This window comes from Convolutriloba macropyga, chromosome 7 (assembly GCF_964194025.1).
Source record: "Convolutriloba macropyga chromosome 7, txConMacr16.3, whole genome shotgun sequence".
Lineage (NCBI taxonomy): Eukaryota > Metazoa > Xenacoelomorpha > Acoela > Convolutidae > Convolutriloba > Convolutriloba macropyga.
In genome coordinates this window covers 66,429,002-66,573,180 of record NC_134474.1, presented here as the reverse complement: position 1 = coordinate 66,573,180, position 144,179 = coordinate 66,429,002, and the positions used below count along the sequence as shown (strand labels likewise).

Genomic DNA, 144,179 nt, shown 5'->3' with positions numbered 1-144,179 from the left:
AAAAAAGAGAGGAAACTCTTAGATTGTCTCACATCACCACCTCACATGTCCCAAATGGTCTAGCGGTTAGGATTTCTGGCTTTCTCCCGCAACTCCCGGGTTCAACTCCCGGTCTGGGAACCTTTTCAACACTTATATTAAGGCCTTTTCTGTAAAATTATTGAGTCGAAAAGAAGACACTTTTCGCATTAGAAAAATGAGCCAAAAATTTTGAGAAATTATTTTTAAAGAAAATTTGAGATCAGTTCAATTCCAAAAAACTTGCATTGAAGCTAAGTAAAAAGACAGGAACCTCTTAGATTGTCTCACATCTCCACTTCACACGTCCCAAACGGTCTAGAGGTTAGGATTTGTGGCTTTCACCCACAATGCCCGGGTTCAACTCCCGGTCTGGGAAGCTTTTCAAATCCTACATTAAGGCCTTTGCTGTAAAATTATTGAGTCGAAACGAAGACACTTTTCGCATTAGAGAAATAAGCCAAAAATTTGAGAAATTATTTAAAAGAAAACTTGAGATCAGTTCAATTCCGAAAAAAACTTGCATTGAAGCTGAGTAAAAAAGACAGAAATCTGTTAGATTGTCTCACATCTCCGCTTCACATGTCCCAACTGGTCTAGCGGTTAGGACTTGTGGCATTCTCCCGCAAGTCCCGGGTTCAACTCCCGGTCTGGGAACCTTTTCAACACTTATATTAAGGCCTTTCCTGTAAAATTATTGAGCCGAAAAGAAGACACTTTTCGCATTAGAAAAATCAGCCAAAAATTTGAGAAATTATTTTAAAGAAAATTTGAGATCAGTTCACTTCCGAAAAAAACTTGCAATGAAGCTTAGTAAAAAAGACGGGAAACTCTTAGATTGTCTCACATCTCCACTTCACACGTCCCAAATGGTCTAGCGGTTAGGATTTGTTGCTTTCACCCGCAAGTCTCGGGTTCAACCCCCTTGAGATATTATAAAGAAAATTTGAGATCAGTTCAATTCCGAAAAAACTTGCATTGAAGCTTAGTAAAAAAACAGGAAACTCTTAGATTGGTTCGGATCTCCACTTTACACGTCCCAGATGGTCTAGCGGTTAAGATTTGTGGCTCTCACCCACAATGCCCGGGTTCGACTCCCGGTCTGGGAACCTTTTCAACACCTATATTAAGGCCTTTCCTGTAAAATTATTGAGTCGAAAAGAAGACACTTTTCGTAATAGAAAAATCAGCCAAAAGTTCGAGAAACTATTTTTTAAGAAAACTTGAGATCAGTTCAATTCCGAAAAAAAAATTGCATTGAAGCTGAGTAAAAAAAGACAGGAAACTCTTAGATTGTCTCACATCTCCACCTCACATGTCCCAAATGGTCTAGCGGTTAGGATTTCTGGCTTTCTCCCGCAACTCCCGGGTTCAACTCCCGGTCTGGGAACCTTTTCAACACCTATATTAAGGCCTTTCCTGTAAAATTATTGAGTCGAAAAGAAGACACTTTTCGTAACAGAAAAATCAGCCAAAAGTTCGAGAAACTATTTTTTAAGAAAACTTGAGATCAGTTCAATTCCGAAAAAAAAACTTGCATTGAAGCTTAGTAAAAAAGACAGGAAACTCTTAGATTGTCTCACATCTCGACTTCACAGGTCCCAAATGGTCTAGCGGTTAGGATTTGTCGCTTTCACCCACAATGCCGGGTTCAACTCCCGGTCTGGGAAGCTTTTCAACTACTATATTAAGGCCTTTGCTGTAAAATTATTGAGTCGAAACAAAGACACTTTTCGCATTAGCGAAATAAGCCAAAATTTGAGAAACTATTTTTTAAGAAAACTTGAGATCAGTTCAATTCCGAAAAAAAAACTTGCATTGAAGCTCAGTAAAAACAACATGAAACTCTTAGATTGTCTCACATCCCATTTCACAGGTCCCAAATGGTCTAGCGGTTAGGATTTGTCGCTTTCAACCACAATGCCCGGGTTCAACTCCCGGTCTGGGAAGCTTTTCAACTCCTATATTAAGGCCTTTGCTGTAAAATTATTGAGTCGAAACAAAGACACTTTTCGCATTAGAGAAATAAGCAAAAATTTGAGAAATTATTTTAAAAAAAATTTGAGATCAGTTGAATTCAAAAAAAATTTGCATTGAAGCTGAGTAAAAAAAGAGAGGAAACTCTTAGATTGTCTCACATCACCACCTCACATGTCCCAAATGGTCTAGCGGTTAGGATTTCTGGCTTTCTCCCGCAACTCCCGGGTTCAACTCCCGGTCTGGGAACCTTTTCAACACTTATATTAAGGCCTTTTCTGTAAAATTATTGAGTCGAAACGAAGACACTTTTCGCATTAGAAAAATGAGCCAAAAATTTTGAGAAATTATTTTTAAAGAAAATTTGAGATCAGTTCAATTCCAAAAAACTTGCATTGAAGCTAAGTAAAAAGACAGGAAACTCTTAGATTGTCTCACATCTCCACTTCACACGTCCCAAACGGTCTAGAGGTTAGGATTTGTGGCTTTCACCCACAATGCCCGGGTTCAACTCCCGGTCTGGGAAGCTTTTCAACTCCTACATTAAGGCCTTTGCTGTAAAATTATTGAGTCGAAACGAAGACACTTTTCGCATTAGAGAAATAAGCCAAAAATTTGAGAAATTATTTAAAAGAAAATTTGAGATCAGTTCAATTCCGAAAAAAAATTGCATTGAAGCTGAGTAAAAAAAGACAGGAAACTCTTAGATTGTCTCACATCTCCACCTCACATGTCCCAAATGGTCTAGCGGTTAGGATTTCTGGCTTTCTCCCGCAACTCCCGGGTTCAACTCCCGGTCTGGGAACCTTTTCAACACCTATATTAAGGCCTTTCCTGTAAAATTATTGAGCCGAAAAGAAGACACTTTTCGCATTAGAAAAATCAGCCAAAAATTTGAGAAATTATTTTAAAGAAAATTTGAGATCAGTTCAATTCCAAAAAACTTGCATTGAAGCTAAGTAAAAAGACAGGAAACTCTTAGATTGTCTCACATCTCCACTTCACACGTCCCAAACGGTCTAGAGGTTAGGATTTGTGGCTTTCACCCACAATGCCCGGGTTCAACTCCCGGTCTGGGAAGCTTTTCAACTCCTACATTAAGGCCTTTGCTGTAAAATTATTGAGTCGAAACGAAGACACTTTTCGCATTAGAGAAATAAGCCAAAAATTTGAGAAATTATTTAAAAGAAAATTTGAGATCAGTTCAATTCCGAAAAAAACTTGCATTGAAGCTGAGTAAAAAAGACAGAAATCTGTTAGATTGTCTCACATCTCCGCTTCACATGTCCCAACTGGTCTAGCGGTTAGGACTTGTGGCATTCTCCCGCAAGTCCCGGGTTCAACTCCCGGTCTGGGAACCTTTTCAACACTTATATTAAGGCCTTTCCTGTAAAATTATTGAGCCGAAAAGAAGACACTTTTCGCATTAGAAAAATCAGCCAAAAATTTGAGAAATTATTTTAAAGAAAATTTGAGATCAGTTCACTTCCGAAAAAAACTTGCAATGAAGCTTAGTAAAAAAGACGGGAAACTCTTAGATTGTCTCACATCTCCACTTCACACGTCCCAAATGGTCTAGCGGTTAGGATTTGTTGCTTTCACCCGCAAGTCCCGGGTTCAACCCCCTTGAGATATTATAAAGAAAATTTGAGATCAGTTCAATTCCGAAAAAACTTGCATTGAAGCTTAGTAAAAAAACAGGAAACTCTTAGATTGGTTCGGATCTCCACTTTACACGTCCCAGATGGTCTAGCGGTTAGGATTTGTGGCTCTCACCCACAAGGCCCGGGTTCAACTCCCGGTCTGGGAACCTTTTCAACTCCTATCTTAGGGCCTTTCCTGTAAAATTATTGAGTCGAAAAGCAGACACTTTTTGTATTAGAAAAATCAGCCAAAAGTTCGAGAAACTATTTTTTAAGAAAATTTGAGATCAGTTCAATTCCGAAAAAATTTGCATTGAAGCTTAGTAAAAAAGACAGGAAACTCTTAGATTGTCTCACATCTCCACTTCACACGTCCCAAATGGTCTAGCGGTTAGGATTTGTTGCTTTCACCCACAAGGCCCGGGTTCAACTCCCGGTCTGGGAACCTTTTCAACTCCTATATTAAGGCCTTTCCTGTAAAATTATTGAGTCGAAAAGCAGACACTTTTTGTATTAGAAAAATCAGCCAAAAGTTCGAGAAACTATTTTTTAAGAAAATTTGAGATCAGTTCACTTCCGAAAAAAATTTGCATTGAAGCTTAGTAAAAAAGACAGGAAACTCTTAGATTGTCTCACATCTCCACTTCACACGTCCCAAATGGTCTAGCGGTTAGGATTTGTTGCTTTCACCCGCAAGTCCCGGGTTCAACTCCCGGTCGGTGAACCTTTTCAACACCTATATTAAGGCCTTTCCTATAAAATTATTGAGTCGAAAAGAAGACACTTTTCGTATTAGAAAAATCAGCCAAAAGTTCGAGAAACTATTTTTTAAGAAAACTTGAGATCAGTTCAATTCCCAAAAAAAAACCTGCATTGAAGCTTAGTAAAAAAGACAGAAAACTCTTAGATTGTCTCACATCTACACTTCACACGTCCTAAATGGTCTAGCGGTTAGGATTTGTTGCTTTCACCCACAATGCCGGGTTCAACTCCCGGTCTGGGAAGCTTTTCAACTACTATATTAAGGCCTTTGCTGTAAAATTATTGAGTCGAAACAAAGACACTTTTCGCATTAGCGAAATAAGCCAAAATTTGAGAAACTATTTTTTAAGAAAACTTGAGATCAGTTCAATTCCGAAAAAAAAACTTGCATTGAAGCTCAGTAAAAACAACATGAAACTCTTAGATTGTCTCACATCTCCATTTCACAGGTCCCAAATGGTCTAGCGGTTAGGATTTGTCGCTTTCAACCACAATGCCCGGGTTCAACTCCCGGTCTGGGAAGCTTTTCAACTCCTATATTAAGGCCTTTGCTGTAAAATTATTGAGTCGAAACGAAGACACTTTTCGCATTAGAGAAATAAGCAAAAATTTGAGAAATTATTTTAAAAAAAATTTGAGATCAGTTGAATTCAAAAAAAATTTGCATTGAAGCTGAGTAAAAAAAGAGAGGAAACTCTTAGATTGTCTCACATCACCACCTCACATGTCCCAAGTGGTCTAGCGGTTAGGATTTCTGGCTTTCTCCCGCAACTCCCGGGTTCAACTCCCGGTCTGGGAACCTTTTCAACACTTTATTAAGGCCTTTTCTGTAAAATTATTGAGTCGAAAAGAAGACACTTTTCGCATTAGAAAAATGAGCCAAAAATTTTGAGAAATTATTTTTAAAGAAAATTTGAGATCAGTTCAATTCCAAAAAACTTGCATTGAAGCTAAGTAAAAAGACAGGAACCTCTTAGATTGTCTCACATCTCCACTTCACACGTCCCAAACGGTCTAGAGGTTAGGATTTGTGGCTTTCACCCACAATGCCCGGGTTCAACTCCCGGTCTGGGAAGCTTTTCAACTCCTACATTAAGGCCTTTGCTGTAAAATTATTGAGTCGAAACGAAGACACTTTTCGCATTAGAGAAATAAGCCAAAAATTTGAGAAATTATTTAAAAGAAAATTTGAGATCAGTTCAATTCCGAAAAAAACTTGCATTGAAGCTGAGTAAAAAAGACAGAAATCTGTTAGATTGTCTCACATCTCCGCTTCACATGTCCCAACTGGTCTAGCGGTTAGGACTTGTGGCATTCTCCCGCAAGTCCCGGGTTCAACTCCCGGTCTGGGAACCTTTTCAACACTTATATTAAGGCCTTTCCTGTAAAATTATTGAGCCGAAAAGAAGACACTTTTCGCATTAGAAAAATCAGCCAAAAATTTGAGAAATTATTTTAAAGAAAATTTGAGATCAGTTCACTTCCGAAAAAAACTTGCAATGAAGCTTAGTAAAAAAGACGGGAAACTCTTAGATTGTCTCACATCTCCACTTCACACGTCCCAAATGGTCTAGCGGTTAGGATTTGTTGCTTTCACCCGCAAGTCTCGGGTTCAACCCCCTTGAGATATTATAAAGAAAATTTGAGATCAGTTCAATTCCGAAAAAACTTGCATTGAAGCTTAGTAAAAAAACAGGAAACTCTTAGATTGGTTCGGATCTCCACTTTACACGTCCCAGATGGTCTAGCGGTTAAGATTTGTGGCTCTCACCCACAATGCCCGGGTTCGACTCCCGGTCTGGGAACCTTTTCAACACCTATATTAAGGCCTTTCCTGTAAAATTATTGAGTCGAAAAGAAGACACTTTTCGTAATAGAAAAATCAGCCAAAAGTTCGAGAAACTATTTTTTAAGAAAACTTGAGATCAGTTCAATTCCGAAAAAAAAATTGCATTGAAGCTGAGTAAAAAAAGACAGGAAACTCTTAGATTGTCTCACATCTCCACCTCACATGTCCCAAATGGTCTAGCGGTTAGGATTTCTGGCTTTCTCCCGCAACTCCCGGGTTCAACTCCCGGTCTGGGAACCTTTTCAACACCTATATTAAGGCCTTTCCTGTAAAATTATTGAGTCGAAAAGAAGACACTTTTCGTAACAGAAAAATCAGCCAAAAGTTCGAGAAACTATTTTTTAAGAAAACTTGAGATCAGTTCAATTCCGAAAAAAAAACTTGCATTGAAGCTTAGTAAAAAAGACAGGAAACTCTTAGATTGTCTCACATCTCGACTTCACAGGTCCCAAATGGTCTAGCGGTTAGGATTTGTCGCTTTCACCCACAATGCCGGGTTCAACTCCCGGTCTGGGAAGCTTTTCAACTACTATATTAAGGCCTTTGCTGTAAAATTATTGAGTCGAAACAAAGACACTTTTCGCATTAGCGAAATAAGCCAAAATTTGAGAAACTATTTTTTAAGAAAACTTGAGATCAGTTCAATTCCGAAAAAAAAACTTGCATTGAAGCTCAGTAAAAACAACATGAAACTCTTAGATTGTCTCACATCTCCATTTCACAGGTCCCAAATGGTCTAGCGGTTAGGATTTGTCGCTTTCAACCACAATGCCCGGGTTCAACTCCCGGTCTGGGAAGCTTTTCAACTCCTATATTAAGGCCTTTGCTGTAAAATTATTGAGTCGAAACAAAGACACTTTTCGCATTAGAGAAATAAGCAAAAATTTGAGAAATTATTTAAAAAAAAATTTGAGATCAGTTGAATTCAAAAAAAATTTGCATTGAAGCTGAGTAAAAAAAGAGAGGAAACTCTTAGATTGTCTCACATCACCACCTCACATGTCCCAAATGGTCTAGCGCTTAGGATTTCTGGCTTTCTCCCGCAACTCCCGGGTTCAACTCCCGGTCTGGGAACCTTTTCAACACTTATATTAAGGCCTTTTCTGTAAAATTATTGAGTCGAAACGAAGACACTTTTCGCATTAGAAAAATGAGCCAAAAATTTTGAGAAATTATTTTTAAAGAAAATTTGAGATCAGTTCAATTCCAAAAAACTTGCATTGAAGCTAAGTAAAAAGACAGGAAACTCTTAGATTGTCTCACATCTCCACTTCACACGTCCCAAACGGTCTAGAGGTTAGGATTTGTGGCTTTCACCCACAATGCCCGGGTTCAACTCCCGGTCTGGGAAGCTTTTCAACTCCTACATTAAGGCCTTTGCTGTAAAATTATTGAGTCGAAACGAAGACACTTTTCGCATTAGAGAAATAAGCCAAAAATTTGAGAAATTATTTAAAAGAAAATTTGAGATCAGTTCAATTCCGAAAAAAACTTGCATTGAAGCTGAGTAAAAAAGACAGAAATCTGTTAGATTGTCTCACATCTCCGCTTCACATGTCCCAACTGGTCTAGCGGTTAGGACTTGTGGCATTCTCCCGCAAGTCCCGGGTTCAACTCCCGGTCTGGGAACCTTTTCAACACTTATATTAAGGCCTTTCCTGTAAAATTATTGAGCCGAAAAGAAGACACTTTTCGCATTAGAAAAATCAGCCAAAAATTTGAGAAATTATTTTAAAGAAAATTTGAGATCAGTTCAATTCCAAAAAACTTGCATTGAAGCTAAGTAAAAAGACAGGAAACTCTTAGATTGTCTCACATCTCCACTTCACACGTCCCAAACGGTCTAGAGGTTAGGATTTGTGGCTTTCACCCACAATGCCCGGGTTCAACTCCCGGTCTGGGAAGCTTTTCAACTCCTACATTAAGGCCTTTGCTGTAAAATTATTGAGTCGAAACGAAGACACTTTTCGCATTAGAGAAATAAGCCAAAAATTTGAGAAATTATTTAAAAGAAAATTTGAGATCAGTTCAATTCCGAAAAAAACTTGCATTGAAGCTGAGTAAAAAAGACAGAAATCTGTTAGATTGTCTCACATCTCCGCTTCACATGTCCCAACTGGTCTAGCGGTTAGGACTTGTGGCATTCTCCCGCAAGTCCCGGGTTCAACTCCCGGTCTGGGAACCTTTTCAACACTTATATTAAGGCCTTTCCTGTAAAATTATTGAGCCGAAAAGAAGACACTTTTCGCATTAGAAAAATCAGCCAAAAATTTGAGAAATTATTTTAAAGAAAATTTGAGATCAGTTCACTTCCGAAAAAAACTTGCAATGAAGCTTAGTAAAAAAGACGGGAAACTCTTAGATTGTCTCACATCTCCACTTCACACGTCCCAAAAGGTCTAGCGGTTAGGATTTGTTGCTTTCACCCGCAAGTCCCGGGTTCAACCCCCTTGAGATATTATAAAGAAAATTTGAGATCAGTTCAATTCCGAAAAAACTTGCATTGAAGCTTAGTAAAAAAAACAGGAAACTCTTAGATTGGTTCGGATCTCCACTTTACACGTCCGAGATGGTCTAGCGGTTAGGATTTGTGGCTCTCACCCACAAGGCCCGGGTTCAACTCCCGGTCTGGGAACCTTTTCAACTCCTATCTTAGGGCCTTTCCTGTAAAATTATTGAGTCGAAAAGCAGACACTTTTTGTATTAGAAAAATCAGCCAAAAGTTCGAGAAACTATTTTTTAAGAAAATTTGAGATCAGTTCAATTCCGAAAAAATTTGCATTGAAGCTTAGTAAAAAAGACAGGAAACTCTTAGATTGTCTCACATCTCCACTTCACACGTCCCAAATGGTCTAGCGGTTAGGATTTGTTGCTTTCACCCACAAGGCCCGGGTTCAACTCCCGGTCTGGGAACCTTTTCAACTCCTATATTAAGGCCTTTCCTGTAAAATTATTGAGTCGAAAAGCAGACACTTTTTGTATTAGAAAAATCAGCCAAAAGTTCGAGAAACTATTTTTTAAGAAAATTTGAGATCAGTTCACTTCCGAAAAAAATTTGCATTGAAGCTTAGTAAAAAAGACAGGAAACTCTTAGATTGTCTCACATCTCCACTTCACACGTCCCAAATGGTCTAGCGGTTAGGATTTGTTGCTTTCACCCGCAAGTCCCGGGTTCAACTCCCGGTCGGTGAACCTTTTCAACACCTATATTAAGGCCTTTCCTATAAAATTATTGAGTCGAAAAGAAGACACTTTTCGTATTAGAAAAATCAGCCAAAAGTTCGAGAAACTATTTTTTAAGAAAACTTGAGATCAGTTCAATTCCGAAAAAAAACCTGCATTGAAGCTTAGTAAAAAAGACAGAAAACTCTTAGATTGTCTCACATCTACACTTCACACGTCCTAAATGGTCTAGCGGTTAGGATTTGTGGCTTTCTCCCGCAAGTCCCGGGTTCAACTCCCGGTCTGAAAAGCTTTTCAACTCCTACATTAAGGCCTTTGCTGTAAAATTATTGAGTCGAAACGAAGACACTTTTCGAACTAGAGAAATAAGCCAAAAATTTGAGAAATTATTTAAAAGAAAATTTGAGATCAGTTCAATTCCGAAAAAAACTTGCATTGAAGCTGAGTAAAAAAGACAGAAAACTCTTAGATTGCCTCACATCTCCGCATCACATGTCCCAACCAGTCTAGCGGTTAGGACTTGTGGCATTCTCCCGCAGGTCCCGGGTTCAACTCCCGGTCTGGGAACCTTTTCAACACTTATATTAAGGCCTTTCCTGTAAAATTATTGAGTCGAAAAGAAGACACTTTTCGCATTAGAAAAAAAAGCCAAACATTTGAGAAATTATTTTAAAGAAAATTTGAGATCAGTTCACTTCCGAAAAAAATTTGCATTGAAGCTTAGTAAAAAAGACAGGAAACTCTTAGATTGTCTCACATCTCCACTTCACACGTCCCAAATGGTCTAGCGGTTAGGATTTGTTGCTTTCACCCGCAAGTCCCGGGTTCAACTCCCGGTCGGTGAACCTTTTCAACACCTATATTAAGGCCTTTCCTATAAAATTATTGAGTCGAAAAGAAGACACTTTTCGTATTAGAAAAATCAGCCAAAAGTTCGAGAAACTATTTTTTAAGAAAACTTGAGATCAGTTCAATTCCGAAAAAAAACCTGCATTGAAGCTTAGTAAAAAAGACAGGAAACTATTAGATTGTCTCACATCTACACTTCACACGTCCCAAATGGTCTAGCGGTTAGGATATGTGGCTCTCACCCACAGGGCCCGGGTTCAACTCCCGGTCTGGGAACCTTTTCAACTCCTATATTAAGGCCTTTCCTGTAAAATTATTGAGTCGAAAAGCAGACACTTTTTGTATTAGAAAAATCAGCCAAAAGTTCGAGAAACTATTTTTTAAGAAAATTTGAGATCAGTTCAATTCCGAAAAAAATTTGCATTGAAGCTTAGTAAAAAAGACAGGAAACTCTTAGATTGTCTCACATCTCCACTTCACACGTCCCAAATGGTCTAGCGGTTAGGATTTGTTGCTTTCACCCGCAAGTCCCGGGTTCAACTCCCGGTCGGGGAACCTTTTCAACACCTATATTAAGGCCTTTCCTATAAAATTATTGAGTCGAAAAGAAGACACTTTTCGTATTAGAAAAATCAGCCAAAAGTTCGAGAAACTATTTTTTAAGAAAACTTGAGATCAGTTCAATTCCGAAAAAAAACCTGCATTGAAGCTTAGTAAAAAAGACAGGAAACTCTTAGATTGTCTCACATCTACACTTCACACGTCCCAAATGGTCTAGAGGTTAGGATTTGTGGCTTTCTCCCGCAAGTCCCGGGTTCAACTCCCGGTCTGAAAAGCTTTTCAACTCCTACATTAAGGCCTTTGCTGTAAAATTATTGAGTCGAAACGAAGACACTTTTCGCACTAGAGAAATAAGCCAAAAATTTGAGAAATTATTTAAAAGAAAATTTGAGATCAGTTCAATTCCGAAAAAAACTTGCATTGAAGCTGAGTAAAAAAGACAGAAAACTCTTAGATTGTCTCCCATCTACGCTTCACATGTCCCAACTGGTCTAGCGGTTAGGACTTGTGGCATTCTCCCGCAGGTCCCGGGTTCAACTCCCGGTCTGGGAACCTTTTCAACACTTATATTAAGGCCTTTCCTGTAAAATTATTGAGTCGAAAAGAAGACACTTTTCGCATTAGAAAAATAAGCCAAACATTTGAGAAATTATTTTAAAGAAAATTTGAGATCATTTCACTTCCGAAAAAAAACTTGCATTGAAGCTTAGTAAAAAAGACAGGAAACTCTTAGATTGTCTCACATCTCCACTTCACACGTCCCAAATGGTCTAGCGATTAGGATTTGTTGCTTTCACCCGCAAGTCCCGGGTTCAACTACCTGTCTGGGAACCTTTTCAACACTTATATTAAGGCCTTTCCTGTAAAATTATTGAGTCGAAAAGAAGGCACTTTTCGCATTAGAAAAGTAAGCCAAAAATTTGAGAAATTATTTTAAAGAAAATTTGAGATCAGTTCACTTCCGAAAAAAACTTGCATTGAAGCTTAGTAAAAAAAACAGGAAACTCTTAGATTGTCTCACATCTCCGCTTCACATGTCCCAACTGGTCTAGCGGTTAGGACTTGTGGCATTCTCCCGCAGGTCCCGGGTTCAACTCCCGGTCTGGGAACCTTTTCAACACTTATATTAAGGCCTTTCCTGTAAAATTATTGAGTCGAAAAGAAGACACTTTTCGCTTTAGAAAAAAAAGCCAAACATTTGAGAAATTATTTTAAAGAAAATTTGAGATCACTTCACTTCCGAAAAAAACTTGCATTGAAGCTTAGTAAAAAAGACAGGAAACTCTTAGATTGTCTCACATCTCCACTTCACACGTCCCAAATGGTCTAGAGATTAGGATTTGTTGCTTTCACCCGCAAGTCCCGGGTTCAACTACCTGTGTGGGAACCTTTTCAACACTTATATTAAGGCCTTTCCTGTAAAATTATTGAGTCGAAAAGAAGGCACTTTTCGCATTAGAAAAGTAAGCCAAAAATTTGAGAAATTATTTTAAAGAAAATTTGAGATCAGTTCACTTCCGAAAAAAACTTGCATTGAAGCTTAGTAAAAAAGACAGGAAACTCTTAGATTGTCTCACATCTCGACTTCACAGGTCCCAAATGGTCTAGCGGTTAGGATTTGTCGCTTTCACCCACAATGCCGGGTTCAACTCCCGGTCTGGGAACCTTTTCAACACTTATATTAAGGCCTTTCCTGTAAAATTATTGAGTCGAAAAGAAGACACTTTTCGCATTAGAAAAATAAGCCAAACATTTGAGAAATTATTTTAAAGAAAATTTGAGATCATTTCACTTCCGAAAAAAAACTTGCATTGAAGCTTAGTAAAAAAGACAGGAAACTCTTAGATTGTCTCACATCTCCACTTCACACGTCCCAAATGGTCTAGCGATTAGGATTTGTTGCTTTCACCCGCAAGTCCCGGGTTCAACTACCTGTCTGGGAACCTTTTCAACACTTATATTAAGGCCTTTCCTGTAAAATTATTGAGTCGAAAAGAAGGCACTTTTCGCATTAGAAAAGTAAGCCAAAAATTTGAGAAATTATTTTAAAGAAAATTTGAGATCAGTTCACTTCCGAAAAAAACTTGCATTGAAGCTTAGTAAAAAAAACAGGAAACTCTTAGATTGTCTCACATCTCCGCTTCACATGTCCCAACTGGTCTAGCGGTTAGGACTTGTGGCATTCTCCCGCAGGTCCCGGGTTCAACTCCCGGTCTGGGAACCTTTTCAACACTTATATTAAGGCCTTTCCTGTAAAATTATTGAGTCGAAAAGAAGACACTTTTCGCATTAGAAAAAAAAGCCAAACATTTGAGAAATTATTTTAAAGAAAATTTGAGATCACTTCACTTCCGAAAAAAACTTGCATTGAAGCTTAGTAAAAAAGACAGGAAACTCTTAGATTGTCTCACATCTCCACTTCACACGTCCCAAATGGTCTAGAGATTAGGATTTGTTGCTTTCACCCGCAAGTCCCGGGTTCAACTACCTGTGTGGGAACCTTTTCAACACTTATATTAAGGCCTTTCCTGTAAAATTATTGAGTCGAAAAGAAGGCACTTTTCGCATTAGAAAAGTAAGCCAAAAATTTGAGAAATTATTTTAAAGAAAATTTGAGATCAGTTCACTTCCGAAAAAAACTTGCATTGAAGCTTAGTAAAAAAGACAGGAAACTCTTAGATTGTCTCACATCTCGACTTCACAGGTCCCAAATGGTCTAGCGGTTAGGATTTGTCGCTTTCACCCACAATGCCGGGTTCAACTCCCGGTCTGGGAAGCTTTTCAACTACTATATTAAGGCCTTTGCTGTAAAATTATTGAGTCGAAACAAAGACACTTTTCGCATTAGAAAAATAAGCCAAAAATTTGAGAAATTATTTTAAAGAAAATTTGAGATCACTTCACTTCCGAAAAAAACTTGCATTGAAGCTTAGTAATAAAGACAGGAAACTCTTAGATTGTCTCACATCTCTGCTTCACATGTCCCAACTGGTCTAGCGGTTAGGACTTGTGGCATTCTCCCGCAGGTCCCGGGTTCAACTCCCGGTCTGGGAACCTTTTCAACACTTATATTAAGGCCTTTCCTGTAAAATTATTGAGTCGAAAAGAAGACACTTTTCGCATTAGAAAAATAAGCCAAACATTTGAGAAATTATTTTAAAGAAAATTTGAGATCACTTCACTTCCGAAAAAAACTTGCATTGAAGCTTAGTAAAAAAGACAGGAAACTCTTAGATTGTCTCACATCTCCACTTCACACGTCCCAAATGGTCTAGAGATTCGGATTTGTTGCTTTCACCCGCAAGTCCCGGGTTCAACTACCTGTGTGGGAACCTTTTCAACACTTATATTAAGGCCTTTCCTGTAAAATTATTGAGTCGAAAAGAAGGCACTTTTCGCATTAGAAAACTAAGCCAAAAATTTGAGAAATTATTTTAAAGAAAATTTGAGATCAGTTCACTTCCGAAAAAAACTTGCATTGAAGCTTAGTAAAAAAGACAGGAAACTCTTAGATTGTCTCATATCTCGACTTCACAGGTCCCAAATGGTCTAGCGGTTAGGACTTGTGGCATTCTCCCGCAGGTCCCGGGTTCAACTCCCGGTCTGGGAACCTTTTCAACACTTATATTAAGGCCTTTCCTGTAAAATTATTGAGTCGAAAAGAAGACACTTTTCGCATTAGAAAAATAAGCCAAACATTTGAGAAATTATTTTAAAGAAAATTTGAGATCACTTCACTTCCGAAAAAAACTTGCATTGAAGCTTAGTAAAAAAGACAGGAAACTCTTAGATTGTCTCACATCTCCACTTCACACGTCCCAAATGGTCTAGAGATTAGGATTTGTTGCTTTCACCCGCAAGTCCCGGGTTCAACTACCTGTGTGGGAACCTTTTCAACACTTATATTAAGGCCTTTCCTGTAAAATTATTGAGTCGAAAAGAAGGCACTTTTCGCATTAGAAAACTAAGCCAAAAATTTGAGAAATTATTTTAAAGAAAATTTGAGATCAGTTCACTTCCGAAAAAAACTTGCATTGAAGCTTAGTAAAAAAGACAGGAAACTCTTAGATTGTCTCATATCTCGACTTCACAGGTCCCAAATGGTCTAGCGGTTAGGATTTGTCGCTTTCACCCACAATGCCGGTTTCAACTCCCGGTCTGGGAAGCTTTTCAACTACTATATTAAGGCCTTTGCTGTAAAATTATTGAGTCGAAACCAAGACACTTTTCGCATTAGCGAAATAAGCCAAAATTTGAGAAATTATTTTTAAAGAAAATTTGAGATCAGTTCAATTCCCAAAAAACTTGCATTGAAGCTAAGTAAAAAACAGGAAGCTCTTAGATTGTCTCACATCTCCACTTCACACGTCCCAAATGGTCTGGCGGTTAGGATTTGTTGCTTTCACCCGCAAGTCCCGGGTTCAACTCCCGGTCTGGGAACCTTTTCAACACTTATATTAAGGCCTTTCCTGTAAAATTATTGAATCGAAAAGAAGACACTTTTCGCATTAGAAAAATAAGCCAAAAATTTGAGAAATTATTTTAAAGAAAATTTGAGATCAGTTCAATTCCGAAAAAAACTTGCATTGAAGCTCAGTAAAAAAGACAGGAAACTCTTAGATTGGCTCGCATCTCCACTTTACACGTCCCAGATGGTCTAGCGGTTAGGATTTGTCGCTTTCACCCACAATGCCGGGTTCAACTCCCGGTCTGGGAAGCTTTTCAGCTACTATATTAAGGCCTTTGCTGTAAAATTATTGAGTCGAAACGAAGACACTTTTCGCATTAGCGAAATAAGCCAAAATTTGAGAAATTATTTTTAAAGAAAATTTGAGATCAGTTCAATTCCCAAAAAACTTGCATTGATGCTAAGTAAAAAGACAGGAAGCTCTTAGGTTGTCTCACATGACTTCACAGGTCCCAAATGGTCCAGCGGTTAGGATTTGTCGCTTTCACCCACAATGCCGGGTTCAACGCCCGGTCTGGGAAGCTTTTCAGCTACTATATTAAAGCCTTTGCTGTAAAATTATTGAGTCGAAACGAAGACACTTTTCGCATTAGCGAAATAAGCCAAAATTTGAGAAATTATTTTTAAAGAAAATTTGAGATCAGTTCAATTCCCAAAAACACTTGCATTGAAGCTCAGTAAAAAAGACAGGAAACTCTTAGATTGGCTCGCATCTCCACTTTACACGTCCCAGATGGTCTAGCGGTTAGGATTTGTCGCTTTCACCCACAATGCCGGGTTCAACTCCCGGTCTGGGAAGCTTTTTAGCTACTATATTAAGGCCTTTGCTGTAAAATTATTGAGTCGAAACGAAGACACTTTTCGCATTAGCGAAATAAGCCAAAATTTGAGAAATTATTTCTAAAGAAAATTTGAGATCAGTTCAATTCCCAAAAAACTTGCATTGATGCTAAGTAAAAAGACAGGAAGCTCTTAGATTGTCTCACATCTCCACTTCACACGTCCCAAATGGTCTAGCGGTTAGGATTTATGGCTTTCTCCCGCAAGTTCCGGGTTCAACTCCCGGTCTGGGAACCTTTTCAACACCTATATTAAGGTCTTTGCTGTAAAATTATTGAGTCGAAACGAAGACACTTCTCGCATTAGAGAAATAAGCCAAAAAATTGAGAAGTTATTTTAAAGAAAATTTGAGATCAGTTCAATTCCGAAAAAAATTTGCATTGAAGCTGAGTAAAAAAGACAGGAAACTCTTAGATTGTCTCACATCTCCGCTTCACACGTCCCAAATGGTCTAGCGGTTAAGATCTTTGGCTTTCACCCGCAAGTCCCGGGTTCAACTCCCGGGCTGGGAAGCTTTTCAACTCCTATATTAAGGCCTTTGCAGTAAAATTATTGAGTTGAAAAGAATACTCTTTTCGTATTAGAAAAATCAGCCGAAAGTTTGAGATATTATTTTAAAGAAAATTTGAGATCAGTTCAATTCCGAAAAAAAGTTGCATTGAAGCTTAGTAAAAAAGACAGGAAACTTTTAGATTGTCTCACATCTCCACTTCACTCGTCCCAAATGGTATAGCGGTTAGGATTTGTGGCTTTCACCCAAAAAGCCCGGGTTCAACTCCCGGTGTGGGAAGATTTTCAACTCCAATAAAAGCCCTGGTTCGACTCCCAATCTGTGAACCTTTTCAACTCTTACTAATGCTTTTCATGCACAATTATTGTGTCGTAAAGATAAAAAATTATCTCATTAGTCAGAAAAGCCAAAATTTACTTTAGAAAATTTGAGATCAGTTCAATTCCGCAAAACAATTTCATAGAATTTCATCTAGAAAAAGGTTCAGTCTCATGACTACAATTGGATTCGTTTTTGCTTAGAATACTCAAGAAGTGGAAAAAAGTCTGGACTTAAAGCATTAAAATTTTCTGCTAACATTTCTAGCATTTTCTCTTCCTTTCAACCAAATAAGCAGATTCATTTGAACCGAATGTGGGTGTTATTCAACCGAAAGCTGAAAATGGGCTATCATTGCTTTCGAAGTGAAATTTGCAAAAAAAATTGTATTGAAATTCTACATCACTCTTCATAGTCTTATTTTAATTGCTTTTTTATATTTCCAACTTCGCTGCAACTTCGCCTCAGGAATCTGTTAAAAAGTTTCATCTGTTCTCAAAACTTCTGGCGAATACCGTTCATTCATTGTACTCTACAGTAATTTTGCCGAATGCACAATATAATGCACAATGTAATGCACAATATTTGCCGTACAAAATCAGAAAGAATTAAGAACCATTACAATTTTGGCGTCTTACGCCTAACAGTTCTGATCAAGTATTATTTTTATGTCTATATTGAGCAATTGACATGAAAAGAAGTCAATGTGAATTACTATGTAGATTATAAAGCGGTTTATGGTAATAAATTTAAAAAAAACGAAAAATGTAGAAGAAATCAGTTCGTGAATGTATGAATAACATCGAAAAAAAAACAGTTGCCGCTAAATCTGACTTTACCGTAATGAAAAGTCGAAAAACAACTTTTTTAAAAAAGTTTAATGTATTTACTAATAGCTGCTCTCAAAAAATGATTTCACTACTTTCCAAAAAGTAATTAAAATTTTAAAGTAATGACTAAGGTATGTTCATAGAAAATACCAAAATCGATCAATTTCTGCTTCATTTGACTGAGTTGCGAATATCATTATCCTACAATGTGTAAAATACGATTTCAAAAACGTCCGAAACATTTGCTCATTCCCTAAATGATTCAGAACTCAAAGAAACGAAAACCGAGAATGGTTCGCTCTTAAGGAAAAAATAAACGTGACAAATTTCCCTATAAAAAATCAAATCAGAGTAATGCTTAAAAATGTGCATTAAAAAATGGTTTTCTTGAGGAAATTTGGAAAGTGAAGTTAAAAATTGTTCTCATAAATATTTACGATATATATTCGGCAACGCTGAGTTGATTATTTAGAACCTTTGCCGTGGCTCCATTGTTTTAATTTTCTTTGGGTGGGGGGGTGGTTATGCCCGTTTTCGCGGCAAAATTATTATTTTCTCCAAAATTACAATTGAACAACTTTGAAAATTGCACTACTCTTTCAATAGACACTTGGGAACGAAGCAGGTATGTTCAACAGCGTCCTAGTAACGTCGGTTTTGGCTGATGTATTTGTACTTTACCATCTTCTAAAATCGTACTGTTTTTCGGTTCTACGGACAATGCAAAATTATTAAACGCAAAATGCTTCAAGAAATTTGCTCATCGCACAAATATGCTTTTGCCAAAAAATCCTCCAGAAATATTACGACATGAAGACAGTCCAAGTAAAGAACATAGCCGGCAGCTTGCCGGAAAATAGCCGCGATAGACTCTTGTGGCCTTCCATGAATTGAAACAACTAAAGAGATGAGATAGACAGATTGACCACCAGTCCTTTAATAGACCATTAGACTTCTTGGGTTAGATTCGGACTGTCATTTTTATGACACGTACGCTCTATAACGAAAAAAGCCCTGATAGAGCCTTTTCAAAATCAATATTGAAAATCAAAAACTGAAGACTCTAATGATCAAGAATTAGGGCATATACGTTTGGCACTACTTAGATGCACACTATTGATCTTGAACTAGTAAAAGTTCACAAAATTTAAAGTTCCATAAGTGAGTTCAGAAGTCATTTTTTGAGTGAGGTAAGTCACGCAATTGAGCTAAAAGCAGAAATGACGTCACGAACACAAATTTTAACTGGAAAGCAGTAAAATTCACTGAGGTCAATGAAAAAGTCAATTCCAAGAAGTCAGGGTAAGACGAAACAAAAATCTGTCAGACGGTAAAAATAGAAGCAGCCGCCTGGAATTGCTGACGCGGCTATTAAACAGTGTGCGGTAATACATTTAGGAACACGTGTTTTCAAAGGGCGAGAGGGAAGAAGAGGATGAAACAATATAACTGAATTTGAACCTATATAAGATATAGCAAAGATTTGGGGTCCCATTAAATTCTGAAAAATATATCTGAATGTGAACCTAAATGTAATATTGGAAAGATTTGGGGTCTTTCCCATTAAATCCTACACAAAAAATACATTAAATCCCAACATAATTATAGGGTAATTAATGGGGCTATGCGTCGTTTGACCGCATTTTTGAAGACAGTTGTATATCTTGCCTGTATAATGCATTCAAGTGCAATCTTCTGTCTGTCGACTGACTCTGACCTGGCCAGTTCCAACATGACCTCCACTCCATTCAGGATCCCAATCATCTCAGTGCCCACCTCTCTGGGACCCTGCAGCAGGGCTATCAGACACTTCATACCTGAAATACATTGCTCACTTAAAACCTAGTTCAAACATTGGACCAGTCGAACTTCGCCCCCCCCCCCCCTGCTTCGGTACTTTCTTTTTCTAGATTATGACCCTCTATAAATAACGTTGTACACCTTTGAAATGATACGTAGAATTGTAATGGATAGCCCCAGCTGGTACCAGGCAATACCAACCATTATTGGCGTTAAAAAGCATTGTTGATACGCGATAAACTACAAAAATTGTCCACAAGGACGGGGTCGAGGAGATAGTTATAATATAGCTAGAAGTAGATTGCCAGAAAATAGCTGCCGCAGACCCCACTGATCGATTGAAACAGTCATGAAAAAAAATGAGCATTAAAAAGTTCACATTTGGTCTGCAGTTTCAATAGATTAGATAAATAATCTGCCTCCAAATTGGAGAACAATAAGCTTAATTCTAATACCAGTTAGCAGTATGCTCTATGGAACTACTCTAAGCACAAAGTCGTTCACTAAGCTTTATTGGTTTATGCCTTTTCTGTTGATTTCGCTGTTGACATTGAACACATTCGCTTAACTTTCTAATGAATTCTAATTCCATTCAGCTGACAAATATTGACGAGGTAATAGTGCAAAATACGCAGAAAAACGCAGCAGTTTGGAAGTTTAATTTACTATTGTTTGATTACGGTTGGCAAAAATTTGTAGTAAATCAGCTTATATAATTAGTGCAAATTACCCGCCAAAGCTTGATCTGGATGTGTGAAATTAGCTCGAAGTTAGCGCATGTGCTTTCTCACTTTTACTTTTAAAGTCATGCTGAAACCCCTCCTTACGAGCTAGGTTTCAAGGAGATATGTAAGAAATTGTGAGTGTTTTCTTATTCCAAGCGATTTGGTCAGAATATCTGCAGGCATGTTTTCTTTTGTCAAATAAAACAGTTCAAGTTTCCGGTTCTCTAGCAGTTCTTGCACAAAGTGCAGTTTTATGTCAAAGTGTTTAGTTTTCCCATAATGCATAGAAATCTCACTTAGGAAAATACAAGCCTTATTATCCACAAAAATTTTCAAAGGTAATTTAAAGATAATTCCTATGTCCTCTAGAATTCCACTTAGGTGGATATCTTCTTTACTCGTGTCAACAATAGAGTTAAACACAGCTTCATCAGTTGATGTTGCTACAGTCTCTTGGGCCTTACAACCCTAACTTATTGCTCCGGACAACTCACTTAATTTCAAACAGAAACCTGAAGTACTCCTATCATCTATGTTCCATGCCCAATCAGCATCAGAAAAATTCAACAAATCCAGAACGTGAGCCTTACGGAAAGTGAAAGTCTTATTCAAGGTTCCTCTTAAGTGTCTAAGAACACGCTTGGCCACTTTCCATAGAACTTCTCCGGGATTTTTAACAAACGAGCTTAGAGCATTAGCAGCAAAACAAAAATCGGGTCTGCTCGACAAAGTTAGATAGTTAAGACAACCTATCAAACTTCGGAAGTTAGTTTTTCGCATTCTAAGTTGTTCCTCACTCCTTTTCTGAGGACAGTCGTTTTTTGAAAGTTTGCAATTTTCCTAATGGCGTACCAATTGACTTACAGTGGTTGATTTCAAAAGTTTCTAAAATCTTTTCAATGTGTTTCTCTTGGCTAATTCTTATTTCCTCTCAATTTTTATTCCTAAGAATCACGTCAAGTCTGAATAATCACTAATTTTAAATTTCTTGGAAAATTCAGCATGAAACCTGTCAACAAATCTAAAATTTATTAAGTCATCTGCCCACAAACAAAGAAAACCAATTATTTTTTCGTCCTGCCTTTTTATAAACAAACATTCATCATGAAATGAGTTAGCAAAAGTTAGTGTAATCAATATAGCCTTCAAAGTTCAAAACCAGTTTCTTCCAGATTGTTTCAAACCTTAAACTCTTTTTCAATTTTCAAACAAAGGGTTTTCCATTTGCAACCAAAAGTTCAAAACCTATCTTTAGGCTGTTTAATGATTACACCTTCTTCAAATGGAGCATTTAAATGAGCAGTTTTTATGTACATTTGTTTAAATTGATAAAAATTTGGCTAAAGTCTTTTGCAACAAGACGAGCTCTATAGCGACATATTTCACCATCAGGACCAAAATTCAAACCACAATTTCATCTACTTCCTACTGGTTTTTCATCACTTTTCACTAAACACCTAACATTGTTTTCAACCAAAGAGTCGTTTTCATTCTTCATTGCTTTGCATCGATTTGGATTGTGCAAAAACTCAAGAACATTTTTGGGAGCAGAGGATCAAAAGCGATTTGATTCAAAAAAGGAACTTCATTTGACTCGTTATCAATGTCGTCGACCAATTGTTGTGTTTTCTTATTTTCGAAATAAAACTCATTTTCACTAAATCTTACGTTTCGCGACTTTCGAGGACTCCTTTTTCATCATCAAACCCAATCAAAAAGCACTTACTATTATCCGAATTCCAAAGAAATATTGCCTTTTTGAGGTTTGATCGATTTTTTGCGAAAAGGTTTTTTTGTACATCACTTCAAAAGGTGTTTTTTCAAGTGATGAATGAAAAGGCATGTTTTTGACGAAAAAAGCCATGTTCAAAGCATATCCTCAATATTTTTTGTCCAAGCAAGAGTTATCCAGGATACAGCGAGCCAAAGCAACAGAAGTTTCCCACATTCTTTGAATTTTTTCACTTTCCTGTGGAGTATATAGAGCAGGGTTTTCAAAATGAATTCCTTGGTTCCTACAATAGTGCTTAAACTCATTTGAAAAGAACTAAAGGTCCTGGTTTTCCCATATCAGCACAAAACTGTTTAAACTTATCCAAGACCTCGTTTCTTGTTTTTATGAAGAAAACTTTTAAGAAACGACTGAGACTATAAATTCAATGGCACAACAATGGACAGCTTCAGGAGAAATTTTTCCTAAGACATCTGTATGTACAATGTCCAGAGTTTCTTTCGCTCTTCTCATAAAATCTTGTAAAAGGCTGATTTTTTTCGACTTAATTAACTCGCAAACTTCACAACAAAAATTTTGAATCATCTATTTTCAAACATTCAAAAAAATTCTGGCGGGCATTTCAAATCAGAAAAGTTGTTATGTTGTTATGTCCCATCTTTGCATGCCACATTTGTGAACTGTCAACATTAAAGCAAATTTCATTAGAACAAGAATCGTTTTCCACACAAACAATTCATTCTCAACTTCAAAAGGAAACGAGACATTATTGAAAACAATTTTAAGTTTCTCACCAAAAGAAACATCAAAACCCGCTTCTCTAAGTTTTGAAACAGAAATTAAGTTTTGTTGAGTTATCAGGTTCAAATAAAGCATCTTGTAATTTTTTTTTCAGTTCTTGGTTGCTATTCTTAGCGAAAAAACTCACCATCCCTATTTCCTAATATTTAACAGTGCGTTTTGCTGACATTGTAAGTTGTGCCAGACAAATTTTAATACAGGTTAGCAAAAGTACTTTTATCTTTAATCATGTAGTTCTTTGCGCCAGAGTCAATGATAAACTCTTGATGTTCAACACATTTCTCACTCGATCAAAAGCTAAAACTTTCTTCTTCGTGTTCAACCGAAACTTTGTTTTTGACTAAATTTTGACTTTCTTTAGAATTATTTTTCCGTTCATTTTTCATTTCATGGGACTCAAATTTTTTGTTAGAGAAACAATTTTTGGCTTTATTTCGAACTTTTTTGCACTTAAAACGCGTTATTTTTGATTTAGATTTTTTGTTGCTAGGTTCCTGTCGTTGTGCGCGACTAAATTTTGCAATGTGCCCCTTCTTGTGACAATTAAAACGAGTTCGTTCATTGGCAAAGAAAACGGATTCTGATTTCTCTGTGTTTCTTTCGTTGCGTTTCTCAGTCACATTTAATTTCATCCAACCTTTTATCTTGACCATTTTTTACCCGAGTACAAAAACTTTCAAAGTCACGAGGAAGTCCCTTCAAAAGTATCGAGACAAACATTTTTTCACTTATTGACTCATTAATTTCGGAAAGGTTTAACTGCATGTCCTCGGCTCTGGTAATATAGTCTACTATGATTTCGTTATTGTATTTTCTCAAATTTGTTAAATCATATATCAGTTTTTGTAAACGCGATCTCTCGAAACTTTTAAACCTCTTACACAACACGCCTCAAGATTCAGATCAATTTCCCCTATATGGCCGCAAAAATAAAACTGACCTCTTGTAGAGGCACTGGACAAGTTCATACCAAATGGCAATCTGTTTCTCATCAAACAAATCCTTTCTCTGTCCGTCGGCCGCGCCAGTTTTCTCCTCTGTGGATCGTCCTCTCAGAGTACGTATAAACTCCAAATATCCCACAGTGCCGTCAAGAACTTTAATTAACTTCAAAACATACATTCGTGCATCAAACTGTTCCTAGAAACAGACAAAGTTTTCTTCTTTACTGCTAAATAAAAGTTTATCGATCGTTTTGCTATTCATGTTTAAAGTTGTGAACTCTTATTATGTGTTAAAAAAATTTGAAACTGAATATTTAAACGTTCAACGAAGCAAAAAAAATTAAGTTTAAAATCTAATCGCACACTTTCAAAAAAACAACTTGGACACCACACAGGTCTGTAATTATTTAGATTTTCAACAAATATAGGCGAATTTTTAAAGACAAAAGGAATCTTTTTCATTTAACAAAACATCTTAATTTTAAAGGCAAAAGTTAACTTAGATGTTGGAAACACACAAACTATAAAAGTTTTTTTTTAAACGTTAAACTATTGACCACCAGACAGTCTTTAATTATGAGACTTTTCCACGTTTACTTCTAACTTTTTAATAACATAGCAGAGTCTGCAAAAATTCGTCGTTAAAGCGAGTGAATTTTTTGAAAGCAGTGCTTTTGAGGAAAACCTAAATGAGAAATTCTATCTACTTAGAATAAAAGATGACCCATTTTGTTTGCGAATGTAGTATGCTTGACAAAGTTGGAGTGCACATTGACTAAAAGCCACTGATTCCCCACTGCAACTAAGCACAATGAGGAAGGATCCTTCACATAATTTCTCAAACACTAACTTAAAGTTTTTTCTTACGCATGAGCCAATTTTCGCAATGTTCTTTAAGCAATCTTTCTACAAATCATGTTTTACCATGCTTTTATTATGCGCGATCATATTGCAGGTTTCCATTTGCTTCAAATTTTGTACACAAGGTAACATGCCCTGCGGGGACACTGACCAAAACCGCTTTTACAGATTCAATCTGCTCTACAGAATGATTTACCTCTTTAAGAAACGTATCTTTTAACCGATCCTTTTGTTTCAATCGACCGTTTTTTGTAAAATCACGAGTTGTTTTCACACACCCGTAATTATGCTTTGGCAGGCGCTGGAAACTTCAACTTTACAAATATCAAGCATAAAATATATTCGACAAATCTACAGTTTCCAAGATTTTTATATATCTCTCTCTCTCTCATTGTCGTCTTCTCTCTCTCTCTCTATTTATATATATATATATATATATATATATATATATCTTCCTCTTTCTTCGTCGTTATCTTTCTCTCTGTGTGTGTGTGTGTCTTTATTTGTCTCTGAAGGACACTTTCTCCGTCAATGTCGAACAGGTCACTCATAAAGCTTTTGTCTTGTGTCTCACGTTTCAGTTTTCTGGGCCCATAACGATGTTAGAAGGGCACGCAGAAATACGCAGCAATTCGAAAGTTCAATTTACTATTGTTTGATTATGGTTGGCAAATATTTGTAGTAAATCAGCTTATATAAATAGTGCAAATTGCCCGTCAAAGCTTAATCTGGATGTGTGAATTTAGCTCGAAGTTTGCGCATGTGCTTTCTCACTTTTAACTTTTGAAGTCATGCTGAAAACAAATTGATCGATGAAAATCAAGTGCAACGTGACAGTAGCGATATATGTTAAACAAAAAATCATAGAAAAATAACTCAAACAGCAGCTTAAATAATCTAATTAAGTAATTATAGTATTCTAATTCGAAATGGAGGACAAACAGAACAAATGAAGAATAAGCTTTCGAAATCTAATTGTTTTAATAAATATCCACCGGTTGCGATGCCAACCTCTTTTTACTCAACAGGCGTTGTGATACGGATACCCAATCATTGGCCGACTACATAAAAGACACAACGAGATAAAATCCTTACAAAGAAAATAGGAGAAACAAAACAAACTAAGATAACAGCCAAGAACTGCTTAGATTTCTTTATACAAAATAATCTGTTCTGGCATCCCAATAAAGTTTCTAGAAAAGCAGCATAACTAAATCAGCAAATAGAAACAACAAAAGACAGAATACGATTTTTAAAAATAGATTACCATGACTTTTCGATTCGTTATTAAGATCAAAAACTTCAAAGAACAGCCGAACCACTCCAGAACCGAATAGAAGTAAACCAAGCCCTGACCGAAAATCAACAACCGTCTGAATCACCTATCTGTTTCCTTAAACCAAACTACTCAAAAATTAAAAAAAATGAAAAATAAAACCTGACATCAATTTTTACAAACTCACAAAAACGTGACCCTAAATCAGTCATTTCAACAGACTGTGTGATACTAATTTTAGGAAATCAACAAATTACAACAGAATAGAACAACAGAAAAAATGATAAGTTGCTTGCAAAAAGAAGACACTACGAGGAAAAATTTTGAAATCTGTTTGATTTTGATTTCACAAAAATATCTCCTAAGACATGTAAGGTGTGACATGTTTTTGATACCTAATTTTCTCGCTCTTTCTCAAAATATCTTTTGATAAGAAATCACTCGAACACTTTTCTCTGCTTCTGATTTTTTCTCAGCACGTTTGCCTCAACAATTGTTTTCACGTGCGGCATTTTATTTCGCATTGCGTGAAAATAGAACTCTCAGTTTTAGATGAAAAAAAAAAATCACCATCACTCCTCTTCGAGTCGTAAAAAAACGAAGAACGCCTAAATAATAGACATAAAAGACAACGTTTCAGTTGCATTAACGTCTCTTGAAGTGGTCACCCACTTTTTTATCAAGTAAACTTCCACGAAATTCAGAAAAGTTTGCACAGTCCCGGTTGTTCCTGGACCAATACTTAAAATACTTTGAACCGTTTTTGTACTACACACATAGATTTTGTAATGCAGCGTTCGTTAAGTAGCTAAGATTTGTAATATTTGTACACCCGATTTTGACCACAATGAAATCGCAAAATAGTTGTATTATGTATTACGAATGAACACAGGTTCACCTCTAACTTTTTCGATTGCTTTATCTCACTCAATTGCGACTCCAACTGTTTCATAAATCAGATCAAAGTAGTAATACCAACGAACACAAGCAAGTTCAAAACAAAACTAAACAAAATATTGATAAGAAAACGCAACAATGCCTTTTACAAAAAAAACCAGCGGCTTCAAAATCTTTTTAATGATATTGTTTGATATGAAATTGATATTATTTCACTCTTCTGTCTAAATTGAAGTCGGTTAACACAAATTTTAGCTACAACCAAATTAATCATTTTTGTTGCACTCGCCAATTAACCGAAGGAACGCCCATCTTCGGCAGATATAGATAGAAGAAAGCCATCGGAGATGAAATCTACAGCATCTTCATCATCAGGAACTTCCGCAGCAGGATAATATCTTTATCATTATCATCAGCAAGGATACTAAAGAGTTCGTCCTCAGTAGTACATTAATATGGCCATTAATATGGCCAGTAGTCATCCTGAAAACCCTTTCTTAGGAAAAGACTACCTAAGTATGAAAAGACGGAACCTGAAATATTTTCGACTTATTACACTCTGGCGCTTATCGGACTACTACTAACTACCGAACGGATTTTATAAATAGTTAAGGTTCGAGCGAAGGGGGATGGGGGGATGGGGGGGGACGGGGGAGGTGCGTCACCTAACCTTTAGACTTGTTCTCGACAGACGCCTCTGACTCCACAAGTGGCTTCACATAAGACTCGATGTACTCTCTGAAACTGTTTCTCTCCTGGTCACTTTGCAAGTCTTCGAAGAACTTATGAAGTAGCATAGACACGTGGATGGGAGTGTTAACTGTGGTAGAATACGGACCATCTTGTGCAACTAGTTTCAAAAGACGACCCACAAGTGAGTTTTTCATGAGAAGCAGCATTAGACCACAGCCTCCACGACGTAAGAAGTTCCTGAAAAAACAACGTTTCTTGCTTCTTTTCTAAACTGACCGTTAAAACTGGTCTAACCATTGATCTAACAACAATATACAGAAAGCAATAACAAATGCTGTTGCGCACACAAATTGCGCAAAATTTGCACAAACATTGCATCTTTTAGTCTTATTTATGCTTCAGACGGTCAAAAACGCTTATAAACATGCACTTAATAGTTATTATAATCAAGAAAAATCACTGAAACCGAAAAAAAGTAACAATAAATTTTTTCAAAAAAACTCCTTCGAAAATGCCGCAAGTGACCTTAAAATAATTTGGCTTGCTTTGTGAAAAACCTTTTCACATCTATTTTTCTCGCTCTCTGGCGGAACAATGAAAAAACGACGTAAGAAGTTCCTGAAAAAAAAACAACATTTCTTGTTTCTTTTCTAAACTGACCGTTAAAGCTAGTTAAGTAATTTGCGTTCATATTGCTTCGTATAACATTATACGAGCTAGGACTGGTAATTTAAAAAAACATAGTCGGCAGATTGCCGGACAATAGCCGCGAAATAGATCGCTGAGACTCCATAATTAACGGAATCACGAAGACCCAAGACAAAAAATGCAGATAAAAATATTACTCTGATTCAATTTATGCTGATTTTCACATCAAATTTTGAACACCAAAGTTTTTCAAGAAATATAACCTTATACTTCAGTTACCTCTAATGCATGGTTAGAATTGAGGAACTAAATTCAATAGCTGGAAGGGTAGGGTTGGAAGGTCTGGAAGCTGAGGGGACCAAATTACCAGGTGAAGGAGGGTGGACGGAGGGAGTGTTGGAAGGGTGTGTGTGTGTGTGTGGGGGGGGGGGCTCAGGAGGAGGTCTAAGTTAAGAACCACTCTTCACACCACGGAATTGTCTCCTCAAAACAGTTTTGGCGAGTCGCATACTTGGAGACTAAAAAGACGTTGGGCTCTAAGAAGGCCACTCAGCCACACCGAGCTTTACGTGTTTATCCCGAGGACCTATTTTTGAGGACGAACAGCTACAAAGGTCAGGCGAAAAATTGGTCAAGCGAAAAATCACATAACAGGATCAATAGATAAGATAATAATCTTGTTTAAGAGCTATCAACCAATTTTGACAAGAAATTCTCCCAAATAACATGAAAAAGAATAAAAAACTGCTCAAGAAGCGTCTAATGCGACAAAATGACAAAAATTTCGAATAAAATTGCATCCTTAATTCAGATATTTGAATCAGACAGTCAAAAACGCTTCCAAACAAGCATTTAAAACAATTGATAAAAACAACTTCGACCAAAAAATTTGAAGACAGAATATAGACACATCCTCTTTTAGAGAAAATCACTGATTAAAAAAATAGATCACCATTACGCCTCTTGGAGTCGTAAAAAACTAAGATGAGACGACCAATGGTTGCCTCGCTATCACTCTGCGGCTATTGATCAATCTCTTAAGTCAAAAAGGAGGCAGTTCCCAAAAGCTTCAAACTCCACCGTTATTCGGAACCAATAGGCGCACTACAAATAACACGCGTGCAAACAGAGAAATGCACAAATCACAGGCAAACCTTTCGTCGCGATGACAAAAAAAACTACCAAAATTTCTCTCAAATTCTCACAAGTTCAACTTGTGAGCCAAGCAAAAACTGTTGAAAAATTTTAAGAATTCAAACCTCAATAGAAGTTTTATACAATTGTCTCTGCCCACGGCAGACAGATTTGGATCCACCAGCAGGTCATTCAGATCCAGACACATACTCTTGAACTTCTCTTTATCTCCTTTGTACTGGAATTTGGACCTGTCCACATCTGGGTCTAAGTTTAACAGGGCATCCAGGAATGCCTGGCAGAAGCGAGTGCATGCATCACTTATCGACTCAATTTGGGAACCAATTCCTGGAATAGACAATCAACATAGCTATAAGCATGCGGTGAGAAAATGATGAGTTAGAGACACGCCCAGAATCATTATTGAACTCACCCAATGAGAGGGGACCCTTTTCTTGAGCAATGTCATCCAACAGGAGGGGACTTGTGCTCATTTCAAGTTCAATAACGCGAGGAAATTAAAAAACGAGAGTTAAAAGGCTGAGGGAGAGAGGATGAAACATAAAAGATCGGAGAAAACATTAAAATTGACAATCAGAAATAATCAGCAAACATTTGAATTTTATATCAAGATAAACCAAATTTTTTTAATCATGGAGACCACGCAGATTGCAACAAATTTTATAAAATTAAAAAAATGCAGTGAGAATCGAAGATCTGGCATTGTAAAATATCAGCTTAAATTGTTAGCAACTAAAATACAGGAATATTTAAGGCAGTTAATGAGTTCTGAACCTCATTTTTCGAGAACAAAAATGGGCAGGTTCTCATTAAATTTGATTAGCAAGTAACCATCAGTTAAAACTTGAAAATTGTAGTGTTACTTTATGTTGCCTCAGACATTCACTTATCGACTCAATATGTGAAAACATCAAATATCAGAAAATATCTGAATATGCAAAATACCAGCTAAATCAAGGCCAACAAATGACAGACCCAATTTTGTCTTCAAAACACTTGTTTTCAAACAAAAGAATGGATTATTGAGCTTTGCCAATTTTTCCTCTTTTTTGATCAACTTGAAGCTTAAAGTCAGCAAAAGCATGTCGCATTGTCTTTAATGGATTAAAAATTAATATTAATTGCCGCTTCACATAATGGTTTTTTTCGGATTTGAAACTACGAATTTTTAAAAAATTTTGATTTCTGGACTTTTCCCAGCTTTGAGGTTCTTTTTCGTGTCTTGACAGTGAATATATTATGGTGTCAACGGCTTCGACAACGACTTCTAGCAGAAATAAATGATTTTTTTCATTTTTGTCTGTATTCGTCTCTTTCTCTTTATAGTCGTGTGAAAAAAGCTGAATAACTGCAGGTTTAAAAGGCTTCCCATAAATGAACGAAAGAACATATTTACTGATTTCAGTTGATAGCTAAAGTTATACACGCCTTTGATACCAAATCTTAAAAAGACGTAATTTTTAAATTTTCACTTTGCTGTTCTTTTTGTATTCTTATTACCTCGCATATCGTTTTATTCGTGTTGACAATGCAATTAAAAATATTAAATGTTTTCGATGCATTTCGTAAGGTTTTACCGGCTTCGACACCGGTTTTTTTTCTAAGTTTAATGGACTTTTTATATCTTCATCTTTATTATGTATTACTAGTTTGTTTCTGTAAACGCACAACATATTCTGGATAACAACAGGTCTAAACGTCTTCTTTTGGTGGTGTCAATGAACATAAACCTAAACATAGCTGGCAGATTGCCAGAAAATAGCCGCAATAGATTCGTAGATCGGCAGTCTAAAAAACAGTAAAAAAGACAGACCAAAAAAATTCGTCTTCTCATTGAAGGCTGATGTTATATTTTGATTAAAAATCTGTATAAGTTATTGCTGCCTCTATTCGCTGATCTCAAATAACCTTCATTTAGAGTGACAAATACCCATTTGACCTTATCTCTTTGAATTAAAGTTAAGAAAAGTCAATTTCAAAGTCAGGAAGTCATTTCTGAGAGTGAGGTAAGTCAAGTGTGACCAAAAATTTAATCACGCGCATGAGCAAAAAACTCGCTCCACTAAGAGCGAAAAATGACGTCACACATGCAATTCAGTTGAAATTGCATGAACGAATGGACAAAAAGTGACTGTGACGTCATATGGTCGTAACAAAAATCATGACGACGAAATAAAAAACATAGCAGGACAAGTGAACAAAAAACCACTACCGAGAAACCGAATTTTTGTTCAAACACCGTTTTCTCACTCTACTTTAAATTTAGAGCGAAAAAATTTCACGCCGCAAAACCACTCGCTTTTTCGCTCCGTTTCCTGTTTCGGCGTGACCAAAATCACTACTCCAATTTGACTTCAAAAATCATGAAAATGTGTGAACAGATCTTAAAAAAAAGACAGCGCCCCAATACAATTCAAATTCTTTGAATTGTAAAAAACCAAGAGAAGGCCAATAATAGCCCCAGCTATCGCTGTGCGGCTATTAAAAAGATTTCGGTTGATATCTAATGGTTTTCATTATTTGAAATTATCTGTTTTCAAAAAATTTAAACGTAATTTTTTTAATTTTACCGTTTTTGTTCTTTTTGTTCAATTGGTATCGAGTCTCATTAAGGACTGGTCTCAAGTTTTTCTAGTGAAGTACAAACAAGGACCTGATTATTATTAAAAATTTTTTCAAAAAATAGACACTGAGTTTTGGATGTAAATAGTGTTTGTTGTTGTTATTTGATTTGTTTTTTGTCTTGTCTCGTAGTCTTAATAAAGGAAGGTCTCATCGACAATCTAATGGTGCATTATTTACTTTAGTGAGTGATATAAGTTGGAAGCAACTTTTTATTCATACTCCAATTAGTTTTGAGCAATATTTGAATTTTTGAAAATTCAGTTCGAGTCAACAATGGAGTAGCTCTCGTTGTCTCCTATGACAAATCTTGAGCTATCTCTCCTATTCTTGCTCCCTAACTCTTCGCACATCCGTGGATCACATCAAGGATCTACATAATCAGACTTAATTTTTGAGCGCCCCACCCATTCTCAAATTTGCTTATCAACTAATCACATTAAAACTAAGTTATTAATCTGTCATATCTGAGGTCAGTTTGAGACTTCTATGAAACTCTTTTTTGTCGCTAATAGCCATAATTGTAATTTCGTGAAAAAACTTTTTTCCACACAAGTTTATTGCGAAAAGCGCTCTAATCGGTTTCGGTTAGAACAAAAAGGTCGATCAAAAACTCGCAACCATAATCAAACGGGTACAAACACTATTATAAATGGAACTAACCTTTCTGTATTCTGGATATTTTAACAATGGACAACATTTTGATTGCGAGAACTTCACTCTTGCACAGGTAAGACAGTACACTCCACACTTCAGAAACCAGGTGTGAATTGTCACGCCCACTTTCACTGGTACTGTATTTGTCAACTAGGGACACTAGACGGGACAGGTTGTCTGATTCGAGGAGGATGCTGGATCCACCCGACTCGTTTGCCAGAATCGCTAGATTGTTACAGGCCTGAAAAAAGCGTAATACAATTCAATGCCCAGCCTCCACAATCCTTAGAGCAGTAGCTATACTGCATCGCTACACTATATCAGAAAGTCAAACAAAAACGAAGCTTATTTTTTAAAATTTGGGACGCTCGGTTTCAAACATAGAAAGCTTCGGTATGTGCGATTTTGTTGTTATCATCAGATTTAATACAAAAGCAAAAGAAAAATTCAGTGTGATTTGTTTGAACATAAGAAAGCTTATGTACGTTCAGTTTTAAAAAAATACTGCGGGGAATTTTGTTTTAAATGCAAAAAATTTCTTCAGAAGATTGTGTATCATTCTTAGCTGCCCAATCTAATTAGACAAAATTAATTATTTTTTTTTAATTTTTAAGCTTAAAATAATTCACAATCACCGAGTTCTGACATCATCTTAAGTTTTCTTTTTGACATGATCTTAAGACACGCTTTCTTTTTGTTGAGATTTTAAAACGACAAGGCGGCTCGTTAATGTGCGTTCGCACATGATGTTCCGACCCGAGCTCATTTACATTTTTGACTAAATTGTCAACCAAATCAAGAGATAACAAAAAAAGATGTTTGAGTTTAAAACAATCGTTACACAACCTATCTACTAATTGAATTACTAATGCCATGCTTCATTACAGCACCAACGTGATCTGACATTGAAGAGACTAAGAGAAAAAAATTAGCACCAACAAAATTTTCGCGGCAAAAACTGAATATATAAATTTAAAAGCACCTAGTAACAATGTCAAAATGCAGTCAGATAAAACCTTAACTACACAAGTTTACCTTTTCCTAACTATACAGCAGATGAAAAGTTTTCTTAACGAGACTAGGTAACAAGCCGACAAAAAGAACGAACAGTGAGGCGAAACTTAAAAATTAATCAACATTTTTTGCACCAAGAAATTTCAAAAATCTTAAAAAACATTGGTTTTTAGATAATAAATCCTTGATAAATTACTATAAAGTCATTACAAAACCAAAAGCACCCGTCTGTGGTCAGACTATGCCATAGAAACAAACTAAAGAGAAACTCAAGAAATTACAAACGATTTGCGAAAACACAAATTTTGCTACCATTAAAATCAATAGCTATCATCTGAATATTATGTATTTTTATTTCAATTGTTATTTCTGCTATGTCAGTTGAAGGATTTATACTGAAAGATTAAATAAGTTTACTTGGGCCACATTTAAAAACCATTGAGATCTGTTTTTACGCGATTGTTCTGAAAGAAGAGAAAAAGTAACACAAAAAATGGCCATTCAATAAACGTTCAGAAAAACGAAACAACAGTTGCACATAATATCAATATATATGTTATTTCTTGAAATACACGAAATTCGATGGGACCTCTCATTGATGAATAGAAGTTAAATTTGACGAAAAGAACAACAAAAACTGAAAAGTTTGAAAAACATTTCAAAATGTTTGTCATAAACTTTGAGACTATTCGCTATAAACTGAATGCTTCAGGTAACATCATTAATTCAGTCCTCAATTACAAGCCTATAAGATCCGTGAGCAATTTACGGCTACCTAAAGAACAAAAACAGCGAATTTAGGAAAAAATTGAGCGATAAAAGGGTCGTAGGCAATAAAAAATGAACTTTTCACTAAATTTTCAAGAGCAATGGGAAAACCTTTTTTATCAATATAATTTCAAAAAATCAACAAATATGAACAAATACATTAGAAGCACAAAAATTTCGGGAAAACACGTATTATCAACGCCATTAAATTCATTAGCATTCAACGGAAGCCAGTAAATACAATAAATGATGCCTCAAAGGGATATTAAGTTTGTTTGTCAATCATATTTCATCAATAAGACCTTACAACAAGTTAATGACTATAAAAACAACAACAGAGAGAGGCAAAAACCACAAATTCTATAGAAAAGTGCCAGAAGAAAATGTCGAAGCAACTCAAATCATAAGCTCTTCTCTGAAAACTTTATCTATGATCCGTTGAACTTCTTCCGTAAACCAATAGGGACTCTCAGCAGTAAGATGATATGATAAGATTTCAAAATGATCCAAAAACAAAATAAAGTACCCGAAAAAAAATATGAAATCTCGTGGCAATGAAGTTTTAAAACTAATAGGTAGAAGATAAAACCGCTAACCAGATTAATTTTGGCTGCAGTAGAACGGAAAGGGATTCTGTTAGAACCAAGAGTTCACGAAAAAAATTGAATTGGTTAATGTTCAAAAAAAATTTGAAAAATTATTTTTAAACCATTAACAGCCAGTAAACTCAATCTTTCAACGGAGCTCAATAACTATGCTCAGACATAACCCTTAGGGAGGAAAACGATGTTTGTCATGCATAGATAGTTAAAAAGACATCACAATAAGTCTTATGACTGAAAACAATAGGCAAAAACTAAAATTCAGTAGTAAAGTGCGAGAAGAAAGTGTCGAAGACAATTAAACCATTAGCTATTCTCTGAGAACTTTCTCTGTGATCCACTGAACGTCCTCTCTAAGCCAATTGGATTACAATAATCTTTGGATAATATGTATAATGTTTGGATAATGTGATAAAGAGTTCAAAACTAACCAATAATACAAAAATTTCCAAAATTTTTTTAAAAAAATTGAAATCTTGTGTCATTGAAGTCATATAACCAATAGTTAGAAGATAAAACAGCTAAACAGAAGATTTTTAGTCGCAATAGAAAGCAAGTGGACACTGACACTGACTAACAGTTCACGAAAAATTTAGGATTTGTTATTGTTCAAATAAAATTTTCGAAAAATGATTTTTATTTTAACAGACATTAAATTCAATAGCTTTCAACAGAAGTCAATAAAATTGCTCAAAGATGCCCCGGTTGGAGTACATCTATGTTTGTCATGCATAGGTATTCATTATGAGATCACAGTAAGTCTAATGACTATTAAAACAACAAAAAAAAAACGGGAGAAAACCAAAAATTCGGTAGAAAAGTGCAAGAAGAACGTGTCGAAGCCATTTAAACCATAAACTTTTCTATAAAATTTTTATTAGTCATCCACGGAACATCGTTTTTAAGCTAATGGGAGCTGGCAATATTTGGATAATGTGATAAGATTTCAAAAGCAACCAATAATACAAAAATATCCAAAAAAATTTTTAAAAAAATTGAAATCTTGTGTCTTTGAAGTCATATAACCAATAATTAGAAGATAAAACAGCTGGACAATTTTTTTTACAGTTGCAGTAGAAAGAGAGTGGGTCCTGTCAATACTGACACTGACTAACAGTTCACGAAAAATTTAGGATTTATTGTTCAAAAAATTTTCGAAAAATTATTTTTTTTAACAGCCATTAAATTCAATAGCTTTCAACGGAAGTCAATAAATACGCTCAGATATAACCCTTAGGGAGAAAAACGATGTTTTTCATGCATAGATAGTTAAAAAGACATCACAATAAGTTATATGACTGAAAACAGCAACAAAAACAGGCAAAAACCAAAATTCAGTAGAAAAGTGCGAGAAGAAAGTGTCGAAGACAATTAAACCATTAGTTTTTCTCTGAAAACTTTCTCTGTGATCCACTGAACGTCCTCTCTAAGTCAATTGGGTTACAGTTATTTTTTGATAATGTGTATAATGTTTTGATAATGTGATGAGTTCCAAAGTAACCAATAATACAAAAATATCCAAAAAATTTTTTTAAAAAATTGAAATCTTGTGTCATTGAAGTCATAAAACCAATAGATAGAAGATAAAACCGCTGAGCAGATTCAATTTGGTTGCATTAGGAAGGAAGAGGGTGCTGTCACCCCTGGACTGACTTATAATTCACAATAATAAGTTTATGATTCTTTAATGTTCAAAAAAAATTCGAAAAATTATTTTTTTAAGTCTTAACAGCCATTAGCTGCCCCCTCAATGAACTAGATATGTTCACTTAATGCTCATTATGGAACATATTGCACTCTTAGTCAATGAATCCCTGCCATAGGACTCCAAAAAATTACTAAAACTTCAAAAAGAAATTCAAAATTTCATTCAAAATTACGAAAACTCAGAATCGAAGCCAAAAAAACGTGAGCAATTCCTTGAAAACAACGTTTTTTGTTCATTGGGCTTCATTTGACTGTAAAGGAGGTTTTTCATTAATAAAACGTCGATATAAAAAGTGACTTGTCTCTAGGTGACTTAAAAAAGCAAAAAAAGAGAAAAGTTTTATTAAAAAAAGGGCTCTCAAATAGAGTTCGAATTTTTTTTGATAGTGAACTTCCTTATGAGACCAGAACTAGTCTTTTTTATCGACTTTAGTCTATTAGGAAAACAAAATTGGACCATTTTTCGGCCTGAAATTTAATTTTGAAATACTATTTTTATAAAAAAAAGTTTTAATTTTGAGAAAAATTGCACTAAAAGTGAACAAATATCACGTGTTCACACAAAACTTCAATCCTCGATAACTCCTCGAAAAAAACGAAATTCAAAAAAATCTTTTTAATTTTGAATTCTACGCTGGACCAGCTTTTTAATGATACTACTCACATTTCTCTACGACGAATATATCGATCGGCCAAAATTCACGGAACAAAAAAAAACCCATTTGAGTATATAGTTCCTCCCCCCACAAGTGAGGTCGGAACAATTATACTGACGATTTAATGCGTTTCAAAATCCAGCATGCTGGAAATACCATAGATAAAAGTACAGGCTTCTGTCGTTTATTTCTAGATAAAAACCGAACATACCATACCGACCATTTCATACATCTAGGAGCAACGATTCCTAGAGTACGGGAGAATAAAATTTTTAATTTCGCAACGTTTTAAAAATGAAAGTAAACTTTAAACCATGACAGTAAACTTTAAACGAAAAACGTTCAGACGAAAACGATGGTCAACACAAAAGTATTTGTCAATGTTGAAAACTTCAAATTAGATGTGATATTTTCAAATCGAAAATTTATTCAAATACTGTTTCATTCCGTGCTCATTAAACGCTAATGAATCGCTTCTACAAAGTTTGTTTCAAAAGACTGCTTTCTCAAACTAAATTAGAAAAAATTGAAACTCTATTTGCAGGCATTAAAATTTCAACTCGAAAATAGCTTCAGAATATTTACTTTCAAAATTCCTCTGTTCCCATACAACAAGTGCAACAAATAAATAAATAAAGAGCTCTTTATATAAAATAGAGTTGCAATTAAACATCGGTATACAGTTTTTGGTATAAAATTTTTAGAAAACGAACTTTGTCAAAACTGAAATTGTCCCTCCTTTAAGTTGACCTATCCTTGCGGGCAAAAAAATCAAAATCTTTCCAAAGTAAATACCTTTTTTGGATGACACAGAACAATATTGATATTTCTGCCAATTTTTATGAACAAAGTTGGTTTCCATTCTGAGCTGTCACGAAGAAGTTACGGCGTTTAAGTTTTTAAAAGAATTGCTAACAAAAATTACATAACATTGATTGACGAATAAATAGGACAGGTAACATTGGACTTGAGAGTATATGGAGAGTGAAAACATTAGGGAAAACAAATACCAAAATTGTTATTTCGATGAGAAACCAAAATTTTTCAGAGCCAATCCACATTGTCTGCTCAATTTTTGAAGTCCAAGCGCCCTCTAAAGATAAAATGAAAGTAGAATTTTAATAATAGGCAACAAATGCTTGACTCTAATTAGAGATTAGATATTAAAAAACAAACCGACTAACGTCAGGGAAACCGCTCTTGAACGACAGGCGGGGTATTTTAATTCAGAGGGGCATTGGTCTAGATAAATGTTATGAAGGTGAAAACCTCCGAAGAAGAGGTTGGCACTCCCACCACAGGAGTTAAAGACCGAATCATTAACTACGCGACCATCAGGGTCTTGTGATTGATGAGCTTACAATCGCTATGCAACACAGACCTAATTTCTCAATAAGAGCAATTTGAGACAAGCAAAAAATCAAGCGTAAAAAAATCACTCAGGAATTTAAATCGGAAGAACATTCTAGAACAAAACGTTTGAGCAAAAATTGTGCACAAAAACTACACACGCTTTTACAATAATTGCCTTAAACTTCGCTCGAGAGCAGCTAAAAAATGAGAATGATATTACAATTATACGTCTATATTATGCGTTCTGATTACTACAAAAAGCAAGATTTCCATTTTTGTCCAAAAATATTTAGAACGTTTTTCACCTAAATTAAGCATTTTGAGATGAGTTAAGATAACTAAACGTTAAGATACAAAAAGTTAAGACCATTGTAACAATTTTCATTAAAAAAATTACGGGCTTCCCTACCATTTTTCACGCTGAACCTGTCTTCAAATCCCCAACCAAACAAATCAGTCGTGGTTCAATTTTCTATGCCACAGAACACAACTTTGATGAATGACTTCTTGATGAAAAAGGAGTGTTAAAATAATAATTTTTTGGGCAAAACTTTTTTGCCACGTTTTAATAGCATGTGATTGAAAACTAACGAAATCTACGTCGTGTTGATTGAATATTGAAATTACATTTTATAAGTTACATCTTTTAATTTAATCTAAGTGAATAAAAAGCGTGAAATGGTCACAAAAAGTTGGAAAACTTTGAGAGCTTCATGACTTGATTTTTTGAGAAACCAAAAAGAAATGGTCTCTTCATGGATGGATGTAGTTTTTCAAGAACTTTTCATTGACACCACTTTTGCATGTCGCCGCAAAAATATCGATCTGCCAAAATTGGCTTCAAAAAAAAGCCGGGCCTGCATCAAGAACCTATTACCCCAAATAAAATTTCAGGCTTGGAACAACGAGAAATTGCGTCCAAATTTTCAACCAACTTTGTTCACTTTATCCTGAGGAGTGGTTGAGTCTTCCAGAGCAGCTAGCATGTCTTGTATGAGCTGAGATGTGGTGTGTTGCTGGTCATTGATCTGGCTCACTCTGGCATTGATTCGTCTGGCTAATTCTTGGACTGCAGTGTCTCTGCTCTCTAACCTCAGAAGAGCCCTCACATCCGAGAAGGCATCTTTCCACATCTCAAGTTGCTCATATGCCTAAAATCAAATAACAAAGTTGAGTATCCGATACAGATAAGGCAAATCAATTTAAAATTACATCGACAACTTTTCATACGAAATCTTGTCGAATGAAAGGTTGAAGAAAATCTTGTCGAAAAATCTTGACGAAATCTTGTTGAATGAAAAGTTGAAGAAAATCTTGTCGAAAAATCTTGACGAAATCTTTTCGAATGAAAAGTTGAAGAAAATCTTGTCGAAAAATCTTGACGAAATCTTGTCGAATGAAAAGTTGAAGAAAAGTTGAAGTGGAAGAAGATCAATCAAATTACATTTTTCATGAATGAGTTGTCAAATGGCTGTACTCGTATTTCCAAAAGATTTTTCCAAAAAAAATTGTTGAAATAATCTGCGCACAGGCCTAAATTCAATTGATGAACAGTATACTATACAGTTGATATAGCTAAGACAATTTTTCATATAACAACGAATGAAATGAAAAAAAATTATAAGATTATAATCGGACGAGAGATTAATTAAAATGTATTTTCTTACGAAAAAATTGTCAAATGACTGTACTCGAATGTGTCAAAGATTTTTCTTAAATTGAACCTCAAAAAGATTTTTGCGCCCCGTAAAAACTTAAAAAAACACTCAAAAAATCTTTCAAAGCTCAATAAAAAACCCTAAACAAAAATAATTTCTTGTTCTTCAGCCATCCCTTGTAACCGTAAATGTTACCAGCTGAAATGTTTTTCACATTAAGTCCCAAAATACAATTTGAATTTATTTTTCGAACAATTCAATATTAGAAAAACGAATGAAAATAGAAAAGGTTGTCATCTTGTTATTTCAATATGACAAACTAAAACGGAGAAAAACAGTTTCAAAAAGTTATAACAAAAGTTTCAAAAAAAACTCAGTTCTGTTTTTCAGTTGTACGGTTTTGTAATTGTTTTTTAAACTGTTTTTCTGCGTTTTAGTTTAGTCATATTGAAATAACAAGATGACAACCTTTTCCATTTTCATTCATTTTTCTAAAATTGAATTGTTCGAAAATAGATTCAAATTGTAATATTGCATTTTAGGGGTTCTACTTCTTTTCACCTCGATTCATTTAGCCCCGCATCTTTTAACACCACATCATTTAACCCCTCTATCATTTCACCTATCTATTATTTCATCCCGCCAATTAGCAGCCGACATTAAAGGCATGTTTTGTCATAATTAAGTAGATAAATTAATCCCACGTTCGGTTGTGATAGTTTCATATCAGGTCCCACGGGCCGCTGAGGCATGGCCAAATGATTATATTGCTAATTTAATAATCATTATTTTGTAAAAAAAGATTAAAATCGGGGTGAAAGGATAGATGGATTAAAAGATAGAGGGGTTAATACAGGGGAGAACAAATCGGGGCTAAATGATAGGGGTTAAATTAATAGGCGCGAAAAAGCGGGACACCCTTTTTACGACTCAACTTAAAAAACATTTCAGCTGATAACATTTACGGTTATAAGGGATGGCTAAAGAACAACTCCTGGTATGTTTTTTTTGAAACTGAAGAATTATAAAAGAATCATAAGAAATGAAGAATTATGAAAAACTCAAATTTCGTTTTCGTCCTAAAAAAACTCGAATAGATTTTTTTTACAAAAACTTATATTACGTAGATTTAACTCCTTTGCGGACGTTAAATGTTAGATAAAAATAAGCATGTGTCACAGATCAACCGAACATCCAATAAAAACTAATACCCAAATCATAACCAACTGCCCACTCAACTACATTATATAGGATCTCAAGATCCGTATGCCTGTTTTTAACCAAATTAAGTCTATATACTCAGCAAAAAAGTGAAGCTTTCCAAAACTATTAAAATATAAGACAACTAAGGTTTTTCTACGGCATTTAAATTGGCAAAAAATAAACAACTTTCCGGCAATCAATTCTCAATCACAAAGCACTGGTGTTAAATTTTGGCCAGTTCAAAAAAGGAAGACTGTCGCCTTCTTGTAGCCGCTGTAACTGCACGACTATCAATATTCTGTGGGTTATATAAGTGAGATTTTCAGACCGTCACCTAGTCAGACATTAAATTCTTACCAATAATGGTAGTCGAAGGATTCCATTCTCACGAAGAACTTGAAAAAATAGCATTAAGTAATGTTTAAGTGACTCTGCTTGAAGTCACTGAGAACTTCTGGCGTTTATCGAGCACGGCGAAGCGTTTCGAGATATTAAGTCAGAATTTTGAAGTGACTTCTGCAGAGTCACTTAACCATGCTTAGAACACGAAACGCGCACGTTTTAAAATGACGAAAGTCAACGAAATTCAACGTCTGGCTAAGTGGCAACTTCTGGCATTTTAACTTCTGTTACTTCAGACTTTCGGCATTTTAAAATGTGCACGTGAGAGTTTTAAAATTTATTATAAACAACTTCAGTCAAACGTGGCTCTGCACGCAATGACTTTACAACTTTCAAGCAGTTTAGGTGAACCGTTCAGTTAGAGACTAGTAAAGCTCTAAAGCAAAACAACCCCGACTTTATGCCCTCGGGCTTGATCGGGCCATCCTGGATAAAAATCAAACAGATCAGACATATAATTGCATGGAAAAAATGTCAACAATACCCAAAATAATTTTAAGAGCATAAAAATTGAAACCTACCCCCTTCAATATTTTACACATTCTAAGCACACAGTTTCGCCCAAGAACAGTGATGCCTCCTAAATAATCCGAAAATTGTCAAATTTTAGCCTAAGATAAGCAGCTCCAGTGTCTCGGGTGAAATATGATGGAAATCTAACAGGGAAAAACAGATCATCAAAACTTACCTGGCACCTCCTAAAAAGTGCTTTGGCATCGTTGGAATCGAGTTCCAGCGCTTTAGTTGCAAACTCGACTGTTCTGGTCCAGTCTTTCAATTTGAGACCGCATGCTGCGCTGTTTTTCAGACAGGACAATTTCAACTCCGTCACTCGTTTCTTCTCTTCTTCTAATGTGACTGTTTCTAACTGAATAGCTGATAGTTGTGATAAACATTGGGAATAAGTTTCGATTGCTGATGAGAATTTTGATTGCTTGAATTGCTCATTTCCAGACTCTTTCAGGTCCTCGGCCTTTTTGAGAACTTCGGGTACTGGTTTGTCGGTAACAGGCGAAGCGGTTGAATTTTCTTCACCGGATTTCGAAGTTGAGTTGCTACTAGTCATAACTGGTTAGTTTTGTATTGGTGTCCTGGTTATTATAACTATGGTTATATGAGTAGTATAGCCGTATCAGACACTGTATGGGTTAAATCGTTGTTGAACGTTGTTCACAAAAGTGGGTTATTTCGTTACACGGGGAATTGTGGGTATACGTTTGCTGTATGAGAACGTGGAAAGGGAATTATGGAATGCCAGGACCCAACAGTCCAAGGTCTCAATAGGGAACGGAACGTACCACAGTACGTGCAAATGTGTGAACGGGTTTCAACTCACGTTGAACTAACTTTTGAAACAATCGTAATTATTCCAACATTATTGCGATGTTTGGCTAAAATTGCTTTAAAATTACGAACTTCATTTCGTACCTGAAGCAAGAATAAATACTTTTCAAACTGGCTCATTTATTTCACAGACTCTAGAAACATAGTGTAACAGTGTCAAAGAGACAATTTCAGAAATTGAAAGTAATTTCGGATCTTTGCCGTATGTGCCCCCCCCCCCCCCCCCCCCCCCACCAATACGTTATGCAACCCCGTTATAGAGCGCGTGCCATTACATAGTTAATCATTATGGAAAAATATGGCACGTTCGCTTGGAGGTGCAAATGTTATGCACCCACTAAGCTGGAGGGGAGGGGAGGGGTTCAAACGGAACAGAAAAGTTCCGTTATTTCAGTTAGATGCCATAATCCGATCTCTGGTCATACTAACAATGACAAGTTTTCAGTACTGAAGAATACATTTTTCAGAACTATAACATCATGACACTCATGAAAGATTTGGTTTCATAAGAAGCCGCATCAACCAGATATCAACTTCATTTTTCGTAGTCACAAATAACAATAAGTCTTGTTTCTGACTATTTGCAGCTTGAAGGTGCACATTTCAACGTCAGAATTGATTATTTTTATCCTATTCATTCGTATTTGCAAACAGCCCAGGGAAAATCGGAAATTCATTATTCCCGGGAGGTTGTTAGAAGCTTGCTACACTTTCTGGGAAGTTTGTTAAGCTCGTTTAAGGAAACAATTTCTCTAGTGTGAGACTAATTCTCTTTTTAAACTGGAACCACTTTTAACTCCATTAACTTCAACCTGTATTTTGAGGTCAACTCGTTTAAAAACAGCATCAGGCATAATTTCCAGGCTCTACAACCTTTACCTATTTTCATGCACAACGTCCTTTCCTTTTCCTTATTTTTCCTTTTCATTCTCCACAATTTCATTTCGCATCTGAGCTCAACATGTATAGAGTCTAAGTACGTGCAACTTCTGCTTTTACCAGCCTTGTGCACTTTTAATAAGCTACCAAAATTGACGAATCACAGCGCACCAACTGGTTAAATTATGCTTACATTGACACACTTGTACGTCTTTCTCTCTCGATTTATGAATCATATTTTATAGGAGTGTTTTCTTTCTTTCTATTATGGCAAACAGCTGTTTTCATTCACAACAAACTATTATATTCAAGTGCTCTTCAAGGCAAATATTAATTTCTTCAAACGCTTTTAGAGCACCGACATTTGCTGTGCTAATTTAATATTCAGTTTAATCATATTGTAGGTTAATTAGGATTCTGACCAATCACAGCTCACCAGTTGGCCCACTAAATGTACAGTGTACTGTTTGTGCACTTATTGTATGAAGGGACCAATTTAGCCGATGGGAGCTTAGCAGAACAATTTAAAGCTATCTTTTTCACATTCAATTTTTTGCTTTCTCATTGTATGCCCACAATTTTGTGAGACTATAATCCGTTATTCTATTATGATAAGGGGGAGGGATTGTTTTGGAGTTTACATTTAGGGAAAGATCACTCGTTATCTTTGATAATATTAAAAATTACCCCAATACCCAATAGAGATTTATTTGTGGTCTATACCCCCCCCCCCCCCCACCATATACCGTCATATGCGGGGCCAGAGAGGCCAAAAGACGCAACTCGATCACGCACCATATCATAAAACGGCGACCCTCTAATTGATAAAAGGAGAACAAAAATTCGGCAAGACGCCTATTCGGCTAAGATGTTACACTGCAGTATGTTCGGTCCTTGAATCAAATCAGCCAATCAGATTTGACCAACTGGCGTAGTTGCATTGCTAAACGTGTGGAGAGACTCTAAATGCTGTATAATTTATGCAGTGCTGTTCACTTGGTTAGAAGAGAAGTTAGAAAAAGAGTCGAATAAAATCAAACGTCACTTTGTACATTTTTTGTTACAAATGAAGAGTTTAGTAATTCTTTTTGCCTTGATTGGCATCGCATTCTGTGAGGTGTACTTCAAAGAGGAATTCGGAGGTAAGCTATTTTGAATTGGGTTCTTTGGGTGGAAGGTGGAACTGTTTCCTTTACCCCCGGTGGAATATAACCATCAGAGAATACAAATTAATGTTGATTTTAGCACAGTTACTATTGAAATTAGTGGCTGTTAATTAATTGCTTAATTAAACTGGTAGAACAGGTTGTAAACAGGGAAAGAAGTTTATTGAGAATTTCGCAACCCCCCCCCCCCCCCCCCAAAAAAAAACAGTACTACACTATATGAAGTAAGAAATAAAACTCTAATATAAGTGAATTGCACCCTTTAGACGAATTTTAGATAATTTTAAATAATTTTAGCGTAAAAAAATGTCCTATTAAGGTGGTTCTAACTTATTCAATAATTTAATTCATTTTGATTTAACTTGTTTGGTGTTTCAGATGACTCTTACACTAGTAGGTGGGTTGAGTCCAAGCACAAGTCAGACATGGGTCCATGGAAGTACACAGCTGGCAAGTGGTACGGAGATGCCGAGAAAGACAAGGGTAAGTTTACAAACGATTTTCAAAAATCAACCATTGGTTGTCTCATTTTAACCCCCACCCACCCAGAAAGTTCTGAGGTGTGAAGACATTGCAGGTCTTTCCTTTCCGTTTATAGCCCCCTCCCCCCAGCTTAGTGGTACGAAAACCTATACCCCCTCCCAATGCCAATGATGGTAAATATACCATAATGGGGGGGGGGGGGGGGGAGGGACGATATTGCATTTTCATATTCAAATGGCCAATCAACTGACCACAGTAAAAGAGATTGCATTGCGCGCTTTTTATCTCAAATTTCAAACAAAATTTGAGAAAAAATTAAAGTGGAACCCCTTGATGATATTTTTTTGGAATCTATTCTGTCTCTCCCCCCCCCCCCCCCCCCCCCCCGTGTTTTTACTGACCCCTGACCCCCACCCCCAGTTACAAATTATATGTTTGTTATATAGCACGTACGTTACTATTTAAGGAAATAGCACGTGCTCCTGGGGGGGGGGGGGGGGCGTAAAAAATATAAGCTCACTAAGGTGGGGGGGGGGGGGCAGAATAGATCCATTTTTGATTACCTATGAAACTATTAACAACTGAAAACAAAAAGCAAACACCATGTAAAAAATTAATTGTGTAGGTATCCAAACTGGACAAGACGCCCGATTCTACGGCATATCTGCCAAACTGGAGAAGCCATTCACCAACGAGGGCAAAGACCTCGTCATCCAATTCCAGGTCAAACACGAGCAGAAGATCGACTGTGGGGGTGGATACCTCAAAGTGTACCCCTCAGACACCAACCAGGAGGACTTACACGGAGAGTCACCATACTACATCATGTTTGGTCCAGACATCTGTGGATATTCAACCAAAAAGGTCCATGTCATCTTCAACTACAAGGGCAAGAACCTTCTAACCAAGAAGTCCATCAGCTGCAAGGATGACGAAATGTCACACGTCTACACTCTGGTCGTGAAGCCAGACAACTCTTACGAGGTCTACATTGATCTGGAGAAGAAAGAGAGCGGAACCCTGGAAGACGACTGGGACTTCCTCCCACCCAAGAAGATCAAGGACCCCGCCGCATCCAAACCCGAAGACTGGGATGACAGGGAAAAGATTGACGACCCCGAGGATTCCAAGCCCGAGGACTGGGACAAGCCGCAGCACATTCCTGACCCCGATGCCAAGAAACCCGAGGACTGGGATGACGATATCGACGGTGAATGGGAACCCCCGATGGTCGACAACCCCGACTACAAGGGCGAATGGAAACCCAAGCAGATCGACAACCCAGACTATAAAGGCAAATGGATCCACCCTGAAATTGACAACCCAGAGTACACTCCCGATGACAAACTGTACCTGTACAAGGACATCGGAGCCGTCGGTGTTGATGTCTGGCAAGTTAAATCTGGCACCATTTTCGACAACTTTTTCATCGGTGACGATTTCGAAGAGGCTAAGAAGTTCGCCGAAGATACATGGGGAGTAAGCAAGGATGGAGAGAAGAAAATGAAGGATGATATTGATGCCGAGGAAAAGAAGAAAGAGGAGGAATTAGCTAAACAGAGGGAAGCCGAGGAGGAGGATAACGAAGACGAGGAAGAGGAACCCGAAGAGGACGAGGAGGCAGTCAAGGATGAGTTGTAAACAACTCTCTCCTGACGTCAACCATTCCACCTTCCACTTGACCGTTTCATTCCACCCTAAAAAGTGGATGGACGGCTCAAGCTGAACCTGCAGTGACTGATTTGATGAAAACTTATCTCCTTAATGCTAACAACATCGACGCCAGAGCTATTGGCTACCTGTTTGAAAGCTTCTAAAGAGTGGTAGTTTTGGTTGGGTTTTGTTTTCGCTTTTGACCTAAAACTATAAATTGAACATTATTTCGCAATACACTGTAAAAAAACTCACAAGCAAAACTTTTGCAACAAATCTAAAGTTGTTCTTTTAAATTGTTCTGCTGTGCTAATATGTCAATATATTCTGAAGAATTTTGATATACGATTATATCGTTTTCGGTTAATTCATATTTTGAACATCTAAAATTTGTGGATATTTGAGTATTCATTTTCAAAAATGGCAGTTACAATTGAGTAAAGCAGTTGTCATTGTTGTTGTTTGTGTTCTTCTTCATCCTCTCTGTAACTATTCCTGTTATAAATCTAATTATTATAAATTGCCAAATTCAATTCAGAATTGACAGATTCCATCATAATTATTTTTCACTTCCAAGTTGCTGAACATGAACAGGCCAGCCAAGATAGAAAAACTTACATTGTAGAAAGATAAGTGTAGTACAATTTGAAAGCCCACAGGCACGCACGCTCACACACCTTACAAAACACAGGTACACAAAAACAAGACACCAAAAAATGCCCGACTTTTTGGACTCCACACACTTTTTTGGCAATTGATCTGTACTCCAGGAGTGTCACCGTTCATTTAGGACCTCTTTGTCTTTCATACAAAACGAGGTGTGGACTTTTGTATAGGTAATCGTGATTTTGACAAGAATTTACAAATGAGCATAAGTTTCTAGAAATATTATTAAGGCAAAATTTAAACCAAAAATAGTAAAATTTAGTAAAGTCGCAGTTTTTGCACTGCCTCTATTTGTGTCTAACTTATAAGTGAACGTTATGTTGTACTAAAAGATATTTATAGTTATTTTGTAGTGTTGGAACATTGTTTTTCCTTAAAGTTTTGGTCCTTTCACTCTAGAATATACTATATTTCAACAGAAAGCAATTTTTTACTCGTCTTTTCAGGTGTAAAACGCTCAGACAAAAAAAGAACAGTTGGAAGAGTAATTGCAAAATACAGAGGTCAAAAACAATTTGCTAATTTTCAAAACGAACGTCTGTATTAAGTTTCCGGACCTGGCGATTCAAGAACTGAGCTCTTTAGCCCTCAAATTGTTCCGAATTGTATTATACTAGTGACAATCATTTCATGAAACCGGCTTTTATTTACGTCTCAGCGGATTTGAAATTACTGCAATGCTTAATTCTTAAACATTATTCTCGGAAACAAAACTCTCGAAAACATTTTTCAGCTTTTAGTTTTATAATTTCAAATTTCCTGAAGTTCTGTTTTCCAAAAAAATCTTTTCGGTGCAGAAAAAATTTGGTTCGCGAGCTAACTTTTAATCAGCAGAAAACAGAAATATGACGCAACAAGCCTAAGTCACAGGAATAATTTTCGTAATTTTAGTAGATTGATCAATTTAATTTAAAAAGTGGTGACATAAACGATAATTCTTGAGCGACCAAATCGCATTTAAAATATCCCTCAGTTGTAACCGAAAAGTTGCAAAAATTTGTACGCGGCGAAAGGATATCAAGAAAGAATGACTCAGACAAAAATATTTTTTAAATCAAATTCATTGCACAAAATTTAACCCTACCAGACACAACTTTTCACATGCAATATAGTTTAATCAAAGTAAAAACCAAGTGGTCACTAACTCAGACATACCGTTTAGCTTGTTCTGTTTATAACCTTGTATTAAAGCTACTTTTAACTGTTTCTTGATAAACGCGCAAGGGTACTAGTGAGAGTTTGCGCGTTGCCCAGAATGTTCCAACTTCGCGCCTCAGGAATCTGTTGAAAAAAATCCATCTGGCAAACAAGTTTCATGCAAAATGGCTGACGAAGCAACTTCACATCATGTTTCGGTTTTCTTGAGAAAGCAGATGACAGTACAAAAATTGAATTTTTCTGAGAAGCACGAAATTTTACGTACACAATCAGAAATAAACAAAAAGAAGTCAATGTGAATTATAAACTATGTAGATTATAAAGCGGTTTATGGTAATAACTTGCAAAAAAAAACATCGAGGAAAAAAACAGTTGGCACTAAATCTGACTTTACAGTGCATAAAAGTCAAAAACAAGTTTTATTTAAAAACTTTCAAGTATTTACTAAAAGCTGCTTTCAAAAAACAATTTCACTACTTCCCAAAAAGTCATTAAATTTTTGAAAGTATTGACTAAGGTACGTTAGTAGAAAATACCAAATGCTATCATTTATGCTTCATTTGACCGAGTTGAGAATAGCATTACGCTATAATGAGTAAAATACAATTACAAAAAACGTTCGAAACACTTGTTAAATCCATAAATGATTCTGAACTCAAAAGAAACGGAAACCGGGAATGTTTCTTTTGAAGGAAAAGTAAACTTAACAAATTTTTCCAAAAAATCAAAATCAAATTAGAGTTATGCTAAAAATTGCGCTGAATTTTAAAAAAAATGGTTTTCTTGAGGAAATTTAGAAAGTGAAGTTGAAAAATTTTCTCATAAATATTTCCGATAATATTCGTTAATGCTGAGTTGAACAACTTTGAAAATTCGGCAACGCTGAGATTACAAAATTGAACAACTTTGAAAATTCCACAACTCTTGCAATAGACACTTGGGAACAAACCAGATAGGTTGAAAAGCGTCCTAATAACGTCGGTTTCGTCTGATGTATTCGTACTTTGTAGTCTTCTAAACTCGTACCGTTTCTCGGCTCTACGAACAACATAAAATTATTAAACTCAAAGTGCTTCAAAATTTGCTCATCGGAGAAATATGCTTTTGCCAAAAAAATCCTCCAGAAATACTACGACACAGAAAGTCCAAGTAAAGAAAATCATTTTTTTCAACTTGAATACCCAGTATCCACGCGAACCACTAAACAACATCTAATTCTGAAAGCCAAAGAAAACAACTTGTTAATTTATAAAACAAAAGAACAGAACCGCCAAATAAATTACAATTTCAGAATTTGATGGTCTAGCTACAACTCATTTGTACAATACACGCATCTGCCATTATCCAAAGAAAAGATTACCTAAAAACTGCTAGACACTGGTGCCAGAGATCTGTTGGTGTCAGTTACGTAGGGCATTATGGGATATAGTAATCAGTTGATGAAATGACCGTTGCAGTTGCAGCTTTCAAAATTTTGTCTTCAAAACTTAAACTTTTCAAAATTTGCGAATATTTATTTGTAGTTTTCTTTATAAAAGTTCTCCGTATAGATCATTAAATCGATTGGAATATCCTCAAGCAATATGAAACTTGAGTGAAAAGCAATAGAGCATTTGAATGTATAATTTTGTAACTTTGAATTCTGAAACCTGTTCATAATCTTCTCCAAGCAAAAAGAATACATTGTCTTCTATACGACTATTAAAAAATCAACCCACATTCATACTGGGAATATGTAATGAATTGTTTGCCTTTTCACGGAAAAGAGAAACGTTTTTAAGTACTAAAGAATACAATTTCCAATGAAATCATTAAAAAACCCGAGAAATTTTTTGAAAAAAATCAGATGAAACTAAACTAAACTTTAATTTTCTCAATTTTATTGGTTAGTCAAAATTTTAATTCAAACCTCGGCCAAATTCAAATTGAGAAAATTAGTTTATTAAGTAAGCAAAATTAAAAAATTTTCATTCGATTTTTCTAGATTACCTTTTTTGAAACTATCAAAATGACAGCCTTAGTCTAACACTTCTCATTAGGGAAACTTTAAGATGTTAAACTAAACGACAAAAGTATTTCAGCAACCCCTATTTTCACTAAGTAATTTTTTATTTTCTGAGGCAACATTACTCCTATTTAAAATCACATTTCGAGAACAACTTTTACACGATCGATCCCCTACACTAGCCTCGCCTATATGTGAAATTCGGCTAAAACGCAAAGTTATCTTACCAGAAATCCCACGGTAAGGTTGATGAACTTCATCAAAAGTGTCACAGTAAAAAAAACTAAAGTTGTCACAGGATGTGATATGCTTTCAGGTTTGTTCAGCTATGGCGAAGTTTGCACAAGTGTTAAACATTATCGAGAGAAAACATGTGAATCAATTGTGAACTTGTGACAACCTTCTTTTACTGTAAAACTTGGATGATGTTCATCATTTTTACCTTCGGATTTCTGGTAAGTGAACGTTGCGTTTTATCTGAATTTCATAGGTAGACGAGAGGACTTGTGTACGGGATCAATGATGTAAAAATTGTTCTCAGAATGTGATTTTAAGTTGTAGTAACGTTACCTCAAACGTTGAATTTGTACTTCAGGAAAATAAGGGGTGCTAACTTACTTCTGCCGTTGACCACATTTTTGTCTTCGAATTGATTAGAACAAGTTAAACTTGCTAAGGCAAAAAGAAAAAATGCAACCTCATATATATATATATATATATATATATATATATATATATATCCCCATTTTAAGAAATATCAGAATAATTACCGCACCTTTGATCTTATACACGCGTTCCTCGTTCTATTATACCACCTTTCAGTTTTTTTCATAACCAAGTTAGATTAATTGTTGCACTGTTGCATCCATTTGGAATGTAGTGGGATGAGTTTCTGTCACAAAACACCTGATATTTCTCCAGGTAAAAATACAGAATTAAAACTATGCACGTTCAGTGTCGGATTTTGAGAATTAAAACGCGCAAATAAGAATCAATCATACCTTTCGAAGGCAATTTTTACCATTCGATCAACTCAAATACTTCCCATCATCTTTTCACGTTTTCAGTTCGCAAAGAAACTCGTTCAGCATAGGTTTGCAAACATAGCATGAGCAAATTTAGCAAGATTTAGTCTTCATTGACTGATTAATTATTGATAGCCTCTATCATAAAAGTTTATGCTAGCCTTACACTGCAATAAACATCACTCCTTTACATAAACAATGCTCGTTGACTTTAACTCAAAAAATATATATCACTAAAAATTTACAAAAATTTACCAGTTTACAAATTTCATTTTTGTGCACATATTGGAGTGATCACCACGGGGGGAATGTTGCATGATTCAATTATTATTAACATCATCCACAAAAACAATCTTACATGTACATCATTCCGAATTAGGAAAGTCACAATTCAAAAACAATAACAACCAATATTAGTTTAGATCCGAAATGCGTTTGAGTGTTACGGTCAAACGTATACAACGACGAGTCACAACACCAGCATTATTTTTGATCATTTGTCTGCTGTGTATTCTCCACATTTTTCCCAAGTACCTCAGGAAGGGAGAAGATGGCCTGTTTAAGGATGCTTTTAAATGGAACCCCTTGGGCAGATCGAAACCTCCGGGCAAGGTGTTAATTCTGTCTAGTTATCGATCTGGGTCATCGCTTATGGGGGAGTTAGTGGCTACAACCTCAACAAGGTCAGTTAATCTATAACAAAAGTTTTTATTTAGAGCTGGAGGTATACTGAACGGCAAAAGCAAGTTAGCACCCCCTAGTGTTACGAAATAAAAACTACTTTTTGAAGCAATGTTTGAAGCAAAACTCCCAATGACCCAACTACTCAAAGTATAGGTAAATTTACACCCGTAAATAAAAGTAAACGCTCAAATAGCATTTTTACATGCAGAACTGCTTCTTTCTGAAGCCGCTACATAAAAATTCCGCAGTCCATTTCTTTCATTTTTTATATGAATCGACGCAAAAATTAATAGGTCTAAATTCAAAAATTCTGTCAGGCCTACTTGCCGAAAAATACAGAGATAGAAGTTTGTGTTTACCGTAAGTAGACTAAACTGAGTCTCATATAAAATCTGTTCAACTTAGACATGCAGCCATTAATTCAAACAGATTTCCATCGCTAATTCAAAAGCTTTATGATCAATTTAGTGCTGCTTATGAAAAACGGCAATTTTCACGTTCACTTCTGGTAATGTGTTAAGAAGTGTTTTTCAATTTATTTTGTGACAAAAAGCAGGACCAAAGGCATCATTGGCGAAATGTGCAACTTTTTAAACCAAAACACTCATTCGAAAATATAGCTTCCACTTATTGTTCACAAATTAAACCTTAACAAATGGTAGACGGACATAAATCAGACGCAAAAAAAGACATTCCCAAACAAACGCAAAGGGTATAGAAAATGTTACATACCTTAACCTTCAAAACATTCTATAAAAAGCTTTCGCAAAGGCTGGTCATTTGAAAAAAAACTTATTATCTACAAGATACAGGCGCATTTCTCAAATAGCTTTATAGTTTTTCATGAAATTAGGACACCGCGGAGCAAATTTAGAGCACTTGATTTCAACAACAAAAAATAAATTGTGCACCATTCAAAAACTAATGTGTAGCATACCCAATAGCTCAAAGTATACAGCTTACTACCTCACACATTCAAACACATTCAAATACCTTGGCCTACAAAAAAGACAGCATAAATCAAAACAATTTGTTTCTCGCGAATTGGATAATGCAGCACAGAAACCATTCGAGTTAAATTTCATGTCTGCGGGATGATGTTTCTTAATTTGGAAATCCTACGAAAGTTTTACGAAGCTCAGAAAATTTTTTAGAAAATATTGAAAAAAAAACAGCAAAACGAGAAAAGCAGCAAAATAAAAAACTGATTACTTAGACCAGATAACAAGGCTCCCTTAACATAAAAGAAAAACTCTACGATTAAAAACGCCAAAAACCTGGGAAAAATGAGAAAAGAAATAATTTTGCTTTCTGAAGACTTTTTTGTCTAGTAAACGGCATTAACGTTGAAAACATCAAACTGAGATTTGTCCAGAAAATGTTCTTGTTATTGCGATTCAAAGCAATGAGTGTCGTAGTTCAAGTTCTAGTTACCTTCAAGGAAGTTCTGAAAATTAGTTAGGCGCTTATTTTCCCTAAAAATAAATTGCAACAAATTAAAAATTAATGCCCATCGCCGAACATTGACGATAGATTACTGGGAAATAGCCGCAAAATAGACTGTTGAGACCCTTAGTTTTAAAAAATGCTGAGACTACAGCAGGAAAAAACTTACTCTGGTTGAACTATTGAATTTTAATTGAAGCTTTTTTTACAATTCTGATTTAAAAATAAAAAGAATTCAATGTCAACTTCTAAAGTGGAAAAAAATGCCACACGATTTGACTAAAATATTATACAATATTATAATACAAGTGGGTATTATTAACGTCACAAACACAACTCAGCTAATGAGAGAGAAGTAACAGAAACAAATTAACACTTCAGGCTGATGGTGGCGGGTAGATGGAGATGTGCCAGGAGGCGGGGGAGGTAGATAGGATGTGGGATAGGTATGAGGAGACGCTGTTATGCGATCGAACTTCTCAAGACGACTTGTTGACCTTTAATATTACCAAAAACAACTAAAAACTGAAGAGTAGAAAGAGAACGCGAGCGCTCTAAACGGTAAAGCCCCACATTCGAAAACAGAAGTCAGAGACCGAACAGAAAGATGACAAATTGAGGTTATGAACGGCTACGCTAAGAGGAAAGAACTTTAAAATCTACTAAAAAAAATAAGAATCCACCTTTGATTTAAAATGAAATAGTGTCTGATTATTATTTGCTCTCAAACAAAGCTTGTAGCAATTATATTTGTCCTGTCGGTTCTTTTTATGCGATTTTTTTTGCTTGACTGATTTTTTGTCTGACCCGTTGGACTTTTCGTCCTCAAAAACGGGATAAACAAGTAGTGCCCAGCGGGCAATAAGTTCTCTTAGAGCCTTTCAGCTCACTAGTCTCCTAGTATGCGATTCACAGAAACTGTTTGGGAGACTTATACTTATGGTGTAAAGGACGGTGTTCTTAGAGGTTGAAGAATCTTCCCCCTCCCCCGCCCCACTGTTGCCCACCCCCATCAGTCCGCCGGTGCACTCCCCCGTGGTTAGCAACTGACTGATCCAACCGCGCGCCGGTCGTTTGAGAGCAATTCCTCCGATGTTAGTCGGTTATGCTTATGAAGATTACAAGATAGGGAACCCTCCTTCACCACAATTTGCTGAAAAAGAATAATGAAATTAAGCGAAAATGTAAGCAAATTGGGAGAAAATTTCAAGAAAAATAGATTTTAAAAATTTTGAAGAACCTCAAGGTTTAGAGGATAGCTGTCTGGATTTAAAAATTGCTTCTATGTCTTCAAAAAACTGGGCCTGTGACTATTTTATGTCTATGCCAGAGCATTTTTCATCTTGAAAGTTAAAGCGGAGATTTTGACAAAATAATTTTCCTTAACAAAAACAGACGACTGGAGCTAAATTTTTTATTCAATTTGATTTTCAAGAGGCCGAAAGGGTTAAATAAAATAGTAAAAACAGCTGAACTGAAAAAATGGCCCAAAATTGAGCTAAAAATGCTCCAATATTGGTGAAATGTTTTGTCTCGTTAACTTTCTTTTCAAAAAGAGAAATTCTAATTTCAATTTTAAACAGAGCTTTTAAATAATACCTTAGAGGGTGGTCTTGAAGGCCTTCAAGAAAGTCAAAAACGGTCCAGCATACATTTTTCACACTTTTTTAAAATGTGCGAACAAAACAAAATTTACATGTTTACACCTTCACACACCGACACCGAGAGACACACATGCGTGCACGCATAACTTGATCAAAAAGTATCACAAAACCGCCTTTTTTGAATGCTAAGTAAAATGAAAAGGCAAATTCCTCTAAAGTCTTAAATTTATGAATAACGAAGACAGCCAACTATTAATACCATTTAGCAGATTTGAGAATACAGGGAAAAATTATGCCCTGAAATCTCATATTTTTATTAGATTTCGAAAAATTTACTCAAATTTATAGAAGAATAATTTGTAGAAATGACACAAGAAATTTGAACCATTGATCGACGAAAACTTCACAGCTTCATTGAATTAAACTTCTCCAATGTTTTCGCATGCCAATTTCTTGTCAGCGACGATTGTCAACTTTCTATTATAAATTCTCCATTTTCTATTTGTCATGCAATTTGTCGCAATTTTTCGATATCATTCTCAAACAACTCTTTCAGATTGTGCTGATCGCTTTCGTTTCTCTTGTTCAGCTCAGAAAGTCCATCGCTTTCTCGCCTATATCATTTCAAACACTTTTAATATCCATTGTTCTTTCGTCAATACAAGTGATTCTTCAAACATTTTAAATCTTACTTCATTCTGCAATTCTTGCATCTGGGAGCCTTAAGTTTTCCAATGCTACCTTTTTTTACTAATGAACTCTCGCCTGATTTAAGCATGTCTTGTTCAGTATTTCACTCAGCTGAACTCAATAACCCCAGGATACAGTTAAAAAGTTATACCAATCGAAAACTGCAAGGAAACTAAGTTCAAAAGTTTGGTTAAAATCAATGAATTTTTTTTGATTGATTGACATCTCTGGTAGACGTATCAATGGAAAAAAATAATCGCCTAAATTCATTGACACACACACACGCAAAAAGCACAAAAACACAAACACAGAGAACCCATATCCACCACACAAATTTCTCTCTCGAACAGACAGAGGGGCGCGCGCGCGCAAGCACACACACACACACACACAAACATATTCTCTCTCACACACATCCACCCATATAAACATAAAACACGTAAATATGCAGAGAGCCTTAACGTCTCTTAGAATTCGAGCTCATTGAACGCCTTAAGCAACCAGATATTCAAAGACAATTATTAGACAAAACAAAAAGATTTATGAAAATTATTGAAGCAAAAATTACACTCAATAGATTATCTAAAGTCAAATCAGTAGACAATCTCCAATTATAAATCAAAAAGTTATTGAGAAAATTATCAAAATTTTGCTATTGGAGATACTGTCTTAGCGCGTCTCGTAGTTTATATGTCAAATTTGCTTGTTAATACTCCGCACCAAAACAATTCGGAATTTGAGACTTCCTAAATTTCACTTCCGCAGATACAACAGTTTGCGAGACGATTAATTATCGAAAAATTTTGATTCTAAATTTTCAAATTTTAGTTTATGTCCAAACTCAGTTCATTATTATACAATGCATTGAAAACTTCTGATTTCAAACTAGTCTACCTACGCAATTATGAAGCTTGGCGTCCATGCGTTTGGTCTGCCTTTCAAAATGGAAAAACAGCTTCTCCTTTTTTGTCAAAAATTTTAATTCTTTCAGGCGTCATACAACTCAGCTTCAAATTCTTCTTTCGCACTTTCAAGGATAAATGGACTAAATGGTAACATAAACTGAAATTTGATTGGAAACTCTGCCGAGACAAAAAATGTTAAGAGCGTTTCGATTTTCTTCTGTATCGAAGAGAAATCGCCCTTTAAAACTTATCGTTAAATGACCCACAGAAGATTATTAGAGCTATTTTCAAATTTCCTGACACTTTGAGGGGAGTCAATTGTACGTTTTGCTAATTGGATTGGCCACATCAATAATTTTGGTATATCTGCTTTCATTTTTCCAGCTTTCATGATTTTGTAGTACCCACCCTAGTAGCCACTTTCCATTTGAATAAGTTATTTCCGTCGAAAAGGTATAGCATTTTTCTACCTGGACCTAAGTAGAATAGGATGTGAGTACAATGGTTGAGTTATCACTTCGTTTTCTAATTATGCAAAAAAACTTGAGTAAAAAAATAATGAAACAAATTGCGAAAAATTAATTATTAACTGCTTATGTTGTGACCAATGCAAACTCCTCTTAGGGTTTTTCTTGATAGCTTTTCCGATCCCACCTTGTTTGAGGGATATATTTTCAAATGGGTTTGTTTTTTATATATTACAGTTGTGATGGTATCATTAAAAAGCCAGTAGAGTGCATAACATTAGATTGAAACTTTTTCAACATTCGTTTTTTCTTTATTGACACTTTTCTGAAACTTTTGCTCGAAACTGCTAAAACAAATAAACTAAAAAGTTGTCAAATGCAAAAAGGAACGCTTTCATTTCTTACGATGAGAAAGGGTTTTTAACAGCTTCTGATTTCATAATTTTGCAAAAATTCGGCTAATTTTTCTGAAAATTTGCACCTTTGTAAAACAGCACCAAATCAAATATTTTGTTGCTAACATTACTAAAAATTATTGAAAACACTGCTCCTCAATATGCTCATTTACTAACCAGAAAAACCATTAGAAATTGTTCATTTTCAGCGTAATTTTCATCTTTTGTTCATTTTTGAATCAATTACATAGCCTCAACAGACAGAAAAAGATAAGAGGGCAATAAAACTCTCATGAAAGCTATATATGATCCCAAAATTTCGATATTTTTGGGTGCTTTCCCTTTTTAAGAACTGTTTACATTTTGATAATTTCATCAATCAGAGATGAAGCTGAGTAGGGATTTTAGGACCAATCGAAACTTAAAGGAAGCAAAAAAGTGAGTAGAACTAAACTGTAAAATTTTCAATCTGCAGTCGAGAAAAATCCATCTTCGAACAAACTTTGTTTCTAGAGAATTTTTTTACGTCGAAATTTGACTTATTTAGCTATTTTGCTGTTTTCTGTTCATCCACTGGCAAAATACCTGTTCCGACCCCACATCATTCCCTCCCACCGTCGCCCCCGTTGCGCCCACCGAACGCCCCTTCAATTAAGCTAAAGCCAGCCTCACTAAACCGTGGCTAGCTACTGACGAAGCCAATCACTCGTCGGTCATTTGAGAGCAATTCGCCCGACGTTAGTCGCTTATGTTTCTATTCGAAATCCTATATTTTAAACTCATTGCCAACAAGTCTAATTGGTTCTATAAAGAGGCAAACGTTGAAGGCTTTCAGTTAGTAGTTTAAGTTAAATATGACAATCATTAGTTTCTTAAAATTATTGCATTTCTGAGTTTCACCAAAATTGTATCTTCTTTTCATTACTGGGAAGTGGGACCTGCTTTATAGCAAAATAAAATTGAAAAGATTTAGTGGTTTTAATTTTCATGTGAGTTTTCCCTTTGAAACTCCTTGAAAATTGATAAAAAAAGATGAGAAGATTATAAGTTCACTTCGGTTTTATGTGAACATCAATGGGACCTATGATAAAGGAGTCCAATTCAAAAAACAACCATTGAAAAAATCAAAATGAATTCCAATATTGGGTGGGAACTGCCAATGATTACAGTAAATTACAAGTTGATAAAGGGACGAAAAAAAGGGCCAAAACCAAAAAAAAAACTGATATTTTGGAAAACAAAACAAAATTTGTTAGAACTATTAGTAATCAATTGAAGGCATTAAATAGGTTCATCTATACGTTGAGAGGAACCCAATGAGAACTGTCAACACCTGAAACAATACATAAATTCTATTGGGCCTCTCGCCAACTCCAACACCTGTCATTCTTGTGATATGAAAACTCTCCAAAAAGAACCACATATGAGTTATGCAAAAAACACGAAATTTGAATAAAAACTCGTAGCTTAAGTCATCAACCCATAAATTCTGACGAAAAATTGCTTTGCTGCAAGAGATTAAACATCAATAGAAATAAGATGTTTCAAAAGAACGAAGGTGAGACCTGGGTCATGTAGTAGGGAGACCAAGCAACAAATCAAAAGAAATAAAATTTATAATAGCAATTAACGTTAATTTAATAAAAGTTGTCAAAGTTATGACAGCCATTACCATAAACTCAAAGGATTAGAGTGGCTCAATCATTTTTCTTCGGAAAGCTAAAGAATTTGTTTAATGATATTATGCCATAAGACTACAGGAAAACCAACTAAAGCAGGCAAAATCGAAAAATCAGAAAAATTCCGAGAAAACTGTCGAAGCAAAAATAAACATAGGCCATTATCTCAAAAGAAAAACAAAATTGACTGCGCCTCATTTGAACGTATACGTGATCCATCATCCATATTAAAACAGACTAGTGAGTATTTGACAGTAAACACAAAATGTAATAAGACTAAAAAAAACCGCGGCCCATCAAAATTAGAATCCTTTTAATTGTAAGAGTCCACAATGAGACCAAAACTAGTATTTCAACCCAGCGCGTGGATAGAAAACACGTAACTGATCCAAATTCTAGCCTAACACATAATTTGAAATATCTAATTTTAACAAATAATCTTAAATCGAGCAAAACTTGCGTTAAAAAAACGAAATCACAAAAAATCAGAACACGTTCACAAAAGTTGAAAACTTCAATAACTGCACGAAAATTTTTCAAACAAGTCACTTTAATATAAAATTCTCAGTACGAGGGGCCTTCTAATGATAACACTCAACTGTTAACAATGAAAATATCAATCTGCCTAAACAAAAAGAGCTATTGCAACAAAAAGAGCTTTTGCACCAAAACGAGCTTTTCAATATTTTTGTGCGAGGAGTAAACGTTACCCGTCTAAGAGCTGATTACAAAATTACTTTAAATTTTTGATTGCAGAGAACCTTAATTTTTCTCAATATTTTGCTCGCGAAGAAAAGTTAACCTACGTGCTTGTACAAAAGTATTTTAAAATCTTCTTCAGAAGTTTTCGTGATAACTAAAAATTTTTCAGGCCTAAAAAAGTCAAAATGTTTTGCCCTTCAGCAATTAAGCAGGTGCTGAAAACAAAAAAATTTTTTGACATCTTTTATAAAATTTTTAATATAACTTTCGGATTTTCTTTTTAAAAATTCCATCAATTAGAGCGAAACAAGGTTTCAGTCACAAAAATATAAATTTTTCGAGCAACTAATGAAGTTTTTTTAAATGTATTTTGCAATAGCTTAGAGCTGAAGGATAAACTTCACCAATGTTGCAACTCTTTAAAAGCCTACCCCTAAAGAGATCAGTAATTTAATGAGATTTCAGCTTCCATAACCATGTATTCGGGCTTCCATTTTATGAAACAATAATTTTAAAAAATTGAACAATTAATTCTGCATTTGAAGTCCAAGTTAATTTCTCCCAAACTTTCTCCAAATAAAAACTAACAATTTCCCTATGTGAGAAGCGTGACTGTTAGGAAACAGTTATTACATTTGAGTTCTTTATTATTTTGAACGTTGAGACCAGATTGTGCTTTTCTTAGTTTTCAAGTTTCGTTGGAATTTTCGACCGAGAAAAAGATTTGCCATAAAATTCTACACAATTTTTGTCCTCACTTGCCCCTTGTTTTCAACAAATGCTTTCTTTCCACCTCTGGTCTCCAGAAACTAAAGAAACTAAGCTGAATTAAAAATTAAACCTAAATTAAGGTTTTTTATAGTTGCTCAGGGATACAATTTTTAAACCAAACTACCATTTTTAGTTGCTCGGACACAATTTAGGTCAAATAAAAAAGCAAACTCTGGCTTCCACCACAACTTAAAAAGAATGTTGAAAGAACTTAAAATTTCTTCGCCCGCAATTCAATTAATTTCGTACTTTTTCGGTGGAGATAATATGTTCAATTAGTAAAATTTTCCTCTTCTGTATTTATTCTCTGTTATTTTCTTCAATCATTTTGAGGACTCAAAAAATTTGAAAGCAAAATTTGCGTCACCAGGGACCAAAACTGACAGTAAAACCAGTTATCGGGATAAACAATACAGAATGCACAATTGAAATTAAACCATTCCCAAAAAGAAAAACGCCAATACAAGCCTGTTCTTGGATTTCAATGTCAAAAAAGAAAAGCAATCTATTCACCTATTTTTCAATTGCAAAGGCTGTCAATGCCCACTATCAACTTCTTCATCGAATCAAGGTAAGTCGCCATATTTGCTTATTGATTTGTGTCAAGTGCCATGTTTGTATTGATTGCTACCAACAAAAATCATGTAAAACGGAAATGAGTTGTAACCATTGATGTCTAAGAAAACCAAACAAGGAAACAAAATAATTGAAACTTGCAACTTGAAATAATTGGACGACAAGAGACATGATACGACAAAGAAGGAAGGACAGGCAACGTCGTGGTCAAGGGCCAAGGAAATACTAACCGTCAAAAATGAAATTAGATCTGACTCTGTTGTATTATATATACCACTTCGAGATGTTTTCAACATCTATTTTATATGAGGGTACCAGATCTATCAATTACGATATCTAGCACTTGACAAGGATGGGGATAAACCGCGATACAAAACCCATCAGAACAAAAGAAATGAAGAAGCGAGATCAAAGCCGATGAACTCAATAACAAATACAAAGCGACAACACATTTTTTATAAATCATCTACGATAACAAGAAAAACATAATTGTAGTCTTCACCAGATCTACTGGTACCTTTCAATGCAGGCAGAAAATGTAATCTTGGTTAAGATTCTAGCTGTAGCAACTTGGCTGCATCGTGCCATTTGCGAGTCTCAAAAACACTCAATTGGTTACTGGCGTCCTTGCTCAATTTGAAGATTGACTTCAACTCTACAGACCAGATGTACAAAGATGTTCCAAATAGAGTGACATGATTTATGGTTTTGACACCATGAACGCAGGACGGAATATCTTCATAGATTCCACGGCTCAAATCAACAATCACTTCTTGGTTACTCACTGACGTAGAGCACAGTCGGTTACCGTCCATGTCTCCCGACTGCCAAGCAGACACGATGAAAACATTATTTTGAAAGAAACTGTCATGGCTTACTTGAAACATTTTTTTGTCCTCTGACCAGTGACATCACGAAACCTTGCAAGTAACATTGTGAGGACAGTATGGACAAATTTTGCTTCCCAATGATTGTAAACAGACCTCTAATTTAAGCTGTTGGATCTAGTAACGTCAATTCTATGAGCAGTTGAACAATATGTAAAATTCACTGTCGTAAAGCACAGTCGATTACCGTACATGTCTCGAGACTTCCAAGTAGGCACTGAAGAACACTATTTTGAGAGAATGATCGTGGCTGAATTGAAGTTCCTTCTGATCCTCTGACCAGTGACACCACGACACTTTCCCAGTTACATCGTCAAGATAGTATGGACAACTTATACTTCACAATGATGGTACTTCCAACTGCGACTTATCAGACTTACTGGAATTAGTGACATCAATTCTATACGAAGTGAAAGAATTTGTAAGAATAATACAGGAACACCTTTTACTCTTAAGATAGATTGGGAAATATGTGTTCACTTCTTCATCGAATTGAACCTGTCCAACAGTTTGACACGATAGATCCTCATTCCAATGAGATTTTTTCAGCCAATCCACCATGAGAACTCCCTTTTCAACTAGGAAGATTAAAAACCTCAACATCAAACCAGTTATGGCAAACCTGGGTCTGTGTTTCGGATTTTGGTTTGCCATCTCTGATTCCACCTTATTGTCAATAAATTTTCCTAATTTATCAAAAACTTTGACATTGCAGAGTTAGGATGGATTCAAGTCGAACTAGCTGTCAAGGCTTGTTCACTCTTTTTGCATACGTCGTTTTAATCAAGACTGATTCGTTTGTAATTGTTAATGAGACGAGGACTGTTCAGAGTTAGAAATTGCCGCGAATTGGATTGCAGCCTCGACAAATTGTCAATGTTATCTGTAAGTTCATTCTCAAATAACCTCAAATTTCCATAAATCCGCTTTGATTCTACAATTTTTCTATCTCATTTTCAAATAGTTCTTTAAGTTTGAACTGCTCAGTTTCGTGACTCCTCCTAAGATCGAAATAGACCCCATTTTCTTTTAAATGGCTTCTCGTCCGATTTTAATTTAGTCGACACTTCAAACACTTCTTTCCTTATCTGAACCGTCCTTTCATCAATACTTCCAATTTTATGCACACTATGATCCTTAAGACACTTCGAGCAAAATGTGACGTCACATGTTTGACAATGCTGATTATGAAGTATCCGATGCAGAGAACAATCTGATGGTTCTTGGCCTTTCGAAGTTAAGACTTCATGGTATTTCCAAATATGGTGTCCTACACACAAATCACAGCGATTCCTTCTCGTTTGAACTCTCTTCCGAGTCAGAACAAGTTTCACAATAGTACAATTACGCTTCAAATTCGCCACAAGAAGAATAGACTGGATTTGCAGTTGCCATTAGAACTCAATGAACAACTGAAAAGCAAGAACGATAAGTCAAAAAATTAATGAATATAATAATGAACAAAACAACAACGAAATCACATGTACGAACAAATCCTGAACTTAGCAGGTTGCAAAAAAGTGAAAACGACCTGCATCTTGGGAGCAAGACTATAACACAGATGAAAAAACGAAACGAGAAGGTTGCACAGAAACAACTTAATCTGCTTGACGTAGTTTGTAGCAATTTTTGGTGATAATTGCAGTTGTATTCAACTACTCTCAGTAACAAAACTTTGAGTTTTCCAGATTGAAAAGCTTTTCCTGAATGTAATGAATGGCCTAAGTTCAAAAGTAGCGTACAGGTTCCATCCACCCATTAAAAAAAGAAAGCTCATCAGCGGAAAAAATAAATAAACAATCTGGCTTTTGCTCGCATAAACGAATTGCAAACAACCAGACAGTTTTAAAAACAGTTTCAATTCGCCAAACCAGTGAAATTTTGAGAAATGATATATGTCTAATTTAGCTGCTAAAGTTCATTATGGTGTACTATCTCTACCTCGACACTCCTTGACCTGCAGATTTTCCTAGACACTCACACCTTGCAGTTTAATCAAAAGATAAGCATGCTAATTATCCGAAAGCAGGCACTGTGAACGATTTTCAAAACATTATACCAGAATATCGGTATGAAGATAAATTCAACTTCAAAATTTCGTTAAAAAACAAATTTTGCATTTTCTAGTCAGCCTAAAAAAATCAGCCTAGTGTGCGATCGTCTTCAAATTCTATTACAGCAAAGATATTCAAAGCAACAAGCTGACAGAGAGCATGAAAGCATGTTCACAAAGATCACAGCTACTCAAAGAAATTGTGGTTTGAAGTCTTCTAGGCGATGATCTCTTTAACAAAACATCCCAAGAAAACACAGGACCTATAAAGATGAAAAGTAAAAAATGAAAAACAATTTTGTTGATTGGTGGCAAAACAGAAGGTCCCTTAAGTAGCAGAATGTATTTTTTAGTAGCATAGAGCAAAATTGCACTTGAAGAACAAAATAATTTTGTAATTCGACCAAAAAAATAAAACCAAGACGTCTCTTTTATTAAAAGCTCTCGAAGGAAGTTTCAAGCAATTATTATCAAAGTGTGCTTCTTTTCATGCAAAATTTGTTTCACCATTTCTTTCGCTTCTTAGCCAGAAAATTCTTGAAAATTCTTTTGCTCGCTTGGGCAATTTAAGTTGATTTTCGTCTAAGAAAACGGGATAGACCCGGTAAAGCCCGCAAGCATCAAGAGCCTGAGAGGTTTTTAGAGCTTTAGTACGCGCTAAGTGTGCATTTAAGAGTGCTTGAGGAGGCAGATATACATAGATTAAAGAGTGAACTTGAAATGACTGCACACACTTCTCTCCTTCCCCAAAAAAAACACCTGCTTTTTTGATCTAGCTCTAGCCGCGCTGTGCTTAACCTAGCTACGACCAAAATCAACTGTTCGCTTGTCGTTAGAGAGCAATTTAATCCGACAGAAACCGATTTTTGATTATTCTATTCAAACTCGAGAACTTTGTGTCGTTGTTCATCACGCAAAAAAAAGAAAACAATATTTCTGAGCTTTTTTTAAAAAAATTAACGTCATTTAACTTATGAATTCTCTTGACGTATGCATTTTAGAAATTCTCAGATGGCAACAATTCACCCTGCTTCTTTAATTTAAAAGGTCTTGAAAACAACAACTAAATAAAACAACGATTGGTCACTTCCAGTCCCAATTCAAATTCGGTCAAAATAACTATATTAACCCTAAATTACCGATACAATCTTCTTGATAACTATTCGAAATAAGCTTTCAAAATTTTTGAGATAAATTTTTTATCATCAAACGGCAACTATCAGCCACCTGGCAACAACGATTGGAACCGCCATTTAAATTCAAAACTAGCCAAAATAAGCCATTTTGTAATCAAATATTTCCCAAAATTTAACTGATAATACTGTGAGCAGAAAGATTTGATTTGGTAGTCAAACCATAATATATTTTTAAAAAAATTGATTATGATATCCCCATGTTAATTATGATATCGATATGTCCGTTGAAAGTTTTATTTCTGCGGCTCAAATCATTAAGACATCAGTTCAGTCAAACCTTTAATCAACTGTAGAGCGGTTTTCACCGTTACCTTCCTTCAAAGAAATGGACAAAGAAAAGTCTTGAACATGTCACGCTCTTTACTTTAAATTACTTTGAGTATTTTTTCCATACGCGCTCAATTGTCACATTGGCATGCAATTTGAGCTCGTTATCAAGCATTTTGTGATCAGATGAGTCATTCAGAAACCCAAAACAAGATGACCGAGCGTTCCACTCTCTTCATTTGATCAAACTAATTAACTAATTGTCTTTTTCATTTTACGTAAACCATGCGTTCAAGTATCCTAGACCTACGCAGTCTCAGATGGTGCTCCAATTTCCCTAAAACGAGTAGTCATATTATTGAAAACTACCTCCTCGCAGTTTTGCAGCATGATTAGATACTATTAGACCTCCGTCAGTACATCACTCTCTAAGCCAGGAGTACAAACGGAAAAGATCCCAGCATTTGTTCTTTAGACAGTTAATAGGCAAAAAGTCCACGTCTTTCTATCTATGCAATAATAAACAGTGCACCGCTCATAAGGTCAAGCAAACCTTGTTCTATATCTCTACTTGAAAACAAATTCTGCAAAATATATTATTAAAAAGCTTAAAACATGATTCGCTAACACTACATTTTATTTAAAAAGGCCACGTGCGTTTAACTTCGAAGCACACCGATAATTCAATTTTGCATCTAACGCCACACCAAACAGAACTCTATTTGGGCAATTCATGGCAACATGCACATGCATTATGCAATCAACAACTTATGGAGCAAAGCGTATGAATAGAGCAGAGTACAGAAATTTGGATTTTTTCTGTTTGTGCCCCCCCCCCCCCCCCCAAGTACGTTATGCTCCCCCCACTTACAGAGCACGTGTCATTATATGGTAAATCATTATGTAAAAATACGGCACGTGAGTCTAGGGAGGGGGTGCAAATAATATGCACCCAATAAGCTGAGACAAGAGAGGCACAAACGGAGAAGATCCAAAAATTCTTTGAAGTAAGAGACCACGATTTTACACATCAAAATACTGATTGAAAGCACCTACAATGAACGCGAAATTTGTTAATAGCAATAAACGAGGAAAAGATAGTGAAAGTCTTCACGAAATCTGGTGTTCGACTTCAATGCAGGCAGCAAATAGAAATCTAGTAAACAGGTAACCGGAATCGATTTGGTGGGATCGATCCATTTGTGCGTCTCGATAACATTCCATTGTTCACCCTCTTTGCACATACAGACGACAGACTTAGTCTCTACAGACCAAATCCACAAATGCCGACCAAATAAAGTCACGTGACTTATTGAGTCAACCCCGTGTTCACTGAACTCAATTTCTTCGCGCGTGCCCTTCCTCGGATCAACAATTAATATTTCGTTATAAACTGTCTTAAAGGACAATCGGTTCCCGTTGATCTCTAGCGACTGCCATTTAGGTACGAAACATTTTATTTTGAAAGAGGCATCGTGGCTGAATTGAAGCACCTCTTCATCTTCAGAGAAGTAACACACGTACACGTCACTTGTCCAATTGTCAAGAATGTAAGGACAAACAATTTTACCCGAGAACGGCAATGTCAGCTTCGACATCTCAATTTTATTACTTTTAGTAACGTCAATTCTATACGAAGAATAATTCGTACAAATAATACAAGAACACAAGAAATGCGATGTATTTATTGAGAAACATAGTTCCACATCTTCATCCAATTCAACCTCCCCAATTTTTTCGCACGTTAGTTCCTTTGCAGTCGAAATTATGAGCTTATCTACTTTAAGTTTCCTTTTTTCGACAAGGAAAATGAAATTTGAGCAATCAAAACCTTTTACAGCAAACTTCAAGGACTGTGTTAACTTCTTTTCAAACTTCGATTTCAATTTTTCGTCAACTTCAGTTCCCATTTTATCCAATACGTCTTTAACACCGCAAAATTCCGATGTCGTCACAAGATATTCAGCTCTTAAGTCTTTTTCCAACTTTTCACACGCGTCTTCATAACATCGTTTGATTTGCTTGAAATCTTTGATCAGATGCGGATTTGTCAGAATTAGCAACTCTCTCGAACTCTTTTGAAGAGATAATAAACGGTCAATACCGTCTATCACTTCTTGCTCCTCCTTTTCGATCTGACTCAAGTTTTCATCAATCCGTTTCAATCCAACCTGTCGCAATTTTTCGATCTCTTTCTCAAACAGTTCCCTAAGTTTTGACTGATCAGTTTCGTGGCTCTTCTTTAGTTGAGAAATCGACTCCTTTTTCAATCTCAATGGTTTCTCGTCTAATTCCAACTTAGTCAACATTTCAAACACTTCCTTTTTGATCTCAAGAGCTCTTTGCTCAATTCTTCCCAGTTCATGCTTACTGTGAGTACCAAGACACTTTGAACAGAACGTGACGTCACACGTTTTACAATATTCGCTGTGAAATCGGCGATGTTGAGAACAAATTAAGGGTTCTTGGCCTTTCGAAGTCTGAATTTGATGACCTTTTCCGACATGTGGTCCTAGACAAAGTTCACAGAGCAATTCTTTCTCGTTTGAACTCTCTTCCGAGTTAGAACATGTTTCGCAAAAGTATAAATCACCTTCAGTTTCGCCACAAGAAGAACAAACTAAATCCGCAGTTGCCATTAGAAATCAATAATCCATCAACATCCATCAATAACTGAAAGCAAGAAAGATACATCACAGAGATAATGAACAAAACAACAATGACAACTTACAGTCGAACAATAACTGAACCTAGTAGGTCGCAGAAAAATGAAAACAACATGCATATTGGAAGCAAGCAAGAGCAAACGTGACCAACTGTCGCAGCATCGGGAACAGTAAAAAGCTGCAGTCATATAACATTCATGAAAAAAAAAACGCAACGAGAAGGTTGTAGGGAAGCGACTTAATATGCTTGATGTAGTTTGCAGCAATTTTTGGCGACATGCTCAGCCGAATTCAACTAGTCGCGTTTAAAAGAACTCATGATTGAAAAGCTTTTCCTGGATGTAATGAATAGACCAAGTTCTTATAGGTGGTTCCATCCGCTCAAAAAAAAAAACAGAAAAACAAATAAAACAAAACACAGCAGAACAAAAAACAAACAAACACTAGCTTTTGCTCGCATAATCGAACTGCAAACAACCAGAGTTTTTTTTTACAAAAAACACGTTTTAATTCGCCAAACTAGTGGACCATGGTGAAATAATATATATGTTTAATTCAGCTGGTTAAAGCCCATTATTGTGTATTATCTGAGCCCCAACACCCATTAGATTTTATTAGTACTTTGACGAGTATAACTCATTTCACTACACTTAAGGTATAGGTCGACAAGGGTCGATATTTCGAGTTCATTTTGCACAAAACAATTGCGCACATACTTTGTAATGATTCACCAGTATATTAACCGAATAAATCGCAGAACCCTGCGGTAAAACACTAAGTACAACACAGTCATAAAAAACTTCAAAATGGGCACTGTGAACGTTTTTGCAAAAACATACCAGACTATCTGTCTCAAGGATTGTTGAGAAAAAAACTTCAAAACTTTGTCTTCAACAAAATCAGCCTATCGTATAACTGTCTTTAAATTCTTTCACTGCGAAGATATACAAGATAAAGAATAAAGCATGTGCACTGAGACCCAAATCACTCAACACCCATAACGTATCTCTAATCACATTAGAAACTCTCAGACAGTGAAAATTTAACATAAGATTTTGAAGTGTATTGAAAACAATAACTAAAGAAAAAACCGATTGATCAATTTAGTCCCAATTCACATTTAACCAAACTCAGTCAAAATTTGAACATTATATAACTTAATCAATCTTTTTGATAAATATCCAATAGAAGCTCTCCAAATTTTTGAAATGTTTTCGTTCATAAAAAAAGAAACCTGAAAACATTTAGTGAACCATCATTAAATAAATGCAAAACCAAAGATATGTACTGAGCAGAAAGGTTTGATTGCAACCGATTATATATTAGCAACAACTTTACTTCGGAGTGAGAGCAATAGAGATCATTGAAAAATGATGAAAGAAAGCGTAAAAAGTCACTTGAGAAGTCAAAGAATGTTCTAGAAGAAAAGCGCAAAATTGTCAAGCAAAAGATTTGCATAAAAAAAGACACACACGTTTACAATAATTGCTATGAACTTTGTTCAAGAGCAATTAAACAAAATCGATTGTATTTTCTATAAAAATTATTGAAACAAAATTTTTTAAAGTCAAATTTAAGCCCATTTGTTCCCTAGGCTTGCAAAATTTTTTATCTTAAGAAACGAGCTAATAAACGATCCTACTGATGAAAACACTAAAACCAATAAAACTTTAGCGATTCAACAAAAATTCTATTTTTTCAGTTCCGTCAAAAGTATTCAGTTTTCTCAAACATCAGAACAAGGAGCGTCGAATTCATTTTTTGTGCGCCCATTTTTTATTCGATCGTTTCGTCTGGCTAAAGGATTGTTGAGAAAACTTTAAAACTTTGTCTTCAACAAAATCAGCCTATCGTATGACTGTCTTTAAATTCTTTCACTGCGAAGATATACAAGATAAAGAATAAAGCATGTGCACTGAGACCCAAATCACTCAACACCCATAACGTATCTCTAATCACATTAGAAACTCTCAGACAGTAAAAATTTAACATAAGATTTCGAAGTGTATTGAAAACAATAACTAAAGAAAAAACGATTGATCAATTTAGCCCCAATTCACATTTAACCAAACTCAGTCAAAATTTGAACATTATATAACTTAATCAATCTTTTTGATAAATATCCAATAGAAGCTCGCCAAATTTTTGAAATGTTTTCGTTCATAAAAAAAAAGAAACCTGAAAACATTTAGTGAACCATCATTAAATAAATGCAAAACCAAAGATATGTACTGAGCAGGAAGGTTTGATTGCAACCGATTATATATTAGCAACAACTTTACTTCGGAGTGAGAGCAATAGAGATCATTGAAAAATGATGAAAGAAAGCGTAAAAAGTCACTTGAGAAGTCAAAGAATGTTCTAGAAGAAAAGCGCAAAATTGTCAAGCAAAAGATTTGCATAAAAAAAGACACACACGTTTACAATAATTGCTATGAACTTTGTTCAAGAGCAATTAAACAAAATCGATTGTATTTTCTATAAAAATTATTGAAACAAAATTTTTTAAAGTCAAATTTAAGCCCATTTGTTCCCTAGGCTTGCAAAATTTTTTATCTTAAGAAACGAGCTAATAAACGATCCTACCGATGAAAACACTAAAACCAATAAAACTTTAGCGATTCAACAAAAATTCTATTTTTTCAGTTCCGTCAAAAGTATTCAGTTTTCTCAAACATCAGAACAAGGAGCGTCGAATTCATTTTTTGTGCGCCCATTTTTTATTCGATCGTTTCGTCTGGCTAAAAGATTGTTGAGAAAACTTTAAAACTTTGTCTTCAACAAAATCAGCCTATCGTATGACTGTCTTTAAATTCTTTCACTGCGAAGATATACAAGATAAAGAATAAAGCATGTGCACTGAGACCCAAATCACTCAACACCCATAACGTATCTCTAATCACATTAGAAACTCTCAGACAGTAAAAATTTAACATAAGATTTCGAAGTGTATTGAAAACAATAACTAAAGAAAAAACGATTGATCAATTTAGCCCCAATTCACATTTAACCAAACTCAGTCAAAATTTGAACATTATATAACTTAATCAATCTTTTTGATAAATATCCAATAGAAGCTCGCCAAATTTTTGAAATGTTTTCGTTCATAAAAAAAAAGAAACCTGAAAACATTTAGTGAACCATCATTAAATAAATGCAAAACCAAAGATATGTACTGAGCAGGAAGGTTTGATTGCAACCGATTATATATTAGCAACAACTTTACTTCGGAGTGAGAGCAAAAGAGATCATTGAAAAATGATGAACGAAAGCGTAAAGTCACTTGAGAAGTCAAAGAATGTTCTAGAAGAAAAGCGCAAAATTGTCAAGCAAAAAATTTGCATAAAAAAGACCTACACGTTTACAATAATTGCTATGAACTTTGTTCAAGAGCAATTAAACAAAATCGATTGTATTTTCTATAAAAATAATTGAAACGAAATTTTTTAAAGTCAAATTTAAGTCCATTTGTTCCCTAGGCTTGCAAAATTTTTTATCTTAAGAAACGAGCTAATAAACGATCTTACTGATGAAAACACTAAATATAATAAAACTTTAGGGATTCAACAAAAATTCTATTTTTTCAGTTCCGTCAAAAGTATTCAGTTTTCTCAAACATCAGAACAAGGAGCGTCGAATTCATTTTTTGTGCGCCCATTTTTTTATTCGATCGTTTCGTCTGGCTTGTTCAAAAGTAGGACAAAACAACCAAAACAGAGAACTCTGCTGTTTCATCAGCTCCGCAAGTCTACGATGATTATATCGCACCAATTTTTATAAGAAGACACGTTCAGAGAACAAGCAGTTTTTGAAGTTGTTTTAACTTCGGTCTTTTTTTAATCTCGACTTAGTTAATGCAAATTTTCACAAAGTCTTTAACCCAAAGTTTTTCACAAAAATTGACCAAATATAGCCAATTTTGTCTTTCTGCATTTTCTACAAAAATTATTTTCTTTATTTTAATTTCTTGTTGAGGATCAGAATTGTTCATAAGCATTACTTCTGCAAAGGTTTCAAAAATAAATATTTCCGCTTTCTCTTTTTCATATTTTATTAACGGTCTGAACTTTGGGAATAATGGTTCCATTTATGCTTTTTTGATTTTTTCAAGGAATTAAATATTGATACTCGAGACATGCTGAAGAGAGAACTTTCATCGTTTTCTCCTCGTAGTTCATAGCTGACATTGGCCATTGTAACCAATAAAATGGAGTTTGAAATTAAACTGTGTGCCAACTCTTTCAACCTTTGATCCTCTTAGAATTGCTCCACACATCCTCCCACCTACTAGGCAAAACATGAGAAATTCTCTGGTCGTAATGTCTCCAGTATGAACATTTAATAACTTAAAATAACAAGTAAACATGAATGAAACCATTATTCCCTATTTTTTAAAATTAAATCTTAATTTAAATTAATACAAATCTTTGTTATCAAACTTTGATTCGGAATCAAAAGTTTTTGCTCATTAAAAGTTCAAATAAGGAAGTGTTTATTTTGATGAAGAATTCTTCATTCTTCCCAATCGCTCTCTATTTCTTTCAGTCTTTTTCTCCTTAAATTTCAGAATTCTTCTCTTTTCAATCTTCATTGAACTCTTGAAAATTATTTATGTTCTCCCCGCTCGTTGGGTTCCCTATATCAGGCAGAGACACAAAAAAAACTTTAAAACGAGAAAACCGAAAAGTCATTTTTATTATTAATAATTTTTTGGAAATAATGCTTATGAAACCAATAAATTGTAAAAAGGCAAAAAAGGCAAAATAATATGACTTCACAATGACCAGTTTTCAGCCTTAAAAAGTAACAAAAATACAGAACATTTTTTGAAAGTACAAGAAGACAAACTTCGCTATATTTTGATCATAATTGTGAAGAACTTCGGATTAAAAACTATGCGAAACGTAGATAAACCTTTAATCACGTCGAGATAAAACTGAAAGAAAAGTGAACAACTTCAAAACTGCCTGTTCTCTGAATGATTAATTCGACAAAACAACCCGACAAGAAATGAGCGGTCAAAAGATTGAATTCGACGCTCCGTCTTTGACTGTTTATAGTAGCAGCTCTTAGCACTGGAGCGAAACTAAGCAACCCCTAGATTAATAAAGTTGGGATCTAAAGCCCCATTTGGTTTTTTTTTAAAAAAAAAAAACAAATTTTGAGGCCACTATAACGCACATTAAAATAAAATTAAATTGTGTTTCTTAGTTCATTGCTGACATGGTTCTAATTAAAATCAACAGTCCACTAAGGTACATTAAATTTGTATTTCCAACGGTTAAGTTACTTCAGTAGCGTGCAAATACAACAAAAAATACACAACTACTTGAAATGAGAGCCTGAGAGTAGCAGAGCGTGTTCAATACCCAACATCAACTTCACCAAACTTGTCAAAACTAAGGTTTCATTATAATTGACCAATTAATCTCAAAATCCAAAACCAAGCCCCAAAATCTTCAAATATCGACACGCGGGCTGTCAATTAGAACAATAAGATGCCCTATTTTATAATATAACAGATCATCACTAGGCTGATTATCAGTCTAGCTTTTAAAATAGCAAACTCGTGATCAAAATCCAAAAACAAATTTGTAGCTTTATAGATTACCAAAATGAGAATATGAAACGTGTTCAATTGAATTCTCAATTATTTTCGAAGGTGATTCTAGTCCCTCGGTTTAATAACTTTTCATTAAGCTGCACAATAAGATCGAACATTACCTTACATAAAAGTAAATTTCATTTTATGCGATTTCCGAATATTTCTCTGACATCATTACCGCTATTCAATTCCACGCAAAACAATTACTTCCAATAGTTTTTTAAATGTTCTGTAAGACTACGTGTAAAGGAGCCGACGTTCTCCATGGCCCGCGCTAGTTACGAAATAATTAATTATTAAATCGCTTTCAGCTTTTGTTGGAAAAAATTAAAATGTAATTTCTCAAACACTGGGTTGTGATTAGAATGTGTCAGTCTTATTTCAGAAGGCAATTTGATTGGTTGCAAAATTCATCTTAATTTATCACCCAATAAATTCAAAAAATGCTTGGCTCTCTTTCAATCGGCTTTTTAACGTACGTTCTCTTAAACGCCACCGTTCTGTAATTTTATATTTCTAAAAGAGAAGTCAGGATAGCAAATTCGATGCCTAATAGCAAAAGAAAACAAAAAATTTGGTTGTCATCTCATCAATCAATAAATTAAAGGCTTGATTAAATATCATGAAAAAGTCGCTTATATCAAATCACATTAACAAATATGAGCTAATTCCTAGTAGAAAAACTTCTACTAGGAATTAGAATGAGCATTTTAGTCACATGAGATGCTTTACATACGGTTTTTCACTCACGCCGTTAATCAGGCTGGTAGAAATTTGCCTTCTTCAATTCTAGCCCCAGTTATAAAAAATGAAAGTCAATTAAGAACTACATGATACCTCGATCGCTTCATGAGTTTTCAGTGGAAAAACATGACAAGTATATGCCAAAGAATAATGACAACTGCCGAGAAATATTAAAATTTTCAAGGCATAAACTGAAATACATAAAATTTTCAGTTTTCCTAAATTTCATTTGCTATTCATTGATTTTGACGTCAATGTTGAGATAATCGATGAAATTTGAGACTCCACAATCTCAAAGTTGGGCATTTTTAGAAAGTAGCAATTGCGTTTCGTTATTGTTGTTATTAAGCACTCTCAACAAAGAACAGAAAGTTATTCACATTCCCTCCAAGTTATCTTATTCACATCCTCTTATCACATCTTATCACAACCCCTTAATAAACCTGCGAAGCTGTAAGCAGTGCGAAGCTATATTGTGGTGTTCGTGGGTTTTTTACAATCCAAGAATTGGATTGTATTGGTGCTCTTTCTTTTTTGTAAGAAGTTTTCACAACTTTTTCAATGACTTTGAGCTTCCGAAACGCGAGAAACAGATAAAGCTCGGAGAGCCCTAAGTTGCAATGGAAGCCCTTAGCTAGCGTTAGTAGTCTTTAAGGAGCTTAATGTACTGAATTTGCTGTGAAAGTCGAAATTCAGAGTGAAAATGTCAAGTTTTTGCTCTTCTTGAGCCCATTTTTCGTTATTGGTGTCAATTTTCTTTAATTTTTGATAATTTGGGTATTTCAAAGGTCGATCATAGTTTATTTGACCATTTTGCTTATCTATTTTATAGGCCAAAGAATCACTTTTCAGGCTTAAAGGGTTAATGGATTGATTTTATCTACAAAGAAAAGTTTTTGACAATCTAAATATCATTAATTTTTGTAACTTTCAGATAGCTTTTCCTAATTTTTCAAGTTTTTGAAATTTTTAAATATTTTTCAGGTTTCATTTACTTCTAGTGACTAATGAAGCAGCTATCGGGCTTAACTGCGGGCTGGTAGACATATTTTTCATGACCCTGATGAATTTTTGCGGATATTAAAATCACAAACTCCAACAAATTTTCAAGTTTTGTTAATTTTTTCAAGTATTTTGAATTTTTTTATATCTTTTTTGAGTTCTTTTAGTTTAAGAGCGTAACGAAATTTTCTTGAAAGGATTTTTTGAGGAATTTTTTTTGTAATTTTGCATTATTTTTCAAGGTTTGGATGAGTTTCTGTCCGGTGGTTGGCTCATGCTTATGTTTTCGCTCAAGCTAGCGGTTTGTGTCCGAAAAGATATCTGTGAATTTCCCTTTTTCTTTTTTTTTTCGCATATTTTTATATTAATTATAGGTTCTCGTTGCCTTAAGAACCAGAGTACTTACAATTCAAATTCAGTTTCGACTATTCTCATATTATATACAAATTTTCTTGTTTTGCTTGTTGTTTTTCTTCTGTTAGTCAATTAGGCGTTTTCAAGTTTATCATTCAATAATTCGGATTGTAATTCAGGACTTGTACTGTTTTGTTTTGTCTGACGCTTTTTTTCGTTTTACATTTGTTCACACCATAAAGCTGCGAGTCAAATTTTTTAATGACTTCTTTCTCTCACTAACTGCATTTGCGCGCGTGACGTCATTTCTCTCTCTCTCTCTCTCTAGTTAAAGGTTTTCAGTCAGTTATTAGATTACTGACTGAAAACGTTCGTGATTAGTTTTTTTTTTCGTGGTTAGATTTTTCGTGATTAGATTTTTCGTGATTAGATTGACAGTTTTCGTGATTAGATTTTGATCATACGGGACTCACCTAACTAAATAAAATGACTTTTGCGATTCAGAACTTAACTTTAACTTGAATTAGTGTAAGGTGAAAGGAAATCATATGATTAATAATAGTTCATGAAAAGTTCTGCGGAGTGATTTTTAAATGTGTTTGCATAATTTTTTGAGCGCCATCGGCAACTTTTTCAACTTAAATTTCTATATCTGTTTACATCTGCATTATAGGGCACGCATGTCTACTTCGCAGCTATTCCGGCTATATTTTGTCAAAAAAATTGTTTTAACATCGAACCGAATCGTTGGCCCGTACAACGCAATCTTTGTGTTTAAAGGTTGATTAAAGATGAGATATCTGAAAAGTTTTTCCTTGACTTTAATTCTTTTGAAACCTTTTCATCTCGGTCTTCTAGAGACTCAACAGCCATTTTAAAATTTGTATGCCGTCATTAAAGAATCAAACTGAATCTTGGAATTTAGGCTGCTCCGATTAGGACAAAAATAAAATAATAAAAAATAGCTTTCATCCCAATTCAAAAACAGAATTGGCCTTGATAAGAGAACAATTCATTGCTGGCATGCACGCAATGCAATTCAATCAACCGCACGTTTTTCAGTGAAAAAATATCGGTCAATTAATAAAAAAGGGGTCTTGTTCTGAATACTCCATTTTAAATGTTTTGTGTAGACTAAACGTTAGTCTACTAATTTAAACGAGCACTCATTTTTCGAGGACTCGCAAATTATATTATATCAACATTTTGTATTCAAACTCAGACAAAAATGAGAGAAATTCTGGTGGAATGTTTAAATTGTAAAACAGATTGGGATAGCTAATCATTCGAAAACAAACATTCTTTTACTGAACACATAAACTCTTAAGGTAAGGCATATATATGGGCAACAATAAATCAATGAATTCAGTAAACAATGCAATCACGCAAGCATTTCACGGCTAATTGAGGAATTTAATCGAACAGAGGGTTACTGCAGTAAACAATTCAAGGACAAAATTATGGTATGTACAAGTAAATAATCCAACACAATGCCGTAAGAAGTCTATACAGTTCGAAGAGCTCAAGCCAATTTAATAAAAGTAATAAAATCATAATCTCGACCAGAGCGACTGTTATCGAGGGTAGGCAGAAATTGGAGTCCTGGAAAAGAGTTCAAGGAAATGACTGTGGTCGGATCACTCCATCTTTGATTATCGTTACCATAATGGCACCACCCTCTATTCATTGGCCTGTTATACCTGATCAATCCTGCGTCTACGGACCAGATAAAGACATGTCCATTGTATAAAGTCACGTGGTCAATAGATCTCAGTCCTCCTGAATTCTCTCGGACCCATTCGTGACGTTCATTTAAAGGATCAACAATCAACACCTGGTTTTTTAATGTGAAACACAGCTGATAACCGGAAAATTGAAGTGAGCCCCACCTCAGAATTTCGTGACAATCTAATCTGTACGAGGGTTTATGGCTAAATATAAGAACTTTCTCCTCTTCCGACCAGTAACACCAACTCACTTCAGTACTGTTATTTTTGATAACATATGCACAGAGCAGATATTCGAAAGATGGCAATGAAAGCGCTGTCTTTTTACAAACATTGGTTTCATTAACATCAATTCTCCACACTGAAGAAGAGTGGGTAATAATAACACAAGAACACAAATAAAAGAAATCATTGATTGGGAAAAACAACTTGACACTTCCCTCAAATCCAAGTTCTCCCACTTCTCCATACTCAACTTCATTCAAGTCTGACAACTTCAGCGAGTATATTTTGAGCGTTTCCTGTTCAAAAGCAAAGGCATAATTTATACATTTGGTTCCCATTATAACGAACTGGTTAGGGGACATCAATTTTCCTTTTTTTATAAACACAGACTTCAATTTTAGGTCGATTTCTTTTCCCATTTTATCAATTATTTCTTTGACACAAAGCCATTCTGAAGACGTGACACAGTACTCAGCTGCCAGAGCCTGGTCACACTTGTGACACAGTTCTTCATAATCAAGTTTAACTCTCTTGAAATCATTGACGAGATGAGGACTAGTTAGCGTTAGTAACTCTCGCGAGTGAGATTGGAGCCTCAGCACAGTGTCAATATTATCAGTGACGTCTTTCTCTTCCTTCTCAAGTAATTTCAAATTTTCGCCGATTCTTTTGATCCTACTTGCCTCGCTTTTTCTATCTCGTTCTCAAATAATTCTGTAAGTTTGACCTGTTCAGTTTGGTGTGTTGTTCTCACTACAGAAACTGACTCTTCCTTCGCTCGCAATGGTTTCTCAACCGATTCCAATTTAGACATCATTTCAAACACTTCTTTCTTAATCTCGATGACTCTTTCCTCCATGATTCCAATTTTATGCTGAGTGTGATCCTTAATACACTTCGCGCAAAACGTGACGTCACAAGTTAGGCAATACTGATTATGAAGTCGCCGATGGTGCTGACAAATTAAGGGTTCTTGGCCTTTCGAAGTTAGGACTTTGTGGCTGCTTCCAATATGGGGTCCAACACACAGATCACAGAGCACTTCCTTCTCGTTTGAACTCTCTTCTAAGTTGGAACAAGTTTCACAGTAGTATAATTCAGATTCAGTTTCGCCACAAGAATAACACACTGGATTTGCAGTTGCCATTGCAAACACAACAAAGATCTGCAAAAAAAAACAAGATTGATAAACTACCAAATTATTGATCAAGAGTTACCATGATATCAAGCTTTCGAGCAAACAAAACCGAAGCAAACAGGTTGGGTGACATAGAAAACATGTCGGAAATGTTATCAGAGTTTAACAAGCACCACGAAAAGATTTGAGATAAAAATTGACTCATTTCGTCACATTTATTCTTTGCCTGCCGGCATCGTTCTGATCACAAGAAGGAGTTGAGTTCCGCTGCTCAAATATTTGAGCACTAACTGAGCTAAATGTTCAATAGCAAATGAAAAACTGAGACACCGTTTTTGATTTTTTACACAATTTGTTTACACAGTCATTTTTGACTAATTGACACAATTTTAGTGAGTGCATCACTATGCGTCGCTACAGTGTCCTCTAAATTTGTGTGCTCTAAATGTCCTCTACAAGTGTCCTCAAAATTTTTTATCTTAGAATGATGAGAATTAGAAGTCACTAATATGTCAAAGTATGGAAAAAATTAATACAGTTGCGCGGATATTTCGGTGAAATAAAAAACGCACATAAGTGAAATCTCTATTAATAAAGAAAAGATAATTATTCAAAACAAAAATGAAACCTTCAAATGAGTTAAGTATATGAATGGAAAATCAGTCCTCTCTAATTCGTCTTTAGGAAAAACACAAGTAAACGTTTGCTCCACAGTTAGTCACTCTTGTTTCCCTGACATTGAATCGGTTTTTCAAGTTCCTTATTTGAAACAACTGATCCACACAATGCTAAATAGAGATCGCAACTTTAGTAGGAATCTTTAAATGAGTAATTGGATGATGATGTCTAAGTGAAACTGACTTCGTCAATTTTATTAATGTACAGCACAGACTTCACACCTTTTAGAATGCTTGAAAAAGTCCGTTCTATATCAGTTTCTGACTAGAACCCTGTGACATGACTTACATACTCCTCAGAAGCAGCACAGATATTTAATAAATCATCTCTCCCAGAAATAATACTGTTACGAAGCGATCTTCTCATGTTTTGCTCTGAAAAAAAATAGTGTTAATCGTTTTCAACACTTTTGATTGAGCGTCCATCAGTTGTAATAAAAAAACAAACAGTAAGAGTTCAATTAAAGAAAGCCACGTATAAGAAAAAAATCTGATGTTCTAAAACAACAAGTAACATTTCTAAAACATACAAGTCAAGTTTCAGTTCAAGTTTCACACTGAGTTCTTATTACTCAACTTGTATACTATGTAGGCAGTACGTAATTGTAACTGTTTCACACAGCAGCAGATGCTGACAAGTATCAACAACATTGCATGACAGTCAAATCCGTCAACCGACGGAACAGTAGGACACACAGATGGCCCTGATGAAGACCAAACACGATCATCTTTTATTTGAATATATGTGCCATCTCGGCAACAAAACAACTCATGGCCACGCCAAGAGAAACTCTCGCGGCTTAAGGCCACGGCACACAGAGAAACAAAGAGAACAAGTTTTAACATTTTGAACTAAAATCATTATGTTTCTCAACTATATGAACAGAACTTTTTTTTACCTGAGTACTCAAAGACCCAAGTGATAAATCTGAAAACACAAACAAGAAATTACTTTTAATTTTAGAGCAACCCAAGCGATAATGAGGCGTATCGTATCCCTAACCCTATTCTTCCCCCACTGGTCCTTAAAAAAATTTACGGAGAACAGAAATACGACGATATCTTAGAGAAAGGAATTATTTTCAACAAAGAGAAAAAAATTTTGCTCGCTGATAAATTTGCTCCAGTACAGTTTCTGATACCTTTTTCATCATTCGACTTCTCAATGAAAGCTGATATCGAGAAACAATCTGAACAATCTGAACCGAAAATGGAATCTCCAGTCATCAAACTGTCCACCCGATTTTACGTTTCACTTCAATACTAACTCATCTCACTATAACATCAATTGGATCATGAACCAGCTGGAAATCGAAGTTGAGAAATAGCGAGCAGAGGTAAAAATGCGAAACCAAACAGCAACATTTCTACATACCGGCAAAGAAAGCAACAGGATCAGAAGAGCTCAGGTTGGTGCTCTCCCTATGACCGGAATTGGATTATTCGGCAGCGGAATATTGATCGGCAATGCAAGAGGATGTGGAGTGACAGGAATATTTGGAAGCTGTCAAGATCAATTACTGGCACTTACTGATTATCTTACCCAAATAAAAGAAGAAACCAACGATAAATTTTTCATGGTCAGCAACGAGCTAGCAGAAATTAGAGAAATACAGAGACAAATGAGCGAAACCCAAAAAAAGAATTGGGCAGTCGTCGAGGAACAATTTGACATTCTGGAATACAATATTCATATATTACGTGTGTGAATAAAGGCTTGACTCAAACCAGCAAATCAATTTTAATTTCGACAGCGCGGCAGCTCTTCTTACCCTACTCCTTCTGATTTCAAAAGCTATAGAGCAGCACTCTACAGCTAGAGACTCAATCTGCTGAATTATATCCCGATTCTTCTACAGAAACACTTACCGATGTCGCTAGTCCCAATAGATTCAGTGATGGCAATCTTGGATCATGTAGGCCGAGAACAATACAAAGCTGCTGATAGACTTTCTTTGGCAATACCTACCAGCGACTTGATGTCATATTATGACGCAAAGTTGATCCGAGAAGTGATTACGGTTGAAGAAGGACTTATTGTGAAGTTGTCTATACCATTAGCATCGCGTCAAACCGTTTTTTCATTATATAGTGCAGAAACAGTTCCAATGCCACAACCTGCATCTCAGTTGGCCATTAAATGGAGCATCAAAGCGCCATATCTTGCGATATCTGAGGATCAGATGGAGTCGATACCACTATCTGCGAGCTAGTTTGAGCAATGTCTGCGATCGTCAAGATACCAAATTTGCCATCAAGCAGTAGCTATGCAAACCAGCCATGGAGCTTGCCTTGCCACTTTGTTCTTTAAGACAACAATCAAAGCTATCCGAGAATGTGAGACTGAACTGATCTCTCTACCAAACCAAGTTCAAGCACTAAACTTAGGGTACGGTATATGGCTGATAACTTCAGCAACAGAAGACTATAGTCTTCGAAAAACTTCTATAGATGCAGTTGTTACAACACAAATCCAAATTGCCCCAGGATGCAAGATTTGCATTATGACCATCAAATGCGGTTACCAACTTCTATGTCATAAGACAAAAAACCGAGCTGATATCTCAAGCTGCAACCGAATACCAGCAAAAAAGTGAAACTAGCCAATCCATTAGAACTTCTACTAAGCGAACTACCACCAACTGACAGCTTGCCGTACTTTGAAACGAGAACAACCGCTGGTGTCAACCTTTTGAGAAAAGTCATAGAAAAAATGTTATCGAACCATGTAGTCACAAAATCAGAACATCTCTAGAATTTTGCTAAACCTGTAGCTCATGAAATGACTATGTTCAAACCATCTCTAATGAAAGAATTCAGTTCCTATGTTCCGGTTAAACTATCCTTCGGCCTGACCGTCACTGTTTTTGTCTTAAACTTGATACTTCCAGCTCTCTTCCTTTGGCTATATCACAGATTTTGCATAATCCGACAGCTTGTTCCCTCATTCTTAACCCTCATTCTTAAAGCATGATAAGACCGAAATTGGCGTCAAACCTGTTATTTGCGTGAAAGACCAATTCAAAGACGAAATCAATCCTAAATAAAAACAGAAGTTTCATATTTTATCTGAACAAATTCAATCATTTCGATCCAGTCGAGCATCAATTCTTAACCTGAATGCTGATAACATCGATTCTAATGCCTTCACTCCATCCATGACCAAATCAAGGCAATCGCTTACCACTTCCCCTTTCATGCATCATATATCAACTGCTGACATTGGTGCAGATGTATTGTAAAATACTAACGCTTTATCCAACGCGTTTTAAAAGACCCAAGATATTCGGGATCATCAACCTTTCGATATTTATATGGACTATATTTCGACTTCACTAAATTGGATTGGAACTATGTGGCAGGACAGAATTCAAATCGAGCAACATATCACAAATCAATTTTTTTACTTTAAATACCTGACAGAGTGATGGACGAAAACAAAGGTGTCCGGAAACTTTATCCAAAAAGGAGGGCAGAGTCAAGTATATGCATGGAATTTCCCGAGAAATTGCAACAATTATTATTATTTGTTCATAGCTTATTTATTGGTTGATCATTGAAATTGTTTAAATTTTGTTAGGTGAACAAGCCTCATCATCAAAAATAGATTGTTGAGTAATAGTTAAGTTGTTAATTTGAGAGTATCAAAGCTACTTACTTTTAAATCTCTGCACAAATCAACTATTAACATACGTTAGTACATGGTTATCCGTTTTCAAAATAGGGCTTTGATATTAAAAACAAAACCACCTGTAGAAAAGTTTGCTAAAAACTAAGACCACTTAACATTTGAATTTGCGGACTGCACTCGCTCGCGAAAACAACTACCCGGTAAAACTTATTACAAACAACACCTTCAATTGTAAGCTACTTGTAAAAACCTCTCGGCAAGATGATTTAAAAAAACTTAAATTAAGAATAAAAATCCAGGAGAGTGAATATCATCTGAGAACAGTAAATAGACCGTTTCAGACAATTTTTAGTATCAGAAACTTAGCTAATATATTTCATCTATCTTCCTGTTTTTTTTCACAAGAATGCACTTCCTGAACAAATAAAATGCATTCTGTTAGCTCTCTGAAATAAAATTTGATCGCGTTTACAAATGCTCTGGGACAGGTATAATTAACAGTTGCCAAGATAACCATAGTAACGATAGAAATTGAAACTTGCAAGAATCTTTTAAACTCTTTTGGAAGACTGCTGTAACATTTTTCGCAAAAAAAATGGAAGGAAAAAAACTTTTGTTTGCATCATACCGTTTTTTTTAAATATCCTAAAAGTTAGGTTCAAATGATAGTTTTCCTTTGCAAATTTGAAAGTATAGATGATTGTTGGCTCTATCAAAAACTTATGTTTAAGTTGTTCAAATTCATGCAAATTTTGAAATTCAAATTCTGATTTTGGAGAAAATATGAAGCACTCTGCCAAAAGAATTCAAAATCATGCAAGACTCTTGCAAGTTTTGAATCCTTTGATAATAAGTGGAAAAACGAAAGAACAGATTTTTGAAAAAAAAAACTACAAAGAAGCTATTTTAACGCTAGTTTCGTTACTGGCATCAATTTCAGGTCATTCAAAATTCTCTGCATAAAATTTGTTGTTGCACTCCGTCATAAAACACTGACTGACTTCATCTGGTAAGCTAATTTTTGAGTTTAATATGTCGACCTGAAAAACATTTAATTTAAACAACATAAATTTAGCAATAAAATTAAAATAGCAAAAATATTTGAGACTATTTTGAAGATGGCCCTGCTTTTTCTTCTTTGCTTTTCGTCGGTTGTGTTTTCTGTTTATGAAACTGAATATGTCTGAATTTAGTTGGGTTTTTAATTCCGAAAGCTTTCAGTCTTTGATCACTCATATCAAGACCAGGTACGCTCGGTCCTTTAATTGTCTTCTTTTTACCCTTCTTATATGAAGTTGTCTTCTTGTCGACCTTTCCAGACATATTCTCTTGAATATTTTTCCTCTTCCTTCGCCTTCGTTTTTCAGCAACATATTTGATGTCAGACATCATTAAAGACATTGCACTTTGACCTTCACTACCTGGAATGTTCACCGCATTAGGTACTTGATCGGGTTCTTTATAAAGGGACGAAAAAACTTTGGCTTTTTTAAACTTATTACTGGCCAGCTTGGTGAACTTTCTTTTGTCGTATAATTCGTCTCTCTGTTCGCGATATTGACTCGCTTTTTTCAAACTGACCCACATGTTTAATTCACGATCAGGCGCACCCAAAATCTCTTCATAACTTAGTCCAAAAGAATCACTGGTAGTGCCTCGGTATTTAAATTTAAATCCTGGTTTGGTTTCGGAAGTCTCTTTTTTGGTTTCGTTTCCACTCTCACTCTTTTTAGATTGGATCTCATTTTCAATGACGTCATCAAAATCAATGTTGTAATTCTTCTCTAAGTACTGTTCGAAAGTTTCAACGCTGGGGTCAAAAACGGGTTTCGCAACTGCGGTTTTCAAAAGTTTGTCAAGACTTTTTGGTTCAGTCCGCGAACTATTTTCATCATCAATGTCGACGCCTTCGTTATCGTCCGATTCCATGTCTGAAAATTGTGGCTTTTCGTTATCTATTTCATCGTCAGCATTGCCGTAATATTCGTCATCGAAGGTTTTGGCCATCAACCGGTCGTGCTTGTCTGGGTCAAAATCGGAGTCCAAATCTTCCTCGCCGACGCCAGCAAGTTCAGTACCTGCACTCTGTCTGATCTTTTCAATCTTGTCCAGGATCTCTTTCTTCTTAAGCTGTTTCAGCCTTTTTAAATCTTCTTTTCTGCGCTTTTCAATCTCGTCTCGCTTTTCTTTCAACTCACGTCGCTTTTCACTTCGTGTCGCACTGTCCGACTGTCGCAGGGTTTCCGAGACATTCCGAGGGAACGACTTGATCTCACAACCACCCGGTACTTCGAATCTGAAGTTGTAATTTGCTTCGTGCAAATCTTGGTTGTCCACAAACTCGGTGTCTGATTCCATATCTTCACCTTCATCGAAGCTTTTCTGGTCGATAATATCATTATCATCATCGTCATTCTCGGAACCACTATCCTCTGATTCGACAGTTTTGTCCAGGATAAAGTTTAGTAAATACTTTTCCTTATCCGAGAAAATTTTAACTCTTTCATCCAAGTTGGAAGCTTCTTTCGAAAGCGGTTCATTGGAGTCTTCAACAGGTATTTTCTTTATTGGTTTGCTTTTTGTGATCAGAAGAGAACTTTCTTCGTTTTCGCCCTCTGAAGCGGGCTCCAATTTGATTGCTTTGCTTATCTCCTCTTTGAGTTGTCGTTGCTCTTCGTTGTACAGTAAAAAGTTTTTCGAGTTGGCGTCATCGATTTGTTTTGACCTTTTACCTTTGGGCTGAAAATCCTGCTTATTGTGATTCAATTCACTGTCGGAATCGTCCGATAGATTTCCTCCATTCTCTCTCAGCAGAACTTGTCTTTCGTATTCGTCCAATAACAGAGGCTTTTTAGCCTCTTTCTCCGATTTTCTCTTCCTGCTTAGTGTTTTGGACTGGTCCAGAGAATCATTGTCGTCAAAAAATGTGACACTTTTGTCATATATAGAGGGATCTTTCTGTCTTAAAGCAGTGAGAACTCTGAGGAACTGGGAATCATTGAAGGCATTTGGACCGACTTCCTCTTCAGAGCTGGAACTGTCGCCATCTTCTGCATCGTCTCCCAGCCTGTCTTTCAGAGTCTGGTACTCCTCTTTCTCCCGATACGACTCGTACTTCTTAGCAAACTTTGTGTTGATTTTGAGTTCATCGATCACATCCGCTCTTGAGGAGGAAGATGAGAAAAGATCTAAGTTGTCGCTGCGATTATTCTCATCTTCATTATCGAACAACGACGGCATAGTTACAAAATAACATCGACAATAATCTGAAATTCACATTCAAAAATTGAAGATTGAAGACTAACTTGTATGATTAAGCCCATTTTTAATTGTCTCATTTCGACGTACAAATTCAGAATATTTATCCAATTCATCAAATTAAAGATCTTTCGACGAAGTAGCAGAATAAGATTTACTATAATGTTAATTATTCGCCTCGCTACCGTTGCCACCATCAAATAAAGGTATTCTTGGAAGATGAGAAACATTCAAAATTGACGTGCAATTAAACAAAATCAAACCTAACCTTTTCAGTCTTGACAAAACTTTACCGCTGAAATTTTCATGAATAAAATATCGATTTTATTGATTTAATGAAGCGGTCAAAGATCAGAAAAGACATCGATCAAAATCTAGAGAAAAAGTGAAAATCCCCGAACTTCTGTTTTTTTCCAAAAAAAAGAAGTGAAGTGCTAATCCAAATTGAGTGCCTGGTCAGTAATCAGAAAATATTAGAAATATTTATTAGAAAATTTTATGTCCAAAGAAAAAGTAAGAAGCGAAATAATTAAATTACATGAATGTGTTCCGATAGATAGACATGCATAAGGTTTCAGAACTTTTTTCTATAAGTAGTATAATGAACCAACTATTCATACACGTTGGTACCAAAAAACTACGTACATCTGAAGAACATTTAAAAATAACAACGAACTTCAAATACAACAAAATTGTCAGTTCAAATAAGCTCTCAAGTATCGACTCATTACGCGTTTATCCTTTCTAACTTCTAGTAGACAATTTGTATAGTTTGCATATAAATTTCCAAGGACTTTCTTATAAATTTCCGAAAACATGTCTGTATCCCTAATCTCTGCTCCAACATCATGCACAAATTTCAAATTGGTTTCAGATCTGGACTATATATCGGCTATTCCAGTATATTTCACTCCTTCTCTTGTAAGAGATCCCTGGCAATCGTCGATTTATACACGGGAGCAGTTGAAAAAGGTCTTCCAAGTGCTACTTTTCTTCGTAAAATATTGAAGTAAATTAGAACGCCTACAGCCACTTTGGACACCTGGCTGGGCAATTTCCGTACATTTTATTTCAATTAACCTCGAAACATAAATGATCGCGTGTCTGAACTTATGTTTTTGCTAAAAAAGTGTTCCATTTCTTCGACCATTCCGTAGCTGTTGTTCCCTGGATTAGTTGATTTTTTTCACGAGGTTTGTGAGCTTGATATTAAGCAGAGTTGCAATTGTATTTTGGTCATTAAAAAAATTGAAGTTTCAATTCGTAACAGCTTGGTAAACAGTAGAAGCCGCTTAATCATCATTTCTGTGTAAGTGAAGAAAACGAAAATGTGGCGAAAATGAAGAATCTCTTTTAAACTTCTAAATTTCATGCCTTTTGTTTCACGCGTCAAATCAAGTACTGAGCGAAATAACGCTGAAAGGGCAAAAGCTCTGTTGTACGTAGCTTTTTGGAACCATAGTGTATGTTTGTAAAGTTATTCTTAAAAAGGAAATGTTTGACAAAACTTTGTTCTTATGGTTGTAAAAAAAGAACATTGTTAATTTCCTCTGGTACACATTAGAAGAAAAAACAAATGGTAGAAGAGGCAATGCAAGGTTAAGAATATAACATTATGTAAAATTATAAAATCGTTAAATTACGCAACTAAAATGTGACATTCCATTAAAAAAAATTGCCTAAAATGCGATAAAATGTTCTCACAATTTTATATGTACATCATGAAGATTTAAAAAAATTAAAATCTAATGCTCTCAATGTCATCTTTCATATCAGTTACTTTTGGGTCCTTCAAAAATTCTTTCCAAAAATATTCTTTCAGTTCTTTTTTTAAGGAAGCTTTCGATGTTGTTTTCAGTCTAATATTAGAAGGCATACTATTATAAATTGGAATGGCTTGTGCAATAAAAGAATCAGTTAAAAACTTAATGTTCTTTCTTATATCGAACGTTATTTTTTTGACCTGTCATGGTGTTTTATTCTCATGGTACAGAGAGGTTCAATTTTATATGCTGGAAGATCGTTGCTGAGTCAGCGAAAAAAATATTTTGAGCAATGATATTTCAAGAGAAAAGAGACTGGTAATATTTTCTTGCGAAGTTTGAGATCTGTAGACCGATCGTATTTTCTATTAAAAATGGTTTTTATTCCCCAATTCAATTGTTTTTCTAAAGTTGTGAGTAATGACTTTTGCAACCCTATCAAAATTAAAGCGGAATAATGTAGATGACTTACTACTATTGCATTAAGCAAAAAGATTTTCTCTGGTAAACTTTTACTTAGTGTATTCAAAACCTTTATTCCACAAGCCATTCTCTGAAGAATCTTTTTCACTTCTCCATCGAATTTTAGTTTGCTATCAATAATAACGCCAGGATACTTCACACTATTTGATTCTGCTATTCTTTCGTTGTCGATATTCAGAACAGTATTTGTTAACCTCTTCCTGGTGCTGAACACAATATATTCTAATTTTTGTTTCTTCGCCATTAACTGAGACTTTGCAAAAAAAATCGATAATTTTTGAGATGTTATGTTCAAGTTTTGTTTTTGACGATATTTCATCAGTGTCGGATGTGAAAAGAAGTGTCGTCTGCATACTGGACGACCGTACAATCCTTTTCTACAATCTTTGCTAAATAGCTGACGTAAATGTTAAATAATAGGGGTCCTAAAATCGTACCTTGTGGAACTCCTCTTTTCAAATTTATCCAATCTGATTCAATTCCATTTAGGACAATTCTTTGAGATCTTTCACTCACCTAATTTTCTATTAAATTGGTAGCACGTTCGTGAAAACCTATATTTCCAACTCTCCGTAACAGTATTTTGTGGTTTATAGACTCAAAAGCCTTTCAAAGATCTAAAAACGCACCTGTAACATTTTTTTCTTGTTGAGTTCTAATCTTATTTGTTCTGCCGATTTCAGGATAGCCTCAATTGTTGAAATTTGTTTTCTATAACCAAGTTGACTAACAGACAATAATTGCTCACTTTCTAGGAAACTTGTGATCTGTGAACTGAACGCCTTTTCAAAAAATTTTGACGGAGCAGAAGTGACAGAAATAGGTCTATAATTGAGTGAGTATTCAGGATTTTCTTTTTTGAAGATTGGAGTTACACAAGCTTTTTTAATATCTTCTGGAAATTTTCCTTCTGTACTGAACTGATTAATTAGATAACATAATGGTTCTGCTAGCGCTGCATTGGAATCTTTTATTGCCCAAGCTCGTATTTTTGAAGGATCGAGTGGTTTATTGTATTCAATGAATCTATGAGCACATTTGTTTCCTTGGCTGTTATATATCGGAATGTGAAACACTTTCTCGGAGCAGTTTTAGGAGGAATGTCGTTTGTTGGGTGTAAGCCAATGAACTCTCCTAGAGTAGAAAATCTGCAATTTAGAAGATTTGAAATTTCCATAGGCTTTGTTATCTCATTACCAAAACTGTTTAATAAAGAGTGAATTCTTGTTTGAGTCTTTTCTTTATTACGAAGATCTTGAATGAAATTCCATCTGGCTTTTTCACTGTTTAGCTCAATAAAACTTGAGAAGTTTTTTTTATTTTTGACGAATTAAATTGTTTTTAGTTTCGTCATCGCTAATTCTTGACAAATGTTTTTCTCACATAGCCATTTTTCTTGAAGCAAAAACTTTGGTTTGTCTTTTCTAATATAACAGGCTTTAACTGGAGCATATAGTGCTAATGCTCTTTCAATAATTCTTTGAAATTCTAATAACATCATATCTCCCGTTACTGCACCGTAAAAGTGTCTCTAGTCTGAATTTTCAATAAAACTTTGGAACGCTATGGCTGAATAGTTTTTTTTGTCAAAAAATTTTTTCTTTGTTTTTGATTTTAGTATCACAGATTTAAGAACTGTGATTGTTGCAAAATGATCAGTTTTCAAAATTGTATCCGCTACTATACCTGTTTCGTAATCGTCTCTTATAATGTAATCAATAACAGTTGAAGAAGAGTTAGTCATTCTTGTAGCTTTATCAATATTCGATGGTTTAAGATCATATGGAGAAATTAAAGATTGTAGCAGACTTCTGTCGCGTTTTGCAAAATAGTTTAAGTTGTAGTCTCCAGCAAGTATAAAAGATTTTCCTTCAGCCATAGTAAGATCAATTCCCAGGACCAAATTTTCCAAAAACATCTTTCCAAGTTTGTTTTCGGGACAGTATAAATTTAGTAAGCATTTCTTTTTTGTATGTTCAACTCAACCCATAAACTTTCAAAATTTGTATCCGGAAAGCAGTTGAGATCATCGCGGAGACGATGTTTTAAAAATTTCGGAATGTACATTATAATACCACCACCTTTTGTTTTTGTTGTTGGATGCGATCTGTTTTTGTTGTTTGGATAAAAACTGAATCTATATTTTATAAAGAAAAACATGCCGTTAAACGAGATCGAACTTAACCTTTCATGATCTGTTGATTTTGAGTTGTATGTTGATTTCAGACTTTTCAGATTCGATTGAAGACTAACTTGTATGATTAAGCCCATTTTTAATTGTCTCATTTCGACGTACAAATTCAGAATATTTATCCAATTCATCAAATTAAAGATCTTTCGACGAAGTAGCAGAATAAGATTTACTATAATGTTAATTATTCGCCTCGCTACCGTTGCCACCATCAAATAAAGGTATTCTTGGAAGATGAGAAACATTCAAAATTGACGTGCAATTAAACAAAATCAAACCTAACCTTTTCAGTCTTGACAAAACTTTACCGCTGAAATTTTCATGAATAAAATATCGATTTTATTGATTTAATGAAGCGGTCAAAGATCAGAAAAGACATCGATCAAAATCTAGAGAAAAAGTGAAAATCCCCGAACTTCTGTTTTTTTCCAAAAAAAGAAGTGAAGTGCTAATCCAAATTGAGTGCCTGGTCAGTAATCAGAAAATATTAGAAATATATATTAGAAAATTTTATGTCCAAAGAAAAAGTAAGAAGCGAAATAATTAAATTACATGAATGTGTTCCGATAGATAGACATGCATAAGGTTTCAGAACTTTTTTCTATAAGTAGTATAATGAACCAACTATTCATACACGTTGGTACCAAAAAACTACGTACATCTGAAGAACATTTAAAAATAACAACGAACTTCAAATACAACAAAATTGTCAGTTCAAATAAGCTCTCAAGTATCGACTCATTACGCGTTTATCCTTTCTAACTTCTAGTAGACAATTTGTATAGTTTGCATATAAATTTCCAAGGACTTTCTTATAAATTTCCGAAAACATGTCTGTATCCCTAATCTCTGCTCCAACATCATGCACAAATTTCAAATTGGTTTCAGATCTGGACTATATATCGGCTATTCCAGTATATTTCACTCCTTCTCTTGTAAGAGATCCCTGGCAATCGTCGATTTATACACGGGAGCAGTTGAAAAAGGTCTTCCAAGTGCTACTTTTCTTCGTAAAATATTGAAGTAAATTAGAACGCCTACAGCCACTTTGGACACCTGGCTGGGCAATTTCCGTACATTTTATTTCAATTAACCTCGAAACATAAATGATCGCGTGTCTGAACTTATGTTTTTGCTAAAAAAGTGTTCCATTTCTTCGACCATTCCGTAGCTGTTGTTCCCTGGATTAGTTGATTTTTTTCACGAGGTTTGTGAGCTTGATATTAAGCAGAGTTGCAATTGTATTTTGGTCATTAAAAAAATTGAAGTTTCAATTCGTAACAGCTTGGTAAACAGTAGAAGCCGCTCAATCATCATTTCTGTGTAAGTGAAGAAAACGAAAATGTGGCGAAAATGAAGAATCTCTTTTAAACTTCTAAATTTCATGCCTTTTGTTTCACGCGTCAAATCAAGTACTGAGCGAAATAACGCTGAAAGGGCAAAAGCTCTGTTGTACGTAGCTTTTTGGAACCATAGTGTATGTTTGTAAAGTTATTCTTAAAAAGGAAATGTTTGACAAAACTTTGTTCTTATGGTTGTAAAAAAAGAACATTGTTAATTTCCTCTGGTACACATTAGAAGAAAAAACAAATGGTAGAAGAGGCAATGCAAGGTTAAGAATATAACATTATGTAAAATTATAAAATCGTTAAATTACGCAACTAAAATGTGACATTCCATTAAAAAAAATTGCCTAAAATGCGATAAAATGTTCTCACAATTTTATATGTACATCATGAAGATTTAAAAAAATTAAAATCTAATGCTCTCAATGTCATCTTTCATATCAGTTACTTTTGGGTCCTTCAAAAATTCTTTCCAAAAATATTCTTTCAGTTCTTTTTTTAAGGAAGCTTTCGATGTTGTTTTCAGTCTAATATTAGAAGGCATACTATTATAAATTGGAATGGCTTGTTCAATAAAAGAATCAGTTAAAAACTTAATGTTCTTTCTTATATCGAACGTTATTTTTTTGACCTGTCATGGTGTTTTATTCTCATGGTACAGAGAGGTTCAATTTTATATGCTGGAAGATCGTTGCTGAGTCAGCGAAAAAAATATTTTGAGCAATGATATTTCAAGAGAAAAGAGACTGGTAATATTTTCTTGCGAAGTTTGAGATCTGTAGACCGATCGTATTTTCTATTAAAAATGGTTTTTATTCCCCAATTCAATTGTTTTTCTAAAGTTGTGAGTAATGACTTTTGCAACCCTATCAAAATTAAAGCGGAATAATGTAGATGACTTACTACTATTGCATTAAGCAAAAAGATTTTCTCTGGTAAACTTTTACTTAGTGTATTCAAAACCTTTATTCCACAAGCCATTCTCTGAAGAATCTTTTTCACTTCTCCATCGAATTTTAGTTTGCTATCAATAATTACGCCAGGATACTTCACACTATTTGATTCTGCTATTCTTTCGTTGTCGATATTCAGAACAGTATTTGTTAACCTCTTCCTGGTGCTGAACACAATATATTCTAATTTTTGTTTCTTCGCCATTAACTGAGACTTTGCAAAAAAAATCGATAATTTTTGAGATGTTATGTTCAAGTTTTGTTTTTGACGATATTTCATCAGTGTCGGATGTGAAAAGAAGTGTCGTCTGCATACTGGACGACCGTACAATCCTTTTCTACAATCTTTGCTAAATAGCTGACGTAAATGTTAAATAATAGGGGTCCTAAAATCGTACCTTGTGGAACTCCTCTTTTCAAATTTATCCAATCTGATTCAATTCCATTTAGGACAATTCTTTGAGATCTTTCACTCACCTAATTTTCTATTAAATTGGTAGCACGTTCGTGAAAACCTATATTTCCAACTCTCCGTAACAGTATTTTGTGGTTTATAGACTCAAAAGCCTTTCAAAGATCTAAAAACGCACCTGTAACATTTTTTTCTTGTTGAGTTCTAATCTTATTTGTTCTGCCGATTTCAGGATAGCCTCAATTGTTGAAATTTGTTTTCTATAACCAAGTTGACTAACAGACAATAATTGCTCACTTTCTAGGAAACTTGTGATCTGTGAACTGAACGCCTTTTCAAAAAATTTTGACGGAGCAGAAGTGACAGAAATAGGTCTATAATTGAGTGAGTATTCAGGATTTTCTTTTTTGAAGATTGGAGTTACACAAGCTTTTTTAATATCTTCTGGAAATTTTCCTTCTGTACTGAACTGATTAATTAGATAACATAATGGTTCTGCTAGCGCTGCATTGGAATCTTTTATTGCCCAAGCTCGTATTTTTGAAGGATCGAGTGGTTTATTGTATTCAATGAATCTATGAGCACATTTGTTTCCTTGGCTGTTATATATCGGAATGTGAAACACTTTCTCGGAGCAGTTTTAGGAGGAATGTCGTTTGTTGGGTGTAAGCCAATGAACTCTCCTAGAGTAGAAAATCTGCAATTTAGAAGATTTGAAATTTCCATAGGCTTTGTTATCTCATTACCAAAACTGTTTAATAAAGAGTGAATTCTTGTTTGAGTCTTTTCTTTATTACGAAGATCTTGAATGAAATTCCATCTGGCTTTTTCACTGTTTAGCTCAATAAAACTTGAGAAGTTTTTTTTTATTTTTGACGAATTAAATTGTTTTTAGTTTCGTCATCGCTAATTCTTGACAAATGTTTTTCTCACATAGCCATTTTTCTTGAAGCAAAAACTTTGGTTTGTCTTTTCTAATATAACAGGCTTTAACTGGAGCATATAGTGCTAATGCTCTTTCAATAATTCTTTGAAATTCTAATAACATCATATCTCCCGTTACTGCACCGTAAAAGTGTCTCTAGTCTGAATTTTCAATAAAACTTTGGAACGCTATGGCTGAAGTTTTTTTTGTCAAAAAATTTTTTCTTTGTTTTTGATTTTAGTATCACAGATTTAAGAACTGTGATTGTTGCAAAATGATCAGTTTTCAAAATTGTATCCGCTACTATACCTGTTTCGTAATCGTCTCTTATAATGTAATCAATAACAGTTGAAGAAGAGTTAGTCATTCTTGTAGCTTTATCAATATTCGATGGTTTAAGATCATATGGAGAAATTAAAGATTGTAGCAGACTTCTGTCGCGTTTTGCAAAATAGTTTAAGTTGTAGTCTCCAGCAAGTATAAAAGATTTTCCTTCAGCCATAGCAAGATCAATTCCCAGGACCAATTTTTCCAAAAACATCTTTCCAAGTTTGTTTTCGGGACAGTATAAATTTAGTAAGCATTTCTTTTTTGTATGTTCAACTCAACCCATAAACTTTCAAAATTTGTATCCGGAAAGCAGTTGAGATCATCGCGGAGACGATGTTTTAAAAATTTCGGAATGTACATTATAATACCACCACCTTTTGTTTTTGTTGTTGGATGCGATCTGTTTTTGTTGTTTGGATAAAAACTGAATCTACATTTTATAAAGAAAAACATGCCGTTAAACGAGATCGAACTTAACCTTTCATGATCTGTTGATTTTGAGTTGTATGTTGATTTCAGACTTTTCAGATTCGGATTGAGAACCTATTATTTACACTCATCTGTACAATCAGTTGATACAGAATACATCAACTTCAACGTTTTTTTCCTATGATCTTATGATTCTCTTTTTGCATCCCAGCCAAAACAAACTTATCCTGACTTTGAACAAGAACTGACTTATTCCGCCTAATAAAATGAGCTATAATAATATTTTCAAATTTGTCTACAATTGCAGAAATTATTACTTGGCCAACCAATATTTTAAATCATTTCGCCTACTATTCGGGAATGAAAACCAAATCGCCAAAAAATAACTAATAATGAAAATAAGCATTGACAATTTCTCCAAGATAGAAATGCAGTGTTTTTGATTACCTCAAACGGACCAGAATCATTTGCAGAAAAAATAAATATCAACTATTTGTGTTTAAAACAGGACAATGTACGAGTTTGAGCCGACGTATCATGCCTTTGGGTCAAAGAAGGGGGCAGCAATGGACGAGGAGGAGAAGGGACAGCTTTGCACAGACATACTCAGTCTCATGTTCAACTGTAGTGGACAATACAGTGAAGAGAAGATAGACACTCTAATCCCGTTCAGATTCTTCACTCCCACCAGCTACCAAGTAAGAAGCAGACATACACAAGGTAATAGAGTGGGTGATAAGCCCCGCTAATTGTCCGGTGGGGGGCTTCAAAAAAGACAGCCAAATGCTAAGGAAGTTTGTAGGTATCGATTGCAGCAATAGATAACATGCAAAAAATATTAATGCAAAATTTAAAATTTCGGGTCTTTCCCATTATAGCCCCCCCCCCCAGCTTAGTGGTCAGATAAACTATAGCCCCCCCCCACCCCCAATCATGATAAATATACCATAATGGGGGGCTATATTTTCATGGGGGGGCTATAATGGGAAAGACCCAAAATTTCTAGGGGACAGCGGGGAATCGAACCCCGGACCTCTCGCACCCGAAGCGAGAATCATACCACTAGACCACTGTCCCACAATTCAGCTGCAATGGTAGAAAAATCGGAGAGATTGGTTTTGACAAGCTGATGAATTCTTTAATCTTTTGAAACTGATTGTTAGAAAACTGTTGTCCGTTCATAGATTTCCGCTGCAATTTGAACTATAAAATGGATCTATTCTGTTTCGGCACTCTCAGTTTAGTGGGCAAAAACTTTTAAGCCTCCGGGAGCACTTGTATTTTAGAAACTCAACATCGTGCTACATATCAACGCATAATTTGAAACTATGGGTCATAAAAACACCAGAAAAGGGAGGAGTGAGAACGAACAGATTCAAAAATAAGAAATACAAGATCAATGCGAAAATAGTTTTACTCCCATATTGTACTCCATAAGGGAAACAGCATTTGAGGAAATTGTAAATCTCGATGCTTTTAAGAAATCAGTTTCCGACAATTTAAAAATTACAAAACCGTGTTTGAGAACAATTGAATAAAATCCTCCACATTCTGTTAGGTGATGAAGATTTTCAACAGCGACTGGCGTCCATCTAACGGAGGAGGATTCTACTGGGAACAGAACCCTCTAGCTACAAACAAAGAAGAGACTAAGAAGTACGTCAAGTACATCTGCAGAGAATCTTCGTTGAAACTGATCAAGACCATCCGACTTCCAGTTTTGGACTTCTACAACATGTACCACACACTCTACACTCTGTTAGAGACATTCGAGGATCTGGTCATCATAGGAATGGTCAGAGATCCCAGGGACTCCTTTGCATCCAGGTTGGTCATTCATCATCAATGTTTTGATTATTAATTATTTGGAAACAAGTAAAATCAGTATAGGTTAAACATACTTAATTTAACAAAATAGATGTAAATGAAATAAATAATTTACAATAAATAATAAATATATAATAAATAATAATTAATAAATAAATAATAAATAATAATAATAATAATAAATTAAATAAATAAATTTACATTTAATAAATAAATGTAACAAAATAAAACAAATATGCCTCCCAAAATTTTAATATAAACAGATATACAATAAATTAAATTAATGGTTGTTAATTTGGAATTATACTTCTTAATAGTATCATTTACAAGATTTCTTCCTAAAATTCAAAATAACTTTTGGTTAGTTAACAGGGTCAAGTTATATGAGAGATCAACAACTCCTTTGCATCCAGGTTGATCTATCATTATTTATTTCGAAAAAAGTAAATTGAGTAAAAAAACACAAATATAACTTCTTTCATAAAATCATACACATCAAATTAATAATTCCCTCATTTTTGAAAATAAATGGGTAAACGTTGTGAGCCCCACGTTTTTTGTTCTGACACTTTTTGATTTTTTTTTTGAGGGAATCCCAGACTAATATATATAATATCAAATTAAAACTCTCTGCGTTTAAAGTTTCACTCCAATCAAAATTTGGAGCGTTTCTCAGATCACCAATTTGGTTATCTTTTCAACGCTGTCACTGTCTAGAGCTTTAAAAATTAAAGAACATTCCTACCACCAAAACTCTTCTTCACATTCTCAATTGGATTTTCCTCTCTTTTGACATGGCACCTAGTAAAATGAGAAATAAAAGTTTTGTATGAGTCTATAAGCGCAGAGGAGCCAATAACGTTCTTACCATCCTCATGCTATTTTTGAATTATCCTCACCAAGAAGTCAGTAAGAAGCTACACAATACATTGACATATGGATCTCCTCGTATAGCGTGCTTTTTAGTAAATATTATTAGCGATAATATATTTTTAAATATTTGTAAACATTATTAGCGATAATAAGTGCCTTTGTAGATTAGGTGTTCCAGGATACGAATTACAGACAGCGGGATAGAGTGACTTCCAACGTTCCTTAAAGCTAGATTAGATATAGATTAAAGCTCACTGAAGTAGTGTTCTGCGTCAATGCGCAAAATGGCTTCGAACACTGTATGTTAAAGCCAAAATCTCAAGGATTAAATGACGTATTCAATTCCTTGTTGTTGCAAAGCGTTGTTGATCTCAGCAACAACTTAAGATCTGGCAACGCAATTCGTTATGTCTTCCAAAAAAGGTCAAAGAACGTCCACTACTCCAATTGGACGACCACTATAAAATTTATCGAATAAAAAAAATTGAAATGGGTTATAGAGAACAAGGAATGTCAAACAAGCCTCTGCTATGCACATTGTAAGTCTGCCGATAGATCGGCCCAAATCATTTTAGTGTTTTTTGAAAGGAAGTTAGAAATGTTTGCTATTCGTTGCCACGAATGCATTTAACCATGGCTACAATGCTTTTTCATAGCATATTTCTTTAAAAAGTGAGGCATCAATCTTCTCATGTCTTGAGTGGTGATAAGGAAAATCATTGGAATGCTCACATCAAATTTATTAAGTTTCCTGCATTTCATGACATTGGATGTTCAGGTAATAGTCACGTAGTATAAAAGCCGAATTTATGAAATAAGCAGCACCCCATATTTGTAATTCTATTAGGCTCTGAATTGCGTCAGATTATTTTCCCTATTATGTCATGTTCATCATTCTTTTTGCACAATAATACTCCGAATAAACTGAAGGACTAATGGCCAATTTCGAAAATTCTTCACATCTAGCCAGACCAGCCTCTACCAATCAGCTAGCTAAAATAGAAGCCACCTCTACACCAGCTGTTTGAGAGCATTTAGGTCAGCATTAATCGGTTAAATTTTGTTTTCTCAAAACATTGCAAGATAGAGCGTTTACAATAAACCTGTTAACATTCTTTAAATTGTACCACCAGAAGTTTTTTTCATTGAGACAAAGCAACAAGACCACCAGAAACGCAACAAAAAGCGTTATAATACAAATATTGTCTGAGTCTTGTTTCATCTCGAACTAAAGCTTAGATTCATGCTGCTGTTGTAGCTGTCGCACGGAGCTGCAATTCGCAGGTAATTTTGGCAGGATACCGGAGCTTATAGCCGTTTTTAGCTGGTACCTTAGTTGCACTTAAATCAAAAAGAAATAGATATATTAGTAGTGGTGTGATTTGCTTCGGGTGCGGCGATCTTTCTACATCTACGCCATGGTGAATGACATGGCGTCCCCGGGTTAGGGTGGCCAGGAGGGGCATCTCCAACATCGGGGGAAAGGGGTAAGGAAGGCAGATTAGTCTGTGCAGTGTAGTCGTGTTCGACTGATGGTATTAAGTCCAGCCATTTGGCTACGTCTACTGGTCCTTCCCACAAGCCAACCACTTTCAGGTCCGTGCTCTTACTGCAGTTGAAAATGTGGTTTAAGTCAAAGTGGTGCTACTTCACATTTGGGACAGCGGTTATCAACATTGTTACGGATCCTACTGAAGTAAGAGCTTAGCAGGGGGGGGGGGGGAGTCTCCAGCTCTCAATTGTGCTAATCGGATACGTGCAATTAGTGGCAGCGTTTGTTCTTCTGCTATTTATGGTGGAGGGGTGTCTAGTGGCTTGCTGTGTTTGTTCAACTGAGTATGGACCGCGTGTCGGTGGATACCTTTCAGCGCATTTTTGTATTCTTTGCTATTTAAAGACTCTTTATTGTTTGTGTGTTGTTTCACGCAGTCCCTGTAAGTACCATTTAATGTCAGTTTCATGGGACGAAAACCGCTTGAGGAGGTTGTTTTATGATCCACACGATGGCTCTGATAACTACAGGCTAGAAATTGCTCTGCTAGCATTTCTGTGTAATCTTTAACAAGGATCTTTTCACCCTCCTTGTGTAAGTCATTGATGTTCGTCAATTTTACACAGCCAGTAATTGTGTGATGTGCGATATTTTGTTGTGTTTGCAGGTGGTTCCAGTTTTTATTGCCCATTGTGGAAGCCCAAATGGGAGCAACGTAGTTCAGGACGCTCCGACCCATAGCTTTGTAAGTCAATGGGAGTGTCTCTTTAGTGCAGCCCCAGTCGGTACCATCAATCTTTTTTAGTATGTCATTGCACTTTAGTTATTCTTTTGTGCTCCTTACATGATCCAAAATTAGCATGATACAGAAGATGACACCAAGTACTTTGACTTTCGACTTTATTGGTGAACTGTTGAAAGAGGTGTTGGTCAAACTTGGCCTCCTTGCTCCAGGTTGTGAACACAGTTGCACTTAATTTTTCAGCCAATAAATTCAGCTTTCTTGATTCTAGCTAGTCGTGTAAAATATATAGGTAGAGACATCATGTACCGTAATTTTTCAACCTGTGGGTGAGACGTAGTTAAAGTTATATCATCAGTGTAAGACTAATGTTTATCTTTAGGTGGCAGAGGAGCCTACTCAGGTAGATGGTGAAAAGCATTAGCGATAATACACCACCCTGGGGGACATGCTGTTTGATTTTTGCTCCACATTCATTTTTGGTTTTACCTGACCTGTAAGTATGAAGCAATCCCTCTTTTTGTGCAATTTGGTAGTGGTGCCTCGAGTATGTCTCTTAGTAGTAGGTTGTGATCAACCGCGTCGAAAGCCTCGGAGAGATCTAGGGCTACTAGTACAATTGCAAGGTTTACTTTGATTAAGGCCTTTTTGTACATCGTTTGTGACAATATTGAGAGCTGCCGTTGTGGAGTGATCCAGTCTGCTGCCGTGCTGACGTTCTCTTAGTGAATATTATATAGTCACTTACTAAGACTTTTCCGTTAGTTTTGCAATGGGGGAGAGGAGTGCAAATGGTCTGCGCTTTTGGATTCGTCCATGTGTAGGGGTATAACCAGGCCAAAGTTCCAGATGTTCGGGATTTCTGCACTGTTTACAGAAAGGTTTATGGTGTCAGTGAGGTATCTGAGTGCTATGAGGCCTAGATGCTGTTGTATCTGGGCCCAGTGCCTGACTTTTCTCTGTCTCATAGCTTCTTTCACTGTGTTACACTTTAAAATTCTGCTCTCTATTTCCAGTTTCCTTATTGTTCCTAGTGCATTTCTTTTCTGTTTTTCGTTTTTCTTGGACTGTTGAGTGTATTGTTGGTTAAACTTGTTTGCGCCTTTCCTCGGATCATGGTGAGGAGTTGTTTCTTAACGTCAAAGTATATGGCTCTTTGCAGGTGATCTAGCGTTAGTTGACGAAAGTCCCTTGACTGTGCTCCCGAGCATAGAGCAGTTACCTCTGTGAGTAAATGTTTGTACAAACCCGATCCATTTTTTTCGCTGTTGACTTTGAAGAAGATTGTTCATTTCATCGTTTAGTTGCGTTAATTTGAAATTCTCTTTTAAGAAAGCTTTAGAAATTTCAAAAGTTTTAATTCTTCCTTTTGGTATATGCCTGCCAGCCGCTGCATTGATGGCTTTCGTTAAGGTCTTTTACGCGTGGTAGACACTTGTTGGCCTTTGTTGTTTCTTCAGTTTTAGTTCAATGTCTTTAAAACTTGCCCAGTCAGCTTTGCGGAAGCTGCTGAAAGTTCTTTGTGATGTTGCGTGTGTGTGATGAGGTCACAGGCAATGGAAGGAACTATTGGTAAATGGTCTGAGCCTAATGCGTACTTCGTGCACCAGCCGATGTTCATTGCTATGCTTAAGCTGGCGAGACTGAACTCTGACAAAAACAGTTATTTTTTCATTGAGACTAAGCAACAAGACTACCAGAAACGCAGAGCCAGAACACAAACCTACCAACATTTTTTTAAAATCCGAATAGTGTCTAAGTCTTATTTCGTCTCAAGCTGAAACTTAGATTCATCGAAGCCTCATTAGAAACCAATGAGAACGGCCTTTACTTGGAGCACTGGATTAGAACATGAAATGAAAAACACATACAGAAAAAATCAAAAAGCTTTAAGCAATTATAAATATGGGCAATTAGAACACATCCGTATCATTTCAATACCATTCAACAAAAAAAACACTAAAAATCAAAGTTAAATTGCTGCAAGTGAACATAAACCACTCTAAACGAAAATTTGTTTAAACACCAAATTATCATGCCACTTTAAAAGCAGATTGAAAAAGTGCACGCTTATAACGTGCTCCAGTGTGACTAAAATCACAGCTATAATTTGACTTTCATTGGCATGATGAAGTAAAAAAAAAAGTGTGAATAGAGCTTGAAAAAAGACCGCGTCCCAATACAATCCAAATTCTTTGGATTGTAAACATTTCACTCCAATAAAAGTGCAAAAAAATGTCACTCATGAAATTCAGTCAATATTGAGTAAATGATTGAACAAAAATCAGATTTAAAGAGAGCTGCTTCATTTTGGAGTGTAATCAGGAAACCGCTGGCATTGCGCCCAATGGCCAGCCAATGACAACTTAAATTACCGCTGCCTCAGAACTCTTAGGATCACACCTGGGCTTAATTTGCTTGCCAGCGTGCTGTGCAGTGCTGGTAAAACAAGGCTAACGATACAATAACTTCACTTACTAGTAGCTATCAGTCCCAGATGGTCTAGCGGTTAGGATTTGTGGCTCTCACCCACAAGGCCCGGGTTCGACTCCCGGTCTGGGAAATTTTTAATTTTAAACAGTTTAAAAGACATTAAACCACTCTCAATCAACTGTACCAGATATGAGTATTTCTAAGGGAAATAACATGTTTCCACAATATTTAAGTAAAACATCGGACTGTGCGCTTCTATCTTCATTCTATCATAAAGACACATCTCGAAGTATCAGTATTGATTTTTTTTACTATAACCCTAAGGTTAGATATCTACATGCTCTAAAATGTTATATAAATTAATCAGCATTGTTATTAATATAAAAATCTTTAAATTGTGGCTGTTCGTTTTCATAGGTAAAAATAGGATTTGAAGGCTCCTATTTGTCTATTAAAAGGTACTTTCTTGTGTTGATCGAGCAAAAACACGGTTAAAACATTTTTAAAGCAAGTTTTACTGTTAAAAGTTCTTATTGAAGAGGGCAATTTGTTCCATTTTTGAACGCTTTTCAAGATTAAGGATTTGTTACTCGACTTCGTTTTCGTTTTCTTTTTTATAATAATTTGATTTGTTCTCTTGTTCTGTCTAGCGTTATGGCGACTAGAAAACATTTTAAAATTTTCGGATGTTTCCCATTGTCTTATGTCTGTTTGTAGCTTCATTAGGCTAACTTTTGAGATAAACAATTCGGCTGGCAGGATACGATCCTTAATAAGATCAATGGAGTGGTCAAATATTTGACGAAAATAACTTTTATTCCCCAATTAATTTGCCTCTTTATGCGGTTTATGTTTTTCACTGTAAGAGTTTGAACAAAAACTCCACTGAAAGAAATATGAGAGAGTACAGAGAGTACAACTGACTTGAAAACATAAATTCTTACTTTCAAAGGTATTTGATTCCATACAAGATACAAGGAACGAATTGCATTAGCCATTTTGCTTAAAACTGAGTTCAGGTGACTTTCAAAGGTTAGGTTTGAATCAATCTGTACTCCCAGATAACCACATGCATGAGCTGGTTTGATAACTTCGCCTTTAAAAAACTCTGGATCCGAATTAGTATGATTTGTAAAGAATAACATCTGTTTTATCGGCATTTAAAGTGAGTTGATTCTCTGTCAGGTATTTGTCTGTTTGTTGCGGCATTTAAAGTGAGTTGATTCTCTGTCAGGTATTTGTCTGTTTGTTCTAATATTTTTTCAATTTTTTGGGGATTATTTTCATTAGGTTCAAATTTGCATATAATACTAGTGTCATCCGCAAATTGAACAACATCATTTTCACCTTCCAGCTTTTCAGAAAAATCGTTGACATATAACAGAAAAAGAAGAGGTCCTAAAACAGTTTGGAACACTATGATTAATAGTTATTTTATCTGATAAGTCAATACCCAGTTTTACGCATTGTGTTCGATTTTCAGAAAAGATCTGAGAAGTAAAATTGTTGATTGAGAGAGGTTGAAATATTCAGCTTTCTTGAGAAAGATCTCATGTGAAATTGAATTGAAAGCTTTTGCAAGATCTAAGAACACAGCACCTGTGTCTTTGTTATCTTCCAAATTTCCTATTATTTTTCAAAAAAATAAAGCACAGCATCAGAAGACGACTTTCGAGATTGACAACCGAATTGTTTTTTGTTCAAGAGTGCAAATTTTTCAAGATATTCTACTAACTGATTAAGTAAAAGCCTTTCAAAAACTTTTGCGAAAGTTGGTGTTAAAGAAATTGGACGATAATTAGCTAAAACAAAAACATCTCCTTTCTTGAAAATTGGTGTGATGTGCGCATCACTAAGAATTGTTGGAAAAACTTTCTCTTGAATACAATCGTTAAATATAATCTGAAGATGTGTCCCAATAGCATATTTTCCGGATTTCAATGCCCAAGCATTGATGTATCCATCCCGGCCCTGATGCTTTGTTGTCTAGACTGTCAATAACTTTATAGATTTCCCTCAAAGTAAAAGGTCTAAAGTTAAACTATTGAAATTTTTGCTCTATTTTTTCGACGTTCCATGGAACAATCTGCCCTCTGTAGATGCCCATTTCGCTGAAAACTCTGTTAAAAGCGTTAAAAATTGATTTTTTTGTCTTTGGTTTTTCTACCATTCTAATCTATTTCAGTGATGTTTGGACTGTTGTTTTTTCCGATTTTTTTCTTAATGAGTTTCCATTTCTCTTTTGAGGTTTCAATTTTCTTAAAAATCCTCCGAAAATTGTTTTTGTGCTCCTTTTAACTTTCGATTTACAAGGTTCCGATACTTTTTAAATGACACAAATGATTCAGCACTTTGTGTCAATTTGTAGTCATTGAAGTAACGATGTTTCGCGGCAACTAAAAGTCGAAATTCTTTTGTCACCCAAGGTTTTTCTGAAGTAGTCTTTTTTATATTAGAAACTAATTTCTTCTCTGTTCGTGTGCTTTTCTTGAGTATTGTCAAAAAAATTCTGTTAAACTCTGCAAACATTTCATCGCAGTTTCTCTGTTCATAAACTGTTCTCCAATCTGCAAGAGCCAGATCTCTATTAAATTTTCCATCGACAAAATTTTTTGTATCTCGTTTAATAAAATAATTTTGTTTTCTAACAAAAAAAGTTTGCTCTGAAAAAAAACTACATTATGATCAATATCGAAAGGAGGTAAGCAGACTTTCCAACTATTGATTTGCTCATTAGTCGAAAAATAGTGATCTATTAAACTTCTTTTATTGTTGCTTATGCGTGTAGGAATATCAATGTTAGATAACTGTAATCCTAGTCCCGCCGCAAAATTCTGAAGGCTTTTCTTCCCATTTAAACTCAACATATCAATGTTATAATCACCAAATAAGAGAATATTATCTGTGGCTGAGAACGCATTAGAAACCTCTGCACTTAATTTGTCTATAAAGAAGTCACCCAGGTTTTGATGTGGACAATAGGAGATGTTAATGAGACATTTTTCCGTTAATGGGTTGCCTAGTCCAGCCACAACGTTTCATAACTAACGAACCGAATTTCCTCATTTTCGGTACGCAAAAAGATCAATAATTTTTCCCACGATAAACTAACGCAGCTGATATAACGAGTACTAAGCACAGGAAAACTTAATTTTTGAATAAAAAATCAACGTAATTCAAGAAATTTTCAATAAGTTATGAAAAATTCGCAAATCTCTTGCAAAACTTTTGCGAATCATTCAAACACGCATACAATTTTGGAAGTTTTTGCTCAACTAATTTAATACATTAATACAGAACAGAAAACGCCCGATACATTCAAGTTGATCAAGAAAGCATAAGAAAAACAGATAAAAAATCGGGTTCCTCGTTTGAGCTATTAGCTTCCTCAGAAGAGCTTACATTTAAAGAAATTATTAGGGTAAAAGTTACATAACTTATTGATGAAATAATGTTGGCACCCGAAAAATACTATGAAAAACTGAAACAGTGGGCGATCTCCGCTTTGGTACTAATTGATATGGTACTAATTAATTTAGCAACTATTGCTGTATTAATTGGCTGAAAAAAATGCAAAAAAATAAGATCTAATCAGCAATTGTTGTTACATAATGCCTATCTACATACAGGCGAATTTAGGCGACTGTTATGAAACTATAATTCAATAAAAACATGACTACACGGTTGTTATCGCTCCTCCAATAAAAATTGATGAACAACTCGGCGTCACCTTGGAGTTTGAACTTTTTGATGGTGATAACAACCGAGTGGTACTATTCATTCAAAATCGTTATGAAAAATGGTCCCTGTGAATGGGTTATGAAAAGTAAAATATCCAAGCAAGACAGTTGAAAAAAAAACCCGAATTGAACTTGAAAGAGAAGTCAATACAGTCAGGAGAAGCCACTTTAATTGCTAAAAATTTTGGCTAGTAGCAATTAAAAACTAACTTGTTCGAAATCACCTCAAATTGCCGTCAATACCATGAATTTGAGTCTCCTTGGTAGCTTCGGTGAATCGAACAATTAACTTAGGTACAAGGTAAAGCTCTGAAAGAATTGTTCAGCTTAATGCCATCACGCTTCAACAGTTGAAGTAACAAGAACAGTCAGTTCCGCGGTCACATCAAAAATGTTAGAACCAAAAAATAGAAACACAATACTAATACAAACGCAACCAAAATTCATAAAATTGCCCAAATAATTTGTGCAATTTTGTTAGAGAGTAAAGAAACATAATCGACTAACGGCGCAAGAATTGTTCTCGGATGACTAGAAGGAGAAGAATTGTTCTCGAATCCATTGCAACCTGATTCAGTTTGGGGGAGGGGGGGGAGGCGGAGTAACTAAATTGCTAAGGGAAGCTTCAAATGACGTTGTCACTAAAATTTTGAAGAGAAAAAATTTACCAATTTGACGCACTAGTCGTTTGTTTTTTAGCAGTGAACAGCCTTCACTTGAGTCCAGCTGCTGACACTTCAGAATGAGAGAAATTAAGATCACGCGAAACGTAAAGGTCGGGCGTAAAAGTCACTCGAAAAGTAAAACTGAGTCAAATGATACTTTTCATAAATAACATAGCCAGTAGGTAGGTGGTTGGTCCGTAGTTTAGATATGCAATAGGAACTTACACAGGATCAAAAGTTCTCAAAATTACCTTTTTACCTTGAATATCACAGGCAGTTCCCAATTACAAAACATTACAAACTAAGCTACTAAGTCCAATAGAAGTCAACATTTTAAAACAGAGGTAAATGTTTGTAAAGCAAGAAGGCAAAATTCAAGATATAAACAAATTTGCTTTAGCTAAAAAAAACCTGTGTAATCCCAATACTCCTCTTCGAGTCGTAAAAACCTGTTTAATACCAATATCCGTCTTCGAATCGTAAAACGACCAGCACGTTTACAATAATTGCTTCAAACTTCGTTCGATAACATTTAATAAACTCCGAAGAAGTCAATAAGAATTTTGCTCAACGTTGTTTCACACCGCCTAAATATTGAACTCCATGTCACAAGACAACACAATGAACAGAATCACAGGCCAACTGAAGCAGACATCATAAATCTCAAATCTGCAGTCCGCTCTTGAAAAAACAGCTGAGAGCAAACAGTCTCCAGTTGGAACATGGCTTTAAACTTCTTAACATTTCTGCTTTGCTTGATTTACAAAAATCCAGCTCATCTGATTAGTATCTTCCTTAAATATTCCTCTATGTTTCATATTGATTAATAGCCGCCCTCATCTTCTCAGCCCGCTATTATTGCGCTCGTATTTTTTTTTTACTTCGTCAAACTTTTTTTCGCTTTACCATTTTGCCGCTTTTTCGACATTTTGCGTGAAATCTTTTTGACTTCTCTAGGCTAGTTTCTCTCTTCTCTCATTCTCCTTAAAGTGAATTTGAACATCAGTTGCTCAGCAAAGCAATTCAAAATGAACAGAGTGAGTATAAAAAATTGAAGTCAGAAATAGAAACGGGATAAACCCTTAAAGCCCAATTTTAGATGCCCGCTATTTGAACGTCGTTCCTATGAGTCTTAGTTACCATCTCTTATGCTTATTGGTATTGATAGTAACCCCTGTAGCCTCTCTCTAAGAAACAGAAGTATGTTCAACTACGAAATGCCATCAAAATAAATCGGACTTAAAAAATATTTTTGTACAAAAATCTTTTTTTTTTCAATATATTCTATTCGTTCAATCCCAATCATGCTTATTGGAATCAACGGCGGCTATTTTCCGGCAATCTGCCGGGTATGTTTGTATTTCACTTTCTCCCTTCATTACTATATTTATTTTTAATTGCTTTCAAACGAAGTTTGTAGCAATTATATCAGTCCCACTGGTCTTTTTATGCGATTTTTCGCTTGATCGCTTTTCGTCCGACCCTTTTGACGTTTCGTGCTCAAAAATCGGATAAACATGTGAATGCTACAGGGCACTAAGTTCACTTAGAGCCTTACGAATTACTTATCTCTAAGTATGCAATTCACCGAAACCTCTGAAGAGACATGCATTCATGGTGTGAAGGGCGGTTCTTAGAAACCCACCCTTCCCCAATGCTCACCCCAAGCCCATATACGGGGTGTAAAAAATCAATTTGAGATGGCGATCGAATTGTTTTTTCAGGAAGAAGTTCGGAGGAGGTCCTGGCTTCGAGCAAACACCGATGAGTCTGAACCAGATATGCCAAAACTACTCAAGCATCATCAACTTCGGTCAGTGAGCTTATAACTTTTACAACCCAATCCCCCCCGGCGCACGCGCCATTTTGTATGTACTAACGTGCTATGCTACCACAAATAAATTGTGAGGCTCATAAAAATTTTTAAAAAGGAGGGGTGCAGAATAGATTAGAAAAAATTCATGCAGTTCTCATCAAAAAACTTGCTTAATTGACAGTTTGGTACAAGATAAATTCCTCTTGTCAGAGACCTAAAAAGTTAACGACAAACTTTTGAGAGACGCATACCAAATAGACATTTTGAAATGATTCGAAATATTTAATCAAACTCAATAAATATCAATTTTACGTTGTCACACTTTCGTTTAACGTCCTATCATTTCATCCCTCTATAATTTCACCACAATTAATTCAACCCCAACTTAATCCTTTATATAATTGATACTATTAACACTGGAACTAGAATAATTTGGCCATGCCTCAGCGGCACGTGGGACTTGATATGCAACTATCACAACCAAAAACGGGATCAAATTATCTGCTGAATTACGAGAAAACATGCTTGTAATGTCGACTGCTAATTTGCGGGCTGAAATGATAGAGGGGTGAAAAGAAGTAAAACCCGTTCCTACAAACGCCAATCCTGAAGGTTGCTATCATTCTCAAGTAACATCAAAAAGTCGAGCGTGAAAAAGTCACTCAAGAAGTGAAAGTGAAAGAATGTTCTAGAATGAAACGGTCAAGCAAAAATTGGATCCTTTCCGTTTGTGCCCCCCCCCCCCCGCTTAGTGGGTGCATATAATTTGCGTCCCCCAGACAAACGTTCCAAATTTTTACATAATGATTTACTATGTAATGGCACGAGCTCTAAAACTGGGGGAGCATAACGTACTGGGGGGCACAAACCGAAAAGATCCCAAAAATTTTGCATAAAAAGACTAGCACGTTTACAATAACTGCTTTAAACTTGAGAGAAATTTAACAGAGATCAACTAAAGACCTTCTAGAACAGAAAAAAACCGCTTTATTTACCTTCTAGAACCGCTTTATTTACATCTAACTCTACTAAGGATTTTTCGGATCTATTCTGTTCAAAGCTTAGTAAGCATAAATCTTTTATGACCCCCAGACGCACGTGTTATTTTCTTACATAGTAACGCGCTATATTACAACATATAATTTGTAACTGGGGGTTATAAAAACACTGGGGGGCGAAACAGAATAGATCCAATTTTTCCTATTACACGACCTGAAACAAAATTGGCTTGCATTTAGATAAATTAAATCAGTAGCAAAAACAAACACGATATGATTGAAAGTAGGCTTATACAAAACCTGAATAAATGCATCTATACTAATCAACAATATAATCAACGGATGTGAATGAATGTAATATCACTGATCAGCAGTGGTGTGTTCTATCCTCTTTAGTATCTCCACAATCTCAACACAATTCTCACTCTCCATTCTCAATTGGACACTGTCTGTCTTCATAGCAGCTATTGAGTTCTCCATTCCCATCATGAGACTGTCCATTGAGATCAGAGTCTTGTCAAGGGTAGAAAAGTCCTTATCAACGAAATAGCTTACTTTCAAAAATGACAAAATAATTCCATATTGCCAAGATCATATCAATAGAAGGTTGAAAACGTTTCATTAAAAAGTCACTTCGGTGCCACTTTTGACGACGTCATCGTCGATATGATTCAGTAGCTCTTGAGTAACCTATACTACTCGGCATTGTTTTCTGTTCGAACTGCGTGTGAGATTCTTTTCTTTGTAACAAGTTCTATTTCTTTACGGCATTTTAGAATTTAAATAAAAAACAAATATTTCAGAATTTCATTCTTTTTTTTATTTATTCAGACTTAATTTTCGGCCAATTGAAAAAAAGCAGTCAGCCATTTCCAGATTTCCGCAGAGATTTCTTGAAAACCTTTATTGATCAACATCTGTCGAATTCATTTGAAAATCGCAATATCCGCGTATGTTTTATATGTTATCTTTATGCAATCAGCTCCCAAAAATCTATCATATTGTTGTCATATTGATCATTGAAAATATTTACGCTTTTTAGTTGAATTACACATTTTTCGACATTTTACTGACCACCTCTATTTTTCAATATTTTCCTTGACCTCCTTTGTGCGCACTACAATTATTTTAAACTTAGTTTAGCGTTATTAAAAGCCGCAAAGCGATAGCTGGGGTTATTGGCCACTATCTTTTTTATTCCTCCTAAGATTTCAAACAGATTTTTATTAAACATTTTTGTGACGATCATTTGACGTCACCATCACTTCAAATCCGCTTTTGGTTAAATCGTTCTTGCAATTTCGACTGCATTGCTCGCAAGACGCTATTTTTCAATCTTAGTTGGGCGAGTTATTTTGTTGATTCGCGTGATTTAGTTTTTGGTCAAACGTGACTTACCTCACTTTCAAAAATGACTTTACTCTATCGAAATAACTTTTCTTTACTTTAATCGAAGCACATCAGGTGTTTAGATTGTCAGGTGTTCACAAAAATTGGAGGTTATTTGAGATCAAATATAACATCTCAGCAATTAGTAAAACAAAGAGAAATTTCTCGTTTTCTGTCTGATTTATTATCTTTTTGAAACTACATATCTACAAAGCTATCGCGGTTACTTTCTGACAATCTATAAGCTATGTTCAACCCATCTAGGATTCAAGTTTCATATATTCGATTTTTACACTTTTGATCAAAATTAAGGAACCTCAATTATTTTAGAATACTGTTTCTTTGTTCAAGTTTACTCTATCATTTCCAGGTCACAAGCAACTCGTTCGAGCACGCTTTAAAATGCCTCAATTTATGCACTAAAAATTTATTAGATAAAAGATGGTTAATTGCGTTTGAGCGCAGTTAACAAAGACAAATCAATATTTTTTTTTTACTTTTAACGCTCTAAAAAGACCCAATTAAACTGTCGGAAAAAAACCCAATTAAACTTGGTAAAAACTTAACGGTGATGATGTTGATCCTATTTCATTTGATGTCGGGTTTTTTGTTTTTAATTGTTGTCCTCTTTCAAGTCCTCCTTTTATTAACCACTTTTTTCTGTAAAAGGCTATCATTTGAGCGCTCAGCTTATTTCAATTTCTCTTTAGGCTTTGCATTAATCACAAATTATTTTCATTTAACTCGGGTCACAATTTTCACATCTGACTTCTGAGTGAGTTACTTCACTGTTTCAACTGAGTGAAGTTAAGAATTCATTCACCAATCTTACGACTGATAGTGAAAGAATCGAAGGTCAAAAGAGAACATAGCTGGCAGATTGCCAGAAAATAGCCGCAATAGATTCGTAGATCGGCAGTCTAAAAAAAAACAGTAAAAAAAGACAGACCAAAAAAATACGTCTTTCATTGAGGGCTGATCTGTTATATTTTGATTAAAAGTCTGTATAAGTTACTGCTGCCTCTATTAGCTGATCTCTAATAACCTTCATTTAGAGTGACACACACCCATTTGACCTTATCTCTTTGAATTAAAGTAAATAAAAGTCAATTTCAAAGTGAGGAAGTCATTTTTGAGAGTGAGGTAAGTCAAGTGTGACCAAAAAATTAATCACGCGCATGAACAAAAAAACTCGCTCCCCTAACAGCGAAAAATGACGTCACACGCAATTCAGTTGAAATTGCATGAACGAATGAACAAAAAGTGGCTGTGACGTCATATGGTCGTAACAAAAATCATGACGACGAAATAAAAAAAACATAGCAGGACAAGTCCTGAAATACAATTCAAAGAACTGAATGAAAAACTCAGAGGTACTCTACCTGACCAGCAGATCAATTGAAAAATGTCAGCCAGAACAAACAAAATCATCAAAAAATTGAAACTAAAAGAATCAAAACTAAACAAAAATATACTCATTGCTAAAACTCTTGAAACTTAAACCTAAGGAAATTTTTTTTCCCTTTAAAAATGCCTATTTCAAAAATATGTTCAATTTTTGTTTCTGAAATCGGTCCAGTATTATATCTGCAAGACCTGAAAAATATGCATTGGCCCTTGAAGATCGATTAACACGAAAATGAACATAAAATTTAGAAAAAAAGAAGTCAATTGCAAATTATAAAGAAATGTTGCTGAAAATTGTGATATAAATATCTTCAGAATAATTTCTGTGTCTCTAGAGGCTATCCAGTAACCCAATTCCAAGCTTTAAAAAATCCATTGGCTCATAGATCGATAGGCAAAAATTTTTAGAAAAAAAATTCAACTTCAAATAGAAATTCGTTCTATTAAACTGTTGAAAGCCGTTCAATTAACCCTAGCAGCTATTTAATAACGTACTATCAAACCCTGGATGAGGTCACCGGGCTACTGAGGCAAGAAAGAAAGAAATAAAATAAATGTTTTGAAAAAATTGGAAAAATCGCAAATTTTATCAAAAAACATCTAAAAGTCGAATAGTTAAATTGTTTAAAACAAATCCATTGAACCTAAAAAAACCATGCAGTAACTTTTTATCAGAACGTGGAATATGCTTTCTTGCACTTGAGAAAGGACGAATATCAAATACTGACAAAAATTTTAAGAAGCCTTAAAAAAAATTGCAGATTTTATCAAAAAAATGCTAAAATTCGAGATATTAAAATGTTCAAAACCATTCCATTGTTACTAAAAACTATGCAGTGCCCTGTTAACGAACCTCAAAGGAAATTTCCTATTCCCTGAAGCTGGAACAACTGAAAAAATGACAAAAATTTCCAAAAACCTGAAAAAAATGCGAATTGTCAAAAAAAATTACAAAAATTTGTGATATTCAAAAGTTGAAACCTATTCCATGGCAACTAAAAACTTTTCAATAAATTACTATCCAACCCCTGATGAGGTTTTCTGGCCCCTGGTAATCAAGCAACTTGAATAATGACAACAAATGTAAAAAAAAAGGCAATTTTTGTAAAAAAAAAATGCTAAAATTCATGATAGCAAAAACATGAAAACCACTCCATAATCACTAGAAACTATGCTGTAATCTATCACAATACCCTTTATCAAAACCTAGAGGAGGTTTCTAGACACCTAAGGCCAAAAAAACTGACAAAAATTTTCAAAAAAACCCTGAAAAATTGCAAAAATTAGGATCATTTTGCTTGTTTGTGTTTTTAGTACCAAAACATATAGCTCATAAATTGGTCATAACAAGCAATTTTGTCTCGCAAGAGGGCTTCATCAACTTTTAAAAACTTCAACCTAAGACTAATCAAAACAAAAAATCACAAAAAAAAATTGAAAATTGCACCATTTTGAGTCCAAAAACTCTATTTTTCAATATTTTCTTGTGTTCACAAAAATTGGAGGTTATTTGAGATCAAATATAACAGCTCAGCAATTAGTAAAACAAAGAAATTTCGCTTCTTCTGTCTGATTTATTCTCTTTTTGAAACTACATATCTACAAAGCTATCGCGGTTACTTTCTGACAATCTATAAGTTATGTTCAACACATCTAGTATTCAAATTTCATATATTCGATCTTACACTTTTGATCAAAATTAAGGAACCTCAATTATTTTAGAATACTGTTTCTTTGTTCAAGTTTACTCTACCATTTCCAGGTTACAAGCAACTCTTTCGAGCACGCTTTAAAATGCCTCAATTTATGCACTAAAAATTTATTAGATAAAAGATGGTTAATTGCGTTTGAGCGCAGTTTTTAAAGACAAATCAATATTTTTTTTAACTTTTAACGCTCTAAGAAGACTGTCGGGAAAAAACCCAATTAAACTTGGTAAAAACTTAACGGTGATGATGTTGATCATATTTTATTTGATGTCCGGTTTTTTGTTTTTAATTGTTGTCCTCTTTCAAGTCCTCTTTTTAATAACCACTGTTTTTTGTAAAAGGCTATCATTTGAGCGCTCAGCTTATTTCAATTTCTCTTTAGGCTTTGCATTAATCACAAATTATTTTCATTTAACTCGGGTCACAATTTTCATATCTGACTTCTGTGTGAGTTACTTCACTGTTTCAACTGAGTGAAGTTAAGAATTCATTCAACAATCTTAGGACTGATAATGAAAGAATCGAAGGTCAAAAGAGAACATAGCTGGCAGATTGCCAGAAAATAGCAGCAATAGATTCGTAGATCGGCAGTCTAAAAAAGACAGTAAAAAAGACAGACCAAAAAAATTCGTCTTTTCATTGAGGGCTGATCTGTTAAATTTTGATTAAAAATCTGTATAGGTTACTGCTGCCTCTATTAGCTGATCTCTAATAACCCTCATGTAGAGTGACACACACCCATTTGACCTTATCTCTTTGAATTAAAGTAAATAAAAGTCAATTTCAAAGTGAGGAAGTCACTTTTGAGAGTGAGGTAAGTCAAGTGTGACCAAAAATTTTATCACGCGCATGAACAAAAAAACTCGCTCCACTAAGAGCCAAAAATGACGTCACACACGCAATTCAGTTGAAATTCAATGAACGAATGAACAATAAGTGGCTGTGACGTCATATGGTCGTAACAAAAATCATGACGACGAAATAAAAAAACATAGCAGGACAAGTCCTGAAATACAATTCAAAGAACTGAATGAAAAACTCAGAGGTACTCTACCTGACCAGCAGATCAATTGAAAAATGTCAGCCAGAACAAACAAAATCATCAAACTAAAAGAATCAAAACTAAACAAAAATATACTCATTGCTAAAACTCTTGAAACTTAAACCTAAGGAAATTTTTTTCCCTTTAAAAATGCCTATTTCAAAAATATGTTCAATTTTTGTTTCTGAAATCGGTCCAGTATTATATCTGCAAGACCTGAAAAATATGCATTGGCCCTTGAAGATCGATTAACACGAAAATGAACATAAAATTTAGAAAAAAAGAAGTCAATTGCAAATTATAAAGAAATGTTGCTGAAAATTGTGATATAAATATCTTCAGAATCATTTCTGTGTCTCTAGAGGCTATCCAGTAACCCAATTCCAAGCTTTAAAAAATCCATTGGCTCATAGATCGATAGGCAAAAATTTTTAGAAAAAAATTCAACTTCAAATAGAAATTCGTTCTATTAAACTGTTGAAAGCCGTTCAATTAACCCTAGCAGCTATTTAATAACATACTATCAAACCCTGGATGAGGTCACCGGGCTACTGAGGCAAGAAAGAAAGAAATAAAATAAATGTTTTGAAAAAAAATTGGAAAAATCGCAAATTTTATCAAAAAACATCTAAAAGTCGAATAGTTAAATTGTTTAAAACAAATCCGTTGAACCTTAAAAAAAACCATGCAGTAACTTTTTATCAGAACGTGGAATATGCTTTCTTGCACTTGAGAAAGGACGAATATCAAATACTGACAAAAATTTTAAGAAGCCTTAAAAAAATTGCAGATTTTATCAAAAAAATGCTAAAATTCGAGATATTAAAATGTTCAAAACCATTCCATTGTTACTAAAAACTATGCAGTGCCCTGTTAACGAACCTCAAAGGAAATTGCCTATTCCCTGAAGCTGGAACAACTGAAAAAATGACAAAAATTTCCAAAAAAACCTGAAAAAAAAATGCGAATTGTCAAAAAAAATTACAAAAATTTGTGATATTCAAAAGTTGAAACCTATTCCATGGCAACTAAAAACTTTTCAATAAATTACTATCGAACCCCTGATGAGGTTTTCTGGCCCCTGGTAATCAAGCAACTTGAATAATGACAACAAATGTCAAAAAAAGGCAATTTTTGTAAAAAAAAATGCTAAAATTCATGATAGCAAAAACATGAAAACCATTCCATAATCACTAGAAACTATGCAGTAATCTATCACAATACCCTTTATCAAAACCTAGAGGAGGTTTCTTGACACCTAAGGCCAAAAAAACTGACAAAAATTTTCAAAAAAATTGCAAAAATTAGGATCATTTTGCTTGTTTGTGTTTGTAGTACCAAAACATATAGCTCATAAATTGGTCATAACAAGCAATTTTGTCTCGCAAGAGGGCTTCATCAACTTTTAAAAACTTCAACCTAAGACTAATCAAAACAAAAAATCACAAAAAAAAAACATTGAAAATTGCACCATTTTGAGTCCAAAAACTCTATTTTTCAATATTTTCTTTGACCTCCTTTGTGCGCACTACAATTATGTTAAACTTAGTTTAGCGTTATTAAAAGCCGCAAAGCGATAGCTGGGGTTATTGGCCACTATCTTTTTTATTCCTCCTAAGATTTCAAACAGATTTTCATTAAACATATTTGTGACAATCATTTGACGTCACCATCACTTCAAATCGGCTTTTGGTTAAATTGTTCTCGCAATTTCGACTGCATTGCTCGCAAGATGCTATTTTCAATCTTGGTTGGGCGAGTTATTTTGTTGATTCGGGTGATTTAGTTTTTGGTCAAACGTGACTTACCTCACTTTCAAAAATGACTTTACTCTATCGAAATAACTTTTCTTTACTTTAATCGAAGCACATCAGGTGTTTAGATTGTCAGGTGTTCACAAAAATTGGAGGTTATTTGAGATCAAATATAACATCTCAGCAATTAGTAAAACAAAGAGAAATTTCTCGTTTTCTGTCTGATTTATTATCTTTTTGAAACTACATATCTACAAAGCTATCGCGGTTACTTTCTGACAATCTATAAGCTATGTTCAACACATCTAGTATTCAAATTTCATATATTCGATTTTTACTTTATTGATCAAAATTAAGGAACCTCAATTATTTTAGAATACTGTTTCTTTGTTCAAGTTTACTCTATCATTTCCAGGTTACAAGCAACTCTTTCGAGCACGCTTTAAAATGCCTCAATTTATGCACTAAAAATTTATTAGATAAAAGATGGTTAATTGCGTTTGAGCGCAGTTTTTAAAGACAAATCAATATTTTTTTTAACTTTTAACGCTCTAAGAAGACTGTCGGGAAAAAAACCCAATTAAACTTGGTAAAAACTTAACGGTGATGATGTTGATCATATTTTATTTGATGTCCGGTTTTTTGTTTTTAATTGTTGTCCTCTTTCAAGTCCTCTTTTTAATAACCACTGTTTTCTGTAAAAGGCTATCATTTGAGCGCTCAGCTTATTTCAATTTCTCTTTAGGCTTTGCATTAATCACAAATTATTTTCATTTAACTCGGGTCACAATTTTCACATCTGACTTCTTTGTGAGTTACTTCACTGTTTCAACTGAGTGAAGTTAAGAATTCATTCAACAATCTTAGGACTGATAATGAAAGAATCGAAGGTCAAAAGAGAACATAGCTGGCAGATTGCCAGAAAATAGCAGCAATAGATTCGTAGATCGGCAGTCTAAAAAAGACAGTAAAAAAGACAGACCAAAAAAATTCGTCTTTTCATTGAGGGCTGATCTGTTAAATTTTGATTAAAAATCTGTATAGGTTACTGCTGCCTCTATTAGCTGATCTCTAATAACCCTCATGTAGAGTGACACACACCCATTTGACCTTATCTCTTTGAATTAAAGTAAATAAAAGTCAATTTCAAAGTGAGGAAGTCACTTTTGAGAGTGAGGTAAGTCCATTGTGATCAAAAAATTAATCACGCGCATGAACAAAAAAACTCGCTCCACTAAGAGCCAAAAATGACGTCACACATGCAATTCAGTTGAAATTGCATGAACGAATGAACAAAAAGTGGCTGTGACGTCATATGGTCGTAACAAAAATCATGACGACGAAAAAAAAGCAGGACAAGTCCTGAAATACAATTCAAAGAACTGAATGAAAAACTCAGAGGTACTCTACCTGACCAGCAGATCAATTGAACAATGCCAGCCAGAATAAACAAAATCATCAAAAAATTGAAACTAAAAGAATCAAAACAAAAATATACTCATTGCTAAAACTCTTGAAACCTAAGGCAAAATTTGTTTCCCTTTAAAAATGTCTATTTCAAAAAAATGTTCAACTTTTGTTTCTGAAATCGGTCCAGTATTATATATGCAAGAGCTGAAAAATATGCATTGGCCCTTGAAGATCGATTAACAAGAAAATGAACATAAAACTTAGAAAAAAAGAAGTCAATTGCAAATTATAAGGAAATGTTGCTGAAAATTGGGACATAAATATCCTCAGAATCATTTCTGTGTCTCTAGAGGCTATCCAGTAACCCAATTCCAAGCTTTAAAAAATCCATTGGATCATAGATCGATAGGCAAAAATTTTTAGAAAAAATTCAACTTCAAACAGAAATTCGTTCTATTAAAATGTTGAAAGCCGTTCAATTGCCCCTAGCAGCTATTTAATAACATGGGCAAGAATAACTACTGAGGCAAGAAAAAACAAATAAAAAAAACGTTTTGAAAAAACTTGGAAAAATCGCAAATTTTATCAAAAAACATCTAAAAGTCGAATAGTTAAATTGTTTAAAACAAATCCATTGAAACTAAAAACCATTCAGTAACTTTTTATCAGAACGTGGAATATGCTTTCTTGCACTTGAGAATGGACGAATATCAAATACTGACAAAAATTTTAAGAAGCCTTAAAAAAAATTGCAGATTTTATCAAAAAAATGCTAAAATTCGAGACATTAAAATGTTCAAAACCATTCCATTAGTACTAAAAGCTATGCAGTGCCCTGTTAACGAACCTCAAAGGAGATTGCCTGTTCCCTGAAGCTGGAATTGAAAAAATGACAAAAATTTCGAAAAACCTGAAAAAAATGCGAATTGTCAAAAAAAAATTACAAAAATTTGTGATATTCAGAAGTTGAAACCTATTCCATGGCAACTAAAAAGTTTTCAATAAATTATTATCCAACCCTGATGAGGTTTTCTGGCCCCTGGTAATCAAGCAACTTGAATAATGACAATAAATGTCAAAAGAAAAAAATGGCAATTTTTGTCAAAAAATGCTAAAATTCATGATGGCAAAAACATGAAAACCATTCCATAATCATAAGAAACTATGCAGTAATCTATCATCAAACCCTTTATCAAATACTAGAGGAGGTTTCTAGACACCTAAGGCCAAAAAACTCGAAAAATGACAAATATTTTCAAAAAAACATAAAAAAATTGCAAAAATTAGTATCATTTTGCTTGTTTGTGTTTGTAGTACCAAAACATATAGCTTATAAATTGGTCATAACAAGCAATTTTGTCTCGCAAAAGGGCTTCATCAACTTTTAAAAACTGCAACCTAAGACTAATCAAAACAAAAAATCACAAAAAAAACATAGAAAATTGCACCATTTTGAGCCCAAAAACTCCTAAAAATGACCTTTTAACCTTATATTAAGGCCATCCCAGCAGCTGCACCACTATAAGCACTTGAAGGACTACTAAAGCCCGCTTTGGGCCTCTAGATCAAAGTCATTGAAAAATGTGTGAACACACCTTAAAAAAAACACAGCGCACCCATACAAATCAAATTCTTTGAATTGTAGAACATACCCGGCAGATTGCCGGAAAATAGCCGCCCTTGATTCCAATAAGCATGACTGGGATTGAAAGAATAGAAGATATTGAAAAAGATTTTTGTACAAAAACGTTTTATAAGTCCGATTTATTTTGATGGCATTTCGTAGTTGAACATAACGTACTTCTCTTTCTTAGAGAGAGGCTACAGGGGCTACTATTAATACCAATAAGCATTAGAGATGGTAACTAGGACTTATAGGAACGACGTTCAAATAGCGGGCATCTAAAATTGGGCTTTATGGGTTTATCCCGTTTCTACTTCTGACTTCAATTTTTTATACTGACTCTGTTCATTTTGAATTGCTTTGCTGAGCAACTGATGTTCAAAATCACTGTTAGCAGAATGAGAGAAGAGAGAAACTAGCCTAGAGAAGTCAAAAAGATATCACGCAAAATGTTGAAAAAGCGGCAAAATGAGGTAAAGCGAAACATTTTTTTATTCGACAAAGTAAAAAAAAATAGGAGCGCAATAATAGCCGGCTGATCGCTGTGCGGCTATTAAAAAAATAGACGAAACAGGATAAATCAAAAAAGCCCGGTCACTAATACTTAAGAGCATTCGCCTATCAAAATGAGGGATCTATTCCGTTTTGGCCCCCCAGTGTTTTTTACGCCTCCTAGTTACAAATTATTTGTTGTTATATAGTACGTTACTATGTAAAAAAATAGCATGTGCGCCTGGGGGCGTAAAAAATATAAGCTCACTAAGCTTGGGGGGGGGGGGGGGGGGTGAAACAGAATCAATCCAAAATTAGTCACGGTAGATGATCCAACTAGTGTGGACATCAACCTTCCTGTCCAAATTTCTCTGAGATGAGCAAATTTTTCGGATCTAATGAAACTCGGGAGTAATAAGTAAGAACACTATTTGACACAAAAAATAGGTCATTTTTTACCTACTAATCGAGAAAAGCTTAGAATTTACGAGGAAAGGAAACTCAACTTGATACCTTAAGGCTGGGGTTCCACCGTGACGTATGATGCGCTGTGTTAAGGGGCAATTTGAGCAGAGCCCCCATCTCCTCAGCACACTTCTCAGCTTTGATCAAAACATCACCAGGCAGAATCAGTTTTGAGGCACCCCCACTTTTCACCCCTCCCCCACCTGCTCTCCGGGCTGCATTGACTGTTGTGTTTACACTCGTCATTAGATAATGTCTACTAATAGACACTCATGTAGTCATGACAAATATTTGTGGCTCATATGGTGTCTTAAACGCAACATTTCATGGTTGTCAATGGGATTTATTTTTGCGATGCACTCATCTTAAGGTCGTCAAACACAACTTTCAGCCTTATTTGTTATTGAGACAGAAATGACCAGTAATTTTACTGGGAACCTTCGCAGATATTTGGGTAGAGATCTAAAAAATTCAAAAACGAGAAGCTGCTAACCTTAGCTAATTTTTATGAGTTTTATTCAGAATGATTTAACTCGTTACCCCATAATTTTACTCCACAGCCTTTAATACAAATCGGCGACTCTCGCTGATGGAAATTTAAAATCTCGCGTAATTGAAAAACTTTAAAATTGGGACAACGCCGATATCAGTAACGATAAAATTCATATATGGGGTATTGAGGTATCATTCTAATTCAAACTCATATAAAATTAGCAAAGGTTAGCAGCTTCTCGTTTTTGAATTTTATTAAAGTGAATTTTGAAGCAGGAAAGGAAACTCTAAAAATTTTGGGAGTTATTTGTATGCTGTTTGTAAACAACATTTTAAAAATAGTTCTGTTTTTAATTTTGCGCATTCAAAGACATATATTTTGTTGCCTGACGAAGTATGATGTTGCTGGGAAAATCTTAATGCTCAGGCCATAAGTTAACTCTTTGGATTGTAATTCAGTACTTGTCTTGCTATGTTTTTTTCACTTACAGTCAAAGCAATCAAGACTGGTCCTCATGGTGACAGAGTGGCACTTGTGAAGTACGAGGAGTTCTACAGTAACCCAATCACAATTATATCATCCACTTTCGCCCGACTCAACATACCAGTCCCACACAGGTAGGACAATCTGAACCCCCCCCCTTGCCGCATTTTCAACTTAAAAGCATTCAAGCAATCTGAGACATGTATCCTTTATGTAGTTTTACTGTTACCAGTTGTTTCTACTTTTATGCTACAAAAAATTAAAATACGAAATGAGTTTCGTCTTTGTAAAATAAAGCTGTACTAATGTCTTTTTCAGAACAACGTCGTCACTTGGTAAAAATGCGAAATGCTAGATATGGAAAGCAAGTTGATCGCAGAAATTCTGAAACATTCTATCGTACTTCTTTTTCAAGTAATTAAAGAAATTAGCTTTACTCTACAAAACTTAATTCAACAAAATTTTTATCCCATGGAATTCTGTAAAACTCGCCAATTATTACTAAATGCTAGAAAACAAATTGTACAATAGTAAAAAGTAGATCAGAATTTTGATCACGTTTTCGTTTGGATGCTTCATGGGATTATTCTTTAGTATGTGCGGTGTTTTTTGGAAAAAAACGGAGTTTTATTCCATAATTTTAGTTTAAAGTCATTTTTCTACCAAATGAACGAGGCATAGGCTGTTTACTCAAAGTCACATCAACCCATATCGATTAGCTTTAAGTAAGTGGCTCATTTCTTTCATACGTCATACGTGTACACAATAAAAATTAATTGCAAATTTTGCGGCGGGACTTAAGTTCTAGGCGCACTCCAGATAAAATAGAAATGACTTTTTTTAGTTTTACGATGACTAGAGTACGCCATCGTCAGAAAAATCTCTCGACAATTATTTGAGTAGAACATATTAATAAAGTGCTTCCGGTTGGTGCACCTCATATATTCGTCAACAAAGCTGAAATATAGGTTATCGTTGAATCAATACAAAGTTAACCTATAAAACAACATCAATTGCAGCAAGTTAACATTTTTTTTCGATCTTAGTATAAAGATATGCAAGTTATCATCTATTAATAATCTTTTATTGCGAAATTTAAATGACTGAAGTTATGCAAAGAAAGTTTATTAAACTGACAAGCTCTTTCTTGATATTAGTGAGACGTATTAATCAAAGTTTCAATTGGCGACAAGATTTGCTAAAAATCATTCGGTTTAAACAGCATGATGTTCCCGCAATCATAAAGGTTCTGATATCACACTCGAAATCGAACTTCTTCAAAACAAAAATTGAAGTTATCGGAAGTCAATCTTGACTTCCTTCACCCCTTTCGGGTTGGGTGTCACCTAGGAGAGCAGCGCAAAACTTAGCTGGTTTTGTTTTGACTCAGCCCTTAGTCAGGGCATAAACAATCATGAGGTCAGTCTGCAAATATTTCAATCCTTCCCTTAGGAAATGAAGTTAAAGGGCAAAGTGTTTCGAGTTTCCATAGTGGGTGAACTGTTTGCTTAGAGCTATGCATGCCTGAATATCAACGAAAACTCCAATGTTTTTGTATCTCAAGACCTAAGTCCTGTAGTAGATCTCTCAAGTGAATGGCTTTCTTTTTCACACCTACCAAAGAATTGATTTCAGCTTCTGCCGTTGTTGTAGCAACGCATCTTTGAACTTTTGTTGACAAACAGTCAACAGCTGAGCCACTATTTAGTTTGAAGCAAAATCTTGAAGAGCTTTTCCGATAGTCTGTTTCCTGCCAGATCAGCATCTGAGTAATTCTATCTTCTCTCCCTTTCTAAAAAGCGAACTTTTAGAACTAGAAATTTTGAGGTATCAAAGAACTTCTTCCTGCTTTCCAGTCCTTTTCACCTGGATTCTTAACGATAGAACTTGAAAAATTTGCCGCAAAATCGATTTCAGGTTTAATCGAGCAAACTAAATACAGGCAACAAATTAAAATTCTAGAATCACAATTTTCAATGAGCTCTTGCTCTTCACTCTTCTCCTGAGGGCAGTATTCTATAGTAAGCTTTAACTCGGTAAATCGTGTATCCATAGCTTTGCTATTTTCTAGACCAAATCAGTTCCTGGTTGATTTAGTGAATTTTTCCTTTTTCACTATCTTCAATCCCAGAAATCAACAAAGACCCCTGCAATCACTTACTTAAGACTCCTTAGCCAGCTCACACTAAAGTCAAGTAGAAAAAATGTCTGGAAACTTACAGCTTATTATATGATCAACCCACAAACAAAACTCCGCCTCAAATTTCTCTTTAGCAATTCTTAATGAACAAATAATTGTCAGGAACCAACGATTCAGAACCATTATCGTTCAAAAGTTTTCCAAACGTAAGAAACCAAATAATTCCTGGCTGCTTAAGACCATAAAGACTTTTCCTCATCATGCAAACAAGATGTTTCGCTTTGCTGTCTAACTGCTCAAATCATTCCGCTGTTTCATGTAAATTTTCTCTGCATTAGGAAAGGCCGTTTTTATATCCATTTCTCATTTTGGACACGGATTGAACAAACAACAACACAAACGAATTGTTGAGAGGCTAAAAGTTGGCGACTACGGAAATACTTTCCCATAAACTGACTGTAACCTTTGGCAATGAAAACTGCGTTATATCAACCTATTTCTCCAGGCAGACTATATTTAACATCAAAATGCTATGTACTACCAATTATTTTTGCAATTTGTTTTCAACTTGTTCCCAAGCAAAATTTTATCTCGGAGTTATATTCATCTGGCATCGCTTTTTTAAGTTTTCGTTCTCAAGGGCGTCCTCTCCATTTTTAGGGAGAAAGTTCTGGTCGACTACTTTGCTTATGAAAGCTAATTCACTCATTTCATCGTTCACCCCATTCTCCAAATTTTCTTGCTCATTAGCCGCAAAGTAATAGTTGTTATCATCGAATCTTGCATTAATTGTTTTTCGAAACTTAAGTTCAAGTCGCTCATTCTCTATTCCTATCAAAAAGGATCTACCATCGACTACATGACCTAGGAATATTCCCTTCTGCGCTATTATATCTATTTTGTTTCCCTAAGTAATTTTCTATATAAGGATCAGCGACAACACTGTAAACTTTCAAAACATTGAGATTTGATTTCTCTCCATGCATTGCTTCATGAGGGTTTTTTATTATTGTCTGAGAAAAAATTTTTGAAATAGAACGCGCTGTCAAGCGAATAGATCCAATTCAACCAACGATTCAGAACCTATAGAGCATAACAGTTTTCCAAACGTAAGAAACCAATTACGTCCCGACTGCTTAAGATCATAACGACTTTTCCTCATCATGCAAACAACATGATTCGCTTTGCTGTCTAACTGCTCAAAACCTTCCGGATGTTTCATGTAAAATTCCTCTGCATTGAGAAAGGCCGTTTTTATATCCATTTGTCTCTTTTTGGACACAGATTGAACAAACAAGAACACAAACGAATTGTTGAGAGGCTAACAGTTGGCGAGTACGGAAAGACTTTCCCAAAGTGTGACTGTAACCATTGGCAATGAAACCTGCTTTAAATCAACCTATTTCTCCAGGAAGACTATATTTAACATCGAAAAGCCATGTACTACCCACTATTTTTGCAATTTGTTTTCAACTTGTTCCCAACCAAAATTTTATCTCAGGGAGTTATATTAATCTGGCATCGCTTTTTTCAATTTGTTTTCCTTATCGGTGGCCTCTTCTGCATTTTTAGGGAGAAAGTTCTGGTCGACTACTTTGCCTATGAAAGCTAACTCACTCATTTCATTGTTCACCCCATTCTCCAAATTTTCTTGCTCATTAGCCGCAAAGTAATAGTTATCATCGAATCTTGCATTACTTGTTTTTCGAACCTTAAGTTCAAGTCGCTCATTCTCTATTCCTATCAAAAAAACGACTTACCATCGACTACAGGACCTAGGAACATTCCCTTCTTAGCTTTCTATCTATTTTGTTTCCCTAAGTAATTTTCTATATAAGGATAAGCGACAAAAACCGAAAAACTTTCGAAATATTGAGATTTGATTTCTCTCCATACATTGCTTCATGAGGGTTTTCTATTACTGTGTAAGTAAAAATGTTTCAAATAGAACGCGCTGTCAAGCGAATAGATTCAATTCAACCAACGCTTTAGAACCGTTAGCGTCTTAAAGTTTTCCAAACGTAAGAAACCAAATACTTCCTGACTGCTTAAGACCATAAAGACTTTTCCTCATCATGCAAACAAGATGTTTCGCTTTGCTGTCTAACTGCTCAAAACCTTCCGGCTGTTTCATGTAAGTCTTCTCTGCATTGCGAAAGGCCGTTTTTATATCCATTTGTCTCATTTTGGACACGGATTAAACAAACAAGAACACAAACGAATTGTTGAGAGGCAAACAGTTGGCAAGTACGGAATTACTTTCCCAAAACCTGACTGTAACCTTTGGCAAAGAAACCTGCTTTAAATCAAACTATTTCTCGAGGCAGACTATATTTAACATCAAAATGCCATGTACTACCCACCATTTTTGCAATTTGTTTTCAACTTGTTCCCAAGCAAAATTTTATCTCAGGGAGTTATATTCATCTGGCATCGCTTTTATAAGTTTTCCTTCTCAAGGGCCTCCTCTCCATTTTTAGGTAGAAAGTTCTGGTCGACGACTTTGCTTATGAAAGCTAATTCACTCATTTCATCGTTCACCCCATTCTCCAAATTTTCTTGCTCATTGGCCGCAAAGTAATAGTTGTTATCATCGAATCTTGCATAACTTGTTTTTCGAATCTTCTAAAGTTCAAGTCAAACATTCTTTATTCCTATCAGAAGGGATCTACCATCGACTACATGACCAAGGAATATTCCCTTCTTCGCTTTTCTATCTATTTTGTTTCCCTAAGTAATTTTCTATATAAGGATAAGCGACAAAACGGTAACATTGAGATTTGGTTTCTCTCCATACATTGCTTCATGAGGGTTTTTTTTTACTGTGTAAGCGAAAATTTTTCAAATAGAACGCGCTGTCAAGCGAATAGATCCAATTCTTTTTATCTAAACTGGTCTGATCTCCTAAGCACCTAGCGGTTCTTACAATGATAACCCAACTTTCTCAATTTTCCATTTTCTTGAGGCGTATAAGTTGCAGAGTTCTCAGGCCGTATTCCTTTTAGTCGGGCTAATATCTTAAAATCATTAGCTATATACTCCTTGGCAGGTCTGATACTGAAGTCTGAGGATGTCCTACGTCTGCACAAACTCTTTAAAACTTGTCTTGTCCCTTGCCTTCATGAAATGAAGACTTAAAAATTTTCTGAACCAATCATTATATCCTTTTGCATGCTCGTAAATATCTATACCCTCAGGGTTACAGGCCCTCAGATGTCTTTCAGCATGATGTCTAAAGCCACGTGCGCTCTTTTGCAGTTTTTTGCTATTAGCTGCTTCGTTAATTTATTAATTTTTATGCTTCACCTGGCACGGTTCTCAAAGTTTATGTTCTTGCAGTTTGCAGATATATGTCTAAACTTATCGCAATTATATCATTGAACCGCTTTGCTGGTACCAAGTGGTATGTTCTGATGCTTACTGTTATTATTTGAGCTGTAGAACTTCGCAAGGTTCCCTAACATAAAAAAAGTTACGGCACCTCTTCTGCTTAATGAGGAACATACTTACTCTCACTCTGTTACATTCTTCTTCTCACTCTCTAGTTTTCGTTGAGCTTCAAAAATTAATCATATCCCGCTTAAAATCATCAAGTGACTTGTTCTCACAAAAGTACTTAGCAAACAAAACAAAGCTATCGAACTTCTTTGGTAAACCATTCAATAGAATTGATGCAAACTTACTTTCACTCAAAACCTTATTGACTTAAGACTACACCGTAATTTCTCTATTTTGTTATTAACTCGATTAAATTTTCATCTTCTCTTTCAGCAAGGCTACTGAGTTCGCTGACTAATTTCTGTAAGCTAGGTTGTTCGAAACTTCAAAATCTCTTGGACAACGCATCCCACGCTTGCGCACTATCTCTTATACGGTCTAAGGTATAGAATTGACCGTTTGTCTAGCACTCAAAACAATCTCGTACCATATATGCATTTGCTTTTTAACAACTTCTCTAACTGCGTCCTTAGCAGCTGTAATGCGTCAGGGCGTGTAGAAGGAACATAATCTTCAAAAGTGCTACTACCAACTAATAATTTGTACGGCTTTAGGACAAAAAGGCGATAATCGAATTGATCCGAAAAATACACACTTCTTGATTTTAGCTGAATAGGACACGTACATTCTGATCACTCATTTCTTCGGGAACCAAATCAGTAGTCTATCAACAAAATTTGTTTGGGCCTTATTCCCTTGTTAATTTTCAACGAAAAAATCATAGGAGAACTAGGACTAAACGATCAGCAAACAAAAGGTTCTACACGCAGAATTTACTCTTATGAATGTACTTTTACTGGACACTGAGAAGCAACCAGGCCACGTTCCTTCGGGTCCCAATTTCGAACATGGTCCTCTGAGCCAGGTGTCATCCTCAGCGGAACCATGATTGCAGTAACTTCACAGACTCAAGGGCAATCTCAACATGCATCACCCCTCCTAAGCAAGATCATTGATCCAAAGTTTTTAAACTTTTAAATCAAGTGCAGCCACTGTTGTAGAAAGTTATTAGAGTTTCGCGCTGCTCTACATGTCTGTTCGAATGACCCTTTTCAAAGAAGGTGAACGGTGTTGAGCAAACCAGCGCTTTTTCAAGATCAAACGCTGTTGGATAAAGTTGCGCTATTTCAAAAAATCTGACCGGTGTTTGAAAAGGCAAGCGCATCACAACCAATAAACTACCTTTTAGGAAAGTAGCTTTTTACAAATGTAGAACAACTGAAATTTCTAAGCTTGGTATGGCACATTGCCTGCACTCAAAAGACACTGTCAAAACCTGGGCCTGGAACTTCGCCCTGATCTTTGCTAGCTATTTCTATTTCTTGTGGCCCTTTTCTTCGTGTGGTCCTTTTTGGGCTTTACGGGGACCTTATCCTGCTCTCTGGTCCATTTTTTGTCCTTTTATCCCTTTGGCCTTATTTTGTCTCTTTGGCACCGTCTTTTTCGTTTAACCACCTTGCAGAATTTCTTTGTAGCTGTTCGTTTGGCTGGGCACAGTGACCTGACAATCTGTGTCCTGATAAAATTAAGGGTATTAATCAAAGTTTCAATTAGCAAGACATGTTACAAATCAGTCGGTTTTAAAGCACTATATTCACGCAATTATAACCTAAATGTTGTGACATCAAACTCAAAGTCGAACTTCTTCAAATCAGAAATCGGAAGTTAACGGAAGTCATTCTTGACGTCCCTCAAAAACCTCTAAGGAGCTGACAATTTGAGCAGTATACGGCACGGCTACTTTGTACCCCTCGGTAGAACTCTTCTTTAAAACTCTTCGCTACCTATTACTTAAGAAACAAACGCCGTTCGAAAAAACGCTATCCAATTAACAAGTTTTGGCAATTTTTAAATTTAACGAACGAATTTATTTCTCCAGAAAAATGAAATTGAATTATGTATGCTATTTGACACAAAAATAGTGAAGGAAGTTGTGTTGCCTAATACACACGGCGAGGCCAATAGGCCTACACAAGTTTCACCCAAGATGCGTTATCCAACTCGCATAGGATACGAAAAAATATTTTTAAAATTACTTTTGCAGCAAACCCAGTTTCAAAAACGGGTCGCTGCAATACTGACACTTTGTAAATAGACAAAAAGGCAAATTCGATCAGGATATTTTTCCGCTACTTTGGTTATTGATTGTTGAAATTCTGGAACTGTTTCTAGTTTACAGGATTTCAATTGTTTTCCCGACAACTTTGTCGCTCTTTCCGGTCAGTTTGTCTCCCTTTTTAAAATCTGGGCACATCAAAGTCTTTGCCACTATAAAGCCCAATTTTTGTGTTTACCAAGCGCTTCTTTGGTAGCAAAAACTTTGGAACTATTGAAAACTTGGGCTAGTTAAACCAAATTTAAGATTGCTCAGGTCCAGATAAATTAAATTCAGACATTCTGCAACAAAATTACTTCTTAAAACGATTTCAAATTGACGAGCTTCCAGTATTCGAACTTCTTGCAGATTTATTGAGTGATGAACGGCTGCATTATCTAACTGCATGAATTAGACCGTATCGCTTTGAATTTCAGGCGTTATCTATGAAAAACTAGACAAATACTTTCTTATTTATACTATTTCAAAGTTATTTAATTTGCGTTCAATTTTACAAATGAAGTTAATCTCTGATCAGTTATTCCGAAATTATATACCCTCTAAGACAAATATTGCGGTCAAAGAATCGAAAATGCAAAAATAATGAGTCCACAAGCTAGTTTTTTTCAATTGCTTCTTTCTTAAAATATGCGAAGATATCGCTGCGACAAAAGTTGTATTTGCATATTATCGCCTTTACTACCAATATTCAACAACAAACTTCAGAACAATGTAAGCAAACAGGTACTAATAGCTTAAAACAGTATCTATTTTATGGAACAATAATGAACAAAAATAATGTAAAACGACCAGTTTCCAAGATTTTTTAATGAAAAATTGAAAATAGTGATTTACTTCTCAGCATAAAACCATCTGTCATGGCGCTAAAGCTGAACAGTTTTAGTTTTTGAGTAATTGAGAACTGTCGCTCCTATGCAATGAAAAGCACTATCTTCGCCAAATTCATATTATCAAATTTGATAATAACAAGGGTCTCCTTTAAAGACGCACATGAGCTTAAGGTCGTCTAAACAAAATTATTTTTGCTGCATTTATATTAGTTAAAATCGGGTTTGGATAAAACATAAAAAATCTCAAACTCTTTTTCACTACTTATTTACTTATTTTTTTCTCTGTTCTACACAACAAATCAAATTAAATTATATAGTTGATCACCAGTTGTGGAGCAGCAAACATTGACCAGACAGGATCCGAAAAAGCACACTAGGTGCCAGACACGTCTGACCCGAGATAAGCAAAAATAAAAATTAACTCAAGAAATATAGCCTAAAAGTTGGGTGAAAAGACAGATCGTGAAACACTTGAACGAAACTTTGAAAAAGCGAACAATAATAGCAAAAACAAAACTTGGGCTCTTGTTAAAGTCTGGACCCTTCACTTAACTTTTATAACAACTTTTTCTAAAAGTGACTTGTTCATACATGGCATGAGTATGACAACAAACTCTTTGGAAGCAATTAGTGTAGTTGTGTCTTTTTACAATTCGGAGAGCAGTGGTGGAACTGAATTAGTTTTGGTGACAACTTAAAGTTTGAAACCTTACTTTGCGTACACTGATGACTGATTTCTAACGTTAGGCGTCAGTACTTATCTCGTTTCTAAAGTATTGTAGTTAGTATCCTCTGGTAATATACTACGTTAGCGGTCCACTAACCCACCCTTTACCACCAATTTCTGCAGTAGAGACCTAATTTCACAACCCTTCCCCCACTCCATCCCAGTCGTTCTGCATGTCATTCCACATGTAACCCCGCACGCTCGATCTCCCCCCTCAACCCCCCCCCCCCCCCAACTCGGCTAAACCCCACCCACACCCCTCACTGTTAGGAGCTAGCCTCCCTAAATCGCTGATGAAGCCAGCCGCTCGCCAGTCGTTTGAGAGCAACTCGGCCGATGTTAGTCAGTTGTGTTTAAGACATCAATTTGACTCGTATCGCGCTTGACTTTTGCTCTAAGCCGCTCTCTCATTCACAATTTTAAGCAGCTGAGCTCTGGGTAAAGCCCACCGCAATTGCTCTCATTATTTTACGTCAAATTTCTTTAGTGTGCTATATCAGCTCAAATAGCCCATAATGTCATACACATATTGTCCCCCCTCAACGGCTGAAAAAAACAACCGACTAAACGTCGGAAGAATTGCTCTTGAACGACTAGTGGGAGCTCTAATCAATTGCAGCCTGCTTCAGTCGGGGGGGGGGGGGCTAAACGGGACTAAGAAGTTCTATAGTGGGCTTCAAATAACCACATTAGAGGTTAACATATACCACTATTAAGATTTAAAGTAAAAAGTGACACCAGTTTCGGCGCACTTTTCATTTGACTTTTAGTATTAAATTGCCGCCAATTGAGTTCAGCTGCTTGAAATTGTGATTGAGAGGGAATTTTAGATCACGCGAAATGCAAGAAATCAAGGGCGTAAAAGTCAATCGAAAAGTCAAAATTGTCAAGCGAAAATTTTGCATAAAAAAGACACTCACGTTTACAATAATTGCTATGAACTACGTTCAAGAGCAATTAAAAACTACAATTGACTAGTCAGCAATTTTCTAATTTTCACAAATTTTTCCTCCCATACAAAACAAGGTTATGATAATCACAAAAACAAAGACAAAAAGGTCAACTGCAGCTTTCGCGTTCTAAAAACTCGTATTATTCGTATCATTTCAGCAGTCAAAAACTAATTTGTTGTTATAATTTTACTGATGTCAATCGAACCTTTTCTTTTAAACTATTTTGCTGTTTAGACTGTTTACGATTAAGAGGGCTCTTGTAAGCTCGCAGTTTCACAGGAAATAGATAAATGATATTACCTCGGAATACTAACAATTTGGTGTTTTCTCTGCCATTTCAATTTTTTTCAAACTTTTAATTTTGGAAAAATTAATTTATTAAACTTGATTTTAATAGACTTTAAACAATTAAACTTGAACTATTTGATCGACGATGAACTCTGAAAAACATTTTCGAGTATCACAAACTTCTGGAATAAATGTTTTTTTAAAAAAAAACAGGAAAATTTTGTACCCGAAGTGGTATTTGGCAACTCGCTTTTTAAATTTTTGTTTCGCAGGCTGAGTTTCTGCTCACTCATAGGTATAATGTTGATAAAAAAAGAGGCGCATACAGAAAGCCAAGGAGATTATTTGTTGTTTTGAGAATAAATTTGATTAGGAAAATACTTAAAAGACAAAGAACTGAAAAAATATTAACTGAGGACACATTATGATACTCAGTCAAGTTTGACGGTTATTTTTTTAATTGCTCTCAAACGATTTTTGTAGCAACTATAATTCTCCTAGGGTCTCTTCTTATGCGATTTCTCGCTGTTCAATTACGCTTAAGATAGCCGCACTAAAACGCAGCATCTGATGACGAAGAAGCCATTCTTAGGTCAGTCGTTTGAGAGCAAATCACATGACGTTAGTCGGTTATGTTAAAACACTCACGTGCACATTTCAAAATGCCGAAAGTCTGCAGTGCCAGAAGTTAAAATGCCAGTAGTTGCTACTTAGCCAGAAGTTGACTTCCGTTGACTTTCGCCATTTTAAAACGTGCGCGTTTTGTGTTTTAAGCATGGTTAAGTGACTCTGCAGAAGTGACCTCGAAATTCTGACTTAACATCTCGAACCACTTCGCGGTTCTCGATAAACGCCAGAAGTTCTCAGTAACTTCAAGCAGAGTCATTTAACCATTACTTCAATGTTTCAGGACCATCGAGTATATCAAGACCAATGTTATGAACGAAAAAGGAGGGGACTTGGAAAAGACAGCACAGCACGGACTGTTTACAAAGCCACGTGACAAGAATGCGACCATTGGGTACTGGAGGACACTCAAATTAGACCCAGAGCTGTTACAACAATCAGCCGACTGTATCGCAGAGTACGAGGAAGCAAAATCTACCGTGTTAGACCAAGAGCAATTTAAGTCATGACATGACAGAAATTATCAAAAATGCGGAAACGTAATACTCGATACATCAGAGCCGTTTCCTTCCCACCCCCCCCCCCAACCCCACCCCACCACCCTCCCTCAGAGAGCGAATGTTTAATTTCCATTAGCCTGGGTTTTAACTGTGTGTAAAATGTATTTTCCGCTAGCAATGGTTTTATAGTCTGATAAGATAAGAGGTAAAGGAAACAGTTCGAAAAAATCAAATTTGCTATCGATGATAAAATAAAAACATATCTTAATATGCAGAATTGTCCCACTTGCTCAGCAGTATTATCCTTATGATTTGATTTTACGACTGCAGACGCACAAGGAGCAAATAGCTAAGAGTAAAAAACGTGCAACCAAAATTGATACTCAACGTAATTGGAGCTGCATGGGAAAAACATTTACACTGAATTTAAATGCCATCACAGTCGTACAAATCAGAACTTTCAATTTGATCTTATCAATTGTAATCTGTTTTGATAAAATAGATCCCATTAATTGAAAGTGTCAACTCCGTTCCAGTTTCGACTCTGCCTCGCCAGCTCCATATGAGCCTTAATTTCTTATTGATGGTTATTGAGAGCTATTTGTGCTCCCTTTGTAACAATAACACACAGATAAACGTAACGGACAAACGGCGGCGAAATTCCTTTAAAATGATTGGCGACCAGCTGGTTTCGGTAGTGACCAGATTGGTTTAGGGAGGCTAGCAGGAGGATTAGGAGGGGCCAGGAGCCGGGTTTTGGAAAGGGTGAACAGACCGCCTCCGCACAGTGCTTTTATGCCTTCTCAGCGGCTTGGGCGAATTGTAGACTTAGAGACTAATCGCGCGTAAGGCTCTAAGAGAGCTGCTCAGCGACCTCAAGCCCTCTGGGATTTACCTGTTCACCCCGTTTTTGAGGACGAAAAGTTAAAAGCGGCAGACGAAAAATCGGCGAGGCAAAAAATTGCTTAAAAAAGACAACAGGACTCGTATAATGCATACAAACTTTGTTCGAGAGCAATTAAACATTTTCACAATGAAAGAGCGTTTAGGTGCACTCATTCTGATTAGTTAACGTAGTTGAATTTAAGCTTCCAAGATAGTTTAGAAGCCATTTTTTGAAAGAGCTAAGTCAAAAACCTATCACACAATTGATTTAAAAGCGTACTCAAACGTGATTTAAAAATGACATCAAGCACACGAAGTATACTGCACAGCTGTAGCTGTCACTGAAAATGATCACAAGAATCTTCTACGGAGACAAATTTGAAAATAAAAAGCAATGAACTCAATAATAGCCTCGTTATCAAAGACATGATTCGTATAAAGCAAATGCCCCTCAGATATGAAAGAACTCAAATCATGTGAAACTTTTTGCCTGGAACTAATTAAAAATCTACGAAAAAACCTACAGTGCTGCTACCAAAGAACAAGGAGGCACAGCGCTGCGACCAAACAGCCCTCAACATAACTATCGAGACAGGCAACACGCCCGTCAACACCGCTAGAAAGCTGGTACCCATAGAAGGATACGGGGAGCACCAAAATGACGATTGCTGCTCCCATTATAGCTAGAAAAAAACATTAACATTTTAACAGGCAAAAAGCTTCTCATTTGATCTTATTCATTTATCATCATTGGGGTAAAAATACAAGCACAAAAAACTGGTAAGATCAAGCGAAAAAAAGCATTTAAAATGATCTCAGGAATAAAACAATTGCTTCAAACTTCGTTTGAGAGCAATTAAGAACAGCAAGCAGATTTTCATCTCATCTTAATCAGATGTCAAGTTTATCGCAGACACAAACACCGTAGCAAACTTATCATAAAAATTGTAACTTCCATAATAAAACTGGATGCTACAGACAAGGACAAAAAACTGAAAATCTGAAAGCAAGAAGGCTCCACTTTGCGATATAGTTCAAACTCCGTCGTAGTAAGACGACACACAAGGTAAAGAAACCAAAAAAGGCCATAGTCTCTTCGGAACGGTTAAAATGGAAGAAATTACATAATAAAAAATATTGTTTTGAGTCCCAAAGATTGCCACGCCGATTCTCGAATCTTCTTTTGAATTTGAAGGTGTCTGATTGAGCTAAACAACTTCAAGAAATATTTATATTAACAATCTTTATTACATTAATAAATAAAATACCTTCAAAGATTTGGATTAAGAGGGGCGACAAATAACGAGGCTTATTCAAAGCATTCAGCAAACTGTAATATCAATTTCTGACCTTCTGCTGTCACAGAAAGGCTTGAGCGAACATATCTTCTCGATCAATTTTCTCACTTTAAGTTAATGGTAAGGCAACACGGTTGGCATGCTTTGTAGACCTGCAGTCTCCAAATAACAAAAACCACCTCAAAACTGAGAAAACTTTTCATCAATAGATAATACGTATTATCTTGATTAAAAACAACTATTTGATCTGTCACTGATTTGGTTTCATTGTAATGTTCTATAAAGTTGTAACTGAAAAAATAATTAAGGAAAACTCGAAACCTAAATAAAGAATCCACAGAATTTTTTTTTTAAAAAGTGAGTTTAAGATACTGTCTATGTCTGTATTCTAAGATCAATTTTCGATCTGCTTGTATCTCAACAATCTTACAAAGATACTTCCGACGTACAGTCAAAATACAAACTTATACAATTTTTTTAAAGTTTTTTCTTTAATAGTCACAAAAAGATGTGACTTGTCATTTATAAGACTAAGCCACATCTTTCTACAAAAAATGAAAATGTTCGAAAAATCAACTTTTTTCAGAAAATATTCAAGGTCAGCAATTAGTAAAAAACAAAAATATTGCCCATGCAATACAAACAAAACCAGTAGAATAACATGCTAATTCAACTCACGCAATAATGTAGATTAATCGCACAAAACAACGATGTACAAAACAGCAAATTAAAAAGAATTCACAAAAAAAACGATGAAAACTGAAAAAAAGTCTAGAACTAGTCTGAAATTTGTCTTCTTTCAAACAAACCTTTTCATTGTGGCAAAGGAAGCGCAAATAACCAAGGAGGTTGCGCAGGCGCAGATGTAGCTTAGGAAAAATAATAGTTGAGAAGAATAATCTACAATTTAACATTAGGTTGAGAAAGTGGCGAAGTTTCAAACAGGGAATTTTAATAAGAGCCATGAAAAATCGGTGAAGCAAAAAATGCTTATAAAGACCACTCGACTAGTAAAATGACTTCAAACATTCTTTGACAGCAATTAAATATCTTCACAAGGAAACGAGCCATGTTAGATCTAGGGCGGTTTAGGTGCACTCATTCTCATTAGTTAACGTAGTTGAATTTAAGCTTCCAAGTTAGTTTAGAAGCCATTTTTTGAGTGGGCTAAGTCAAAAACCTATCACACAATTGATTCAAAAGCGTGCTCAAACGTGATTTAAAAAAACATCAAGCACACGAAGTATACTGCACAGCTGTAGATGTCACTGAAAATGGTCGCATGAATCTTCTATGCAGACAAAATTGAAAAATAAACTACAATGAATCAATAATAGCCTCGTTATCGATTCGGGGCTATCACAGAAATAATTCATAATAATCAAATGAAATGCCCCTCAGATATGAACGCACTCAAATCATGTGAACTTTTTGCCTGGAATAACAAAAAAATCTACTAAAAAACCTACAGTGCTGCTACCATCGTACAAGAAGGCACAGCACTGCGGTCAAACAGCCCTCAAAATAACTATGGAGAGACAGGCAACACACCCGTAAACACCACAAGAGAGCTGGTACCCATGGAAGGGTACAAGGATCAACTAAAAAGAATATAGCTTCTCCAATTATAGCTAGAAAAAAATACATTAAAATTTTAACAGGCAAAAAGATTCTCATTTGATCTTATTCATTTATCATCATTGGGGCAAAAATACAAGAGCAAAAACACAAAGGTTAGTTTACATAAAATTTCTGAAAACAATAACCACACTTGAACTAAATATAATGTCAAAAGCCGAAAGCTTTAAAAATTGTCAGAAAACAGAACAAAACACACTTGGCTTTTGATTGCTATTATCTACAGAATGCAACATTTAAACAGTAATTCGTATGAGCGACTTGCAACTCTCATTTTTTCAGCAAAGAAAGCACAGTTCAAAAAATGGTTCCAATTTGATACCCAAAGATTGACTGGCTTTCTAATGTTGGCAATCACAACTCAGCACGATGAAAATATTGATCGGCCAAAATTGGCTGAAGATAAAAAACCGTCGAGAATATAGCTCCCCGCCTCCCCCAGCCCAATAAGGTGGGGGTCACAGCGATAATAACATAACACACAAAACTCGAAAAGACCCGAAAAATCGAAAAAGCTGGTTTCTAAAGTACAGTCTAAAGGTACTGAAACTTTTCTTACTTCAGACAAAATTTTTCAATAACTATAGTGGTGGAGGAGGGGTACGGGAGGGAGTAGATGACAGGCGCGGATGTAGTTTAGGAGTAAGAGTCGTTGAGGAGAATGAGTAATTGCAGGGAATTGTAGTTGAGATAGATGGGTACTGTTGGGGCGAGGGGGAGGAGGCCAATAAAAGCTCACTCAAGCGCTTCTGCAGCTATCAATACAATAATTAATGAATCACGGAATTTCAAAAGCAGCAGCAAATAACGAAAAAATTAAAACAAATATAAGTTGATAATCGAACGTGGCTATCAACCTACAAAAAAACGGGCACATACGGAAAATATCCGAATAACTGAGATCAGTTTTTAAAGGTAAACAAAATAAAAAATGCCAAAAAATGGAACTAACAACAAGAAAACTTTCAAGTTATTTAAATGCTTTTTACTTGGAAAAAAAACTGAATTTCCATAATGAGTCATTTCACCAACAAATAAACTCCTCCACAGAATCGGATTCAGACAGTTTGCATTCTTTTCCGGGATACCTCGAATGCATATTCCCAATGCAAATTTCTCAGAAACTGACACCGATTTTCCAGATTTTACCGCACCAGGCGATTGTTCGTAAAATTCTGTGTCTTCTTGTACCGTTTTCACTTCCGTTCGTAGAAATGTCATAACATTTTCTGACTATTCAATTTTCTGGGTAAGTGATTTCATTTGCTTTTGAAGTTTTTTTCAATTCATCATTGGTATTTTCTTGAATTGAACTTAGTTTTTTCTCGTTCAGGCTTTCAATTTTTATTCTATTTAGTCCAAAAAAACTTGCCTTTTCAGTTTTGTTGCAGATGTGAATGACATTATCCTTGAGTTTTAATAGAACATCAACACATTTCTTATCAAACTCAGAACACTCAACAGTTAAGTAAAGCGTTTTGTTACAGATACAGCAGAAAAATTTGCTGTCTGTTTTTATTCGCGACTGGCACGTGGCACAACAGTCTCTAGCCATTTCAGTTTTCACATGAGTTTAGTTGTAGCTATTTGGACTTTACAATGAGATTGGACGAAAAAATTATGAAACATTGGCCTTCGAACAGCTTGTAAATGCCCAAATGATACCCATATGCGTCAACGTATTGAGCTGAAAATGTCAAGTCTCAACGTGATTTGGGACTCATAATATAGAAAAACTTCAGTTGGAATGAAAATTGCCTTAGTAGGTCTAGGAAAGCAATGAGCGCACTCTATCAAAGCAAAAACGTAATTTCTCAAGCTCATGTGACTGGAAAGTGAAAATAAATGCATACACTGGATATGTTGTGCCGATTGCTGTCTATGCCTCTCAAATGTGACTACCAAGTAGAAGTAACCTCCACGAATTTGAAGCAGTCCAACACCATGCAACGAAATGGATACTCAACTCAAATCAGTGCTGCCGGAATCGCTTACTGACCTTGAAACTGTTACCACTGAGTCTCTATGTAGAACGTCAGACGGGGTGGAAATCGAATCACAAAAGCGAGAATCAACAAAACTAACGATAACTTTTTTAAAAGAACGAAATTGTTCTTCAACTACGTTTCTAGAGTTGCGAATGATTATGGAAAGACCCTTAAAAAATTAATTTACAGAAAATATACAGGAACTTTTTCAAAAATCATTATGTGGAAGGGAACAAATGCACAGGGAGAGTGATTTGCAGATGTAGAAACTGTAACATACTAAAGACGATAAAACTGATCTGAACTGTAAATTGAGTGGAAACCCAAGAGTCTTACGCTAAATCCTGCACTACTAATGCTCACTTATTGATTAATTTTAACATCGATTTCTGAACATTTGCTCGCACAGGAAACTGCGAACAAAATTTCATGATGAATTCGGTTTGCGACCTTTACTTGCAAAAAAAACAGATATTTGCAAAAAAGCAGCAGTCATATAAAGCCATAGAATTTACAAAATGGCCAAATTAGCGATATAAAAGACTTTAAACGTTTCGAAAAAATTTACTTTCAACTAATTGTGATGTCTTCAATGACTTAAGCACTATTAAACTTCACTCACGTAACCTTTAATTCAAGCAATATTCTGTTACTTCAAATCATTCGTTATAGTGGGTAAAAGTCAATCATTTTGCGAGCGAGCAGTTAACATCTGATCAAAAATTATTCACACGAATGAAAAACATAGCAGGACAAGTCCTGACACACAATTCAAAGAATTTTCATTGACTAAACAGAAAACTAGACCAAGAACGACCTATGAATGGATTGGGAAAACATTTCGAAAAAAATCCGATCTAAAAAATCGAAAACACTGTAAAAATCAAAGTGAAAGTCCCGCATGTGAACGAGAAACCACTAGCGAGAAAGCGAATTTTTGTTCAAACACCGTCCTCTCATTCTAAATTTAGAGCGAAAAAGTTTCACACCGCAAAACCACTCGCTTTTTCGCTCCACTTCCTGTTTTGGCGTGACCAAAATCACTATTCCAATTTGACTTCAAAAATCATGAAAATGTGTGATCAGATATTAAAAATAAACATAGCCGGAAGAATTCCGGAAACGACTCGAAGGATAAAATTGCCCATACTTATGACTTAATAAATAGAACAACTATTGTGAACACTGAACCTCCACAAATGCCATAAAAAATAAGGAAGTATAGAAACGGCATTCGAACACAAATTGAAAAAAAACTAGAAAAACTTAATGAGTTTTTTTAATAGTACAAGGAAGCATAAAACCGAGTCAAGTTCCTTTGTACTTAGAGCAATGAAAAGTTCGCAAAACAGTGGGCAACTCAAAATAGGCTAAGAAACTTCTCAGATTTAAAAACAGAGAAAAACTCCAAAAAATAAGAAAAATGGTTTAAAATTTCTCAATTTTTCTACCAAATTCCCCAAGAAAAAAATAATTGATACCAAGAGAACTTTAGTCAATTGGTAACCGAAAATATCTAAGTAACAAGCTTCTATTCGATTCCCACTTAAAGCATTAAAACAAAAAAAACAGGCAAAAACCATTAAATTTTGTCTAAAAATCAGCAAAACTGATCAAAATCCTCCAAATTAGCAGTAAACTCAAATAAACTACTTGAACACTTCAATTCATATCAAAACAAGCCTAAAACTGATACAATATCATAAATCAAACTTCATAACCATCAAAAGATGGAAAAAACTGCATTTAAAAGCCGTACGTGAAAAAAAAATTCGCTCGCTTAGAAAATTTTTTTCAGACATCAGTTTCTCGCTCTCTCAAAAACAGCTGAATGAACGAAAACCACTCCCTTTTCGCTCGACTCTTCAGATTTTTTCAGCGCTAAAATCACTCCAGATTTTTTTACGCGTTTCATTTCCCGCCTCAAAAATCACTCCAATAAAATTGATTTAAAAGTAAAGAGATTAAGAAAAGTTAGTAATATCTGTCATTGAAAAGTGCTCTAGATACATTCCATTTAAACCTCTAGAAAAGTTCCTATCAAAAGCTAGAACACTAAAAGGTAGCAAAAAGCAGAATCAGAAGATTTCAGAAAAAATTCAAAAAAAAACAAAAATTCGCGGAAATCTTCATAAAAATCACTCAATTATCTTTAATAAAATGACTCAAAACTGAAATCAAAATCATCAACACGCATCAAAAACAACTAAATTGGACTATAGGCATCACCAAATGCTATGGAAACCTGAAGAACACAAAGAGCATATAAAAACAAGTTGAAAGAAATCTTAAAAAGGAAGATTTTTTGATTTCACAAGAGCACGTATAGCCAAAAAATGTTAAACAGAGCAAAAAGAAAACTGAAAAACATCCAAAACAATAGGAAAACCAAATAGGCTAAGAAACTTTTCTAAGTTTAGAAAAAAGCGAAAAGCAGCGAAAAATTAAGACGAATAATTAAAAATGTTTGTTTATTTTCATTTTTCTTAACAAAAAAATCGTTTTAAAACATAGGAAAATGTAATCACTTGGTATCTAAAGACTCAGTAACTAACATGCGTCTATTCAAAGCCCATACAAAGCAATATAACAAATAGCTGAAAAACCAGCAAAATGGTATAAAATTCTTATTAATGACAAAAAAAACTTACAAACCACTATTAAAGCAACCTTAAATATCATAAAGCAACCATTCACACAATACAATATCATAATAAGACTTCTAAACCAAAAAACTAACAAAAAAACGGTTTTAAAAAGCCGCATGTGAACACAAAATTTCGCTCGTTTACAGAAATTTTTTTCACACCTCAATTTCTCGCTCTCTCGAAAACAGCGGAATGAACAGAAGACCACTCTCTTTTCGCTCCCCTCTTCACTTTTGTTCAGCACCCAAACCACTCTAAAATTTTCCACGCGTTTCATTTCCTGGTTCAAAATTCACTCCAACTAAAGTGAATAAAAAAGGACTTCTCGAAAACTCCTCTTCGAGTCGTAAAAAGACAGCGCCCCAATACAATTCAAATTCTTTGAATTGTAAACTCAATAATGTGAAAGATGACATCACGCACGCAACTCAAACAATAAATTGCATGCATCATCCAACAAAACCTGATTTGAAGTGAGTGTGACGTCACAGGTCACAAAAAGTTGACAAAATAAAAAGAATAATAGAGGGAATTTTCCTACTTTCTAAACTTAGAGCTAACAAACAGACTCTTCGACACTTCATCGAGAAACACTTCAGGTCTAGCATAGTGTTGTGATTTAAATGCAGAAACAAAAGGAGCGACC

General features: G+C 35.3%; 4 protein-coding genes and 9 non-coding genes across 13 annotated transcripts in view; 10 read left to right on the top strand and 3 right to left on the bottom strand.

The window, feature by feature from the left end:
* The window catches only part of LOC142343266 (protein unc-45 homolog A-like), a 224,714-nt gene extending 181,307 nt beyond the window's left edge, over positions 1 to 43,407 (bottom strand). Inside the window, exons 1-6 of the mRNA XM_075395055.1 lie at positions 42,672 to 43,407; positions 39,656 to 39,871; positions 32,627 to 32,861; positions 29,446 to 29,668; positions 27,516 to 27,775; positions 19,478 to 19,626 (exon numbers count right to left, since the gene is read on the bottom strand). Of these exons, the coding sequence (XP_075251170.1) occupies positions 19,478 to 19,626; positions 27,516 to 27,775; positions 29,446 to 29,668; positions 32,627 to 32,861; positions 39,656 to 39,871; positions 42,672 to 43,049 (1,461 nt within the window). The 5' untranslated portion in view covers positions 43,050 to 43,407. The remainder of the gene's footprint in view (positions 1 to 19,477; positions 19,627 to 27,515; positions 27,776 to 29,445; positions 29,669 to 32,626; positions 32,862 to 39,655; positions 39,872 to 42,671) is intronic.
* Trnae-cuc (transfer RNA glutamic acid (anticodon CUC)) lies at positions 1,056 to 1,127 on the top strand. The gene has a single exon. It is a non-coding gene; the product is annotated as a tRNA-Glu (tRNA).
* Trnae-cuc (transfer RNA glutamic acid (anticodon CUC)) lies at positions 3,734 to 3,805 on the top strand. The gene has a single exon. It is a non-coding gene; the product is annotated as a tRNA-Glu (tRNA).
* On the top strand, positions 4,012 to 4,083 carry Trnae-uuc (transfer RNA glutamic acid (anticodon UUC)). The gene has a single exon. It is a non-coding gene; the product is annotated as a tRNA-Glu (tRNA).
* Trnae-cuc (transfer RNA glutamic acid (anticodon CUC)) lies at positions 6,134 to 6,205 on the top strand. Its single transcript has one exon. It is a non-coding gene; the product is annotated as a tRNA-Glu (tRNA).
* On the top strand, positions 8,813 to 8,884 carry Trnae-cuc (transfer RNA glutamic acid (anticodon CUC)). The gene has a single exon. It is a non-coding gene; the product is annotated as a tRNA-Glu (tRNA).
* Positions 9,091 to 9,162, top strand: Trnae-uuc (transfer RNA glutamic acid (anticodon UUC)). The gene has a single exon. It is a non-coding gene; the product is annotated as a tRNA-Glu (tRNA).
* Trnae-cuc (transfer RNA glutamic acid (anticodon CUC)) lies at positions 10,486 to 10,557 on the top strand. Its single transcript has one exon. It is a non-coding gene; the product is annotated as a tRNA-Glu (tRNA).
* Positions 43,408 to 45,176: 1,769 nt separating the features above from the next.
* Positions 45,177 to 48,067, top strand: LOC142343265 (calreticulin-like). Its single transcript, XM_075395054.1, has 3 exons — positions 45,177 to 45,348; positions 45,751 to 45,855; positions 46,481 to 48,067. The coding sequence occupies exons 1-3, from the start codon at positions 45,273 to 45,275 to the stop codon at positions 47,494 to 47,496; spliced, it is 1,197 nt and encodes a 398-aa protein (XP_075251169.1). The 5' UTR covers positions 45,177 to 45,272; the 3' UTR covers positions 47,497 to 48,067.
* A 4,570-nt stretch (positions 48,068 to 52,637) lies between these two features.
* Positions 52,638 to 135,606, top strand: LOC142343264 (carbohydrate sulfotransferase 1-like). The gene is made up of 6 exons (XM_075395053.1): positions 52,638 to 53,045; positions 97,052 to 97,241; positions 98,102 to 98,370; positions 110,040 to 110,128; positions 123,405 to 123,531; positions 134,860 to 135,606. Exons 1-6 carry the CDS (start codon positions 52,792 to 52,794, stop codon positions 135,083 to 135,085), a joined length of 1,155 nt encoding a protein of 384 aa, XP_075251168.1. The 5' UTR covers positions 52,638 to 52,791; the 3' UTR covers positions 135,086 to 135,606.
* LOC142343260 (protein KRI1 homolog) lies at positions 85,489 to 87,715 on the bottom strand. Its single transcript, XM_075395046.1, has one exon. The coding sequence runs from the start codon at positions 87,691 to 87,693 to the stop codon at positions 85,561 to 85,563; it is 2,133 nt and encodes a 710-aa protein (XP_075251161.1). The 5' UTR covers positions 87,694 to 87,715; the 3' UTR covers positions 85,489 to 85,560.
* Trnap-cgg (transfer RNA proline (anticodon CGG)) lies at positions 97,549 to 97,620 on the bottom strand. The gene has a single exon. It is a non-coding gene; the product is annotated as a tRNA-Pro (tRNA).
* On the top strand, positions 103,969 to 104,040 carry Trnae-cuc (transfer RNA glutamic acid (anticodon CUC)). Its single transcript has one exon. It is a non-coding gene; the product is annotated as a tRNA-Glu (tRNA).
* Positions 135,607 to 144,179: the final 8,573 nt, after the last annotated feature.

What these genes read in the sequence shown, in the direction of transcription:
- LOC142343265 (XM_075395054.1), top strand. Translation starts at nt 45,273, where the DNA reads ATGAAGAGTTTAGTAATTCTTTTTGCCTTGATTGGCATCGCATTCTGT. An exon ending in CTTCAAAGAGGAATTCGGAG is followed by an intron (nt 45,349 to 45,750) that starts GTAAGCTATTTT and finishes TTGGTGTTTCAG; the next exon opens with ATGACTCTTACACTAGTAGG. An exon ending in AGATGCCGAGAAAGACAAGG is followed by an intron (nt 45,856 to 46,480) that starts GTAAGTTTACAA and finishes TTAATTGTGTAG; the next exon opens with GTATCCAAACTGGACAAGAC.
- LOC142343260 (XM_075395046.1), bottom strand. Translation starts at nt 87,693, where the DNA reads ATGCCGTCGTTGTTCGATAATGAAGATGAGAATAATCGCAGCGACAAC.
- LOC142343264 (XM_075395053.1), top strand. Translation starts at nt 52,792, where the DNA reads ATGCGTTTGAGTGTTACGGTCAAACGTATACAACGACGAGTCACAACA. An exon ending in GTGGCTACAACCTCAACAAG is followed by an intron (nt 53,046 to 97,051) that starts GTCAGTTAATCT and finishes TGTTTAAAACAG; the next exon opens with GACAATGTACGAGTTTGAGC. An exon ending in AACATACCAGTCCCACACAG is followed by an intron (nt 123,532 to 134,859) that starts GTAGGACAATCT and finishes TCAATGTTTCAG; the next exon opens with GACCATCGAGTATATCAAGA.